Source organism: Nicotiana sylvestris, chromosome 3 (genome assembly GCF_000393655.2).
Source record: "Nicotiana sylvestris chromosome 3, ASM39365v2, whole genome shotgun sequence".
NCBI classification, from domain to species: Eukaryota; Viridiplantae; Streptophyta; class Magnoliopsida; order Solanales; family Solanaceae; genus Nicotiana; species Nicotiana sylvestris.
The window spans coordinates 846,023-990,201 of record NC_091059.1 but is presented as its reverse complement, the minus strand read 5'-3'; the positions used below and the strand labels follow the sequence as shown (position 1 = coordinate 990,201).

At 38.7% G+C, this 144,179-nt stretch overlaps 7 protein-coding genes and 1 long non-coding RNA gene across 8 annotated transcripts; 4 read left to right on the top strand and 4 right to left on the bottom strand.

The window, feature by feature from the left end:
* Positions 1-32,976: 32,976 nt before the first annotated feature.
* Positions 32,977-33,387, bottom strand: LOC138886826 (uncharacterized). The gene has a single exon (XM_070168519.1). The coding sequence runs from the start codon at positions 33,385-33,387 to the stop codon at positions 32,977-32,979; it is 411 nt and encodes a 136-aa protein (XP_070024620.1).
* A 27,338-nt stretch (positions 33,388-60,725) lies between these two features.
* LOC138886825 (uncharacterized) lies at positions 60,726-62,246 on the top strand. The gene is made up of 2 exons (XM_070168518.1): positions 60,726-61,361; positions 61,914-62,246. The coding sequence occupies exons 1-2, from the start codon at positions 60,726-60,728 to the stop codon at positions 62,244-62,246; spliced, it is 969 nt and encodes a 322-aa protein (XP_070024619.1).
* Positions 62,247-64,221: 1,975 nt separating this feature from the next.
* On the bottom strand, positions 64,222-64,815 carry LOC104241074 (pectinesterase inhibitor 4-like). The gene has a single exon (XM_009795988.2). It carries the CDS (start codon positions 64,813-64,815, stop codon positions 64,222-64,224), a length of 594 nt encoding a protein of 197 aa, XP_009794290.1.
* A 28,134-nt stretch (positions 64,816-92,949) lies between these two features.
* Positions 92,950-93,537, top strand: LOC138886824 (uncharacterized). The gene has a single exon (XM_070168516.1). The coding sequence runs from the start codon at positions 92,950-92,952 to the stop codon at positions 93,535-93,537; it is 588 nt and encodes a 195-aa protein (XP_070024617.1).
* Positions 93,538-93,561: 24 nt separating this feature from the next.
* On the top strand, positions 93,562-94,101 carry LOC138886823 (uncharacterized). The gene has a single exon (XM_070168515.1). It carries the CDS (start codon positions 93,562-93,564, stop codon positions 94,099-94,101), a length of 540 nt encoding a protein of 179 aa, XP_070024616.1.
* A 3,675-nt stretch (positions 94,102-97,776) lies between these two features.
* On the bottom strand, positions 97,777-105,410 carry LOC104241075 (uncharacterized). Its single transcript, XR_714618.2, has 2 exons — positions 105,022-105,410; positions 97,777-98,064 (listed from the first exon to the last, which is right to left on the bottom strand). It is a non-coding gene; the product is annotated as an uncharacterized lncRNA (long non-coding RNA).
* A 167-nt stretch (positions 105,411-105,577) lies between these two features.
* Positions 105,578-111,880, top strand: LOC104241076 (protein disulfide-isomerase 5-2-like). Its single transcript, XM_009795990.2, is given in 6 exon segments — positions 105,578-106,235; positions 107,657-107,760; positions 108,946-109,300; positions 109,302-109,317; positions 109,743-110,050; positions 111,099-111,880. Coding segments are annotated over 6 exon segments (1,314 nt in total). The 5' UTR covers positions 105,578-106,004; the 3' UTR covers positions 111,399-111,880.
* A 1,901-nt stretch (positions 111,881-113,781) lies between these two features.
* Positions 113,782-126,502, bottom strand: LOC104241077 (receptor homology region, transmembrane domain- and RING domain-containing protein 2). Its single transcript, XM_009795991.2, has 4 exons — positions 126,038-126,502; positions 125,378-125,608; positions 116,256-116,660; positions 113,782-114,831 (listed from the first exon to the last, which is right to left on the bottom strand). The coding sequence occupies exons 1-4, from the start codon at positions 126,159-126,161 to the stop codon at positions 114,269-114,271; spliced, it is 1,323 nt and encodes a 440-aa protein (XP_009794293.1). The 5' UTR covers positions 126,162-126,502; the 3' UTR covers positions 113,782-114,268.
* Positions 126,503-144,179: the final 17,677 nt, after the last annotated feature.

Here is a 144,179-nt window from a genome sequence, read left to right as displayed (position 1 = left end):
GATTTAAATTGCCACGTAAGGATCTTCTTTGGGAATGTGAATTATAGAAGACCATCAACGTTATCCAAGCTCATGTATAAGAAGCATTCATCACCATTTCTTGAACTATTTTTTTGTCCTAAAGAAGTGACTTTCTGGAACTTATCAAATTAAACATTATACAAATATGTACATGACCTAAATCTGTTTTTTTTTGTAAAAGCAACAGGGAAAGAGATCGTAGTCTACCCTTAAACATGGAAAAAAATCATCTTTCTTCCATTGAGGTCCTACAGAGACGTTCTTTCAATGTGAGACGCAATTCGGAGGGAGCACGGTACAATCCTTTCAAAAATATCATAAGGATTTTTTCCTACTTCGATCTACCGTTATGCGTTCTTCGTAAAAGCCGCGTGTTAGAGGAATTGTCAAGCGAATCGGTTCAGGTATGTTAAGGCTATCCCTTCTTTCTTTTTGGCATGATCCAAATAATACAAAAGAAACGAGCAAAATACACAACTTTCATAAATGACTCTATTCATAAAATACTAGGGGTGTCTATATTCTTGATTCCCCATATGAATTATTATTATATCTTCTGATCATGGGTCTCAGAAAAATACATATTTGATAAATTTTATCCGAAAGGCATATTGATATTTATGGCATTCCGAAGAAAATCTTATTAAAGTTATTTCTTATGTATTTCATGCATTTATACGTGTACATTGACCCATGACCAGATGACGTTATATACGTGTATATATAGATATATATTATATTTATATGGGATATGGGAAAAGGTTACGGCGTTATATACGCACCACCACCTGATCAACTGGTATACGTTGATGATTTGCCTACAGTGGCTGAGATGATATGATGGGATGCCCTCAGAGGCTTGATGATGTTATGAACGCAAATACCCTTGCATGGTATGACATTTATACGTATATGCATGACATTATAATATTAAATGATTCACAGAGCTATTCAGATATACATGTTGAATCTTTTACTCCATGTTTCTCTTATGTCTATCGTTTACTGATTTTCATTCCTTACATACTCGGTACATTATTTGTGCTGACGTCTCTTTTTGCCTGGGGACACTGAGTTTCATACCCGCAGGTCCCGATAGACAGGATGAGAGCCCTCAAAGTAGGATATCAGCTTAGCGGAAGGTGTTGGTATGCTCCATTTGTTCCGGAGTTGCTTATTTAGTCAGTATGAATAAAACATATATTGATTAGTATGGCCGGGCCCTGTCCCGACCTTTATGACATTTATGTACTCTTAGAGGCTTGTAGACATATGTCGTGTACGTAAAAGATTGTATGGCCTTGTCGGCTTATGTTCAGTGTACGAGTGATCATTTTTGGTCTTGTAGGCCAATAGTCATATGTATAAGTTTGTATTCCCCCACGCTTCACTTCGATTAATTTACTTATGATAGACTATGTGTACGAGTTACACTAAGTGTCACTCTGGTGAGTAAGAAATTTCGTTATCTTTGGTGCAGAAGGATTACTGCAAGGCGAGTAAGGATTACCAATGATGTGAAAGGACGACAAAGATAAAGAGGTAAAACATCTATAGATATATCGTTATAGCTCTAAATCTTAGTACTTTCCTAAAGGGGGAATATGGAGTGATGTGGTATAAAGTCAGAATTAAGTGATTTTAGTAATCATGGAATAATAAAGGAAGAATGCGGTAAAAACAAAAAAAGGAATGAGATTACACTTATTCAGCTCCTACATATATGCTATGATTCCAGAACAAAAACAAGCACGACGCCAAGGAAAGAAAGTAAGGGGTTCCTTCCCAATATATTATTGATAAATAAAGAGTCAATACAAGATGTAAGTTACAACAACAACAACAACAACAACCCAGTGTAATCCCACAAGTGGGGTCTAGGGAGGGTAATATGTACGCAGACCTTAGGCTATTTCCAGGAGACCCTCGGCTCAAAGAGGCAACAAGAGACACTATATTAGTACTATCAATAGACTCATAATAAAACAAGATGTAAGTTAAGACAAAGGAAATAACCCAAGAATGACTAGACGAAACATTAATATGAGAATGAGCCAACGAGTAGTTGGTAGTTGATTTAGGAAGAGCCTAGTCATGGCTAAACATGAGGTTACAGATGAGTCAGCAAATTGTGCAAGATAAACATGGTAAAACCTAATATAGTGAATTCAGCCTTGCAGTGATGTCATTATATTACTTGAGAAATATTCATATAGGAGTTGGGGTAGTTAAAGGTATCGTATGAATGCAAATAAAAGAGAGTGCCACTGGGAAGAGAGTCAAAATATCAGTTCAGAAGAAACCTTACAAATACAAGGACGTGAAGGCAAGAACTATTGATAATTATAGGTGAGTACGAACATCAAGAATTCCATCGGGTATGCGATGTAATAAGTTCGCAACTTTACAAGAGTCAGAAGGTCTTCCCTAAGTATTACGACGAAAGACTAACTGAGGAAATAAAGAAGAAGGCTTCAACCTAAATGTGGTAACTCGAAGAAAAAAACTAGTCATGTAAAAAAAAAAGTCTCACTCTATAAAAAAAGCGGTACCTACAGTAGCCAACAAACGGGAAGTAAAGTCAAAAGTAATATTCGATATTATATGAGTTGCATGAAAATTCCGGCATGTATGGGAACTAAGATAAGCTAAGTATGCATGCAACAAGGAGGCAGAAGACCAGGAAAAGTAACAGCTTATGTTTAAAGAAAGTTGAGAAGGAACTATTCGATTAGTGATCTAGAGTTGGTTACGTTATGAATGCACTTGCAATTTCGGAGTATACATATATGTTAACAATCATACAAATATAGAAGACTCTGATATAAGTTAAAAGAAAGAATTGAGTCTAGGTCATAGACAAAGAATTGAATTATTAGAAGATTAGATCCTGGATATTCTATAGCATCCATGAAAGGCTAAAGTAATACCATGAGCCGCAGATCGGAAGATAGCTTAAGCATAAAGGCGGATCAAAAGGAGGAGGAAACTAAAGAGTTACATCAACAAAGCAAATCATGAATTTGATTATTGGACCCAGAAAATTATAGAAATCGTGATTAAGAACATTACAAGATCACTCTTAATATCTGAGGTACAAGAGGGATAGCACAACAACCATATTTTATAACGGCCCTATGATAAAGCCAGTTAGAAAAGTACCAGCCTCATAAGAAGTTAGTACGAAGCTCCCACCGGATTGTGTATGCATCAGAGGTACAAGTATTATAATAGAGCTTCAAGTTGTGGACGTGAATTATACCTATGTGGAAGGGAAGTCATGAAAGAGATAGAAGATACGAGGCGAGATTTTAAGGTAAGTAAGGCAAATGTGAACAACGTATGAGATGCTCAAAGGCAGAAGATAGTGAATAGTCCATGCTTCTAATAGAAGGCTAGAAGCGCTGGAATTCAGTATCCAGGAATGATAGCAGCGTCGTCAGTGGCGTACCTTCCAGCCTATGGTTTCTGAGCATCGAGAGATCTAGTCAAGAGAGTAAAGAAGAATTAGAGACTATGTGATGTCTCTCTTGATGTTCCAGAATAACACAAGGAAATGTATGGTGCAAGCAAGTTGAAGGAAGGTTACGAATAATATAAATAGATATGTATAGGTCGCAAGATAAAGTATAGTAAAACAACAAAGTTTTATGACAGGAGTAAGAACGAGAAAGGGTGAGTGAGAAGGTAATAAGAATGGATAAGTCTTCGGGATTAAGTCCATGAAAATAAGAGAGCTAATGGTTTCTCTAAGTTATAGAAAATTCAGTATAACCTGAATGAACTCACATGAATCTAAGATTAATAACATCTAGGGAAAAAATGGAATGCTGCCCTGGTAGTCGAATGAGGGTGTGATTGTGATAGATAAAGGATGACGTTTTGTCCTTCGATTGAGTAATGACTTAAAGAGGAATTCAGGAACTGTACGGGATTAAGATACCCATGTAAGGTGAGTTATATTGGGATGCTATAAAATATGGTTATGGAAGTATAGTATCGCCCCTAGGTGGATCAATCTAATTACTCAAGATGTCTCCGATGAGACGTGAGCCCTAGCGGCAGTGTTACATAAGAGATCAAGTTATCAATGGTAAATGATAGATCAACATTAAGGTGAATCAACAATAGATCGCCAAAAGTCACAAAGTATGAGGTAAGATTAGGCCTTAATTCTTAAGAGGAACAGTAATGATAAAGCATTAAACGACATATATTTATACATATGGGATAAGCAACGAACGTAGCCTAGAGTTTGGTAGCAGACCTCAGTAATGATAAATCGAGGTAAGAGTTATGGTATATTACGACCTACTTAGATGCAGTAAAGTCATGTGGATAGATAACTGGGCCTATGATATAAGGTGCAACAATATTCATAAGTTCAACAAAGTATCGAGCAAAGAACTTCAGCATACCTATAGATGCCCAGAGGGACATCTAGTCAAGATCTGTATATGTTTACAAAGTGAGGCCTAGAAATGGTCTAAAAGTTGGAGGAAAAATGAGAGAAAAGTCACATAGGTGCACATACAAGGTCAGAGTCGTACATGCTGCATGATAGAAGGCAGCAATAGTTACAAGATTGGAAGGATTCCGACCATAAGTCATGGTATGAGAAAGAGGACTAAAGAGGGGAATGCCCTAGCCTTTGAAATTATTCATAGAACAGTTGCCTAGATGGCAAGGAGAGTACTAAAGTACTCGGAAGACATAAGTCATGAAAATGATAAGTGCATCAGTCAACATTCGAGGACGAATGTTCCAAAGGGGGGAATGATGTTTAAACCTCATGTTTTAGTACGTGAAAGTACGCCATAAGTAAATTGATATAAGATCAAAAATGACATGTTACATTCCGCATTTTCGTACGTTAAAGTTTCATTGTAAGCTAATCGACGTAAGTTTGAGAATGAGATTATTTTGAGATTATAAGCATTATGGTATTTCAAACAAACGATGAGTAAATTCGTGAAGGTGAGAGGGTAAGCAAATCAAAAAAAATGAATTTTTGTCAAAATTTAACATATTGGGATAAAATATGACCTGAGCTAAAATACCCGATATTTATGGACTAGCGGCATACAAGGTACCACATGATGATGATGGTACAATGTATAAAGTGTGTTAAAAGTGAGTAATATTTTAAGTAATTTGAGATAATTCTTAATTGTATGGATAAGGATATTTTTGGGGCTGCCACATGGCATTAAGCCAAGCTAAGTGGCACCAATATACATGATGAATCAAAAGATTTAAATTGCTACGTAAAGGTCTTCTTTGGGAATGTGAATTATAGAAGACCATCAACGTTATCCAAGCTCATGTATAAGGAGCATTCATCACAATTTCTTGAACTATTTTTTTTTTCCTAAAGAAGTGACTTTCTGGAACTTATCAAATTAAACATTATACAAATATGTACATGACCAAAATCTGATTTTTTGTAAAAGCAATAGGGAAAGAGATCGTAGTCTACCCTTAAACATGGAAAAGAATCAACTTTCTTCCATTGCCAATGACGTCCTACAGAGATGTTCTTTCAGTGTGAGACACAATTCGGAGGGAGCACAGTACAATCCTTTTCAAAAATATCATAAGGATTTTTTCCTACTTCGATCTGCCGTTATGTGTTCTTCGTAAAAGACGCGTGTTAGAGGAATTGTAAAGCGAATCGGTTCAAGTATGTTAAGGCTATCCCTTCTTTCTTTTGTCATGATCCAAATAATACAAACAAAACGAGCAAAATACACAACTTTCATAAATGACTCTATTCATAAAAATACTAGGGGTGTCTATATTCTTGATTCCCCATGTAGGTTACGGCGTTATATACACACCACCACCTGATCAACTGGTATACATTGATGATTTGCCCACAATGGCTGAGATGATATGATGGGATGCCCTCAGAGGCTTGATGATGTTATGAATGCATATACCCATGCATGGTATGCCATTTATACGCATATGCATGATATTATAATATTAAATGATTCACAGAGCTATTCAGATATACATGTTGAATCTTTTACTCCATATTTCTCTTATGTCTATTGTTTACTGATTTTTATTCCTTACATACTCGGTACATTATTTGTACTGACCCATCTTTTGCCTGGGAACACTGCATTTCATGCCCGCAAGTCCGGATAGACAGGATGAGAGCCCTCCAAGTAGGCTATCAGCTCAACGGAAGGTGTTGGTATGCTCCATTTGTTCTGGAGTTGCATATTTGGTCAGTATGAATAAGACATATATTGATTAGTTTGGCGGGGCCCTGTCCCGACCTTTATGACATTTATGTACTCTTAGAGGCCTGTAGACCTATGTCATGTACGTGAAAGATTGTATAACCTTGTTGGCTTATGTTCAGTGTACGAGTGATCATTTTTGGTCTTGTAGGCTAGTATGTCATATGTGTAAATTTGTATTCCGCCATGCTTTACTTTGGTTAATTTACCTATGATAGAACGATACGAAAGATATGTTATGTTGGTACTCGGTTGAGTAGGGTAATGGGTGCCCATCGCGACCCATTAGTTTGGGTCGTGACAACTAGAGCACTTAACCACCAAAAAATAGGTTCAGAGGTTGACTGGCCGCATTGCTGCCCTTTCAAGGTTCATCTCACGATCATCTAATAGGTGCCACAAATTCTTCGAAGTAATCAAGAAGGATAACGACCTCAAATGGACCCCCGAGTGCGCCCAAGCCTTGAAAGAGTTAAAGGCTTACTTGTAATTGCCACCACAACTTTCAAAATTGCAACCCGGGGAGCACCTCCTCGTCTACCTCGCTGTGTCTAAAGTAGATGGGAGTGCAGTCCTAGTCCGAGAAAATAAAGGTACGCAATCTCCCATCTATTACATTAGCAAAACACTAGTCAACGCCGAGACGAGGTACCCCTAACCTTGAAAAGTTGGCCTTGGCCTTGGTCGTAGCTTCACGAAAACTTAGACCCTACTTCCAGTGCCACCCCATCTCGGTAGTCACGACTTTCCCTTGAGAAGTATTTTGCATAAACCCGAGCTATCGAGCAGGTTATCCAAATGGGCCATAGAATTAAGTGAGAATGATATCACATATCAACCACGAATGGTGATAAAGTCACAAGTCCTTGCCGACTTCGTCGCCGACTTCAGCTCAAAAAATATTGCCCGAAGTTAGAAAAGAAGCCGCTTACCCTCCTCCCCAAACACAAGATCTATGGATTTTGTACACCGATGGCGCTTCCAGCGTGTCAGGGTCCTGAATGGGACTCGTACTCGATGTTCCAACAGGAGAAGTGATTCGCCAGTCCATAAGGTGCCCAGACATGACTAACAACGATGCCGAGTATGAGGCAGTGATCGTAGGATTAAGGCTAGCACTCAAATACGAGGCAAGACGGTAAGACTACACTGCGATTCTCAACTCGTTGTCAACCAAGTCACAGGGACTTTCCAGATCAAAGAGAAAAGGTTACAAAAATACTAGGCCGAGATCTATAAGCCGCTGCCCAAGTTTAATGAGTTTCAGCTCGACCAGATTCCCCAAGCACAAAACATCAAGTAGACAGCCTCACTAAATTAGCAGCGACCACCAAAAACCTTACAACCGGAGAAAGAAACATGGTCGCTCTCCTCCACTCATCGATAGATCAAATCGAGGTAAGAACCATAAACCTAACTTGGGGCAGGTGCAACCGTATTGTCACATATTTGCAGGATGGCGTACTCCTAGATGATAAAAAATAAGCCAAGAAACTTTGAATGTAAGCAGCCAGGTACAACATCATTCATAATGACCTATACAAGACGACATATGGTAGCCCCCTGGCGAAATGCTTAGGCCCAAATCAGACACGACGCATCCTTGAAGAAGTCCACGAAAACCATCGCGAAGCTCATTCCGACAATCAAGATCTGGTGGGCGAGCACCTCCACTGTCACGTCCCAAAGTCGGGGAGCGCGACCGGCGCTCAACCGTGTGAACCTAGCTAAGCAAGCCTATTAGATTCTTTCTATCCAACTCACTCATGCACTAAGAGAAGACACCTTTTGATTAATTAGATATTAATAAGGTCATGAATATAATACTAAATCACTTCCATTAGCTATTCTGTTTTAAAGTCTCCGAAATACACACATTTTTCATAGTTTTAAGTAGAATAGATGATTCAAACACAACAATAATTCGTTTGACTTTCCCAGCACCTATATACAACCCACACTGTGTCTACGGAGCCTCTAATATATAGACAAAAGAGTACTACAAAAGTGCCGACAACAAGGCCCCGACTATATCTCAAGTATAATACATAAGGAACAAAAGATGTATGACCCCCAAATGAAATGGGGCTTACCAAGACTATCAGAAGGAAGATGTACTACTAACGCTGATCAAAGCTATCTGCTATAGAACCACCTGCATCCATTTAAGACGTAGCACCCCCGGCAAAAGGGATGTTAGTACCATTGAATGGTACTAGTATGTATAACTAAACACCATCTCATTAGAATGAACAATAATATAAGAGGGAATAATCATGAAATCAATAGAGACCTTAAACAATACCATAACATCAAATTAAGAATCACATAAGTTTTCAAGTAATTTCCATGATTTTAGGTTGGGAGGTCTTGAGTGCCAATATACCATCATTCACAATATCACCACGTTCTTACATAGAGTCCGATCACGACCCGATCGGCTAGGCTGTCTCTTTTGAGACATCAACCACAATCACAAGTTCGATTTCAATTTCCAATTTCAATTTCCAGCATAGTCACCACCATGTGAGCGGCATGGCATCCGATCACGGCCCGATCGGTTAGGCCGTCTTGACCAAGACATTACCATTTTCTATCAATTTTCTCATTTCATACTCGGCTCTTTGCCACATTTCATAATTCAAGTCCTTTCCCCACATCCCAAAATTTTTATCATCAACAACTATAATAAGACTTTGTTTTCACATGTGAGCAATTCAAAGTCTAAGGCACATAGAGACTTTTCACGCAATTTGTCATAACAACCTTTATTCGAATTTGACTTGAAGTCTAGGCAATTTGGTTAGCACATATTACATATTTGAACACATCCTCAAGTGATAAAATAACATGATGAAAGCATTGGAATACATATTGCACATATACTTTTCAACATAAGCACATTCGGAATATGAACTTCCATGACAACCAATTTGGGACTTACACGGATTGCATGAACAACATGGGGTTTCAATTCTAAGAAGAGGGAGTTTTAGCCATACATACCTTAATTGATCTTCCTTAAACTTTACAATATTCCGGAACTCTTAGCAACTTCGATCAATTTTAACAATATAACAAATTGAACCAAAATTTAGGAAAACGATCATGGTTCTAGCTCACTTGAGCATTTTATCAAATACTAAGTGTGTATTAAGGTTTCAAGGTCCTTTTTATGGAAGGTTTCATCATCCCATAACCCATTCATCACCATTTTTACCTCACAATCTCCCTACACTCTTTCATCACACATGCATGCAAGATAAAAACTCCCTTACCGAAGGATGGTCTTGCTAATTACCCATTTTTAAAAGAATTTCAAAATTAAGATCTAGGCCATAGATTCTTACCTTTAAGGTGAAGACATAGTGAACTTGTTAATCTTCAAGGTCTAAAGCAGGAATTGAGGAGTAATTTGATGAAGATCACTCTCTCACTCAAGGGCTCTTGCTCTCACTCTAAAGCATCACAAATATGCTCAAAATGAACTATGGCATATGTTTTAAAGATATATGATCGAGTTTAAAAATTAGAAATTAGGAGCCCCGACACAGATCTGCGGTCACATATGCGACCACATAACGCTTTGCGGTTCACAGAATGGGCCACATAATGGACCTTAGGGATTGGCATTTTCTGCTTCAGTCTGCGGCCGGTCTACGGTATGCAGACATGTTCTGAGGTCGCATAATGCGCCGCAGAACATCCCTCCGGAATATTCTATGTGGGGTTTGTGATGGGTTATGCGGCCCATAAAATGATTATGCGACTGTATAATGGACCATATATTGGTCCAAAAATTAGCTCAAATCTCTGTCTCACTCCGCGGCAAATCGCCGGTCCGCAGATTAGTTATGCGGTCGCAAAATTGGCCGCACAAATGTCCTGCACTCCTGGAAATTTTCTTCAGCTTACCAACAAACTTCTTAGCCCGAAAAGTCCGTACTATAATCTTTAACACATAAGCCTAACTCGGCAGCACAAAATTTTGGGATTTTTAGGTAAAGTTTTATGGGGCTTTACATCCACTCAGTCGCTTCCCCTTGGCCGTTCATCAAGTAGGGGATGGACATCGTTGGCCCCCACCCGCTAGGCAAGGTAATGTATGATGTTTTTTGGTTTTAACTAACTATTTTTCTAAATGGGTAGAATTGTATGCCGCTTTGGTCTCCCCAAAGAGATCTGTTGCGATAACGGACCCCAATTTACAGCAAAAAGGTCCCTGAATTTTTTGAGAAGTGATATATCAAAAGAATACTCTCAACATCGAATCACCCCGCAGGCAATGGCCAAGTAGATCCTGTCATGTCCCGAACCTGGGGGGCAAGACCGGCACCCAGTGCCTCACCTATCCTTGTGTACAAACTTGCAACTAAGGGACTATGAACATAAGATATCATGCTTTGGCAATCGACCACATTGCAAGACAACTGCGAATGCTGACTAGATATCAATATAAAACTGGGCTGACAAGGCCGTCGTAATTATTACAGCTGACAAACCAACCTAATATACAAACAAGGCCTGCAAGCCCAACATACTGCAATAACTGACATGATATATCTACAAGCCTCTACTAATGGATATGTTGTGATCGGAACAGCTCCCCGACCTACTCATAACATATATATATATATATATATATATATATATATATATATATATATATATATATATATATATATATATATATATAAAGATGTACATTAGGTTCTAGACCCGGCAACTCCGAAAGGCATGGAGCTTACCGATCAAGCTGAACTCGAGCAACACTTAATGATGAGGTCTACCCGTCTGTTTGTCTGAACCTGCACGCATGAAATGCAGCGTCCCTAGAAAAGAGACATAAGTATGAAATAATGTACCGAGTATGTAAGGCAATATACTGAAGCTGAAATTGAATTAATAATATAGTAACTGCAAGTAGCTGGAAGTCAAAGATAATCTGAAGATATGTTTACCTGTTTATACTAACTCAATCCTCTCAATATAGTACGTAAAATAGCTGTCCGACCCTATAAGGCTCGGTATATATATATATATAACTGCTCTGCCGTAGTAGGCTCGCTCATAGGCGCTCGACCATACTAGGCTTTGTATCTCGACCAACTAGGCTCGCTCATTGGTGCTCGTCCACAGTAGGCTCGGTATATAACTTACCATCTGATCAGAGGTTGCCTAGTAGGGGCCTGCCCATCGATTATAGCTTGATGGTAAGGAAAATACTGTAATACTGTATATATAGATTCTCTACTCTCTTGACTGGAATAAGGAAATACTCAAATGAATATGAAGTTTCGATAAAGAGAATATTGTAACTTACAAAACTAGGAAAGCATAACTTGCGAGACTAGCAAAATATACGTAAATTCCGGGATATGAATTTTTCTTTATGTGTCGTTATCAAACTTGTGTAATGACGAGATCATGCAAAATGAAGGAAGGGCTTAGCCTTAAAATACTTGGAATAAGGAAAAATCCGTATAATATTCTTGAAAAAAGTTGTACCGTACTCCTTTAGAACCGCAAAATAAAACTTCCGTTGCTAAGGTGCTAATAATTCTTGTTGGAATTGTTTTGTTGCAACAATTTTTTTGTTGAACACTTGTTGTAGCGTCTGTTGGAATTGCTTAAATTAGGAATATATTATAAGACTTCTTACAGAAACTTGCTAGATGGAGTGTTATGTGTTGAAATGGTTGAATTGAGAAAAATGGTTATAAGGTCTCCTACTTTTGTTTCTTTAAGTTCAATGAAATCAAATGCTAAATGACTTACACGTACTACACTTAGGATGCCACCTTTCAATTAAGGTGATTAGTCATCTATTTTAAATGGAGGGGCTGCCACATTTAGCCATTATCCTATATCCATAATTAATTAGGTAATGTCCCGCTACTCGGTAATTAATCAATTACCCGCATAATTAAAAATTATTCAAATTACATAAAATTCTACTTACTTTAATATACTTAATCCATCATACTATCGTGGTCATATGGTACCTTGCATGGTACTAGTCCATAAGTATTGGGTATTATAGCTCGGCCCGTATTTTATCCCAAACATGCCAAACTTGGACGAAAATTCATTTTCTTTGAATTGCTTCCCCTCTCACCTTCACGAATTTACTCATCACTTGTTTGAAATAGAATAATTCTTATAATCTCCAAATAATCTTTTCCTTGGACTGATGTCAATTGCCTTACGATAAATTCAACGTACAATACTACAGGGTGCAAAATCGTCATAATTTAATACTGCGAAGCGTAACATCATCATAATGTAGTACTATAAGTCATAACATCATCATTATATAATATTGCCGAACGTAATATCGATGTAATATTGCGGGGAGTAACATCATTCCCCCTTTTGGAATATTCGTCCTCGAATGTTGACTGATGCTCTTATCATTTTCATAATTTATAGTTCTTGTGAATACCTTAATACTCTCCTTGCCCTTTTAGGTAGTTGTTCTGTGAATAAATCCAAAATCCAGGGCATTCCCCCCTTTAGGCCCCTTTCCCATGCCATGACTTGTGATCGAATTCCTTCCAATTTCATAACTGTTGCTACCTTCTACCATGCAACCTCTACGATACTGACCTTGTAAGTGTGCCTATGCGACTCTTCTCTCCTTTTTCCTTCAACTTTTAGCCAATCTCTAGGCCTTACTTTGTAAACATGTACAAGGCTTAATAGGATGCCTCTCTGGGCATCTATAGGTGTACCAAAGTTCTTCGCTCGGTATTTTGTATAACTTGCGAATATGTCTATATCTTATTTCATAGATCTGGTTATCCATTCGTGTGACTTTACTGCATCTACGTAGGTCATACTATACCATAATTCTTACTTCAATTTATCGTTACTAAGGTATGCAACAAACTCCAGGTTACTCTAGTTGCTTATCCTTAAGACTGATGGTCTAATCTCATCTCATACTATTAAACTTTTATTTATCTATTGTTGATTCACCTTAATGTTGATTCATAATCTACCACTGATAACTTGATCTTTTATGTAACACCGCCGCTAGGGCTCGCGTCTCATCGGGGACATCTGGAGTAATTAGATTAGTCTACCTAGGGGTGATACTATACTTCTATAATCGTACTTTATAGAATCCCAATGTGACTCACCTTATATGGGTATTTTAGTCCTTTACAATTCATGAAATCCTCTTCCCCCCTTTTTTCTTCAAATCATTACTCAAGCAAAGGCCCAAACATCATCCTTTATTTATCACAATTACACCGTCATTCTGCTACCAGGGCAGCATCCCATCTCTTCTAAATACTACTAGTCTTAGTCTCCTTTGAGTTTATTCAGGCTATATTGAGCTTTCTATTATTTAGAGGAACCATCAGCTCCCTTGTTTTCACGGGCTTAATCCCGAGGACTTATCCATTTTCGTCAACCTTTTCACTTGCTTTCTTCTTATCCTTACTCTTGTCTTTCTAAAACCTTATCGTTATATCATACTTTAGCTTGTGATCGATTCCCTTATGCTTTTCTGGAAGATCAAGCGGGACATCGCGTCGTCTCTAACTCTTCTTTTACTCTCTAATTAGACCTTTCGATACTTAGAAGTCATAGACTGGAAGGTATGCCACTGACGACACTGCTATCATTCCAGGATACTGAATCCCCGCGCTTTTAGCCTTTTATCCGCAGTATGGACTATTCACAACCTTCTACATTTGAGTAACTTGTACGTTGTTCACATTTACCTTTCTTACCTTAAAATCTTGCATCGTATTTTCTATCTCCTTCATGACCTCCCTTCTACATAGGTATAATTCACGTTCACAACTTGAAGCTCTATTATAATACTTGCACCTCTAAGGCATACACAATTCGGCGGGGAGCTTCATACCGACTTCTTATGAGGCTGGTACTTCTTCTAACTGGATTTATCATATAGCGGTTATAGAATAAAATTGTTGTACTACCTCTATTGTACCCTTGATATTTAGAGTAATTCTACAATATTCTCAATCACGATTTTCTATAATTTTTCGGGTCCAATAATCAGACTCCTGATTTACTTCGTTGATGTAACTCTTTAGTTTCCTCTTCCTTCTGATCAGTCTTTATGTAGGCTTAAACCATCTTCCGATCTGCGGCTCATGATATTACTTTAGCCCTTTTATGGACGCTATGGAATGCTCAGGATATAATCTTCTAACAATTTAATCCTTTGTCTATGACCTGGACTAAATTCTTTCTTTTAACTTATAATAGAGTCTTCTACGATTGTATGATTGTCAACATATATGTTGCATGGCTTATCCGAACTCTTAAGTACGTTCGTAATGTAACTAATTCTGGATCATTGATCGAATAATTCCTTTCATTCCTTCTTAGCTTTCTTTAATGTAAGCTATTACTTTTCCTGGTCTTTCTGTCCCCTTGTTGCGTGCATACTTATCTTATCTTATCTCCCACGCATGCCATAGGTTTCATGCAACTCATATGATCTCGAATATTACTTCTAATTTTACTTCCCATTCATTCGCCACGGTAGGTGCCACTTTCCTTTGGAGTGCTTACACTGTTGTTGTGAGACTGTTGTTGCACGACCATTTCCTCTTTATGTTATTGTGTGTAAGTTGTAGCCTTCTTCCTTATTTCCTCAGCTGGTCTTTCGTTGTAGTACTTAGGGAGAACCCTTGACTCTTGTAAAGCTGTGAGCTTATTACTAACCTTTTGATGTCTTTCCTTTCCTATAATCATCCACAGTTGCTTACCTCCATGCCCTTGTGCTTGTAGGGTTGCTCCTGAACTGATATTTTGACTGTCTTCCTAGTGACACTTTCTTTTATCTCCGTAACACTCATACGGTACCTTTAACTAATCTGACTTCTATTTGAATATATCTCAAGTATTATAATGACATTACTGTAGGGCTGAATTCTCCATGTTGGGGTTTATTACATTTATCTTGCATGGTCTGTTGATTTGTCTGTAACCTCTTGTCTAGTCATGACTAGGCCCTTTCTGAATCAATTACTAACTACTCGTCGGCCCATTCTCATACCCATATTCCACATAATCTTTCTTGGGTTATTTCCTTGTCTTAACTTACCTCACGTACTGGCTCCTTACCTATCAATAACATCCCGGGCAGGAACCCTTACTTCCTTTTCTTGATGTCGTGCTTACATAACATTCTGGAATCATAGCATATCTGTAGGATTTGGATAATTTCAATCCCATCCCTTTCTCATTTTTATCGCATTCTTCCTTTATCATTCCATATTCCCCCCTTTAGGGGAGTACTAAGACTTAGAGCTATGGAGACTTGCCTATAGATGTTTTTCCTCTCCATCTTTGGCGTCCTTTCGCATCATCAATGACCCTTACTTGCCTTGCAGTAATCCTTCTGTACCAAGGATAATAAAATTCCTTACTCACAATGGTGACACTTAGTGTAACTGGCACATATAGTCCCTTAAGCTTAACTTTGCTCACATTGCTTGCTTTAGGAAAACGTTTTCTTGAACGACCATTCTCTGAATTCATCATGGATATTGTCCATTCTATTACTGCCGGAACGCAATCTGAAATTCTTATGATGCTGACTGTTATCAAATCACTCAGTTCCTAATTCATGTTTAGTTTATCCTGTTCACCAGTCCATACTGATTTCTATTACTCTGTGGTCTAACTCTTCCTTCTATTAATCACGTTAGAGTCGCAAACTTATTTCTCAAAATGTGGATGTGACTGTATGGCCTATACTCTTTTGTTGTCTCCAATCCTAACACCTCTCATTTTTTCCTTCCCTCGATTATCGACTATGTAATACTGTCATTTCATTTTATTTTTCCATTATTGTCATCCATGTATCACATATTACTCATAATTCTTCCTTATCTCTCTTCTCATTACTCTACTAATATTTCTGCCTATCCCTTTCTTGTGAAAACTTTAACAAGACATTCTTTTGCTTTTAGCTCCCCTTGCTTCGTTCATCGGCTCTTTCGGTTTCTCAACTTCCTCGCTCCACTAGGAACGAGAGTCACACTAAGGTAATATTTATCCCTTCCAGGCTTTTAGTACCTATCTTCGTAGTATTCATATCTAGATATACTATTTTAGAGTGCACCATCTGGGTGTCTCACATGGAGATTTATTAGCACATTTGCAATATCCTTCGGCAATGTCAACTAACTCAAACAATTCATCCACCATTTTGGGTCACTCTAACCCCAGCCGGATCATGATATTATGTCCTTCTCTTAAACCATATTTGTTAACTCCCATAGAGCATAACTTATATCGGTGTGGCCAATTGTACATATCTCTGTTACTGTTGAAGGTAACTCAAAATGCTTATATCTCTCTTCCTGAATGGTAAATAAGGATAATCTTCATTAGCTGGGTACCTCGTACACTCTTTCACCTTGCTTCCTTGACTTGTTGAAACTTGTATTTATCTTCTGAATCTCTCATTGTCTTTCACCATAAAAGTGGATATATATTCTTGCCTTAAGACTCCTTTTCCAGAAGCTCTACGGGTTCTTCTGACTCAACTCTTTCACAACTGCATTCAATCCCTTACCAATCAACTTTCTAAATGTAGGCATCGCCGTATTATGAATAAGGTCGAGTTTAGGAAATTGTGTTCTTACAACTAAGCTTTACCACAAAATCTAGAGTAAGAAGAAAGGGTGACAGTCCTAAATGCCCTGTAGCCTCCTGCTTATAAGTGTGATGCATGACACACCCATAAACAAGACTCTACTAGACACGGCTTATAGAATCCCTAGGACAGAACTGCTCTAATACCGCTTTTGTCACGTCCTGGACCTAGGGCGAGACTGACACCCAGTGCCTCACCTATCCTTGTATACCAACTTGCAACTAAGGGACTCTGAACATATGATATCATACTTTGGCCATGGACCACATTGCAAGACAACTGCGAATGCTGACTAGATAGCAATATAAAACTGGGCCGACAAGGCCATCATAATTATTACAGCTGACAAACCAACCTAATATACAAACAAGGCCTGCAAGCCCAACATACTCCAATAACTGACAGGATATGTCTACAAGCCTTTACTAATGGATATGTTGTGATCGGAACAGCTCCCAGACCTACGCATAACATATATACATATATATACAAGATATACATTAGGTTCTAGACCCAGCAACTCCGAATGGCATGGAGCTTAACGATCAAGCTGAACTCAGGCAACACTTAATGAGGAGGTCTGCCCGTCTGTTTGTCTGAACCTGCACACATGAAATGCAGCGTCCCCAGAAAAGGGACGTCAGTACAAAATAATGTACCGAGTATGTAAGGCAATATGCTGAAAGCTGAAACTGAATTGATAATATAGTAATTGCAAGTAGATGGAAGTCAAAGATAATATGAAGATATGCTTACCTACTGATACTGACGCAACTCTCTCAATATAGTAAGTAAAATAGTTGTCCGACCCTATAAGGCTCGGTATATATATATATATATATAACTGCTCTATATATATATATGTATATATATGTATATATAACTACTCTGTCGTAGTAGGCTCGTTCATAGGCGCTCGACCATACTAGGCTTTGTATCTCAACCAACTGGGCTCGCTCATAGGTGCTCGGCCACAGTAGGCTCGGTATATAACTTACCATTTGATCAGGGGTTGCCCAGTAGGGGCCTGCCCATCGATTATAACTCGATGGTATTGAAAATACTGTAATACTGTATATGTAGACTCTCTGCTCTCTTGAATGGAAGAAGAAAATACTCAAATAAATATGAAGTCCCAATAAAAAGAATATTGTAACTTACAAAACTAGGAAAGTATACGTAACTTGGGAGATTAGAAAAATATACGTAAATTTCGGGATGTGAATTTTTATTTATGCGTCGTTATCAAACTTGTGTAATGACGAGATCATGCAAAAATGAAGGAAGGGCTTAGCCTTAACATACCTGGAATAAGGAAAAATCCGTATAATATTCTTGAAAAATATTGCATCGTACTCCTTTAGAATAACAAAAAAAAAACTTCCGTTGCTAAGGTGCTAATAATTCTTGTTGGAATTGTTTTGTTGCAACAATTTTTTTGTTGAACACTTGTTGTAGCGTCTATTGGAATTACTTAAATTAGGAAGATATTATAAAACTTCTTACAAAAACTTGCTAGATGGAGTGTTATGTGTTGAAATGGTTGAATTGAGAAAAATGGTTATAAGGTCTCCTACTTTTGTTTCTTTAAGTTCAATGAAATCAAATGCTAAATGACTTACACGTACTACACTTATGATGCCACCTTTCAGTTAAGGTGATTAGTCATCTATTTTAAATGGAGGGGCTACCATATTTAGCCATTATCCTATATATCCATAATTAATTAGGTAATGTCCCGCTACCCGGTAATTAACCAATTACCCGCATAATTAAAAATTATCTCAAATTACTTAAAATTCTACTTATATTTAAGGAAAAATACATACTTTACCCATCGACCTTGTACTCAAATCTCTCTTACACACTTGTTAAACATGGGAATAGTATTACACATCAAAACTTTTAAAAGTGTGTCAATTACACACCTCTTTTGCCATGTGTCACACATGTGTATTACACATAAAAGAGGCGCGTGAAAACTACAAAATTCATGTGAAATTAAGTTTTTTATTTTTCCCTTTTAAACTATTTTCTTTACAAATTGAAGAAAAAAAATATAACCCATGTCTTCTTCCCCAACCCACACCACAGCGATTCCTCCTCCCATTTCGTCTTCTTCCCCAACCTCCATCCTAATTTTGTATACCCTCTCATATTTCGTCTCTTCAACCCCCATGACTAAGAAGAAAAAGAAAAGGAAGAAGAAAAGAGGAGCTATTGGGTCTTGTAAAAATCACCATTATTGACCTTTAGAAAAAGCTTGAAAATTAATCAGGTCTTGTTGATTTTGGTATTCCATGACCTAGAAAATTAGTTTGAATTCGTGATTATTGTTGAATAAAAATTTACTTAGGTGATTAATTTTGATATAATTCAAAAAACACCATTAACAAGTTTGAAGCTTTGGGTTTGAGCTTGATTTTGAAATTTCTATAAGGATTTGTGATGGATGCTGTTAAAACTTATTAAAAATCGGGCAGAACGTTGAATCTATAGTTGGGGAAGAAGGTGCTTGTAGTGGAAGAGATAGTGGTAGTATGGTGGTGGTGGAGAAGATGATGGGGTTGGGGAGATGAGGAGGGGGTGGGGTTCTTTTTTTCTGTAATTTTTTCTTTGGGAAGATGAGGAGTGGGGGTGGGGGCAGAGGTTTTTTTTCCCCATTTTTCTTTTCTTTTTAACGATTTATGACACGCGTCAGACGCTGATTGGCGCGTGTAATAGCAATCTTTAAGGAGATGTGGTCAAATACCGAAGTGGTATGTAATTGACACACCTTTAAAAGTTTTGATGTGTAATATTATTTCCGTCTTTAACAGATGTGTAAGAGGGGTTTTGGGACAAGGTCGATGGGTAAAGTATGTATTTTGCCTATTTTTAATATACTTAATCCATCATACTATCGTGGTCATATGGTACTAGTCCATAAGTATTGTGTATTATAGCTCGGCCCGTATTTTATCCCAACATGCCAAACTTGGACGAAAATTCATTTTCTTTGACTTGCTTCCCCTCTCACCTTCACGAATTTACTCTTTTTTGAAACAAAATAATTCTTATAATCTCCAAATAATCTTTTCCTTGGACTGATGTCAATTTCCTTACAACAAATTCAGCGTACAATACTACATGGTGCAATATCATCATAATTTAATACTATGAAGCGTAACATCATCGTAATGTAGTACTACAAGGCGTAACATTATCATAATATAATACCGCGGGACGTAATATTGCGGGGCGTAACAGATCCTCCAACAAATCAATACTGAATGTCATGAAGAAAAAGCTCGAGGACGCCAAAGGACTATAGCCGGAGTTACTACCAGAAGTACTTTGGTCCTACCAGCAACGCCAAAGACGAGTACAGGAGAGACGCCCAACTCATTATTCTATGGGACTGATGCGGTAATATCGGTCGAAGTCGGAGATCCCATTCTGAGATACTCCCACGAGAGCGGGCCGAGGAATGATGAAAGCAGAAGGCAAGAGCTCGGTGAAGCCGAAGAACGGAGACATATGGTCTATATATGGATGATCGCCCAAAAACAACAGGAAGAACGTTATTACAACAAAAAGGCAAAGGTCAGACCACTCAAAGTAGGGGAACACAAGCAAGTAAAGACCCGCAAGAAGGCAAACTAGGAACAATTTGGGATGGCCCATACAAAATCACGGCAACAACAAACAAAGGGTCATTCCAACTAGAAACAATGGAAGGAAAACTACTACCAAACAATTGAAATGTCTTCACCCACCTCAAGTACTTCAACTTTTAAGAAAAAGCATTCTCCAAGTCGGACTCTTTTTTCCCTCACTTGAGTTTTCTCCCAATTGGGTTTTCTCAAGGAGGTTTTTCACGAGGAGACAAGAGGGACACTTCAAGTTGAAGTGTGAACGGACGAAGGCACAATACGGCTAGTTCATTGCTTAACCTCTCAATATACTTCTCCAGGTCCCAATGAAGGGACTAGATAAACTAGGACTGGAATGCCAACCAACACTAGATAGACTAAGACTGGAATACCAGCCTGGAAAATATGTAAATTTCTCCAAGTATATGAACAAAGCACAAATACATGAAGTTCACCCATATTTTTGCCAAACGCACAGCCAAAGCAATGTTGCCTCAATACCTATTTGCCCCTCGGACATAACTAAATAAAGGTTACATTCAACCTCGTTCGAATTAATACCTATTCGGCCATCGTCCATAATTAAGTATAGGTTAAATTCAACCTCATTCAAATTAACACCTATTCGGCCCTAGGCCATTATTAAATAAAGGTTACATTCGACCTCATTGAATTAACTAATATAGGTTACATTCGACCTCATTTGAATTAATACCTATTTGGCCCTCGGCCATATTTAAATAAAAGTTACATTCGACCTTGTTTGAATTAACTAAGTATAGGTTACATTGGACCTCGTTCGAATTAACACATATTCGGCCATAATTAAGTATATGTTACATTTGACCTCGTTCGAATTAATACCTATTCGGCTCTCATCCATAATTAAATAAATGTTACGTTCGATCTCGTTTGAATTAACTAAGTATAGGTTACATTCGACCTCGTTCGAATTAACTAAGTATAGGTTACATTGGATCTCGTTCAAATTAACACCTATTCAACCATCAGTCATAATTAAATAAAGGTTATATTCGACCTCATTCGAATTAACTAAGTATAGGTTACATTCGACCTCGTCCGAATTAACACCTATTTTCCCCTCGACCATAATTAAATAAAAGTTACATTCGACCTCGTTCGAATTAACTAAGTATAGGTTACATTCAACCTCGTTTGAATTAACTAAGTATAAGTTATATTCGACCTCGTCCGAATTTACACCTACTTGGCCTTGGCCATAACTAAACATGTGACATGTTCGACCTCGTTCGAACCAACACCTACTAGCCCTCATCAATGATCAACATACTTGAACGATGTTTTTACAACTAAGGCGACCAAACAGCAAAACAAAATAAAGAGGCATACAAACTCAAATAGAAGGAAAAGAATCAGATACGAGCAACAGAACTGGCATTTCATACTTAGAATATTCTTTTTACAAAGGCTAGAAAAGACTCCTACAAAAATAAATACACAAGTCTACAAACAAAAGAACCAAAAACAACTAATCTCCGCCTCCGCAATCGCCATCAGGATACTCATCCTCATACCAGGCATCATGTTCAATCCAATCCACACCCACATCCTCTTCGTCATCACCATCTTCCAGTGTATCGGGATCATTACCACAAGCAATCCGAGTTATACGTGCCTTAACACGAGCATCCCCAAAGTCGGCCTCCAAAACTGTTCCTACCCCCATCAGCTCTCAAATATATCCAGTTGGGCCTTGGCGTGGATCCACCTCTCATACAGATCCCGTGGGATATCAGGAAAAGTAGAAGTGCGAGAAGAAGATGACTAATCCAAAACCTGTGCCTTCTCGACCTCGAGAGCAACAACTCGGTCATTAAGGCCTAAAGCCTCTCTCTCCAACTCCCCTATTGATGTTGCCCAAACTCACACCACAAGTATAGGTAGTGAGGCGATCGAAATAATAATAAATCCTAACACGAGTCGGGGTCGAACCCTCAGGGAGTTAGAAAAAGGATTAGGTATACACCTAGTGTAATTGTATAATGTGCCTCAATTTGCACTTCCACATTTTTGTTGGCTGTTTCTATTTATACTTTAGCTATTGTCTCAAACTAGAAGACAATATTTTTGGTTTTGGTTATTTTTCAAATGATAAAGGATCTAGGGTCGTGACTTCCACCTAGGTGGTTACCTAACGGGTTGTAAACTCTTAGGACAAGTTTGATTAGTCGGGGTCATAATATAGCAATCACACGCAATCTATACCTCTCGGTAGTTTAAGTGATTTTGCCCAATTTAGCCTTTTCAAGTCTAAATGGGTATCACAAATCAAGTGATACATGCTCAAGTCGGGTCTTACTATATCTAGATTTGACCCTTTAATTGGGGCTATCAATTTCTTGAGTTCACCCCAATTCCTTGATAGCCAAGTTTTCTTTGACTTAGTCTCTCTTTCTCAAGTAAGACTAGGTCATACATGCATGAATCAGTGTTTGCAGCCATTAATTATAGAATTCAAGCATAAACAAGGCTAAATATCACTAACCCAATCACAGACAAGCCTTAAATAAAATACCCATTAAGTACCCACACTAGGATTGGGCTACAACCCTAGATAAAGATTTAGCTACTCATGAAAAATAAAAAAAATACAAGAAGAAATTAATATAGAATGCATAATAATTGATTAGACGAAGAAAATCTAATGTTTAAAAATCAATCTAGTACAAAATTACTCAAAGAAGTAATGAAAACTGCTCAGATGCACCTTTGCTAACTAAACTTAACCTAAAAATGACAAAAAGTACTATTTATACTAAGCTGAAAATATCAGACAAAAATGCCCCTGCGAAGGTTGTGCGGCCGCATAATTCTGGTGTGGTCCGCACAATAGGTTTCTACGGCTGCACAATTATCGCGCAGTCCGCATTCTTGGGAACTTGGGTTTGGAACTTGAAGTTTCTGCGGTCCACATAAAAAGGGTGCGCACTTCTGATTATGCGGCCGCACAAAAGTGATACGGTCTGCACTCTTTGCTTTTGGACTTGAAATAGCTCTCTGATTCTTCAAACCTGCGGACCGCATAATAATGACTGAGGCCGCACTTAACCTCCCGCGGCCACACAATTTTGGTGCGGTTTGGCATGCCTTTAGCTGGCCAAACCCTACTCTCTAAATCTCCCCTCTGCGGCTGCACAAGAATTATGCGGTCCGCACTGCTGGCCTTTTCCCCTGTTTTGGTTCTTGTTCACTTTTGACTCCTTTATGAGTTGATTTTGACCTTTTTGGCTCATTTCCCAATATTCCTGCAAGTAAGCATATTTTGTTAGTTTTCGGAAATACCTTTAAGAATTTTGAGCTAAAACGCAAGTAAAAGAGAACAAACAAGGGGTCAAAATCCCTACTTATCAACTCCCCCAAACTTAAGCTTTTGCTTGTCCTCAAGCAAATAAGGCAATTCCCACCTCCACTAGAAAAAGATATTTTAGCTGGCCTAAGGTGAATCAATCACGCATCAATTGGGACCAACCATTACCTACAACACATATGAATTATCAATAATGCAATGATTTGACTTTTTGAGTACAATAGTTCTAGTGTGACACTAGAGCATCAAGAGTTGACTCTATTCATCAAGGAAGCTCGCTCTTTCATGTAGGTCATTGTGGATCCCAAACTCCTCCTCCTCTACTCTCCATTAGCAAATCTCACTTTAGAATGTAACACTTGAAGCAAGGATTGTAAAAAGATCGCTCATCTCTCTCAAAAGAACGTCACAAGTCCAGTTTTAAGTACCATAAGCTTGCCCCTTATGTAAATCACCACTAATGTAAGCTCACTCAACTTGGAATCATATAAGGCTTTGCGGGATGTAATAAGGCTTTTGGATCAAGGTAGGGCTTGTTGGAATAGAATGGTTTCATCTTTACTTAAGCACTCCATTTTCTCTTTTCGGCTCATACTTTCTCAACTCTTTGAGTTATTTTCTTCTTCCTCGGGGAATAGAATGAACTACATTAATTTTTCTCTTTTTTTTATTTACTTCAGCCTTTCCTTCTAATTTCTTTTGAATTCTCTTCAACTCTTCACTTTATTTACTTTCTTTTTGGCATTTTTCTTTTTGTTCTTTCTTTCTTTTCTTTGCCTTCCCTTTTCTTCATTTCTTTCTCTTCTTTGCACCTTTTATCACTTTCAAACTCCTCGTCTCTCCCCCAAACTTACGTTTTTGCCAATTGTTTCTCAAGAATGCTAAGAAAAGATCGGGTGCTTAGAGAGGGTCATTACAAAACGGATAAAGGCTTGTAACGTGGTTATTGAAAGAAGAAGGGTTTCGGCTCAAAGGGGTTGACTAGGGATATCACATTGGTGGGCTATGAAAGATTTTTTATTTCAATTTGGATCAAGGAGAGACTACAATTATTTCTCAAGCCAAGCTACACTTAGAATTTCTCCTAGACAAACATTTGGGGCAAGTTCTATACCATTGGCACGGGTACTTGGACTTCTAACTAAACATCTCACCTCTCATGTTTTTGGATAGCTAAAGAGAACAGAGTCGAGGGCCCACAACAACCCCTAGATAAGATTGAGAATCACAAGTGGCTCAAATTGAACCATTCGATGACTGCTTGAGTCAACACAAGAGTCAAAACGTTCACCACTAAAGCTATTTTCTGCCAACAACTTATTTTTAACCATACGATCATAGGTAAATGTGTTGGTACTAAGTGAAGCATGCTTGAGAACCCTTTTTTTCATTACTACTATATTTGCCAAAAACATAAAAGAAAACAGACTCAATCTCTTAAGAAGGTTGTCAGGCCATCCATCATTGGGAAGAGTTACCCGGTTCACACATAATTCACCTTTGGAAAGAACTGTGGCATTAAGAAACCCAAAGGCTTATTGTTCACTCAAAACGTAAAAAGAAGCTAGCAATTTAAAAATAAGCTATGAAATAAACTACGGAAAGCGAGATAAATGAATATACAAACCGAAGTCAAATGAATATATACATAAGGGAGAAGAATCTATACATAAGGAAAATGAATATCTACATCAAATGGAGAGAATATATACATACCAAAAGGAAAATAAAGATGAAAGAAAAATAGTATCAGAGTTATTACAACCCAAATGTCAAATGTCAAAGTAAAATAATCAAAATAGACCACCTCCCAAATGAAAATAAGCATTGTCCTCAATGCTTAATAGGAATAAGAACAGGGAAAGGGTAAAGAGTTAAAAGAACTCCCTATGTGGTCTCAGTCTACATAGGATCATCAACAAATGAATCGAGATAAGGCCGGAACATGTTGTTCATCAAATACATGAACATTGCTGGGGCATTGGTTAGTCCACAAGACATCACCAAGAACTCATAATGACCATATCGGGTCCTGAAAGTTGTCTTACGAATATCTGAATCCCTTATGTTCAACTGGTGATAGCCTGAACAGAGATCAATCTTGGAGAATACCCTCGCTCCTTGAAGCTGGTCGAATAAATCATCAATGCGAGGCAAGAGATACTTGTTCTTAATTGTTACTTTGTTCGATTGCCTATAATCAATGCACATTCTCATAGTGCCATCCTTCTTCTTCACAAATAGAACCACCGTACCCCAAGGTGACATACTAGGCCGAATGAACCCTTTATCAAGGAGTTCCTGAAGCTGTTCTTTTAATTCCTTCAACTTAGCTAGTGCCATACGATACGTCGTAATAGAATGGGTTGAGTGCCCGGTACTAGGTCAATACCAAAATCAATATCCCTATCCAGAGGCATGCCCGACAGGTCTACAGGAAACACATCGGGAAAATCTCTCACAATTGTAATTGAATCAGTACTAGGAGTCTCAACACCTGGGTATCCGATAAATGTTGGTGTCGTCATGTCCACCAACATCACTTTAGCTGTCCAGAAGGGTGATATATCCTATACGTACCCGAACTTCCTCACAGATACTTCAAGGATCAAGGGGTGGAGCCGAAGCATTATGACACCGAGGTAAAGGCTAAGAAGCGTTTCTCATGGTACCACCTCCAAGGAGCTGACAACCTGAAGTTCAAGGGTAAAGCTACTACCTCTGCTGGCCAGTCTGAAGTGCCACCAATAGTAGTTATTTATTCAACTGCCGAGCCTTCCACAGCATCCAGTACTTCCATCGGGACAACAGCCATGCCACCTTCATCTTTCGGACCACCTACTTCTGCTGCCATTACCAGTGCCAGCTTCATCGACTTATCCTTAGACTGTGATGTGAGTCTCCCAGACATTGGCGAGTCTTAACAACTGGATGCATGCAGCTACTACAAAGCTAACTGATATATCTAGTGTTGTTCTAGCACAGTCCGCAGCCCCAATAGAGCCACATGTACCTTTGTCAGTGGAGGAAACATTAAAGAAGATTCTGGAAAACTAGAAAACCATTACAGATACTCTAGTGGCGCATGGGAAAGTCATTGAGGATTTGAGCAAGAAGGTCAAAAAGATGAAGAAGTCTCAAGCATCAAAGAGGTTAGTGGACAAGTTGAGAAAGGAGGTCGCCAAGATTGCATCTGCCTGAGATTTGCCGTTGGACCTGCTTATGGAACCTTTATTCCCAATAGCACATGCAGCACTAGCAGTTCCCAAGGCACCAGAGGCAACAACCGGCCATTCTGAGGAGCCGGTTGCGACCTCCCACACTATTGAGGAGATGATCCAGATGCTCAGTAACCCTGTTTTCCCTCAGCTAGGTAATGATGAGATACAACTTGAAACTGAAGTTTAGGGTGGCTCGGACAATTAGAACCCCTGTTGTGAGCCATGGAGGTGTTGACCCTGGGATTGCCAGAATCTCAGCTAACCACGGATGAGTTGCATCACCCATAGCTAGCTTTTCCAAGTATTGCACTATTTTTATTTCTTCAAACCCCACATATTTGTTCAGTGCACAGGAGTCAAAGCGGATTTTCAGATTCTGCATTTTTGTCACCTTAGTTCCCTATTTGATGTGAGCAACATTTGTGTAGAATTTCTTGATCAGGTACTCATTTGCACCTAGGACGGAGCCCGATATAGGTCTTATATAATAATTAAGTTAAATATGTTAAGTTTGGTGTGAATCGGAGTTCGTTTAGTATTAATCGGACCTTTATTTGAGAAAATAGAAATTTTGATGTTCTTGAGTGATTTCATAAATTTGGGGTTTAATTCATAGTTGTTGATATTATTTTGATAATTTGATTGCACGAGCAAGTCCTTATGATGTTTATAGACTTGCGTGCATGTTTGGTTTGGAGCCCCAAGGGCTCGGGGTGAGTTTTGGATAGGCCACGGAGTGAAATTGGACTTAGGAAAAGTTGCTGGTACTTGGTATTTTTGCCTAGGACTCTGATCTCGCAATTGCGAGATCAAGCTTCACAATTGTGAAGTCCTCAAGCATGGGAATTGCGACCAAGGCGCAACAAATGCGAACCTATCCTGGGCAAGCCTTGGTCACAAATGCGACCCTTTTATCGAAAATGCGAAATGGGCTGTGTTGGTGAACCATTTCCATCATTTCCCCTCCTAGAATTTCCTAAGGACATTGGGGTTGTGCTTGTGCAAATCCTTCATTAAAAATTATCGCTCAAGAGTGAGCAAACTCTGTGGCCACCATTCCCTAAAATTTGCGAAGGCATTAGCACTGACAAGTCTGTCCTCCCATATCTCTGGCCTCTTGACCTCTCTAAACCTCCCACTACAGTATCACCCCCTCTACCATCGTCTGAGACACCATCATCATCGTCTAGGTTGATTGGAGCAGGTGGATCATGTGAGGAAGAGGGTTCGGAATCTTGACTACCCTCTTCCGAACCTTCAGACGAACTGACAGTTTAAGAAGACTCATCTACCAAATGAAATCTCCTCGGGAATTGCTGTGATTGGGCTTCCAGCTGTGCTTGCATGGAGTTACCCTCAGAAGCTTCCCTAGAGGGGACATACTCACTAGTCTCAGAGGTATTAGGGGCTCTATTGGCTGTGGCCTTTTTACTTATTGCCCTTTGGATTGCTAGTGGGAGGTTGCCTCTGCCTCGACCCCGGCCTCGGGAGGGTTCTGCCCTCCCTTTTGAGATATCTCCTTTTCCACATGATCGAACCATTGGCTGCAACACATAAGAACTAGAAATCAGTTATAATTGAAGCTCATAATGTATACATAAGCATGATTGAAGGTTGCAGTAAAACAGTCTCAAAAGGGTAGTGCGGATCGCACAAAAGTGAGTGCGGCTATAGACTGCCCAGTGCGGACCGCACAAAAATGAGTGTGGCTGCACAACCAAGAGTGCAAACCGCACAATTTTGACTGAGGCCGCACAACCCCATGTTCAAACTACTAGGGTCTCTGATGTTTCATCAATGCGGACCGCACAACAATGAGTGCGGCCGCACAAGTCAAGCACACAATTTCCCTAACTCAGAGAGCTTTGGACCGCACAAAAGTGTGTGTGGTCGCATAGCCTCTAGTGCGGACCGTACAAAAGTGTGTGCGACCATTTAATTTAAATTTCATGGGCACTGTACTAGAGTTCATGCAATATTTTCATAATCTAGACATGGTTTGCACAATTGAACATGGATAGCTACTTACCAGACCCCAATTAACACTAAATATGCTACCCACATGATTGTAAGCAAAAAGGACTAACTATTGACATTTTGAGGCATGTAACTAACCCTAAATCAAAGAACAAAACAAAACAAAAGATGAAGAATCTATAGATGAAATTAACATACTAGAAATGAAGATGCAGGTGAGAATATAGAATATGAAATACTTGAAATTTAGAGCTAATGGAGTGCACTGTAGTTGCTAAGGGCATTGGGAGTTCAGGGGTCGTAAAGTGTAAAAAGAAGAGAAAGGCTCTATTTATAGTTCTTGACCCGTCAGGCCCAGACCGACCTGAGTGCAGCCGCATAATTTTGATGCGGTTCGCATTCCTTACCTATTCCTGTGAAGACCAGCTGTGGACCGCACAAAAATGAGTGCGGCTGCAGTATCAGTGCGGACTGCACAAAAATGTGTGCGGCTGCAATTTGTTAAGAATTTTTGACAGACCAACTTTAGAGACCATGCATTTTGACAGTTATCCAAATTTTCTTGCATAGTCCCTGCAATGCACATCCATTCCTGCATACACTTCAAAACTAGTTAGCACAAAACAAAGCCTATCTAATCGAAAGAAGAAAAATAAAAGAAAGAAAAAGACACGTGGGTTGCCTCCCAAGAAGCGCCTGATTTAACGTCGCGACACGATGCAGAATACCACTCAATTGAAATGGAGAACCGCTACAATGTGTCTATCGTCGACCTTGCCAAGATAATGCTTAACCTGGTGCCCATTGACTCAAAACACCTCATTGTTCTTATTTTTCAAATCTAGAGCACCAAAGGGGGTTACATTCACCACTTTAATGAGTCCACTCCATTTAGATTTCAAACTTGCTTGGAAACATCCTTAACGAGGAATTGAACAATAGCACAAGATCACCTTCTTTAAACTCCTTGTTGTGGATGTACTTGTCGTAGAGGTACTTCATCTTCTCCTTGTAAAGGGATGAACTTGTGTAGGCATGATACTGGAATTCATCAAGCTCATTCAAATGTGCCACTCTTAGGTTTGCAGCGACATCCCCCTCAAGGTTTAACTTCTTCAAAGCCTACATGGTCTTATGTTCAAGTTCTACCGGAAGATGACACGACTTCCTAAATATCAATCTGTATGGAGACATCCCAATTGATGTCTTGTAGGCCGTCCTATAAGCCCAAAGAGCATCATCAAGTTTTCTTGACCAATCCGTTCGGTTGGCATTTAGTCTTTGAAAAATACTCTTGATCTTCCTGTTAGAGACTTCAACCTGGCTACTTGCTTGAGGATGGTAGGGGGTTGAGACTTTATGAGTGACACCATACTTTGTGAGTAAGGTATCAAAAGACCGGTTGTAAAAATGCGAACCCCCATCACTAATAATGGCCCTCGGAGTTCCAAACCTTATAAAGATGTTCTTTTTCAAGAATGCCACCACACTTTGAGCTTCGTTGTTGGGTAAAGCCATGGCTTCAACCAATTTTGACACATAGTCCACATCTACCAAAATGTAAGTGTTCCCACAAGAGCTCACGAACGGTCCCATGAAATCAATACCCCAAACATCAAAGATATCAATCTCTAAAATGGTGGTAAGGGGCATCTCATTCTTCTTAGAAATCCCACCGTCACTTTGGATCTAATCACAATTCTTGATAAGCTCACTAGCTTCCTTGTAGAGGACAGGCCAATAGAATCCACAAGTCAAGACCTTTGTAGCCGTTCTAGCTCCACCATGATGACCACCATACGGTGAAGAGTGGCAAGCCTAAAAAATATCCATTTGTTCTTCTTCTGGCACAGATCACCGGATCACACCATTGGTACATATCCAGAAAAGATATGACCCATCCCAATAATAGTCCAAGTAATACTGTTTGAGCTTCTTCCTTTGGTTTGAAGAGAACTCATTCGGTACAATGCCGCTCATAAGATAATTGGCTAGATCGGCAAACCATGGCATCCCGGTTATTGAAATGGCTAACAATTGCTTGTCAGGGAAGGAATCATTGATCTTAAGGCCATCCTTTAGCCTCCCATCCTCCTCTAATCAGGACAAGTGGTCCGCTACTTGATTTTTACTACCCATGCAGTCTTGAATCACTAGATCAAACTCTTGCAATAGTATTACCCACCGCATCAACCTTGCCTTATAATCTTTCTTGCTCATAAAATACCGAAACGCCGCATGGTCGACGTGAACAATCACCTTATACCCTTCAAATATGTCCGAAACTTCTCTATGGAAAAAACAATAGCAAGTAGCTCCTTTTCGGTCACTGTGTAGTTGACTTGGGCATCATTCATGGTCTTGCTAGCATAGTAGACCGGGTGGGAGATTTTGTTGATTCTTTGCCCAAAGACCGCTCCAACCGCAACATCACTAACATCACACATGAGCTCAAAAGGAAAGCTCCAATCTGGTGCGGTGATAATAGGAGTAGTAGTCAACTTGAACTTAAGCAACTCGAATGCCTTCATACAAACTTCATTGAAATAGAACTTGGCATCCTTCTCCAAAAGTTTGCACAATGTTTCACCACCTTGGAAAAGTCCTTGATGAATTGGCGATAGAAACCCGCATGACCCAAGAAGCTCCTCACTCCCTTCATGGATGTAGAAGGAGGGAGTTTGGAGATCACCTCAATTTTGGCTTGGTCTACCTCAATACCATGTTTTGAAATTTTACGGCCGAGGACAATGCCTCCTCGACCATGAAGTAACACTTCTCCCAATTCAACATCAAATTTATCTCCTCACATCTAGCCAATACCCTATCCAAATTATTCAAAAAATCTTCAAAAGAATTCCCAACCACAGAAAAATCATCCATAAAGACCTCAAGAATATCCTCCACCATGTCAGTGAAAATAGCCATCATACACTTGAAAAGTTGTCGGTGCATTACACAACCCAAAAGGTATCCTTGAAAAAGAGAAAGTACCATAAGGACATGTGAAAGTTATCTTCTCTTGGTCCACGGGAGCAATAAGAATTTGATTGTAGCCGGAGTATCCATCAAGGAAGCAATAAAAACACATCCGGCCAACCTATCAAACATTTGGTCAAGAAATAGAAGCGGGAAATGATCTTTCTGAGTGCCTTTGTTGTGTTTCCTATAGTCCATGCACACTCTCCACCCCATAACGGTTCTTGTTGGGATCAATTCATTCTTGTCATTTGTTACCATAATCATGCCCCCTTTCATTGGGAGACATTACACCGGAGAGGTCCACGAGCTATCAAAAATGGGTGTAAACAATATCTCCTTCTTCACCATCTCTTTAATTGCTTCATTTAGTCTCTTTTGATGTTCAACGGAGGGTTTGGCACCCTCCTCCAAAATAATCTTGTGCATGAAAAAGGTGGGGCTTATGCCCCGGATATTCGCCAAAGTCCATCCGATTTCTCTTTTCCTCCTTTGTAGCACCTCTAATATGGACTCTACCTACATGCAGTTAAGCAAGAAAAAAGGATAACCGGTAAAATAGAAGAAGGGCCAGGGAGTTCATACCTGAGATGCAGGGACAATGGCATTAACTCCAAGGTAGAAGGCTCCTCGATTGAGGGCTTTGTTGGAGGAGTCTTCCGGTTTTCAAGGTCCAAAGATAAATTTCGGGGCTCATAAGTGTATGATCCCATGCCTTGCAATGCATTTACACACTCCACGTAGCCATCACTCTCCTCATCCTCATCAATGTTGAGAAAAACGACTTCTAATTTGTCTTCAACATTCATTGTGGCACTAGTATCATTAACAATCACATCCGTCACCAAATCAACGAACGAACAAACTTCATTACTATTCGGTTGCCTCATTGATTTGCACACATGAAAGACCACCTTTCGTCACCCACCCAGAAAGTGAGCTCACCGGCTTCCACATCAACAAGAGCCTTCCCCATATCAAGGAAAGGTCTACCCAAAATGATAGACACCTCATAGTTCACTTCACAATCAAGGATCACAAAGTCCGCCGGGAGGATGAACTTGTCAAATCGAACCAATACATCATCAATAATACCCAAAAGCCTCTTCATTGTTTGATCCTCCATTTGCAACCTCATGGATGTGGGTCTTGGTTGCCCAATTCCCAAAGTTTTGAACAGCGAATAGGGCATCAAGTTGATACTTGCCCCGAGATCACATAATGATTTGGCAAAATAGGCGCTCCCAATAGTGCAAGGGATTGTGAAAGCACCTGGATCTTCCAACTTCGGAGCCATCGAGTGCACTATAATACTCACTTGATAAGTAATCTTGATGGTCTCACAATTCATTGTTCTTTTCTTGGTTACCAAATCTTTCATGAATTTTGCATATCCTGGAATTTGTTATAATGCCTCAACCAACGATACATAAATTGACAAACTCTTCATCATATCAGTAAACCTTTTGAATTGGTTTCCACTATTTTGATTTGCAAGCCTTTGAGGGTATGGAGGAGGAGGCTTTGTCTTTGATGTCTTAGCCTTGGGCACTACCGGTTCTGGCATGTCAATCACGTGTTCCCTAGACGAGTTCACCTCTTCTTGCGTCTCCTCTACACTTTATCTACATCAATTCTCACTTCTTCATTAGCTTGAACCACATTTCTTGGGATTTCATCCTCTTGAACCATAACATCTTCATCCACAATCCTTCTTTGATTTGAGGTTGTTGCGTCTCCACCTTTTCCACTTCTAGTAGTCACAGCCATAGCATGTCCTGTATTATTCCCACTCTTCGGGTTTACAACTTTATCACTAGGTAGTGCCCCCTTAGGACGAGTGTTCAAAGCTTGTGAGATTTGGCCTAATTAAACCTCCAAATTCCGAATAAAAGTGTTGAGTGAGGCTAATTGAGCATCGAAGTCGGCATTCTTCTCCATCATCTGTTTAAATATGTTTTCAATTCTACCCATCTCATTGGAAGAAGAGCTCGGGCCTTGAGAAGGATAGGGAGGTGATTTCTTGGTTGTTGGAACATCGGGGGCTTTTCAAAACCCGACCCCCAATTGTTGTTGTTGTTCCACCCTCCTTGGTTATTTCCACCCTAATTGCCTTTATTACTCCAATTGCCTTGATTTCCTTGATTGTTCCAATTTCCTTGGTTAGGATTGCCACCACTCCAATTGACTTGGTGGTTTTGGTTGTTCCAATTACCTTGGTTCCTTTATGACCTCCATTGTTGTTGATTTTGTCCTTGAGCATTGTTTCTTTGACCTTGATAATTGTTGACATATTGAACTTCTTCGTCTTGCTCATTAAATGAATCACCTTGATCATAACCGCTATCATCTTGCATAAATTTTTCCGGATGGCTTTGCAGTTGTTGACCTTGTTGCCATTTCTTGTTTACCATCATATTCACACCTTCTATTGCATGCACTTGTTTCGGCCCTTGAGCTTGTTGAAGCTGATCTTTGGCCAATTGGTTCATGGTAGTTGTCAACTCGGCAATAACTTGCCTATGATCATGTAGCTCTTTGTGTAGGTAAATAACATTAGGGCCACTGATCGAATCCAACCCTACACTACTACAAAGTAGCAAGAGTGGTCGAAGCAGCTTTTACCCGAGAAGGTTGGGATCGATTTCCACAGGGAGCTAGAAATGGGAATTGAGTTCTATCTAAATTGGAGTTGCGTAATTGCTCCTAATTGCACTTCTATTCATAATTGGTTTTGATATTACTTCTAAATTTATACTATTAAGATGCTAAATTAAGCTAAGTTAAGCTAAGAGCAACTATTGAGGGTTGTCTAAATAGTTAAAAGGCACTAGGGAAGTGACTTTCTCCTAGGTGGATACTTGACGAGTTCTCGAGTCTAAGGCTAGGTTGTCTTATTTGGGAATTATGATATAACTATTGCACGAAACTTCTCACTCTATACCTCTCGGTAGTTTGAGTGATTTTGCCCTAATTGACTTTCTCAAGACCAATTGGGTATGATAATTTGTGCAAGCAATTGAGGTTCAAGTCGGGTATTACTATCTCTAGGTTTAACCCTTTAATTGGGGCTATCAATATCTTGAATACGCCCCAATTCCTTGTTGGACCAATTTTCCTAGACTTTGGCTCTCTTTCTCAAGAAGAGCCCAAGTTAAATAGGTATAAACTAGTGTTTGCAACCACTAATTCAACATTAACTTTCAACCTTTAATATACCCACACAAGACCACCCATAGATATTCAAGCCTTAAAACACAAGACAGATAGTTAAGAAAATCAAAGAGGAGAAAACACGTTTTCGAGATAGGAATCGGTATCTAATGAATTCAATGGTTCCAGTATAAATGAAAGAAAAAGAAAAAGGAATGACATCACAACGAGATCCTAATCTCAAAAAGAAAGGGGGATATGGCGAAATCGGTAGACGCTACGGACTTAATTGGATTGAGCCTTGGTATGGAAACTTACTAAGTGATCACTTTCAAATTCAGAGAAACCCTGGAATTAACAAAAATGGGCAATCCTGAGCCAAATCCTGTTTTCCGAAAACAAACAAAGGTTCAGAAAAAAAGGATAGGTGCAGAGACTCAATGGAAGCTATTCTAACAAATGGAGTTAAATGCGTTGGTAGAGGAATCTTTACATCGAAACTTCAGAAAGAAAAAGAATGAAGTGAAGGATAAACGTATATACATACGTATTGAATACTATATCAAAATCAAATGATTAATGATGACCCGAATCTGTATTTTTTCTATAAAAAATAGAAGAATTGGTGTGAATCGATTCTACATTGAAGAAAGAATCGAATATTCATTGATCAAACCATTCACTCCATAGTCTGATAGATCTTTTGAAGAACTGATTAATCGGACGAGAATAAAGATAGAGTCCCGTTCTACATGTCAATACCGGCAACAATGAAATTTATCGTTCCAGCCTATTCTTGAAATAAACAACTCGCACACACTCCCTTTCCAAAAAAAATCAATACACCAAGCACTACACTTAGATTTATTGGATTTGTTGCTAAAATATCGGTATTAAACCCGAAACTCCCGGCAGATGGCCAGTGGCCCAAAGAAACGAAAGAATCGGTTACGTTTTTCATATGATCTCCTCTTATAGATAGACTAAAAAATCGAACAGAGTTCTTTTTGTAGCACTTCGCCCCTCTTTTTATTTATTCTTTTATTTTTTCTGAAATTGAGTCAAAAAATAAAAAATATTCGAGTTAGTTATAAATTATGAACTAATGAACTAGCCCTTTTATTGGTTATTGGAACACTAACACTTACTAAAAAGAGTTTCCCTTGGTCTATGAACGGGAAGGATGAAAGCGAGTCAGTATGCTAATTCCTCATCCGCAAATCAGCCCTTCCCGTAGGTTCTTTTCTCAAAGAATAAAGAATTGGAGGAGGGAAATCTTGATAGAATTTGAAAAAGCAAACGACAAGTCGAAGGCAATAAAATATGAAAAATGTATTTATTTTTCATATTTCTAAGCTAAGATTAAACAAAAGGATTCGCAAATAAAAGTGCTAATGCTACAACCAGTCCATAAATTGTTAAAGCTTCCATAAAAGCTAGACTAAGCAATAGCGTACCTCGTATTTTTCCCTCTGCCTCAGGCTGTCTCGCGATACCCTCTACAGCTTGACCCGCAGCAGTCCCTTGACCAACTCCGGGTCCAATAGAAGCAAGCCCTACGGCCAATCCAGCAGCAATAACGGAAGCGGCAGAAATCAGTGGATTCATGATAAGTTCCTCGTACCAAAAAAAAGAAATGGTTAATGATACAATCAACCAATGAGTTATGACTTAATTATTCCCTCGCTAGGACTCATCCAGTCGAAGTAACTAAGAACTTCGGATTGAAGTAATAAGATTATTGAATCATCAGAACTACTTCGATATATCTTTTTTACTTTTTAGCCACAGAGTCTTTGTGAACCCATACGACTTTCGTTCTTCCATTTCTTGGTCATTGTCAACCCAAACTCACACATCCTCAACTCTCCCTAAGCAAACCTCACCTTTAGGATTGTAGTGCTCAGAACGAGGTTAATGGAAATACACTTATCTCTCTCGAAGAAAATTCACAAGTCCGGCTCTAAGTACCATATGCTTGCCGCTTATGTGAGTCACCACTAATGTAAGCTTCATTCAACTCAAAATCATATAGGGCTTTTGTGGAGACATAGTGAAGGCTTTTGGTTCAGGGTATGAAATGTTTGGTCTAAGTAAGTTCCATCTTCCCTTTAGCACTTCTTTTGCTTCATTTTGGCACACATTCACTTGACTTTTTAAGTCATAACACTTCTTTCTAAGGGGTTAGAAAGACACACTGTCACTCTTTCTTGTTCATTTCAAATTTTTTTCTCCCTTTTCAACTTTCCACACCATTCATTCTTTACTTTTATTGAATCCCTTCATTCTTTTCTGCATTGCTCATTCTTTTTGTCTTTTTGATTTTCTTCCTTTTTTCATTGCCTTTCCTTTTTTTCATATTGTACCTTTTACCACGTTGTTGCAATCCTCGTATCTCCCCCCAAACTTATGTTTTTGCCATGTGCTAAGGAAAGATCGGGTGCCAAGAGAGGGTATTTTTAGAATGGGTAAAAGCTTGTATTGTGGTTCTTAAAAGAAAAAGGTCTATGGCTCAAAAGGATTGACTAGGAATTTTATCATTGGTAGGATATGGAAGTGTTCAAGATATCATTTGGATCACGGAGAGCCTATAATCACATCTCAAGTCAAATTACACTTAGGATTTTGCTTAGACAAACATTCAGGGCAAGTTCTAGACCAATGGCTCGGGACTTGGACTTGAAATTCAAATTCTCACCACACAGGCCATAGGATTGCTAAAGACACGGAGTCGGGGGCCCACAACAACCTTAGCTAAGATTTGAGCAACACAATGGTCCCGAAAAACCACTTGATGATTATCGTCCAACACAAGAGTCTCAAGGTCACAACTTTCACCATCCTATACACAATGATTTGTTTTGACCATAGGATCAAAGGCAAATGTGTTAGGCCCAAGTGAAGCTTTGCTTGAGGCACCCTTACCAACTAACTACTAAAAAACAAAAACAAAAACAGACTCAAACCCTGAAGAAGGTTGTCATGCCATCCATCATCGGGAAGAGCCACCCGGTTCACACAAATTCCACCTTTGGAAAGAACCGTGGCATTAAGAAAACCAAAGGCTTATTGCAAAAACTCAAAACAAGAAGCTACGAACATAAAATAAGAAGCTAAGAAAGGAAAAATGCAAAAAGTAAAATAAATATGTACAAGAGGGGATTTAATCGAATATACAATAGGGAGAATGAATATATACATAAGAACATAACTTTTATATACAGACCCAAAGTAAAAAGTATTAAAAAGTGCAATGAAATGATAAAATTATATACATACCAAAGTTAAAAAGAAAGAAAGCGTAAAATACCGTCATATATACAGTCATCCAAATATCCAAATAGGGCTACCCCCTCAAATGAAAGCTGACATTGTCCTCAATGCCAACTAACCAAAATAAGCACAAAAATAGAGAAGAGAGGAAAAAGACACTCCCTATGGGTCCTCCGTCTGCATAGGATCCTGAGTCTGGGTCCCTGGGTCCTCTGTCTGCTCGGGAACCTGTGACGGGCTCCTTGTGATCTGTGGCTCTATTGGGAACTGGGCCTGGACCTGGACCTGGACAGAGTCTTGGGGCTAGCTGGAGGAACCGTCCTGCAGGTCCTCCAACTGTATGACTACATCATTAGAACGGGGAATCACCATCTTCCTCTTGGGTGGCCTCTCGGACTCCTGCTCTAGCTGGGGCTGGGCTGCTAGTGCCGGGTCATGCAATAGCAAATCTAAAGGCAGGTGATCCGCCTTCAACCTCTCTACCTCGACCCTTAGCTCCTTCACTGACTCTTTTGAAGCCCGAGTCTTCCTTATTTTTTTCGCCTCCTTAGCAAGCTCCTTCAATGCCTTTCCATGAGAGTCAACGACATCTATGAGCTTTTTCTAGTTGTCCAGAATTTCCTTCAGAGTGTCCTCAACGAACTGTGGGACCTGTGGCGGAGGGGGTACTGACTGGGCTGCCACCATAGTAGATAGTACAAACAACTTAGATGTAGCTATCTGCATCCAGTTGTTGATGCTGGCAAGGGTGTGGCTCAGGTGGTAGGCAGTCAGGAAGTATGCAGTGGAGGAGGGTATCTTTGGAGATATGGAAGTAAAAGGACCTGGGGCCATGTCTGCTGAGATGGAAGGAGGCTGAGTAGGGGCCACTACCACTACTGGCTCTTCAGACTGACCAGTTGAAGTAGTGGCTTTGCCCTTGAAGTGCTTGCCTTTAGGGTTGTCATCACCTTGTAGGCTGTACCATGAGAACGGTGCCTTCGCCTTCACTTTCATATCAAATTTACGCTTCTCCACATCTAAGTCCTCCAGATACATGATCAGGAAGTTGGGGAAGGGATAAGATCTGTCACCTTCGTTTACCACCCGTGTAATAACCCGGGACATAACATTCCCGATGTTAATCGGGTACCCCGCCATGATCGACGCTACCAATATAGCCCGGTGAATAGGTAGTGAGTTGTCGTGAGTGGTGGGATCTAGCCTGCTACACACAAATGTTTCCCACCCCTTAGTCTCGAAATTCAAAGTTCTCCTCAAGATCTTCACTCCCGCAGTCAACCAATCTGGGGTGGTACCTGGGATTGTCAAGTACTCTGCCAACCAAGGACAGTAGCCTCACCCAATGCCATCTTCTCCAAGTACAATGACTCATCCTCCTCCATGAAGCCCAGGTAATCATTTATGGTCTTGCCATCAAATTTTACCTTCAAGTTCCACACTTTGATGACTGTGGTGCCCTTTTTGATATGGGCAACATTTGTGTAGAACTCTTTCACCAAGTGCTCATTGGCATCCTCCATATGGCCTATGAAGTAGACCCATCTAGATCTCTCTCTGAACTGCCTCAACACATTGGGGTTGTGAGTCAAAAGGTCCCGGGTGATAAATTTACGCTCATGTATCAATTTCCTCTCGGGCCACCACTCTCTGAACTTGTGATAGGCAACCTCACTCACAAACTGATCTTGCCATGCCTCCGGATTTCTGGTCCTTTCTACGCCACCTACTTGGGGCTCACCCTCTTCTACTTCTTCCCCTTCTTCTTCTATGGGCCCCTTCCCGGATAGTGAAGTTGTAGGAGAGGTGGAATATTCATTGCCACTGCCTACAGCTGAGACCTCAGACGACTCAGAAGATATGCATACTGATGCTTGGGCAGTGGGAGAGGCTGGAGGTGTATCCCTCAACCTGTTTCTCTCCGGCCAGTCAGGAACATACTCTGGCAAGGAGTCTGACGATACCTCTTGGGAAGGCTCATACTAACTCCCTGATTGGTCAGTAGCTCTGTTTGCAGCTTTTATGAGCCTCTGGGTGTTTTTGATGTTTTGCCGGGCTTGCAGGGTTAATCTTATCATTCCTTGTCCCCTACCCCGGGAGGACTCTCCTCTTCCTGATTGTTTACCACCTTTGCCTCGTGATTTCACCATTGTCTGCAAGCAACATTCAGTTTTGCTTTGTTAGTATCAATAGAATTAATGATGTGCACAATTGCAGGAAAATTATTGCAGACAGTCAAATGTTGCAAAATGCGGACCACACAAAATGAAGTGCGGCCGCAAAAAGGCTATCACGAACCGCACAAAATCCATTGCGGTCCATATAGAGGTGGGGTTAAAACTACCCACTCTCTGAATCTATGCACCACGAACCGCACAAAATGCATTGCGGTCCGCATTGAGGCACCGCGAACCGCACTAAATCCATTGCGGCCGTGGTCCTCAAATGTCAGCTTTTAGAACTTAATCTACCGTGGTTCGCACAAAATAGTATTGTGGACTGCACAGAGGCACCGCGGACCGCACAAAATCCATTGCGGTCCGTATTGAGTGCCCAGCAGCAACACCAACCTAGGGTTTAAGTTTTATCCATTTTTAGTCCAAATTTTCACCTATTGATGATTTCCTAGGTGTTGCCTCAGTGTTGTAACTAATTATTCCTAATTAAACAGGATTAACTAACCTATGCTACTAAATTAAAACAAAAACAGGAAGAAAAGAAGAAAGACTAAGAGACAGTGTAAATCAAAAGAAAATAGCGAAATTAAATAACTAGAAAGGAATTAAAATTACCAGAAATGAGATGCACTGATGATTAATCAAGAATAAGCAGTTGAATTCATGTAATGTAGAGAGTGAACAATGATTTTTAGGCTTCTGAGATTAAAAAGATCGAAAAGTTCAAATGGAGGGCCTCAGGTCCTATTTATAGAAAAAGGTCCTGGGCCCCAGCTCACCTACCCACCGCGGACTGCACTCAAAACCATGAAGCCCTAGGAAATTGGCCACTGCGGACCGCAAGAAATCCAGTACGGTCGCCGTGGTCCACCGCGGACCGCACAAAATGCAATGCGGCCGCGATGGAAAACTTCAGAGACTCTCCACTTTTGACAAATCACTCTGCGGTCCGCATTGATTTCTTGCCCCCGCACATACGCCTTTGCGGCCGCACAAAATGAAGTGCGGTCCGCATTGCAAACTTCAGAGAGTGATCATTTTTCAACTTGGTCCTGCACTGCATCAACACAATCCTACAACATCTCACAACCAGTCAGTCTAAAAATAAATCCTACACTACAAAAAAAATCAAAGAAGAACCAAAAGAAAGACACATGGGTTGCCTGATTTAACGTCGCGGCACAACACATGTTACCATCAAATTATTTTAGATAAAGAAGTGCCACCATGTGGCTGTCATCAATCTTGCCCAGGTAGTGCTTGACCCTGTGCCCATTCACTTTGAAAACCTCACCATTTTTGTTCTTCAAGTCAAGTGCACCAAACGGAGTCACAAACACCACTTCAAAAGGTCCACTCCATTTCGACTTAAGCTTTCCCGAAAACAGATGTAACCGAGAGTTGAATAAGAGAATCAAATCACCTACTTTGAGCTCCTTGCCACGAGCATATTTATCATAAAGGTACTTTATCTTGTCCTTGTACAAGGACGAACTGGAGTAGGCATGGAATCAGAATTCAGCAAGTTCATTAAGCTGCTCCACATGAAGATTTGCTGTCACATCCCATTCAAGATTCAGCTTTCTCAAAGCCCACATGGCCTCATGCTCTAACTCAACCGGTAGATGGCAAGCTTTCCCAAACACCAACCGATACGGATACATACCAATCGGAGTCTTGTAAGTAATCCTATAAGACCATAGAGCATCATCCAACTTCTTTGACCAATCAGTCCTATTTGCATTGACCGTCTTTGACAATATACTCTTGATTTCCCTGTTTGAGACTTTAACTTGGCCACTCTATTAAGGATGATAGGGAGTAGAAACTTTATGGTTGACACCATACTTTGCAAGTAAAGTGTCAAAAGCTCTATTACAAAAATGAGGCCCTCCATCACTTATGATTGCACGATGAGTGCCAAACCTTGTAAACATGCTCTTCTTGAGGAACGCAACAACACTCTGGGCCTCATTGTTGGGTAAAGCCACAACTTCAACCCATTTTGAAACATAGTCAACCGCCATAAGGATGTATGTGTTCCCACACGAGCTAACAAATGGGCCTATAAAATCAATGCCCTATACATCAAAAATATCAACTTCAATAATGGTATTGAGAGGCATCTCATCTTTCTTCAAAATTCCACCTGCTCTTTGACATTCGTCACACCTCTTCACAAGTTCACTTGCATCTTTGTACAAAGTTGGCCAATAAAACCCACAACTAAGAACTTTGGAAGCCGTCCTCACCCCGCCTTGATGGCCACCATAGGGATAGGAATGACAAGACTCTAAGATACTCAATTGCTCTTCCTCCGGGACACACCTTCGGATCACACCATCCGTGCAAAAATCTTGAACAAGTACGGCTCATCCCAATAGAAATCCAAACTATCACATTTGAGATTCTTCCTTTGGTTAGAAAAGATCTCACACGGGATTATACCATTCACAAGGAAATTAGCAATGTCTGCAAACCATGGAATACCATTCACTGACACCGAAAGGAGTTGTTCGTCGGGAAATGAATCATTGATCTCTAGGCCATCACGAGGCCTCCCCTCCTCTTCCAAGCAGGACAAGTGGTCCGCCGCTTGGTTTTCACTACCCTTACGGTCCACAATATCCAAATCAAACTCTTGAAGTAATAAGAGCCATCACATCAGTCTAGCTTTAGAATCCTTCTTCGTCATCAAGTACCGGAGTGCGGCATGATCGGTATGGACTATGACCTTGGCACCCATAAGATATGGCCAAAATTTCTCCATTGCGAACCCAATAGCCAAAAGCTCTTTCTCAGTCATCGTGTAGTTCACTTGAGCATCATTCATTGTCTTGCTCGCGTAGTACACCGGATGAAACATTTTGTTCACTCTTTGTCCCAAAACGTCCCCAACTGCAACATCGCTCGCATCACACATGAGATCAAAAGGCAAGCTCTAATTAGGTGCAGTAATGATAGGAGTGGTGGTCAACTTGTGCTTGAGAAGTTCAAATGCTTGCATACATTTCTCATCGAACACAAACTTTGCATCTTTTTCCAATAGCTTGCATAAGAGATTCATTACCTTGGAAAAGTCTTTGATAAATCTTCGATAAAACCCCGCATGCTAAGAAAACTTCTAATTCCCTTGACAGAGGTAGGGGAGGGAGCCTTGAAATCACATCAATTTTTGCTTTGTCTACCTTTGTACCATGCTTTGAAATTTTATGCCCAAGAACTATGCCTTCTTCCACCATAAAGTGGCATTTTTCCCAATTAAGAACAAGATTGGTTTCTTCACAACGGGCCAACACTCTATCAAGATTTTTCAAGCATTCCTCAATTGAATCACCCACAACACTAAAGTCGTCCATGAACACCTCCAAAATATATTCCACCATATCAGTGATCATACACTGCTGAAATGTAGCTGGTGCATTACACAACCTAAAAGGTATCCTAGAAAAGGCAAATGTGCCATATGGACAAGTGAATGTGGTCTTCTCCTGATCTTTCCGAGCAATCAAAATTTGGTTGTATCCAGAATACCCATCCAAGAAACAGTAGAAGGCACGCCCAGCAAGTCAATCTAACATCTGATCAAGAAAAGGCAATGGAAAGTGATCCTTGCAAGTCACTTTATTCAACTTGTGGTAGTCCATGCGTACCCTCCAATCGGTGACTGTTCTGGTAGGAATCAACTCATTTTGTGAATTTGCAACCACGGTCATGCCACCCTTCTTCGGTACACATTGCACCAGTGAAGTTCAAAAGCTATCAGAGATGAGGTACACAATCCCGACATCCAACAACTTGATCACCTCCTTTTTCACAACTTCTTGTATTGCTTCATTCAACCTCCTTTGATGTTCCAAGGAGGGATTTGAATTATCTTCCAAAATGATCTTGTGCATACAGAATGCAGGGTTTAACCCCCGAATATAAGCTAAAGTCCATCCAATTGCCTTTTTCCTCTTTTGAAGCACCGCCAATGTGGCATCAACCTGCATGTTAGTAAGACAAGAGGAAAGAATAACTGGAAAAGTAGAACTAGGGCCTAAAAATTCATACCTGAGGTATGGAGGCAACGACTTCAACTCCAACACCGAAGGTTCCTCAATTGAAGGTTTTGTTGGTGGAGTCTTCCTATTCTCAAGGTCCAAAGATAGTTTTCTAGGCTCATAAGAGTAAGAGCTCATCCCATGTAAAGCATTCACATACTCCACTCGTCCTTCATCATCGTTGACATCAAGATTCAACAATACGGCCTCTAGAGGATCTTCCATATTGATCATTAAACTTGTATCATCAACTATCACTACCGTGACAAGGTCCACAAAAGAGTACACCTCAGAACTGTTGGGCTGCTTCATTAACTTGCACACATGAAAGACCACTTTCTCATCACCCACCCGGAAGGTGAGTTCCCCTGCTTCCACATTAACTAAGGCCTTCCCAGTAGTAAGGAAAGGTCTGCCCAATATGATCAGAACTTCATAATCTACCTCACAATCTAAGATCACAAAATCAACTGGCAAGATAAATTTGTCCACCCGGACAAGTACATCATCAATAATACCCAATGGTCTCTTCATTGTTCTATCCGCCATTTGTAATCTCATGAAAGCCGGCCTCGGTTTCCCAATGCCCAAAGTCTTGAAAGCTGAGGAGGGCATCAAGTTGATACTTGCTTCCAAATCACATAGAGCCTTAGCAAAGTCCGCACTCCCAATGGTACAACGAATGGTGAAAGCACCAGGATCTTCAAGCTTCGGGGCCATTGAATGCACTATTGCACTAACTTGGTGGGTCATCTTGATAGTTTCGCAATCCATGGATCTTTTCTTTGTCACCAAGTCTTTCATGATTTAGCATAGCCCAACATTTATTGGAGAGCCTCCACCAGAGGCACATTAATGGATAAGCTCTTCATCATGTCAATAAACTTTTTAAACTGATTCTCATTTTTCTGTTTCTCGAACCTTTGAGGATAAGGTGGAGGTGGCCTTGGCAAATGAGCCTTGGCTTTAGGCACAACCGACTCCGGCATGTCTATTATGTGTTTCCTAGATGGGTTCACATCATTTTGAGTTTCCACCTCGGCATCTTGAATATCAATCCTCACTTCTTCATTCACATTCTCATAAATCACATTTTCAACCACCAAAGGAACTTCATCTTCTTGCAACTCAACTTCATCACTCAAGATTTACTTTTGTTTGGAGGCATTCACATCACCACCCCATCCACTCCTTGTAGTTACCGCCATAACATAATTGTTGCCACCCTTCAGGTTTACTACCGTATCACTTGGTAGAGCCCCCTTAGGGCGAGTATTCAAGGACTGTGAGATTTGGCCTAATTGAACCTCCAAATTTCTCATTGAAGTATTGTGGGAAGACAACTGAGCATCAGAGTCCGCATTCTTTTTCATTATCTATTCAAACATCATTTCAATTCTCCCCATATCATTGTTGGAAGAACTAGGACCTTGGGATGGAAATGGGGGTGGATTGTTCGATTATTGATACATTGGGGGCCTTTGAAAGCCTTGCCCCCAGTTTCCTTGATTGCCATTGTTCCAACCTCCCTGATTGTTGTTACCACCCCAGTTGTTGTTGTTGTTGCCATTCCAATTACCCTGATTGTTTTGATTGCCCCAATTGGAATTTTGGTTGTTGTTCCCCCAATTACCATTGCCTTGTTGTTGTTGATTGCCAAAATTGCCGTGAGGTCTCCATTATTGTTGGTTGGAAGAACTACCCCTTTGGCCTTGATAGTTGTTCACGTATTGCACCTCTTCATTCTGCCCATCATAACCATCATCTTGGAATCCACCACAATCATTGTCAAATTGATCCAAACTCCCTTGGTTCTGTTGACTTCTTTGTCTTCTTTTGTTCACTAGCATATTGACACCCTCCATAGCATTCACTTGGCGCGGATTTTGAACTTTTTGTAACTGTGCCTTTGCAAGCTGGTTCATTGTTGTTGTCAGTTCTGCTATAGCTTGCCCATGGTCATGTAGCTCTTTGTGCAAATACGTGACCATGGGGTCACCCTGAGGCACATTGGCTCTACTTTGCCAAGCGGAGGATGTGTCAGCCATCTTGTCCAGAATGTCACAAGCCTCATCATACGACAACTTCATAAAGTTACCCCCAGTAAGTTGGTTCACTATGCACTGGTTTGTTGTGTTAATGCCCCGGTAAAAAGTCGGTTGGATCATCGCCTCAGTCATATCATTGTTGGGGCATTCCTTTATCATTGTTCTATAACACTCCCAAATCTCATGTAATGGTTCGGTGGGCTCCTGCTTGAAGGCTAAGATCTCATCTCTCAATGTTGTCATGTGCCCCGGTGAGAAAAACTTGCAATGAACTTTTCCGCCAACTCATCCCAAGTAGTGATGGAATGGTTGGGAAGTCACTCAAGCCAATCTAATGCCTTCCTTCTAAGTGAGAAAGGGAAGAGTCTCGACCGAAGTGCATCCTCAGACATATTAGTTTGCTTGCTCACCCAACAGGTATCCACGAAACCCTTGAGATGTTTGTAAGCATTTTGATTGGCAGTGCCTGTGAAATACCCACACTGCTCCAGCAATGTCAGCATCACATTGGTAATTTGAAAATTGCTCGTCCGAATCTGGGGAGGGACAATTGCACTTGCATAGCCTTGGTTTGGAAGCACTCGAGGAGCCACTCTTGGAGGTAGTGGGGGAGGGTCTAGAATATTATCATTGGCCTGGCGGCCTCTCCTTTCTCCTTGAGGCACAATAGGGACCTCATCATCAACATTGTCATCTGCCTCCTCCCCCGGCGGAATATCTCCAAGAGGTGTGTTGTTTAAGTTTGCTGTCATTTTGTACCTGAAGTTGTGACACACAAAAATTAGTAGCACAGAAGGAAAGAAGAACAATACACAAAACTATTTAGATAGATAACCAAAACCGTTAGCTCCCAGGCAGCGGTGCCAAAAACTGATCGAAGCCAACCCTGCACTACTACAAAGTAGCAAGAGTGGTCGAAACAACTTTTACCCGAGAAGGTCGGGATCGATTTTCACAGGGAGCTAGAAATGGGAATTGAGTTTCTATCTAAATTGGAGTTGTGTAATTGGTTTTGATATTACTTCTAAATTTATACTATTAAGATGCTAAGTTAAACTAAGAGCAAACTATTGAGGGTTGTCTAAATAGTTAAAAGGCACTAGGGAAGTGACTTTCTCCTAGGTGGGTACTTGACGGGTTCTCGAGTCTAAGGCTAGGTTGTCTTATTTGGGGATTACGATATAACCATTGCACGAAACTTCTCACTCTATACCTCTCGGTAGTTTGAGTGATTTTTCCCTAATTGACTTTCTCAAGAACAATTGGGTATGATAATTTGTGCAAGAAATTGAGGTTCAAGTCGGGTATTACTATCTCTAGGTTTAACCCTTTAATTGGGGCTATCAATCTCTTGAATACGCCCCAATTCCTTGTTTGACCAATTTTCCTAGACTTAGGCTCTCTTTCTCAAGAAGAGCCCAAGTCAAATAGGCATAAACTAGTGTTTACAACCACTAATTCAACATTAAAACCATAAATTAGTCCAAATATCAGACACTCATAGACATTCAAGCCTTAAAACACAAGACCCATCAATTACCCACACTAGGATTGAGCCACAACCCTAGCTAATGGGTCTAGCTACTCATGATAATAGAAGAAAATAAAGAAATAGATGAAGAAAAATACATAATATTTAATTACTAACTAAAACTTGAATATTCAATGATAAAACTATTGGATAATTACTCAAAATGATAAAAGGTTACTATTCACGAGCGCAGCTGCTGTCTAGAATACAACTGATGACCTAAAAATAGGAAAATAAACTATTTATACTAGGCCAAATTTTCTGGACAAAAATACCCCTGTAGGGGTAGTGTGGACCACACAAAATCGAGTGCGGTCACACTGAGGCTCTTGGCTGAAACTTCTGCTCTCTGAACTTGGCCACCGCGGGCCTCACAAAATTCACCGCGGCCGCGGTGGCTTCTGTTACCGTCCGCACAAAATGGACCGCGGACCGCATTGGAAATATTCCCCAATATCAGCACTCTCTGAACTCCAGCTTTGCGGACCGCACAAAATCGAGTGCGGCCGCAATGAAGCCAATGCGGTCCGTATGAAATGCTTTGCGGCCGCATTGCTTGAATGCCTGAAATGAGCACCTCTCTGAACCTCCTCTTTGCGAACCACACAAAATGGAGTGCAACCGCATTGGTCCTGTTATACTGTGCTTGGACTTGTTCTTGGTACTTGTGTATGTTTCACTCCTTTTTAGCTGGTTTTGACGAATTGTCACCTTGTTGACCAAACCCAGCAATCAAGTACAACATGTAGGCCTTTGGGACAATTTTGTACACATTTCTAATCAAAACTCCAGTAATAAGGAGTTTAAAATACATCATAATCCCTAGTTATCTGCCACCTTACGGAACATTGACTTTACTTTGCCATGTCGTAGAGGTATCCGCCATCTTATCAAGAATTTCACAAGCTTCAGCATATGGCGTGTTCATAAAGTTCCCCCCGGTGAGTTGGTTAACCACACATTGATTAGTTGTGTTGATCCCCCTGTAGAAGGTCTGTTGAATCATGACCTTAGTCATATCATTGTTCGTGCACTCTTTAACCATGGTACGATATCTTTCCTATATCTCGTGCAATTGCCCACTAGGATCTTGCTTGAAAGCAAGAATCTCATCCTGAAGCGTTGCCATATGTCGCGGAGAAAAGAATTTGGAAATGAACTTTTCCGCCAACTCATCCCAAGTGTGGATGGAATAATTGGGCAACCTCTCTAATCAGTCTAATGCTTTTCCCCGTAGAGAAAAAGGAAATAACCTCAACCTCAGCTCGTCCTCAAAAACATTTGTTTGCTTGATCCCCAACAAGTATCGACAAACCCCTTGAGATGCTTGTAGGCTTTTTGATTCAAAGCCCCAGTGAAGAATCCCCGTTGCTCAAGTAGTGTAAGCATCACATTGGTGATTTGGAAGATGCCAGCCCTAATACGGGATAGGACTATAGCACTTGCATAATCCTCGTTTGGTAATTATCGGTAGGCTGCTACTCTTGGTGGAGGTGGGGGAGGGGCGGGCACATTATCGTGAGGCGGGCGGCCTCGTCTATTAGCTTGAGGTTCAAGAGGAACCTCATCCATAGCATCATCATCCACTTCCTCCCCTAATGACACATTTTCGATGGGCTCGTTGTTGAGAGCCATTTTCATACCTAAAATCAATTCAAAAACAAAATTGGTGAATCGGAAGGAAAAGAAGACAAAGCACACAAAAAACTAGATATATAGCTAATTTAACTCACCGGCAACGGCGCCAAAAATTGATGCCGCCCAAACTCACACCACAAATATAGGTAGTGAGGCGGTCGAAGAAATAATAAATCCCAATACGAGTCAGGGTCGAATTCTCAGGGAGTTAGAAAAGGGATTAGGTATACACATAGTGTAATTGTATAATGTGCCTCAATTTGCACTTCCACATTTTTGTTGGTTGTTTCTATTTCTACTTTAGCTATTGATTTCAAGTAATAAACTAGAAGACAATGTTTTTGGTTGTTTTTCAAATGATAAAGGATCTAGGGTCGTGACTTCCACCTAGGTGGTTACCTAACGGGTTATAAACTCTTAGGGCAAGTTTGATTAGTCGGGGTCGTAATATAGCAATCACACGCAATTATCCACTTTATACCTCTCGGTAGTTTAAGTGATTTTTGCCCAATTTGGCTTTTTCAAGTCCAAATTAGTATTGCAAAAATCAAGTGATACATGCTCAAGTTGGGACTTACTATCTCTAGATTTAACCCTTTAATTGGAGCTATCAATTTCTTGAGTTCACCCCAATTTCTTGTTAGCCAAGTTTTCCTAGACTTAGTCTCTCTTTCTCAAGTAAAGACTAGGTCAAATAGGCATGAATCAATATTTATAACCATTAATTCTATAATTCAAGCATAAACAAGGTTAAATATCACTAACCCAATCACAAACAAGCCCTAAATCAAATACCCATTAAGTACCCCCACTAGAGTTGGGCCACAACCCTAGCTAAAGATTTAGCTACTCATGAAAAATAAAGAAATACAAGAAGAAATTAAGATAGAATGCATAATAATTGATTAGACAAAGAAAATCTAATGTTTAAAAGTTAATCTAGTATAAAATTACTCAAAGCAGCAAAGAAAATGGCTCAAATGCACCCCCGCAAACTAATCTTAACCTAAAAATGACAAAAAGTACTACTTATACTAAGCTGAAAATATCTGACAAAAATGCCTCTACAAAGGTTGTGCGGCCGCATAATTCTGGTGCGGTCCACACAATAGGCTTTTGCGGCCGCACAATTATCGTGCGGTCCGCATTCTTGGGAACTTGGGCTTGGAACGTCAAGGCTTCTGCGGTCCGCATAAAAATTGGTGCGGCCGCACTTCTGATTACGCGGCCGCACTCTCTACTTTTGGACTTGAAACAGCTGTGTGATTCTTCAAACCTGCGGACCGCATAATAATGACTGTGGCTGCACTTGACCTCCTGCGACCACACAATTTTGGTGCGGTCCGCATGCCTTTAGCTGGCCCAAACACTACACTTTGAATCTCCCCTCTGTGGACGCACTAGAATTATGCGGTCCACACTGCTGGCCTTTTTGCCCTGATTTGGTTCTTGTTCACTTTTGACTCCTTTATGAGTTGATTTTGACTTTTTTGGCTCGTTTCCTTATATTCCTGCAAGTAAGCACATTTTTTAGTTTTGGGGAATACCTTTAAGCATTTTTTAGTCTAAATGCAAGTAAAAGAGAGCAAATAAGCTGTCAAAATCCCTACTTATCACCTATCCGCTCATCCAACCGCTCCTCTTTAAGCCTGGCCGTTTCCAGAGCACTCTCTCGCTCGGAATGAAGAACGCGGATTAAGACCTCCAAAGCCTTAGCTTTCCTCAAAGCCCCCAATCGAGCCAATTTTGCCCTCTCTAAGTCTGCTACCTTCTCGGCAACCTCGCTACTCAGAGCATCCACCTTGACTAGACATTCTTCGAGCTCGGCCCGTAACGAGGCCACTTAGGTTTGAAGATTGTCACTTTGGGCCTCGGCCCCCTTGCTCACCCCGTGCTCTTCCTCCTTATCCCTCAACGATGTATTTTCTGGATGACCCTTACCAACTCGTCATCTTTCTCTTTCAGCTCATCTCGAAGAGCCTGGAAGTTACCACTCTCACCAAACCGCCTGCAGATCTCGCGGTGCTTGTTGCAATAATCACGATACTTCCACTCAATCTTCTGGAAAATGGCTTTGCACCTCTCCTCTTGGTGGGCACTCTCGATTTCTAGAATCATAGTCTAAAAAAACCAAGGGCAAACAACAAGTAAGCATGAAGTACAAAACATAGAATTTGAAAGGAAGGTTGAAAAACTTACCCTAAGGGCAAGGCCGACTATGATCCTTTATAGGGTAGCATCGTTCAATTATTCGAGAGTTCTACCCTCCACATCCGATCAAAGGGACCTAAGGAAGGGACCACATTCTCCGTGTTCACAAGTAAGTCTCAATCCATGGGGATCACAATGGTCCGCGTGGACCCTTCCAACCTCACTTTAACTCGGGTAAACCTCTCGCTTATCATCCGCACCTCATCGACATCAATATCGGAGCCTGCTTCATAGTCGTCCTTGGCAACACACTTATATTTCCCATTGGCAGAGAAAAAGGAACGTCAACCGACCGCAAGGATGACGGCTCATCTCATTGCACATCACCCGGGACCTCCACAGATGGCCCCCCAGTTCCAACCTCGGGATCATGAAGGGGCACGCTTTCTATGGTATCCGTTGATGGCGAGAAATCAAACGGTAAATCAGTGTCATCTTCAAGCAAGGCGGGTCACCGGCTCACGATCACTCCTTACCGAATCCACGGCTCGGACGGTCCCATCACCGATGTCGACTGATCTTCTTTTGCGAGAAATCAAACCTCCTCACCGACGATGACTCCTCTTCTTCATCTATTAAATGATGCAAAGGGGAAGTTGTAAATTCTATTATTGATGCAATCGATGACCGCGCCAACCAAGTTGCAGCAGAAGGCGGAATGGAAGTAGACAACTGGGCAGGCCTGGCCGCAGTCACAACCGGAGTGGATTCCGAAGATGTAGTTTTCCTCTTACTAAATGTAAGAGGAGGAACCCTCGGCTTCCTCAAAGGTCCTCGAGATGAAAAAGGAAAGTTAAAAAATTCACTTCCCACACAATGCTATAACAAGCAAGCAGCCACAAAGCCAAAACAGTTAAGTAAAAACACACGAACTCACTGGTCGCAGAAGACGCCGGCCCGAATTTCTTGAAAAAGGCCGGCCACTCGTGGATCCCCACTGTGTGAGGAAGAAACTTGGCTAACCCACTCATGAATATCCTCGACCAAAAGGAGGAGGTTCAGTCTCAGCTACACGAAGGAATGAAATGTGAAAACACGGCTGAAACTGGCAAAGCAAACGCTTGATAAAAAAGGGAAGAGAAAAAAAGAGAATTATTTACGGGCATAATTCCAAGCCTCAAGGAACCCGTTCATGTTGGCCACCACGTCCTTGGTCTTGACAAAAAAGTAGTTGAGCCAAAATTGACGACTTGCTTTATCGTCCATCTTCACCACCAAACACTTGCTCCCTCGGCGGTGAAGGTGCAACATCATCCCCCTATGTAAACTAGGGGCGAAGAGATGCATCAAATGACGAAGTGACACCTCAACCCTAGCTAATTCCTTATATTTCGTAAGCATGCAGATAATTTTGGTAGATGTATGGAGAAAGTTGTGCTGGGCAAACACCATAATAGTGGCAGAATTCCTCCGCTAAGGGGAGAGTAGGGAAGGAGTACCTGACGTAGAAAAGGTACGCGTAGAAAGCGCAATACCCAGGGCGATGTATTTGTACCACATTGCGGTCTGCTGGAATTAAATCGACGTGGGCAAGAATTTTGAACTTTGCCCTAAACTCAGCAAGTTCAACCTTTTTTATCAAGGACTCCAATCTCAGGGTCGTCCTCAGGCACCTTCGAAAAATCGGATCTAACCTTTTCACTACGAGGGATTATCTCCTCCACCGTAGGAAAATTCTTATCTTCGTGTCACGCCCCAACCTTGGGAGGCGTGGCTGGCACTCGGTGCCGTACTGGCCCGAGCGAACCACTCTGTAACTCATTCATTCTTTTTATAACTATCATGGGCCAACATGGCCACAACTCATAATGTACAATTGTAAGTGGACAAATATTATATTAATGAACCATCATTCATAAAACATTAATACATATGGGCCGTCAAGGCCTCTGACATACTGTACAAAATGAACTTCTGTGTCTACAAAGCCTCTAAGATTATTTGACATAAAATGGGATAGGGTACCGACTGACCCATAAGTATGTAGTAAAACTCTGACACAATGACTCATAGACTCGACTGCACTCCGAATGAGGTGGAGTCTTACCGATCCTTCGTTGAATGCCAATCTCGTCTACTATGAGGGATCGTCAAACTGATTGTCTACACTTGCAGTCATGAAATGCAGCGTCCCCAATAAAAGGACGTCAGTACGAAATAATATACTGAGTATGTAAGGCAATATACTAAAAGTTAAAACTGAACTGATAATATAATAACTGCAAGTAGCTGGAAGTCAAAGATAATCTGAACATATGCTTACCTGTTGATACTGACTCAACTCTCTTAATATAGTAAGTAAAATAGTTGTCCAGCCCTATAAGGCTCGGTATATATATATATATATATATATATATAAAACTGCTCTGCCGTAGTAGGCTCGCTCATAGGCGCTCGGCCATACTAGAATCTGAATCTCGACCAACTGGGGTCGCTCATAAGCGCTTGGCCACAGTAGGCTCGGTATATATATAACTGCTCTGCCGTAGTAGGCTCGCTCATAGGCTCTCGGCCATACCAGGCTCTGTATCTCGACCAACTGGGCTCGCTCATAAGCGCTCGGCTACAGTAGGCTCGGTATATATATATAACTGCTCTGCCGTAGTAGGCTCGCTCATAGGTGCTCGATCATACTAGACTCTATATCTCGACCAACTGACCTCGCTCATAAGCGCTCGGCTACAGTAGGCTCGGTATATAACTTACCATCTGATCAGAGGTTGCCCAATAGGGACCTGCCTAGCGATTATAGCTCGATGGTAATGAAATACTGTAATACTGTATATATAGACTCTCTGGTCTCTTTACTGGAAGAAAGAAATACTCAATTGAATATGAAATCCTAATAATAAGAATATTGTAACTAATGCCCATATCACCATTGTTCTATTATTGGACATAGTCCCAATCGATGGAGATTCAACTGTACGAGAAATCAAATCACTAAAAAGAGACCTCATTACTTAGCTGTGTGGCTTTTGGAAACTAATTTCAACATCATGTTATTTATTTAGGTCCCATTTATTTTCCTTTCCCTTTTTGTCTTCTTATATTACCTCCCTTCCCCTTATATTTCAAAAAATGCGACAAGAGAAATAGTGTAACAAAAAGTCCAAAATCACTTTTGTTATTTTACCTCGAAAGTGAGTGCCAGAAAGAGATTCATGATATTTTGATGAGATGACATGCAAAGATTACTACTTTTTGTTATGTCGAAAGTTAAAGATTATGAACATTCAATGAGATTATATTCTTCATAAAGTTTTGATATGTTTCCAGATTTTACGAAGAATTTTATTTTTTTAGATTAAACTTAAGAAAATTATACGTAACTTGTGAGACTAGCAAAATATACGTAAATTCCGGAATATAAATTTTTCTTTATGACTCGTTATCAAACTTGTGTAACGACGAGATCATGCCAAAATAAAGGAAGAGCTTAGCCTTAACATACCTGAACTTTATGTAATGCAGTACCCCTGTTTATACCTGAGCTCAACCTCCTAACTTCCCGTCATTTCATGATCTATCATGATATGTATCTATATTCATACAACTATACAAGAAACCTTGTATAGAAATTTAGGCTACTAAAGATAAAGTGAGTCTAGACTAAAGGAAACAAGAAAAGTATTAAACACAAATCAAAGAGTAGAAAATTGTGGGATTTATATCTTTGGAGATATATGCACGACTTTGGGAAGTATAAGTTGGTGAAACCTTCGAACAAAAAATTCTGTATGGGGTCATTCATAAAAGGGAAGTACTACCTAAGACTCATCCAAGTTTTGGAAAATGGCCAATTCCTTAAGTGGAGAGAAGATCGCAGATATACATGAAACTAAAATGAGCAACTTCTTTCTCTTATGGCAAACTAAATAATCAACTCTACTAGATAAATATGATAAAGATTAAGTGTTGTAAATGAACTTGCTGTGTAACATTTGTTGTGAAATGCCTTTAATACACGTGTTAACTAAATATTTTGTTGACAGTACACTCTTAAAACTGGAGAAGGGATTGGTTTCCACACTTTGGGGGTTTAATCTTATCCCCTATTTTATTAATTAACTAGGTAATGACCCATTACCTGATAATTAACTAATTACCCACGTAATTAATAATTATGTCAAACTACTTAAAATTCTACTCATTTTTAATATACTTTTTATATCATACTATCACGGTCATATGGTACCTTATATGGTACTAGTCCATAAGTATCGGGTAGTATAGCTCGGATCGTATTTTATCCCAAAATGACAAACTTCGACCAACCTCATTTTCTTCAACCCGTTTACCCTCTCACCTTCACGACTTTACTTATCACTTGTTATAAATATCATAAATACCTATAACCTCAAAAATAGTCTTGTCTTCATCTTAAAGTACCGCTATTACAATATTAAAATAATAAATTGTGGTACTATATAAAATTAATACATATACTATTATTTCGTTAAAACATCCATGTAAAATACATATATTTTCTCAACTTTTAATTTTGCTAATCTCGTATAAAGAGTACAAATTCTCGTATGCTTAATTATTACAATGATTTAAAAAAAAACTTCTTTTCTTGTGAGAAAATAATTTCTATCTTTACAATAAAGAAAAACTCATAAACTTTCTTATATTATGTGTAGAATTTAACGTATTCGAAAATATTAATAATGGTAACTATCCAAAATTATACTTATGAAACTTTTACTAAAATACTTAACTTAAGAGAAAATACCACACTAACATAATAGCTAACGGTATTAAGGTTGTTAAACTTTCGGGGTCTTAATCCCTTCAACCTCATATGGGTTACTACGACTTATCCTAATATTAAAGTACGGTGTGTACACTTTGACGGCAATAGAAACGCTACCTTAATGGGGAGGCATACACACCGCCAAAGGAACAAGATCGCTTGCCCTCCCAGAACTAGACGATATGTTAACCATTTGTTTTTATATATAGAGAGGATGTTGTAAGTGTAGAAGAGTCGTGTGCATCCGGTATCACCGGAATCAGGGAAAGCAGATATATGACAGTGAGGCAAAGAGAGAAAATTCTCTATATGAAAAATGAAGAAGAAGACACAAAGATTCGAAGTGAAGAGTGCAAAACGTATATAAATGACTTTATATTCCTATTTATAAGAGTTCAAGCACAAGGATCGAGAAATTAAACCGTCATTACCTTGCGTAGGTATTGAAACGATAGAGGCGCAGGAAACAACGCAAGGCATTGAGGAAACGCATAATAATGACGCATTATGTCATGACGACACTCTTAATCGATGTGACCTTAGGTTGAAACTCATTAAAGGCCACGTTACCAACTCGTCTGAAATGTCACTGCTCGACCTGCTCGCTTAAACTTCCCAACCACGACAAACAGGGTCCGCTCATCGAGGCCGTTCAGGGCCGAACACCCAATAAGCGGAGGGACTAACTATATAGGCCAAAATCTACCGTAAGGAAATTTAGTGAAAAGAGAAATTAAGGAAAAAGACGTGGTCGAGGTCGACCAGGAAGTAGTGAGATTTGTGGACGGGCTGTCAACAACGGTCGAGGTCGAACACCAAGGGCATAATAACAACAGCTAGTTTTTGTAATAAGATATTAAAGAGAATATTCTATTGAATAGAATATTCTTTGCATTTGTACTATTAGAGTTTGTTAGAGACATGTCTCATAGAAAGAGAAACAATAGTGTAGGGCATGTAAGTATCTTGCTTGATTTTACTTCATTAAATTATTTCAATATTTTTACAATATGTATCTCCCTCTAATTTTCATCATGAAAGAACACAAAATATGCCTTTCTTAGATTTGGCACATGAGTCATAATAAGAATGTTGCTTCTTGTACCAGAGTATGTCTCATTCAAGCAAGTGAGAAATTGGATGAGTTTTGACCCTCACTAATTTGTAGCTCTGCCTCATAGGTGCAAATAAGATAAAATAGAAGTCGTTTTAACTCATAATACAACTTCTTAAGTCTAATGTAATTGCTAGCAATATTAGGAGACTCTAGAGACACAACAATAATTTCTCATTGTATCTGACAATGCCCACTAAAGTTTGACCCTAATAGCATATTTATAAATATAAAAATTTGCAACGGGTATTTATTTCCATCGGATACTTATATCAAAATATTACTCATTTATTATAGTTACGTGATAAATTAAAGTGAGAATTATTGAAAATGTATTACAATTAGAGTTAGTTAGTCAGTTACAAGTGGAGTTAAAATCAATGCAAGGACACGTGACTAGTAGGTGTCCAGCTAAGAAACACTAACTACTCTATATAAAAGGAAGGTATTCTTCCCTCTCTGAATAACAGAAACATTACACAAAAGTCTCTCTAGAATATTCTATTGTTGCATTACCTATGATGGCATCTTCTCATAACTGATCTCTTACCAATTTGACATGGTATCAGAGCGGCGTTCATGAGGACCGGAGCTCCGGCGTAAAGATCTGAGTAATTCCTGCCGGAAAGTTCGATTTAGAGAATCAGAGAAATCGATGAGTGTAGAATCTCAATTGACTCAATTCGTGAAATAAAATTGCAGGAAATGAGGTAATGACGCTCGATCACAACCATCCACTATTCCTCCAAGCTGGAGATGCACCAAGTTTGGTTCTAATTCCAATTAAACTCATTGGACTTGAGAATTATGTCATATGGAGTAGAGCTATGAAATTAGCCCTACGAGGTAAAGGAAAACTAGGGTTTGTGGACGAAAATTGTGTGAAGAGTAGATATAAAGGAGAGTTAGCTGAACAGTGGGAAAAATATAACGTTATTGTGCTTTCATGGATAGGAAGTACAATATCGAGTGAATTGATACCTAGCATAGTATTTGCTTCAGATGCGAAGAAAGTATAGAATAATTTCCAGGAAAGGTTCGATAGATCGAATCTAATGAGAATCTACCATTTGTGGACAGAGATTGCAACAATGAGGTAGGGTACAAACTCAGTCACCACTTACTTCTCGAAAATGAAAGATTTTTAGAATGAGTTGGACATATTAGCTCCACTGTCTAGTTGTGATTGTGAGGAGGCAAGACCTTCCATTGAACACATAAAATCTCAACGGTTGTTGCAATTTTTTATGGGACTAAATGAGAGTTATAGAAACATTAGGAGCAATATACTGTCAAGGGGACCTATTATTATAGTGAATGAGACGTATGCTATTGTTACATAGGAGGAAAGCCAAAGAACTTTGGGTGTAATTGACATGAACAAGGAGCCCTTGAATCTACCGACAAGAAAGGCACAAATGATTAGACCTAAAACCCAGGACTGGTGTGTGAACATTTTGGATATAAAGGGCATATAAAGGAAAATTGCTACAAAATTGTTGGTTATCCAACAGATTTTATAAGCAAGAAAAAGTTGGGTCAACAAAGTGGTGCGTGGCAAAATAACAACAACTTCAAACAAGGACAATTCAGAGGATCAAGTCAAAACAACAATGAGTTTATATCCTATGTGAAACAGCAGGGGAAAGGCAAGTTCAAGGACACTTCTTTACAGAAGAAGAATATTCACAACTGATGGGATTGTTGAATAAATCCCCACAAGATGGATGCAGTAGCAACATGGCATGTGCTGTTTCGTTACTATCCAATACATATACTTGTGAATGGATAGTAGATTCAGGTGTCTCACACCATATTACACCTTGCATAGAGTTGTTACAAGAACTTAGACACATAGATAAGCTACAGAACAGTAAAGTACAAGTGCCAACTGGAAGGAGATCACACATAGCTAATACAGGGAGAATAGAGATACTAGGGAAGTACATGATCACTAATGTGTTATATGTGCCAAATTTTAAATTTAATTTATTGTCAGTGTCGAAATTAAATAGGGAACTTTCATGTTCAATCGCATTTTTCCCTACCTTTTGTGTGTTTCAGGCACTCTATAGTGGGAAAGTAATGTGGATTGGTAGAGAGAACAATGGACTCTACTTTCTAAGGAGAGGAATAGAATCAACACTGGGAGCAGCAGTAACTAAGAATGAAGACATGACAACATTGTGGCACTTGAGATTGGGACACCCTTCAGTAAGAGCAATGCACATCCCTTTGCTGAAGAACAAAGTGACTGACATACAAGAAGAGTGCATGGTCTGTCCTATGGCTAAGTAGAGAATATTAAAATTACTTACTAGTGAGCATAAATCTAGTTGTGCTTTCAAGTTAGTCCATGTAGATGTTTGGGGACCCTATAAGAGGGACATTTATGACAGAAAATAATATTTTGTTACTGTTGCAGATAACTACAGTAGATTTACCTAGTTATGTTTGATATAATAAAAATGTAAAGTTGTAGTTGTGTTGAAAAATTTCTTGGCTATGATAAAAACTCAGTTTGCAGCTGTTGAAAAAATGATTAGATCAAATAATGGGACAGAATTCTTCCATTCACAATGAAATGAGTTGTTTACTTCACATGAAATAATCCATCAAAGCATCTTCCCATACATACTACAACAAAATGGTGTGGTTGAAAGGAAATACATGCATATATTAGAAATGGGCACATCCTTGAAGATACAGAGCTTAGTTCCTATTACTTTTTGGGGAGAGTGTGTCAAGACTACAATGTATCTCATCAACAAATTGCCTATTACAATTCTTGATGGGAAGATACCTTATAAGCTGCTATATGTGGAAGCACCTAAACTGGAAAATGTAAGAGTGTTTGGTTGTTTGAGCTATGCTAGAAATTTTCTTAGGAATGACAAATTAGCTGCAAGAGCAAGGAGAGCAGTGTTGCTACGATATTCTGATACTCAGAAGGGCTACAAATTGTTTGACCTTGACACAAGGACATTCTTTATGAGTAGAGATGTCAGCTTCAGGGAAACCATTTTCCCTTTCAAAACTGGGAAATCATATGATGATGATCTGCTGTTTGTTTCCATAACAGATGCCATAGGGAAAGTCTTGCAACCTAAATTGCCAGATGCCACAAAACTCCCAATAGAAGCACACAATTCTAGCCCTAGTAATGGACAACTTGAACCTGTAGCTCCCACAAATCTTGCAGAGGTTGATGAAACTAGTGATAGCACACTGGAGGTTCAAGCTGAAACTGAAGAGGAAATTGCACCAATTCACGAACCAAGTATGGTAGATCAACCAATAGACAATAGTAAGGGAAAGAGAGTGAGTAGACCTCAAATTTGGCTCAAGGATGATGTAACTACAAGTAGACCCTCTGGGCAATGTTCATATCCAATATCTCACTATGTGGACTACAACAAATTGTCACTAGACTATCAGCACTATTTAGGATTATTCTCAGCCCAAATGGAACCAAATAATTTCACTGAGGCATCTCAAGACCACAACTAGATAACAACAATAAAAGAAGAGATAGTAGTTTTAGAACACAACCATACCTAGGAGCTGGTAGATCTACCAAAAGGCAAACAAGCCATTGGATCCAAATAGATATATGAGATAAAGCATAAGCCAAATGAGGATATAGACAAATACAAAGCAAGACTTGTAGCCAAGGGATACAAATGAAAGGAGGGCCCAGATTACCATGAAACATTCTCACCAGTGGCTAAAATGGTCACTGTAAGGACTATCATCACTGTAGCAGCATGTAAGAACTGGGGATTGCATCAAATGGATGTCAATAATACATTCTTGCAAGGGAATTTATTTGAATAAGTTTACATGGAAGTTCCTCAAGGTTTTCAATGACAGGGGGAATATAAAGTGTGTAAATTGATCAAATCCTTGTATGACTTAAAACAAGCTTCGAGACAATGGAATATAAAACTTACTGATGCACTCTTAGTAGCTGGCTACAAACAAAGTTCATATGATCATTCCTTATTCACCAAACAAGTAGGAGGAGAAATAGTTATCATCTTGGTGTATGTGGATGACCTTTTAATCACTGGAAGCTGCAAGGAATTGATACAGGAAGCAAGAACCACTCTGTATAACATTTTCAAGGTAAAAGATCTAGAAGAGTTGAGGCATTTTCTAGGAATTGAAGTAATGAGATCCAAAAATGGCATACTAATTAATTAAAGGAAGTATGCACTTGAGCTAATACCTGATCTAGGACTCAATGGCGCTAAGCAAGTAACCATACCATTGGAAGTCAATTTGAAGCTCACAACAGTGGATTATGATGAATGTTTTGGGATGTCAATGACCCTATACTTGAGGACATAACAGCCTATCAAAAGTTGATTGGGGGATTACAATACCTCACCATCACCAAGCCTGACATCAATTTTGGGGTGCAAGTACTAAGTCAGTTTATGCAAAGGCCAAAGACTTCACACTGGAATGTAGCATTGAGGCTGGTGAAGTACATAAAGAATGCACCAGGACAAGGACTGCTGCTGAAGAGAGATCATCAAGCCTAGTTGATAGTGTTTTGTGATTCAGACTGGGCAACATGCCCAAACAATAGAAGGTCAGTGACAAGGTACGCGGTAAAGTTGGGAGAATACTTGATTTCTTGGAAATCAAAGAAGCAATAGACAGTAAGCAAAAGCTCAGTAGAAGCTGAATACAGAAGCATGGGAGCAGCAATCTCAGAAGTAATTTCGCTAGAAGGATTATTAACAGAGTTAGGTATGTCAGTTTCCAGACCTGTGCAGGTCTTTTGTGACAACAAAGCAGCAATTCAGATTGCCTCTAACCCAATATATCATGAAAAAACCAAGCATATCGAGATAGATTGCCACTTCATTAGTGAGAAGATTAAAGAAATGCTGATACAAGTTCAACATGTTAGCACCAAAGATCGGTTGGCAGACATACTGACAAAAGGCTTGGGAACCGTGCAACATCAGCACTTATTGTCCAAGCTTGGAGTATTCAATGTATTTCATCATCCAACTTTAGGGGAAGTATTGAAAATATATTACAATTAGAGTTAGTTAGTCAGTTACAAGTAAAGTTAAAATACAATGCAAGGACACGTGACTAGTAGGTGTCAATCTAAGAAGCACTAACTACTCTATATAAAAGGAAGGTCTTCTTTCCTCTCTGAATAACAGAAACATTACACAAAAGTCTATCTATGATATTATACTGCTTCATTGCCTACAATGGCATCTTCTCATAGCTGATCTCTTACTTATTTGACTATATATATATATATATGTTGATGCTAACACCAAATGCGAGTAAATTTACCTATCTCGATACACACGTCACAGCACAATTCTTGACAGATTTGTTGTTTCAATTATTTCTATCACATGCCACATACGAATGTATGGGTTGATTCAAGCGGTTTTTGGGGCCCCTTGTCTTCCCAAATCATACAACTTATTTTATGCTTGAATTTAAAACATTTAAAGATCAAATTGTTATTTGTTCCCCTCGGCCCCTCCTCATTGAAAGACATTTACTTGTTTATTACTTCGATCGCAATAAAAACTGAAAGACACACAATCAATATTTACATCAAATTAAATAATATAATTGTAGCAACGACACTTTAAAGTGAGATTACATATCAATTGACGTTTTTGATTAAGTGGTAAAAATTTATATGCACGACACATATCTTGAATTTATTTGCTTGGTGTAAACATCATGCGCGAGTATTTTTTTTAAATTGGAAAAACTTATCTTGTATCGACCCTACTACATTACCAGCTTTCATTATCCTGTGCATGGTGCACAAGGCATCCGACAGGACCCGACAAAGGGTTGCACCCTTGAGAATGTGATATAGACAGTCTATCATAACACAAACATTAATGGCTATTTTCACGACTCGAACTCGTGACCTACAGGCCACACGGCGACAAAAGTTGGAGCATAAGTGGTTGAAAATCCGGAGTGTACATAAGGTTCCAATATTTTTTCAAACAACAAAAAAAAAAAACAAAGAAAAAAGAAGGACCATTCGCGTTAAAACAAAATGAAAAGCCTTTAGCAAGCGTTACTGACTGTTTCCACCGTTCGAACTCGTAATCTATAGGTTACACGGAGATAAATATTGGAGCATAAAACTTCATTTATAAACATATAAATTTTCTCAGTAAAGGTGATTAATAAAAGCCAAAGCATTGCTAGCAAGTTTAGTAACATAAGATATAGTACCACTAATCTTAGTCTTCACAACAGGATTCACTTTCCTATCAGATAAACCATCCAAACAAGAATTTGCATCACTTATAACAGCACTAGCATAAGTCTTAGCATTATCCCATTGAAATTCCTTATCTGTATCATTAAGATGATTCATTGCACCAAGTGTTTCCTTCAACTCATACACTGCATCTTTCAAATCAGTAATGCAGTCTTTAATGGCAGCAGCTTCATATTTTGTAATTCCTTTCTTTTTTCCTAGCTCAGATACCATATCAGAAGCGTTTTTCGCGCCGTCTATGGCTATGTCAAGGGCAGTGTCACACAGTTTTATGGTGTTAGTTTGGATAGAAGATGAATAAGGGATAAGTGTTTTTATGCAAATGGGAGGGTATGTTGAGATTAAGGTGCATTTGGATTCAATGAAGTTGGTGTAGTTTGAATTGGAGTTGGCTTGTGTGTGAGAGATTTTGAATAGAAGAACAAGAATTGGAAAGAGGGTCTTGATCAATTTTCTGGAATTAGAACTGCAACTCTCCATTATTACTATATTTGGAATTGAAATTAATTGGAGAATTAATTGAGACTTTTCAGTGTGTTGGGGTTTCAGAGGAGATGTAAATGAATATATATAGAGAGAGAGCTCAGCTCAATATCAGGTGGATTCTATCTTTTTTCTTTCTTTTGATAATAACGGTGGTACTCGGATGTATTTGTGTGCATTTTGACTATTTTATTTTGGGCGTTTGCTAACTTCCACCAATATATATATTGAGTCATTCTAACCACAGTCAAAGGCGAATACATGATTTAAACTTTATGAGTTGAGTTTGAAATCAATTTTTGTACTTATTTAGTGAATTTTCTAGTCCAAGTTACACTTGACACCCGTCCCTATAACTAGTGGTGAAAAAATGAATAAAAAAATAGTTATTCATTCATATTATCAACTAAAAAATGGATTGGATAATGAAAATTTTAAAAATAGGTCAAAATGATCATATTCAAGAAGCCATTGATAATATGAATATCCATATTATCCGCCTGTTAGCCCATTTTCTATCCATATTAAATATGGGATAGGCCAAATAATTTACTCATTTCTGCATTACCCGTTTTAATCCACTCATATCCGACCCAACATGCTCATTTGCCACACCTACCATCAAGGCTTAGACATAGGAAGACCACTTACCTTTTTAAATTTTTTATTAAAATTTGAACATTGGTATTTTATGATTTTCACTTATTTCATTGATAGCTGGGCCACACCCTTAAATAGTAGTGAATTCAATCTTATACCATAATTGATGATGCATGTATGAACATAGGTCGTCATTCAATAAAATAATTTGGAAGAATTACACAATAGATCACTCCATAAGGTGACCTTGTAGTATTTTAGCCCAGTTACAAGTTTGCAAATGTGTAGCCAAATATCAATAAACTCATATCCGATTTTTTTTTTCTTTTTTTTATTCTCCAGATCTTCCGGCGTGAAAGATCCTTGAGTTTCCATTCTCCTTTTTTCCTCAAGTTTATACATACCTATCCTATCTAAAAAAAAATGTAAAAACAGACGCGGGAAACGTAAAAGCTCTTCTTCTTCAATGCTAATCTTGTTAAATTTTAAATATGATTTTGCGAAAAATTTGGAGTGGGTATTGTTTGAACTTATTAAAAATAGGCTAAGTAGGTTGTATACAATGTTTGAAGTCATTTGATGGAGTTCTGGACTAGTTTTGAACAAGAATTGCAAGTGAAATCATATAAGAAGTTCATCAGAGATGTTTATACATTTTTATACAAAGACGTACATTATGTATATAGTTGTATAAAAGTATATAAATACGTGTAGAAGAAGAAGAATATGTGAGAAATTTACCAAATACATGTAAATAATGTATTATTGTGTATGAGAGTTGTTTATACACTATTATATACTATTTATACAATTTTATACATTATTATACAGATGAATCCTATCAATGGAGCTTCACATGTTCTTCTTCTTTCTTGGGGATCTTCTTAAATTTAACTCAAATCTAGCTTAAATCTACTCCAAATCATTTCAAATTTAAGTTTTGAACTCCTCTTGATGATTCCAATCAATTGGGACAACACTCAATCCAAACAACTAACAAATAAAAAATCGCAATTTCTAAAATCGAAGCTTTGAAACACCTTTAATGGTGACTTCTATTCTCCAAGTTTTTAATCAACCATTGGAATTGAATTATACGTGGAATGAGGATAAGACTGAGATCATGCCAATACCTTCTTTCTAGTTTGGTGATCCAACAACCTATCAAGTGAACCTCTTTAGTGCAAACACAGTTCTTTCCACTCCATTGAAGAAAATGATCTTAATATGACTCCAAAAAACTAATTCTTTTATGTATTATTTTTTCTTCTTCATCCAAATAGTGATTATCAGCTTTGAATCTAGAGGAGCGTTGATGGAGAATAACAATGATAGAGAAAGTTTGGGATGCAAAGTTGGGACACGAGGAGAAGAAGAAAAGAAAAAAGAAAAAAAAAATAAAAGGAGTGGGCTAATGGGTGAAAAATAATTTTCACATTATATACAACCTGGGCCATACTGGGTAAGGGCTTCAAACGTGAGTCATTTTTTGATGGGTTATTGAGCCAAGTGATAAGGAGTGTAATTCTCCCAAATATTTTTTTGGGCTTATGCTAATAGTAGGATATGTACTAAATGTGAGATTAAAATAGCACGGGCTAGCCAATTTTCGGACTGGTCATTCAAAAATAGCTAGCATTTGTCAAGTCATTGAAAAATAGCCACTATTTTGCTGCAACAGAGACCGCTCCAGCATAATATACTGGAATTCGGTGCACCTATGTATGAACTTCCAGCATATTATACTGGATCAGTATACTTTGTTGGCTCCAGTATAATATACTGGAGATTGGAGCACCGGTATATTATGCTGGACCGGTATATTATACTGGAACTCCAGTATATTAGACTGGAGTTTCAGTATAATATACTGGAGTTTCAGTACAATATACTGGAACTCCAGTATATTACGCTGGAGTATTTTTCCGAATTTTGAACAATGTTTTCGTTCAGATTTATTTTAAATGAAAAATGGCTAAATTTCGATAACTTTTAAAATTGTGACTATTTTTGAGTGACCACTTGTAAATCTGGCTATTTTTGAATATCTCCCAAATGTGAGTTGTGCATGACAGATATGAACAATATTTCTTGTTGTCATATAGGGCAGCAACCACATGCAGATTCAAGTCACATGAACTAAGTTTAATTATTGATTCATAATTTTACTAAGAAATTCATATATCAAGCAGTTAGATGGGAATATCATATATGCAATGCAACATTGAATCCTGGTCAAAAGAGGAAAGTGAATTCAAGTCATATATATTCCTTAATAATACATCCAACCCCAATGTCTGAAAATAAAATGGAACAGCTCTTGTAAAATCCTGTTATTTTTTATTTTTAGATCCTCTTATTTTTATTTTAAAGTTTGAGGGTTGGAAGATGGGGAATAGTCAACAGGGGAAGGACAGAGGACCCAACGGAAAACGCCTAGTTTTTGTATTTTATAGGCAAAATACATAAGTACCCACCTAATCTATGGCTCAAATCCTCTTTACACACTTTCTGAGGACATATATCATATTACACACGCAACCTTTCTAAAATTGTGCCTAATACACACTACTTTTGCCAGATGACACGCGCGTGTTTAACCAAAAAAATGAGCGCGTCAAACCAATGCATTGTCTGCCCAAGTCCTTATATAAGCACACGTGTCTAAATCTTATCTGTCCACTTATTTTTGTTAATTTAATAATTAAATGAAAAGAAAAAGATACTCAAGCCCTTCTTCCCCATTTGGAAACCTTATCATCCCGGAATCTGGCGATAACCGCAGCCTCCTCATCTCCTCCCTCTTGCATTTCCTTTAAGAAGATGTCAGTCATAATTCATAATACCGGCAACAACCTCAAGCAACAAGTCGAGAACTCCATTGCCAGTTCCACTGTCGAGAACTCTACTGCCAGTTCCAAGCAACAAGAAGATGTAACGACCTCAAGCGTGGGTGGAGCTATCAGATCTTTCGGCAAGCTGGTGTTCTTCGTTCAAATCTGGTCTCGTTTGGTTGAAAAAAGGCAAACAACGGCGACCTCCATTTTCCGGCCACTGTTACAGTGGCAAACCCATCGGTAACAATGGTGATTCCACAGCCAACAAAGCAAACAAAACCTAGAAACTACAAAAATGGTGGAAATTCATGTTAATATTTTGTTCTTGTGGGCATTTGTCATGGCTGTTGGAGTTTAGAGGAGGAGGTCAACGGGTATGGGGGGTCAGAAGAAGATGAGAAACGTGGGGGAGGGGGCTTTGTTTCTTTTTTGTTTGTTTTTTTTTTTGAAATATTATCAATTGATGTAAATTTAGTATCTTTTTTTTCTTGAGTTAGGACACGTGTCACGACCTTATTGGCGCGTGACCTCACACATATTTTGAAAAGTTGATCAAGAAAAAAGTGGTGTGTACTAGCTATACTTTAGAAAAGTTGCGTGTGTAATATGATATATATCCTCAGAAAGTGTGTAAAGGGGATTTGGGCCATAGGTTAGGTGGGTACTTATGTATTTTGCCTATTTTATACTATGGACATATAAATCTAAGTATTTTAAAGAATAATTGAACCATATTTATATTTTATTTTGGAAAATAATTACTTCGACCTTAAAAAACTAAAACTCTATCTCGATATATTTTAATAATCGAAAGAACATTTCACCTGCAATTTTCTTGTTCCCTTTCAAAATGTTTGGTTCTTTGGTTGCAAGATCAAATCCCCTTAACAACAGAAAAATGAAACAATATTTCAAATAGTATTGAAAAACTATTAACAACAAAAATGTAATTTCTGGTACTTTTATGTTAATGTCAAATATGCACTCATTATTTTGAAATTAAATTTTACAAATAGTTAAAGTTCACTAAAAAATGTCGATATTTCGATACGTTTATATATATATATATATATATATATATATATATATATATATATATATATATATATATATTTGTTGAGAAATTGAAATACTAATATTATTAATACCAATAAGCAGTAGCCATATTGCATTCTGTATCGATGCTACTTAGGACATTTTAGTTTCTAAGTTCAGCCAACTTGGTATATACATTGTCCGAAATTAACTTAACAAACATATTCCACCTTTGTCTTTTAGGAGCGACTGGTTGTGGAGGGCACGAGAAGAGGTAGAGGACGGCCTAAGAAGTATTGAGGAGAAGTGATCAGGCAAGATATGGCGAGGCTTCATATTTCCGAGGACATGACACTTGATAGGAAGTTATGGAGGTCGAGTATTACGGTTGTAGGCTAGGAGGTAGCTGAGTCTTGCGTTACCTTGTACGGTTGTGAGCCTAGTCTGGTAGGGTTTTGTCTGAAATAGCTAGGGGCGTTGCAGTGTCTTACTATTTTCTCTTTTCGGTGCATGACCTATTTACTAGCCATCATTTTTGTTTTGAGTTTTTTCTTCTGCATTTTATGTTCCTATTTTTCCTATGATCTCTGTGGTAAAACTAATATTCTCTCCTTTTTGTTTTTCTTATTATCTTGAACCGAGGGTCTTCCGGAAACAGCCTCTCTACTCCTTTGGGGTAGGGGTAAGGTCTACGTATATACTACCCTCCCCAGACCTCACTTGTGGGATTTTACTGGATCGTTGTTGTTGCCGACAAACTTTATATTTCGATATCCCTTACTTTTTTGCTTTGATTATGAAAAATCTAAAAAAGTTCAATTTGGGTGGGGTGGGGTGTTGTGTGAGTTAAAGCCCATGTGCTTGCCTTAAGAGCAAGGGCCACATGGACATTTTGCAGGGCTATTGCTGCATGCCTACAAGTCAATACCCTCTGGGGTGGCACATGATTGTATGGACTTTTGGGTGCTTCTAACGTGCCGTCCCAAAATACTAGTAGTTGAATATGGCATTTAGGCGATGTTTATGGAAATCATTCTCCTTAAATCAAGGTTAAAACAATCGTATGGCCACTCATTAAAGGTCTTTTACTATAACGCGATATGCAATTCCAGTTTCTTTTTTAGGTCCCACCCGATGTGAGGTGCGTGTTTTGGGGTTCTAATCCAATTATGCATGGAGGATCCTATCCATCTCATAGCAAATATTCATTTCTTAAAGCATGTAAATGCTTCCTTTACTGCAAAACAACTCAAACAAACACTTCTTTCTAAAATAAAATATATCGAGTTTGTAGATTTTAACTTTTACATTGATAATTGTATACGATCGAAATCGTATGCCTTCGATTTATAGACTCGAGGGTCCGTTCTAAGCCCAAGTCTGAGCGAGGTCGAGTTCGAAACCGGTAGACCATACTCGAGCTCGAAGACAGAGTGTAATGCTCGGAGATAGGAATTCGAGGAAAATCAAGGCCAAGTATGCCCGACCCCGAAATAGTACCGTTGTGAAGTTTTAGCAGAATGAGCTAGATTCCTGCCACATCCCCAAGATCATGGCGCAAATTCTGGAATAGGATTATACGATTCCGTACTAGGCGGTTTGACAGCTGTACCAAGAATATTCCTTACTGTAAATAAAAATATTCTTTATTTAGGGTTCCCCTATTATATAAATGAGACCTCAATCATTTGTAACATCATCTAATCATTGAGAAAAGAATATACTCCCTACCTTTTGCCTACTGTTTATCAGAATTGTCCTTTAGCTCTATTGTTCCTACTTTACTTTTCTTGCTTAGTTATTGTTTTGGACCCACTTCGAGGCCACTAAGCTCGAGGTTACTTTTACTGAGTAACATTGAGTTGATTCACTTATTTCGTTCATTTTTACTTCATATTTCTTGATTAGTAATTGGTATTGAACTAAATCATATATCTTTAAAACCACAAATCAAGTTTAATTGTTACTCATATTTTCGAGGTAAACAGTTTGGCGCCCATCATGGGGCTAAAGATAATAGTGATTATTTCTTTACTGATTCTCATTACACATATTGTTTTTACACTTTTTCTTGACAAGATTTTTTGATTCTCAGGCTGAAACATGCCTAGCACACAAAATGCACCTATTCATGACAACGAAGGTCTTGGAGAAAACAGCAGTATAGAGGTCGGTATACCACTAATAAACCCTGAGGAAGTGCCAAATATAGAGTCAGTTGATATCAGTTCGCATAATGCTTTAAACGCGGATTCAGGCACAGACCCCGGAGGGAATGCACGCAGGGAAGCCCGATCTGGTGGCCAAGGAGCACGAGGAATGGGAGATGGGGGCATCAACCTCCAAGTGATATTCGAGATGCTACAAGCTCTTCAGATCGCCATCGCTAATTTTTTCTGGTAGTTCCTCACTGTTTTGACTTTATACTTGAACTCAATCATGTTATATTTCATTGTTTTCGTACTCAGCCATGTTTACTCTGTTTTAACACTTACATGATCTTTTAAATGATATTTTTGGACTGAGAATCATGTTTTACTATTTCTCGAGTGGCTTGTGAGGATTTTGACTGAGTAAGGCCGAGGGCCTATGTTGTGAGGAAACATTTGATACTGATTATGAGGCCGAGGGCTTGAGATATGTACGCCACAAGGTGGCTTGATTGATATGAGGCCGAGGGCCTAGTGATGATGCCACGAGGTGGCTTGATATTGCGCTTGGGCCGTAAGGGCCCCCTCTAGGAGTCTGTACACACCTAGTGAGCGCGGGTACCCATTGTGATGTGAGATTGAGCCCGAGAAGCTGGTATTGTTCTGAGATATTGCCCGAGGGACGGAATTGTTGATATTGTGCCCGACGGGCGAACCTTTATGTGTTTACTTTTCATAATTGACTGTCAATTACCTGTTAAAGTGTTGAAAAAGGCTTTTCATGAGTTAAATTTGAGTTAAAGGATTTCTACCTATCTTTCACTGGTTTTTACTGTTTTTATGGTTTTACTGATTCATTATAGCATGCTTTTGTTCCTTACGTGACTTCCTGCTTTCAGTCTTTATTTATGATTATTACTCACTAAGTTGGAGTACTCACTTTACTCCCTGCACCCCTGTGTACTGATTCAGGCGTATCTGGTCCCACGCCCGAGTGCTGATCATTCTGGCTCAGGTGGATCCGAGGAGTCTCTAGGTAGCTGTTGGCATTCGCAGCCCGGAGCTCTTCCCTATCTTATTCCTTTATGTTCTTAGTTTTTGTATTAAACTCTGTAGTTATATATTTGGAGTATTCCGTTTTGTTAGATGCTCATGACTAGTGACGCCCCGGTATCGGGCTGTGTTTGGGTTGTATTCTGTATATTATACTATCATTTGCTTAAACTTTGGTTTATTTATCCATGTTTAGACTGTTTCTAAATGCTTAACTTTTAATAATTGGAAATGGGAAGTGTCGACTGGCCTTGTCTTCACAAGAGGCACCATCACGACCGGGTTTGGGGTTTAGGGTCGTGACATCGGCTATATTCCTGATTGGGAAGTCGTTGAGATTTCGATTACCAATATCAACCTTTGTAACAATATCCAAAAGGTGAGAGGGAATAATTTTTACTAATTTGTTGGTGTCCGAGGCTCCATCATAGATGAATTTCTTAACAAGATTCCTTCCCCTTGCCAAACATAGATCGTATGATCGATGCCACGGCTGGCCACGAGATCCTAACCTTTCTTGATACCTACTCCGGGTATAATTGATTCAGATGAACATGGTCGATCAGGAAAAGACTTCATTCATTACAAAATTTGGAACTTATTGTTATAACGTAATGCACATCGGGCTAAAGAAAGCAAGAGCTACATACCAACGCCTAGTTAACAAAATGTTCGAAGAGAAAATAGGTAAAACAATAGAAGTTTACATTGATGATATGTTGGTTAAGTCCCTGTGCACAGAGGACCATTTAGTTCATTTATAGGAAATATTTGTAATTTTGAGGAAACACAACATGAACCTTAACCCGAAAAAATGTGCATTCGAAGTTGGCTCGGATAAGTTCCTCGGCTTCATGGTATCAAATCGGGGTATCGAATCAACCCCGATAAGATCAAGGCTATCGAGGATATCACGATTGTGGATAGTGTGAAGGCCGTGCAAAGGCTAACAGGGCGAATAGCTTCCTTGGGTCGATTCATTTCAAGGTCATCGGATCGGAGTCACTAGTTCTTTTCCTTGCTCAAAAAGAAAAAGGATTTCGCATGGACCCCGGAATGTCAGCAAGCCTTAGAAGAATTGAAGCGATATCTATCGAGACCGCCTTTGCTCCACACCCCGAAGATAGATGAAAAACTTTACCTATACCTGGCAATGTCCGAAATAGAGTAAGTAGGGTACTAGTTCGAGAAGAGCAAGGTATGCAATTTCTTGTTTATTACGTAAGTCGAACTCTAGGAGATGCTGAAACTAGGTACCCTTACTTAGAAAAATTATAACTTGCATTGATAAGCGCATCTCGAAAATTAAAACCATATTTTCGATGTCATCCTATATGTGTATTAACCACTTTCCCTCTTCGAAATGTTTTGCATAAGCCTGAGCTATCGGGCCGATTGGCCAAATGGTCCGTCGAACTTAGCGGGTACAATATCGAATATCAACCCCGAATGACCATCAAGTCTCAATTCCTAGCTGACTTCATGGCCGATTTTACGTCGACCCTCGTACCCGAAGTGGAAAAAGAACTCCTACAAAGTTTGGGTACAACATCGGGGGTATAGACCCTCTTCACAGACGGTGCCTCGAATGTGAAGGGGTCCGGGCTTGGCATTGTCTTGAAGCCACCCACGGGTGATACCATTAGACAATCTATCAAAACTCCAATATTAACTAACAATGAGGCCGAGTATGAGGCCATGATTGCAGGTCTCGAGCTAGCTAAAAGCTTGGGAGCAGAAATCATCGAGGCCAAGTACGATTCTCTATTGGTGGTGAACCAAGTAAACAGAAGTTTCGAGGTTCGAGAAGATAGAAGGCAATGATACTTGGATAAGCTACAGGTAACTTTGCACTACTTCAAGGAGTGGACTCTGAATCATGTGCCTCAAAAACTAAATAGCGAGGTCGATGCACTTGCTAATCTGGGATCCTCGGTCGAAGAAGATGACATTGTCCTGGGGACTGTCGTCCAATTATCAAGGTCTATGGTTGAAGAGGGTCATGCCGAGATAAATTTAACAAGTTTAACTTGGGATTGGAGAAATAAGTATATCAACTATTTGAAGAGTGGAAAGCTCCCATCGGACCACAAGGAATCGAGGGCTCTACGAACCAAGGCTACTAGGTTTGCATTAGATGAAGATGGAACATTGTACCGAAGAAAATTCGATGGACCATTAGCGGTATGTTTGGGCCCGGGGACACCGATTATGTTTTTCGAGAAATCCACGAAGGCACTTATGGGAATCACTCCGGTGTTGAGTCTTTGGTTCGCAAAATCATCAGAGCAGGTTACTATTGGGATAGCATGGAAAAAGATACTAAAGAATTTGTCAAAAATGTGATAAGTGCCAACGATTTGCACCGATGATCCATCAGTCCAGAGAACAACTCCATTCGGTCCTATCCCCTTAGCCATTCATGAAATAAGGAATCGATATAGTCGGCCCTCTACTAACGACCCTAGGTAAAGCTAAATTTGTTTTGTTTATGACTGACTATTTTTCTAAATGGGTGGAAGCACAGGCCTTCGAGAAGGTCAGAGAAAAAGAAGTTATTGACTTCATATGGGACCACATCATATGCCGGTTTGGGATACCTGCCGAGATTGTGTGTGACAATGGAAAACAATTCATCGACAACAAGGTGACGGAGTTCCTCGGCGCACATAAAATAAAGAGGATATTATCGACACCATACCACCCAACTAAAAATGGACAGGCCGAGTCAATAAACAAAACCATCATTCAAAACCTAAAGAAAAGGTTAGATGATGCGAAGGGGAAATGGAGAGAAGTTCTACCCGAGGTCCTTTGGGCATATCGAACAACATCGAAGTCTAGCACGGGGGCCACCCCATTTTCATTAGTATATGGCTCTGAGGCCCTCATCCCAATCGAGGTCGGAGAACCTAGTGCCCAGTTTTGACATGCATTGGAGGAGACAAATCACGAGGCCATGAATGCTAGCCTCGAGCTACTAGACGAAAAATAAGAAGAAGCGCTTGTTCGGATGGCCGCATAGAAGCAAAGGATTGAAAGATACTACAATAGATGAACCAACCTTTGACATTTTGGAATCGGGGACTTAGTTTTACGAAAGGTCACCCTCAATACTCGAGACCAAAATGAAGGGAAACTAGGCCCGAATTAGGAAGGACCGTACCGAGTCCTCGAAGTTGTCGGTAAAGGATCTTACAAACTTAGCACAATGGAAGGTGAACAACTTCCAAACAATTGGAACATATCATTACTCAAATGATACTACTGCTAAGGTATGGCTTTATCCTTTTGTCCATTTGAATTTAAAACTAACTTATTATAGATTTTTGATCGAAGCTATCAAAGGCATGCGATTTCGAAGGCGCCCTCTTTACATGAAGGCCTTAGGTTTTAAAGCATGCGTTGCACTCTTTTTCCCTTAGATCGGATTTTATCCCAAATGGGTTTTACCAGCAAGATTTTTAACGAGGCAACAATTTTGTGCTACCTAAGGAAAACCCAACAGTATCTAAGGCTTCTTTTCAATCAACCTTGAATACTGGGGGGCATCACCCTCGGAGGTTATATTTTTTGAGGAAAATACTCCACGCCTAAGAGGGCCTCGATAGGAGAACTTTGTAATGGGACAAATGGTCATATGAACCGTGTCCATATAGAATAGTCGAGAGCCCCGACAGTAAAACATGTACTCATGTATCAATTGCTTGAAGAAGCATACTGTTTATGCCAAAAACACTTTGTGTTTCAAAGAAGTTTACTATTATACGAGCTCTACACTTATAATCCTACGGGAAACGACTCAAGAGCCAAAATGCAAAAGCACCCCGAATACTCGGGGGCTGTTATCGACAGTCAACACATCCGAATCATCGAAAACTTGGAGTCATAAGATCTCAAAGAGGCGTCCCCTCGAAAAAAGGACAAGGCCAATATACTCGGGGACTAACCTTTCGGACAAGTTCGAAAAGTTATTGGGAAACAAGTCCAAGTGGCATACCTAAAGGCTACGACCATGTTAAAGATTACGGTCATATAAAAAGGCTACGGCCGAAATAATGCGGCTCAGAGATGTCCGACCTCCGCTATAAATTAAAGGCCTTCAAACACTTTGAAAAAATTGGTTAAATCAGGCTATCCTCAGCAAAAGCAAAATATAAAGGGCTTCGATAAATTCAACCCTCGAATAATTTAAAGGTTTCGATAAACATCAGCCCTTGGAAAAACCTCAAGAGGTATTCGATTATATTAACATAAACTAATTACTAATAAGGTTTCGATACATCGAACCTTCGAAAAAATCCAAACGGGTACAAAAAACACATGCTAAGGCACACAAAAAAGTTCACTAAGTCTTTTAGCCGAAAAGAGGAAACAATTATAGCCAATATAGAGGCCGAATCAGCCCAACTCAAAGCCTAAGGGCCAATTTTAAAAAAAGAGTCTAAGGGCCGATATATAAGAGCCTAAGGGCCAGCTTAAAAGAGCTTAAGGGCCAAAAACATATAAGAGTTTGAGACCTTGTTCTCACTCAACTCGGACCCAAGAGTCCCATTGTTCCTAGCTCGCATAAAATTGATTTAAGCTTAGCTCAAGGATTATCTAAAACCTTAAGGGGTATTATATTGATTAATAAAAACCTAAGGGTTTATTATGTTCTGAGTCCAAACCAATGCTCGGACTGATTATTTAAGTTACACAATTAAATTTTTTCACAAATAAAGACAAAATGAGATTCAACATAAAGCCAAAACTAAAATAAAAAGGTCCTTTTAAATTTCCAAAGAGATGCTTGCAAAAAATATTTACAATACCCATGAGGGGTCCTTACACAAAAATAAAATAAAGAAACCTAAAACTACTCCGGGGCCGCATCTTCGGCAGCTACGTCTCCGGGAGTCGTGCCTTCGAGAGCCTCATCTTCGGGGTCTTCTTCTTTGTCTCCCCGACTATCAGAGCCACTGGATTAATCCTCATCAATAGAAAGCAAAGCGACAGCCTCTTCTTCCAAAGCCTTTGCCTTTTCAATATCAGCCGAGAAGTCGAAGCCGCGAGCATGCACCTCTTCGAAGGTGTCTCTCCGGGACTGTCGCCCAGCGTGGTCGAGTGCACATGATAACTTGAATTCAGCCGCAACAGAGATCTCTCTTGCCCAGGTGTTAGCTGCTTCGGCGTAGGCTCGGTACGAAGATGTAATTACCTCAGCGTCAGATTTGGCCTTGGTCAGCTCAACAACGGATTTAGTTTTAAGCTCCTCGATTTCATGGCCTCGAGCTAGGCTCTCCTCCTTCACACTTTGAAACTGGCATTCGAGTAAAGCCAGCTGCTCTCGAAGAGTTTCTTTCTCAAAGGCAAGACTGTCCATGCCTTGCCTCCACCCTAGGATCTCAGCCTCCTTCACCTCAAGCTCCTCCCGAAACTGCTCCACCAACTCGCCCTTCTGCTGAAACTGCGAAATTGAAGTATTAGTCATCAAAACAAACAAGTACACAGCAGACCCTCAAAGGTTATATTACTTTTTCAACGAGCTCGGTCGGTTCTTGACAAACCTTCGTCAATTTAACTCAGAGATCGCTGATCTCCCCCTCTTTCTTAACATAGAGGATTTTAAGACGGTCCCTCTCTTCCGAGATCTTCTTAAGCTCAGCCTCATATCGAGCAAGCTCAGATCGAGACTTGGAGAATGCTTTCTTATGAAGCACGATGGCCTTCACAAAAAGGGATAGGTTAGATTCAGAACAACAAAGATAAAGTACAAATGTGATTTCAAAGGACAAATACTTACTTGTTTGAAGAGCCACCGAGCCTCATCGAAAATGAAAGAAGCATCGGGGTCAGGGCCATCCTCGATCCCAGAAAGACATTCCCGAAAGATATCATGCCCTTCGTGACTCGTCCCCATATTGGGAGTTCCCATGTTCCGAGCATCTCGGATGTTCCCCTCAAAGAACTTAGGGACAAGCGGCGAATCATCCACATTAATTACCCCAAGTGATCCACTCGGGGCGTTCTCTTCTATTTGAAGGGGCTCGGTATCGAGCCCCTCGGTCTCACCCTCCAAATGACCTCCAAAACGAGGTGCTCTTTTGTTGCCCGATGGCTCGGGGACTTTGCTTGAGCTCCCCTCGGAGATTTTTTCGGTTCTAGAATGAACTGAATCTACCACCACCGGTTCGATAGACTTCAAAGCACCATTGCTTCCTCTTTTACGAGCTACCAACAGGCAGTCGGCTTCTTCTTCTTCTTCCTGGTCCCAGAGGCGTTGGGCCGTCTCTAGAGATAAGGCCATAGTATCGGCCTTAGTCTTACAAACCGTGATCTTCTTCGGTTTCGGGGTATTTATAGACAACCCCCTCTTTCTCTTCTTTTCTTTGGGAGGCTTTGGGATCTCTTCTTCACCAGGTGGAGGTAGTCGCATTTCGACAGCGTCTCCAAGGCCTGCATAAAGAAAAAGTAAATATTTCATTGAGAAACACAAGTAAATAAATAAGAGAACTCATCGTGGTTTTTGCCTCCCATCAGTCGTTGGCTAAATCGTGCCAGTAGGGCTCCGCATAAGAAGAAGTAAAGGCCAGTTTGCGGACCCAACCTTCGAGGTCCGAGACCGCTCCAGGAAAACAAGCGACAACTGCACCATTGGAAATGGCTTATATTGAGAAAAAGATAAAATCATATAAAGAGGGAAGAAGGGTATAAAGTTACTATGTATTTACGTTTCATGTTCCATTCCTCGAGGAATGATATCCTCTCAGCAGGAATCAGGTCAGAGGTCCTAACTCGGACAAACCAACTCATCCATCCTCGGTCTTTGTCCTCATCGATGCTGGAGAAAAGAGATTTTGAGGATCGACGTTGCAGTTTTATGAAGCCACCTCAGTAAAGTCGAGGACTCTACAGCTTGATCAGATGGTCGATGGTGAATGGCATCCCCCGGACCTAGCTCGAGAAGAATCTGATCAAATGAACAATTCGCCAGAAAGAAGGGTAGATCTGTCCAAGCGTCACTTGGTATCGTTGGCCGAAGTCGAGAATAACTGGATCTATAGGACCCAAAGCTGGATTTGCGGGGCCCAGCATACATAAGTAGGTGTACACACTTAAGTACCTCGCTTTATGGGTAGTAATGTCCTCTTTTGAGGAAGGAATCACCACATCTTTATCATCCCAGTTGCAATCCTTCTTTACCTGCTCAAACTCATCCTTGGTTATCAAACAGATGTATCGAGACATGGGCTCACATCGGCCGAGTGTCGATAGAAGTTTTTCAATTTTGAAATCGAATGTTATTTCACACGGCAGGGGAATGCACTCATCGATGTGAGGTGGCACTACTGGTTTACTTCTGGATGGCCGAGATGACGAAGAGGATTTTTCTTATTGGGGAACTGTATTGGATGTTTTAGCCATTGTGATTCAAGTAAAGAAGAGAAGGTTGATGATGGGGTAAAGAACAAGTTGAGAGAAGAGTGGTCTCAGAGAAGTTGAAGGAGCTAACAAGATTTGGGAATGAATTGAGAAGTAAAGTTTGCAAAATTGAGAAGTTGGCTTATTTATAGAAGTCACTTAAACGTATTGGGAAAGCCAAAAGGGCGTCCGTCATCCACCTCTAATTAATGACCTAGGAAGTTGTGCAGACACGACCTTTAAATCACTTCAGACGCTGACATCACGAGATTGCATCATGATCTAGACATCAAAGAGATCCAGATTCAAGTCGTTTCTTATCATCTTATTCTAAGAAACGCGGGGACTATCTGTATGCGGTCGAAATCGTATGCCTCTTATTTATAGGCTCGAGGGTCCGTTCTAAGTACAAGTTCGTGCGAGGTCGAGGTCGAGACCGTTGGACCATACTCGAGCTCGAAGACAGAGTGCAATGCTCAGAGATAGGAGTTCGAGGAAAATCAAGGCCAAGTATGCCCGACCTCGAAATAGTACCGTTGTGGATTTGTAGCAGAATGAGCTAGATTCCTGCCACGTCCCCAAGATCATGGCGCAAATCTCGAAATAGGATTGTACAATTCTGTACTAGGTGGTTAGACAGTTGTACCAAGAATATTCCTTACTGTAAATAGAAATATTTCTTATTTAGGGTTCCCCTATTATATAAAGGGGACTCCAATCATTTGTAACATCATCTAATCATTGAGAAAAGAATATACTCCTTACTTATTGCCTACTGTTCATCAAAATTGCCCTTTAGATCTATTGTTCTTACTTTACTTTTCTTGCTTAGTTATTGCTTTAGACCCACCTCGAGGCCACTAAGCTCGAGGCCACTTCTGTTGAGTAACATTGGTTTGATTCACTTAATTCTTTTATTTCTACTTCATATTTCTTGATTAATAATTGGTATTGAACTAAATCACATATTTTTAAAACCACAAATTAAGTATAATAGTTACTCGTATTTTCGAGGTAAACAATAATTTAGATGCCTGGTTTAAGCATTAAAGCAAGTATAGAGACGAATTTAGGAATTGATGGTTATGGGTGCCATTATATTGAACATAAACCTACCACTAGACAGGGAGGTTGACATGAATTAAGGTGTACATTTGGCTGATTCAGTTAGTTTTGAATTAGTTCGGTTCGGTTCGATCTATTTTTCAATTAATCCGGTTCATTTTACAAGTTTTTTGGTACATAATACACGTGATAACCAAACTAAAAATGTCTGATCCTTTCAAGGAAAAAATAACATTAACTCAATAAAAAAATTAAAATATACTGAAATTTTAAAATTTGAGATCTACAAAAGAAAAATAGAAGCATATATACTTTTATAATTCAAATAACTAATAAAAACAGAAATGTATAGAGAGAGAAAATACAAATAAGAAATTAAGAGAAAGAGAAGAAAATATATCAAAAGAAAAATGATTTATAGCATATTGAAATTTCAAAGTTCGAGCTCTAGAAAAGGAAAACAGAAGCAAATTGTCACGACCCAAAATTCAACATGTCGTGATGGCGCCTATCATGATACTAGGAAAGCCAACACCTCACACACACCAACATTTTCAAATCCCAAATATATGGAATTAAATTTAATTAAGTAGAATCTGGTAAAACTGGATATAACATCGTAACTCAGTACAAAGTTCTCCCTAAAGATCGGGGTGTCACGGAGTACATGAGCATCTACATAACGACACGGTCTAACCAATAAAATACTATCTAGAAAAGTGGAACAGTACAAACAAGACTAAAAGATATAGGAGGAGAGTCAAGGTCTGTGAATGCCAAGATAGTTACCTCGATAATCTCCAAACTGATGAAATGTCAAGAATCAGCAATCGCCGTGCCCGAAAATATGTGGATATGCACACAAAGTGTAGGGTGTAGCGTGAGTACAACCAACTCAATAAGTAACAAGTCTAACCTGTGGTCTGAAAGCATTGATGAGCTCCAACAATATAGTAAAAATACAGAGTTTAACAATGTAGAAAGGTAGACATGCTTCTTGGTTCAACAACTAAGTTCAGCACAGGTAAAATAGGCCAAGTGTGACTGATAAGAAGAGTATAACATCTGTATATCTACATGAAAAGGTGAATATTGTATATGATGCAACATAGTGAAATCCCAAGTACTCACACTCTTATAGCACTCAGTTTGTCGTCTTAATTCTCGCTCGCCGTGCTCAGTCACTCAACACTGTATGATACATGTTGCGGCGTGCAACCCGATATACACACACACACACACACACACACACACACACACACACACACACACACACATATATATATATATATATATATATATCACTCACAACACAGCACTCAAGCCCCAACTCAGTCATTAAACACTCTAGTCTCTCGGGCTCACGACACTCATGCTAAACAACCCTAGTCAATGATACGAGATGTGACAATATACAATAACAAAGATTGAGTACCGGCAATTGGAATTAAATAGATAATTCAATAGCAAAGAACGACCATTGTGGGTTCCAATAGTACCGGCATATAGCCTAAACATGATTTCTAACATAAATCATAGCTCAAATGTGCCTCAACACATAGGGTACAACAAAAATAGTTTAGATAAAATAGCAACACAGTTCTAGGGAATTGACTAAATCACAATTTCAATGGTGCACGTCCCCACTCCCGTAACCTAGCATGCGCGTCACCTAAACATAAATCATATAGCACGAAATTCGGAGTGGCATACCCTCAGAACCAAGCTTAGAAGTGTTACTTACCTCAAACTATTTAAATCTCTACTCCAACACACCTTTGCCTCACGAAACAGCCTCGCAATGCCTCGAATATAACCACAACCAATTTGATATGATCTACATGAGCTAAAGGAATCAACTCCATATGAAATTACTAAACTCTTAATCAAAAGTCAAAAAGTCAACTCAAAAGCCGACCCTCGGTCCCATGTCTCGAAATACGATAAAAGTCACAAAATCTTAACACCCATTCAACCACGAGCGCACCCATAACAAAATTACTCAAATCCGATACCAAAATCTCGATCAAATCCCCAAAAGTCGGCCTAAGAACTTTCCTCCATTTCCCCCCAATTTTCAACCCAAATCACTAATTAAATGATGAAATCAAAGGCATAAACATGGAATTTAACCAAAACTAAGTAAGAATCACTTACCTCAATCACTCCCTAGAAAATCTCCCCAAGAATCCCCTCCAACTGAGCTCCCAAGATCAAATTTGTGATATGAACTCAAACCCTCATTTTGAAATATTTAAGTTTCTGCCCAGGCGTCCTTCATCGTGATCGCGGAAAACCCTCGCCATTGTGAAGCACAACTATGCTACACCATGAATTAACCTTAAGCAAACGCAGAGTCCTACACGCGAACGCGATGCTTTGATTTGGCCCTCAGACTTATGCGATCGCACCACACCCCACGCTCGCATAAAGCAACGTGCATGCCCCAACTCCTGCCTCTTTTCCTCTTTGTGAACACGGCTATGCCCACACGTTCGTGATATTCTGCTTGGCTAATCTATGCGATCACATACCCCAGCTCATGAACGCATAGAGTAAAATCCCAGCTGCCCCAAACAAGCCTTCGCAATCGCGTACCTACCCATGCGATCGCATAGAAGGAAACCAGAACTGGACACCAGAAATTCTTTAGCAGTCTTCCAAGTCCAAAATTGATCTGTTAACCATCCAAAACTCACTTGAGGCCCCCGGGACTTCAACCAAACATACCAATAAGTCCCAAAACATCATACGAACTTAGTCGAGCCTTCATATCACATCAAACAACGCTAAATCACGAATCGCACATCGATTCAAGCCTAATGAACTTATAAACTTCCAACTTCTACATTCGATGCTGAAACCTTTCAAACCACGTACGATTGACCTCAAATTTTGCACACAAGTCACGAATGACACAACGGACCTACTCCAACTCCCAGAAACCCAATCCGAGCCTGGTAACCACAAAGTCCACTCTCGGTCAAACTTCTAAATTTCCAACTTTTGCCATTTCAAGCCTAAATCAACCACGGACCTCCAAATGACTATCCGAACACGCTCCTAAGTCCAAAATCACCCCAACAGAGCTAACAGAACCATCAAAACTTCATTCCGGAGTCGTTTACACATAATTCAACATACAGTCAACCTTTTCAACTTAAGTTTCTAACCTTAAGACTAAGTGTCTCAACTTATTCTGAAACCTCTCCGGACCCGAACCAACTAGCCTAGAAATTCACATAGTAATTAATAAGCATAAAAATGAGCAGTAAATGGGGAAAAGATGCTACAACTCTCAAAACAATTGGCCCGGTCGTTACATCCTCCTCTTCTTAAACAAACGTTCGTCCTCGAACGGGTCTAAGAATGTACCTGGAGTCTCAAATAGGCATGGATATCTGCTCCACATCTCCCGCTCGGTCTCCCAAGTAGCTTCCTCTACTGGCTAACCTCTCCACTACACCTTCACTGAAGTTGTATCCTTTGACCTCAACTTTCGAATCTACCGACCCAAAATGGCCACCGGCTCCACATCATAAGTCAAATCACCTTCCAATTAAACCGTGCCAAATTCCAAAACATGAGACAGATTGCCAACATACTTCCAGAGCGTAGATACATGAATACCGGATGAACACTCGACAGACTAGGTGATAAGGCAAGCTTGTAAGCCACCTCTCCAATCCTCTAAAGCACCTCAAACGGCCCAATATACCGAGGGCTCAACTTGCCCTTCTTCCCAAACTCCATAACACCCTTCATGGGTGAAACCTTAAGTAGTACCTTCTCCCCAACCATGTAAGCAACATCACAAACCTTCTGATTGGTGTAACTCCTCTGTCTAGACTGCGTCGTGCGAAACCGATACTGAATCAATTTAACCTTGTCCAAAGCATCCTGAACCAAGTCAGTACCCAATAGTCTAGCCTTACCCGACTCAACCATCCTACTGGAGACCAAAACTATCTCCCATACAAAGCCTCAAAAGGATCCGTCTAACTGCTCAATTGATAACTGTTGTTGTAGGCAAACTCTGTGAGCGGCAGAAACTGATCCCAAGATGATGGACACTAGCACACCATAAAGGCGAACAATCTTGCAAATGCAAATGTCAGCCAATCGCTCCAAAGAATAAGCAGTCCCAACTGGAATGAAGTGCACGGACTTGGTCAATCGATCCACAATCACCCAAATAGCATCAAACTTCCTCGAAGTCTGAGGGAGCCCAACTACAAAATCCATGGTGATACACTCCTATTTTCACTCTGGAATCTCAAGCCTCTGGAGCAATCCACCCCGCCTCTGATGCTCATACTTCACCTATTGATAGTTTAGGCACCGAGCTACAAACCCCACTATATCCTTCTTCATCCTCCTCCACCAATATTGATGCGTCAAGTCTTGGTACATCTTCGCGGCACCTGGATGAATGGAGTACCGCGAACTGTGAGCCTCCTCAAGAATCAACTCACGTAACCTATCTATATTAGGCACACAAATTCGGCCCTTCATCCTCAACACACCATCATCCCCAATAGTAACATCTTTGGCATTACCATGTTGAACTGTGTCCTTAAGGACACGCAAATGGGGATGATTATACTAGCGCTCTCTGATATGTTCAAATAAGGAAGACCGAGAAACCACACAAGCTAGGACCCGATCGGGCTCCGAAACATCTAACCTCACGAACTAGTTGGTCAAGGCCTGAACATCAACTGCAAGTGGCCTCTCCCCAACAAGAATGAATGCAAGGCTACCCATACTCATCGCATTTCTACTCAAGGCATAGGCCACCACATTGGCCTTCCCGGGATGATACAGAATAGTAATATCATAGTCCTTTAGCATATCCAACCATCCCCGCTTCCTCAAATTTAGATCCTTTTGTTTGAATAAGTGATGGAGACTCCGATGATCCGTAAATACCTCATAATACACACCATAGAGATAATGCCTCCAAATCTTCAATGCATAAACAATGGAAGCCAACTCCAAATCATGAACATGGTAGTTCTTCTCATGAGGCTTCAACTGACGTAAAGCATAAGGGATCACTCTACCCTCCTGCATCAAGACACTCCCAATGCCAATCCGAGAAGCATCATAATATACTGTATAAGAGCCTGAAGCTAAAGGCAAAACTAGAACTGGAGCTATGGTCAAGGCAGTCTTGAGCTTCTGAAAGCTCCTCACACTCACCTGACCACCTAAAAGTAGCACCCTTCTGAGTCAATTTGGTCAAAGGTGATGCAATAGACGAGAAACCCTCCACAAAGCAACAATAATAATCGGCCAAGCCGAGAAAGATCCGATTCTCAGTAGCTAAGGATGGCCTAAGCCAACTTTAAACCGCCTCTATCTTCTTTGGATCCACCTTAATCCCCTTATTGGACACTACGTGCCCCAAGAATTCCACCGAACTAAGCCAAAACTCACACTTGGAGAACTTGGGATAAAGCTTCTCCTCCCTCAGCCACTGTAATACAATCCTCAAATGCTGGGCGTGCTCTTCCTAGCTACGGGAGTACACCAAGATATCATCAATGAATACTATGACAAACGAGTCGAGATATTGCTGAAATACACTGTTCATCAAGTGCATGAATGTTGCTGGAGTGTTGGTCAGCCCAAAAGACATTACAAGGAACTTATAATGACCATAATAGGTCCTGAATGTTGTCTTTAGAATATCCGAGTCCCGAATATTCAACTGGTGATACCCAGACCTCAAATCAATCTTAGAGAATACCCTCGCTCCTTGAAGCTAGTAGAATAGATTGTCAATGCGCGGCAAAGGATACTTGTTCTTGATTGTAACTTTATTCAATTGCCTATGGTCGATGCACATCCGTATTGTACTATCCTTCTTCTTCACAAATAGAACTGGTACATACTAGGCCTAATAAATCCCTTATCAAGAAGTTCATGAAGTTGCTATTTCAATTCCTTCAACTCAGCTGGTTCCATACGATACGGAGGGATAGAAATGGGCTGAGTGCCCGACACCAAGTCAATATCCCTGTCGGGCGGTATGTCTGGCAGGTCTGCAGGAAACACATCCAGAAAGTATACCACAGGAACAAAATCAATAGTAGGGGTTTCAGCATCCACATCCCTTACAAAGGCCAAATACGACAGACACCCCTTCCCAACCATCCACTGGGCCTTCAAATAAGAAATCACCATACTAGGAACATAATCTAGAGAACCTCTTCACTCGATCCTTGGCAAACCCGGCATCACCAACGTCATGGTCTTGCATGAAAATACAGAATAGCATGACATGAAGACAACCAATCCATATCCAATATCGCATCGAAATCAACCAGACCAAGCAATAAAAGATCAACTATAGTCTCTAATCCCCCAATAGTCGACACATATGACCATATACATGGTCCACAATAATAGTTTCGCCCACTGGCATAGATACATGAACAGATAAAACTAAGGACTCACGGGGCGTATTCAGATAATGTGTAAAATACGATGATACATATGAATAAGTGGAACCAGGGTCAAATAATACAGAAGCATCCATGTGGCATACCGAGACAATATATGTGATCACTATGTTTGAAGCAACGACATCTAGCCTGGTAGGAATAGCGTAGAATCGGGCCTGACCGCCACCTGATCGGCCTCCCCCTCTAGGGAAACCCCTAGCTGCCTGAGCCCTACCCCAAGCTGGGTGGGTGGGTGGTGAAGTAACTGGTGCTGAAATCATAGTCTGGCCCCTCTACTGAACTAGACCTCCCAAGAGGTAGGGACACTGCCTCCTAATATGACCAAGCTTCCCACACTCGTAGCAACCCCGATTCAAAAATGGTGGCGGGGACTGGATCGGGCCCGAGAACTAGAATACCTGCTAGAAGAGCCTAGTGCAAATGAACCGTAGACTGAAGGAGCATGGGATGAGCTCTGAGCTGGAAAAGCATTAAGAGATGACTGACCCAGATGGACACTGTATGAACCATGGCTAGATAATGCACCACAATGAACTGGACGAGTCATCTGAGCGGGCCTATAAGGACGACCCCTGTTGTGGTGGAACTTCTCCCAGAAGGAACACCACCGAAACCATCCGAACCACGAGGCCTCTTGGCCTCCCTCTCCTCACTCTCCTGACAACAGACTATCTCTAATAGGTGAGACCATCAATGAATATCCTAATCCTCTCCCTATCAATCGGAACCAACCAAACTGTATGACGGGCCAACTCTAAAAACCTCATCTCGTACTGGGTCATAGACATGCCATCCTGACATAGCTGCTCAAACTGTATGCACAGCTTCTCCCTGCAAGACTGTGGCACGAACTTCTCTAAGAAGAGAACGGAGAACTCATGTCATATAAACGGTACTGCACCGACCAACCTGCACCTCTCATAAGCCTCCCACCATATGAAGGCAGCCCCAATAAACTGAAAAGTAGTGAATGAGACCCCACTAATCTCCAGGATATCCCCCGTGCGAAGAATCCACTGGAACCTATCCAAGAAGTCCTGGGCATCCTCAGACTCAGCCCCACTAAATGATGGAGGCCAGAGTCTCCTAAATCTTTCTAGTCTCATTTACTCATCATCGGTCATAACGGGACCCACCTAGGCCTGAGCAACTATAACCAGCTAGGCCGATAGTACCCCTAGTGTCTGAAGTCCTTACATCACCTACTCTGGAGTACGGGCGGCGGGAGTTTGACTACCACCTCCGACCTAAGAAGTGGCTGTTGTGGTCGGAACTGAGACCGCCTGAGCGAGGCCAGTGCAAATAGTCAATATCTGGGCTAGAGCATCCTAAAGGTCTTGGAATCACAATAGGCACAGTCGGTGCCTGAGATGGTCCTACCGGCTCAACCACATCTAGAACGTGCTCCTGAGCTAGGGCAACTGGTGGATCTGTAGGTGATGTTTTAGTTGTTGTACGAGCTATACCTCCACCCCTACCGTGACCCCAGCCCCTCGTGGCCCTAACTGGTGGTATTGGTGGTTGTCCATTATGACATGTAGCTCGTATCCTCACCATCTGTGAGAGAACATAATAACAGAATTTAGTTCCCGGGTTCACAAATACGCACGACAAGAATACAAGAATGTGAAGTTTTCCGAAGCATTCGGCAGCCTCTCGAAGATAAGTATAGATGTCTTTGTACCTATTCACAAGGCTCTACTAAACCGGCTCATGACCCGTGAGACCTATGTAACGTAGGCTCTAATACCAACTTGTCGGACCCAAAACTCAACATGTCATGATGACGTCTATCATGATACTATGCAAGCCGACACCTCACATACACCAACATTTTCAAATCCCAAAGATACAAAATTAAATTTAAATAAGTATGAATCTAGTAAAACTGGATATAACATCGTAACTCAGTATAAAATTCTGCCAAAAGATCCCGGTGTCACGGAATACATGAGCATCAACATAACGACACGATCTAACCAATAGAACACTATCTAGGAAAGTAGAACAATATAAACAAGACTAAAAGATATAGAAGGAGAGTCAAGGTCTGCGAACACCAAGGCAGCTGCCTCGATAATCTCCAAACTGATGAAATGTCAGGAATCAGCACCGCCGTGCTCGAAAACACCTGGATCTGCACACGAAGTACATGGTGTAGCATGAGTACAATCAACTCAATAAGTAACAAGTCTAACTTGTAGTCAACTTCAATAATACAGTAAAAATACAGAGTTTAACAATGTAGAAAAGTAGGCATGCTTCTTAGTTCAACAGCTAAGTTCAACATAGGTAAAATAGGCCAAATGTGGCTGATAAGAAGAGTATGACATCTCTATATCTACATACAAAGGTGAATATTGTATGTGATGTAACATAGTGAAATCCCAAGTACTCACACTCTCAGAGCACTTAATCTGCTCGTCCCAATTCTTGCTAGCCCCACTCAGTCACTCAACACTATACGATACCTGCTGCGGCGTGCAGCCTGATCCATATATTGCCATAATGCCCATTGAAGCGTGCAACTCGATCCACATATATATAGCCATAAGGCTCGTTGTGACATGTAACTCGATCCACATATATATAGCCATAAGGCTCGTTGCTACGTTCAACCCGATCCACATATATAGATAGATAGATAGATATCATTAATAGCACAACACTCAGGTCCCAACTCGATCACCAAACTCTCCAGTCTCTCGGGCTCACGACACTCATGCTAAGCAACCCTAGTCAATGATACAAGATGTGACAATATACGATAATAAAGATTGAGATATGACACTTAATGATGAATCTGACTGAGTACGCACGCGCAATTAAACAGATAATTCAACAGCAAAGAACAACCATTGTGGGTCCCAATAGTACCAGTTTATAGCCTAAACTTGATTTCTGGCATAAATCACAGCTCAAATGTGCTAACACATAGAGTACAACAAAAATTATTCCGATAAAATAGCTACATAGTTCCAGGGAATAGACTAAATCACAATTTCAACGGTGCATGCCTCCACGCCTGTCACCTAGCATGCGCGTCACTTCAACAAATCACGTAGCACGAAATTAGGGATTTCATACCCTCAGAACCAAGCTTAGAAGTGTTACTTGCTCAAACCGTTTAAATATCTACTCCAACACGCCCTTGACTCGTAAAACGGCCTCTGAATGACTCGAATGTAGCCACAAACAAATCGATACGATTAACCCAAGCTAAAGGAATCAATTTCATATGAAATTACTAAGTTCTTAATCAAAAGTCAAAAAGTCAACTCAAAAGCCGGCCCCCGGTACCACGTCTCGGAATCCGATAAAAGTCATAAAATCTGAACACCTATTCAACTGCGAGTCCACCCATACCAAAGTTACTCAAATCCGATACCATAATCTCGATCAAATCACCAAAATTCAACCTATGAACTTTCCTCCATTTCCCCCTAATTTTTCAACTCAAACCACTAATTAAATGATGAAATCAAATACATAAATATGAAATTTAACCAAAAACTAAGTAAGAACCACTTACCCCAATCACTCCCTTAAAAATATTCCCAAGAATCGCCTCCAACCGAGATCCCAAAATCAAATTTGTGATATGAACTCAAACCCACATTTTAAAATATTTAAGATTCTGCCCATGCTTCCTTCATTATGTTGTTTTGTGATATGAATATACCACAAAATTTATCACATTCAAAAAAGTTGTTCCAATGTACAAGAAAACGAATAGATAAAGAAATTAGTAATGCTTTTCTTCCCCATATTTTCTCATTAAAACATCACTTTCATTGTCATGCAAGCGATCAAAAGAACGAAAACTGTTACTGGAAAATGTATGGTTTAATTGTTAGAATCGAAAAAATGAAGTGTCATGCGGAAGCTAACAAAATATACCTTGACGATAATAAATTAGATGACAAAGAAAAAATATTAAAAAAAATATAATATTTTAATATAATTTGGTCAATTGACCTACATCAATTTACTAATATAAAGGAAAACTTATAGAGAGAATAATCTTGCCCTAAATAAGACTCTGTTAAGGATTACATTATGTGTTAAAACACTGTCCGTACAAAAAAAAATAGACGTTAGCTCCCAACAGTTAAATAATCTCCCTCTTGGGCGCTTGGTGCTCACGCACAGCCTGATGGGGACACCGGCCGGCCTCCAACGGCGCGTCCGACAGAGATTCAAGATCTTTTAGACGTAAAGACTACAACAGGAGAAGAGACTCCGTCAAAATCAAAATATGTCAGTGCTCTGAAAGCCCCGACCATTTTGCGCCCTACCCCGAGCCGCCATGGCAACCCATATGTGAAAACTCGCTACTCCACCCATAATGGAATGCCGGCAATCATTTTCAAACCAAGCGATTAATACGGAGTGATGGCGGAGGAATGCCGACTAACAATTGTTGGTAAATTCTTAAGAATTCGTCCTCAAATTGAAAAAATTCGATCTAGCTTTGCTGAGAAAATTTTGGTTAAAGGCAGCATGAAGATTGGGGCTTATGATTTTCGCAGTCTTTATTGATTTCTCAAATGAAGATTATCGTAAAAATGTGTGGTAGAGACGATCAATAGAGATAGAAGGGCAAATAATATGGTTGGGAAAATAGTCTCCCGACTTAAAACCTGAGGAGGACTCTCCTATAATTCTAGTGTGGGTGTTTCTCCAGGTTTGCCATTCCACTTCCATACGTGGCACTATGTTAAACAAATCCTAGGTACACCTCTATCTATGGACGTTGCAACTGACTACAGAACTCGGCCTAGTATGGCTAAAATCAGGGTGGAGGTTGATCTTACCAAACCTAAACTAAACTCCGTTTGGGTAGGATAAGAGGATGAGCAGAATCCGCTGAAAAGATTCACACAGAAGCTGGAATATGAGGGTGTTCCTAAATTTTGTACTCATTGCAGACTGTTGGGACACTCTTTAACTCAATGTAGAGTTGTTGAGAAGAAAATCGATGCTGAAGGGATGAATTCTGCGAATATGGAACTGAAGCTAAGATTAACAAACATAATGTACTAAAAAACACAGCAGGTACCAGCACAAACAATACTATGACCAACAAGCCTAGAGTGGTAGACAATGATATAAAATAAGGAGTTGTGAATGCAGACCACATGGATGGGGCAAAAACAAAAGGGAAAAGAGTAGAGAAATGAAAAAGAAGTAATAGCAAATTCAGGAAAACATGGTGAGACTATCTTTGAGTCCAGGAAAAATATTAAGGTGAAGGAAGTGGATAATAAGCTTAGAGTTGTTGAAAGAGTGAACCAAGTCAGAAAGCTGAAGAAACAAAAAAAGAAGAAGATGCCCAGAAAAAAGAGTAAAGTAACTTTCAAGCCTGCTATGTCCTAGAGTGGTAGTAGGAAACCAAGGAGTGCCAGTAGCTCACTTCACCCTGTCCAAGTAATTGAGGGCACAAATGATCACCAGGCAACTCACAAGAGTATCTCTAATAGCAAGCAAGATAACAAAAGTAGTTACTTGGCGATGGAAGAACATGACGAACAGGAAAATGATAATGAACAACATAGAAGTAGCAACAAATCAAATACCAGTGCTCAAGTAATGGAAGTTTCAATTCAGTTCACTGAAGACATCAAATTAGCAAATATTGCAAATAATAAAAAGCAGGAAAAGAAGAAGAAACACCAGGCAGTAAAAACTGAAAAAGACTGGGAACAAAACTCTGAAGTGAATCAAGTTGCAGAGAGTATACAGAACATAGAATCAACTAGCCTTGCCCCAGAGATAAAAAACCATCAGTGTGTGGACCTCCAGTATAATCAATATGCGGGAAATACTGATCTTCAATTGAAGAATGTTGACAAGGACATAGAATCAGTCCAAGAAACTACCTCTCCTGAATCCAAGAACTCAAAAAGCAGGGAGGGAAACACTGAAAATAGACAAATCAACGAAAAGGAAAACAAAGAGCAAGAGGAACCAAATGAGTCAGAAAGAAGAGGAAGAAGTGAACAAAGAAAAAGAGGAAGAAGAACAAGGGACAGAACCACACCTCATCATAGAGGAATGGTTCAGACACATGCTATAACTCCTCTAGTATTCCATGATTAATACAATATTTTGGAATATAAAGGGATGAAATCTAAAAAGGCCATACATAGATTAAAATATCTTATTGACATTAACAAGGTTGTCTTTGTTGCAATCATGGAACCTTTTATTGATAAGAACAAGATTGAAGGTTACAAGAGATTTTTGGGATTCCAACATGGTGTCACTAATCCTAGTGGCCAAATTTGGTGCTTCTGCAATAGTCAATGTGATCCTATAGTTATTGCAGAAGATGATCAACAAATCACTCTTAATATTAAAGATAATATGCAAGACAAGGGTCTTTATGTTACTGCAATATATGCTAAATGCACAACTATGGAAAGGAAAGATCTTTGGAGCAGTATTGTGGATATTAATTTGCTCATAGATGGCCCATGGTGTATTGGAGGTGATTTCAATGTTATCATGGATCCAGAAGAGAAATTAGGTGGAAAACCTCATAGAGCTTATAAATTTTTTGACTTTATCACTACTATGGAAGCTTGTGGATTTAGTGACATCAGTTTCACTGGTCCCAGATTTACTTGGTGCAACAATAGGGGACTTAGGAAAAGGATTTAGAAAAGATTAGACAAGATTCTTGTGAATGACCAATGGAGTCAGGTCTTTCAACATAATTGTGTGAAACACCTGGTAAGGACTGGCTCTGACCATAGACCTCTTCTTTTGAAGTGTCACAATGATCATTAAGAAGTCATCAAATATTTCAGATTCCTTGATTTTTGGACTGAACAACAGGACTTCCTAGAGGTTTTTCAAAAAGCTTGGGATGTGCAAGTTACTGGGAATGCTATATGGAGGCTGAAGAGCAAACTTCAGGAGCTTGGTAAAAATCTCAATCAATGGTCCAGAGATAAAGTGGGAGATATTCGCCAGCAAGTAAGTGAATGGGAAGCTAATGTACACATACTGGAAGATCTTGATATTCAGCTGAATTCAGAACACAGTAGGGAGGACATAAATAAAGCTCATGAAGAATACACAAATTGGTTGGGATTACAAGAGAATCTTCTGAAACAGAAGACGCAAACTAAGTGGTTAAGAAGGAGACTGCAATACTAAGTATTTCCATTATATGTTGAGATAAAGGAGAAGAAGGCTTCAGCTTCATAGAATAAAGAACAACAGAGGTAGATGGGTGGAGGGTGATGATAAGATTGCAAGAACAACAACCAGACACTACTCCAAGTTGTTCAATCTTCCTCAACCTGAGATCAATCACAATGTGCTTAGTTGTATACCAAAATGCCTCACAGAAGATGAAAATGCTATGCTCTCTGAGCTTTCAGATGAATCAGAGATCAGGAATACAATATTTAGTCTGAGTGCAGAGAGTACCGTTGGACTAGATGGGTATAGTGGAACATTTTTCCAACCCTTTTGGGAGATCATTAAGAAGGATGTGGTGGATTTTATTTTGGCATTTTTTAAAGGAAAGGAGCTTACAAGATATTACTCACACTCTTGCTTAGTCTTAATTCCAAAAGTTGAATCACACACCAGCTTCTCTGAGTTGAGACCAACCAACCTTAGCAACTTTAACAAAAAAATCATTTCTAAAATCTTGGATGATAAGCTCAACCCTCTTCTTCCCAAATTGATTTCAGACAACCAAAAGTGGTTTTGTCAAGGGTAGACTCATCACCGAAAATATTTTATTAGCACAAGAAATTATTCAAAATATCACCAAGACCAACATGGGAGGAAATATGGTTATTAAGCTTGACATGGCTAAGGCATAAAATAGGATGTCATGGTCATTTATACTAGAGGTCTTAAAAAGGTTTGGCTTTGAGGAATTTTGGATCGATATGATTTGGAGGGTGATTGCTGATGTTTGGTATTCTATCATTATCAATGGTACTAGAAGAGGTTTTTTTTACCTCTTCACAGGGTCTTAAGCAAGGAGACCCACTATCACCTTCTCTCTTTATTTTGGCCGCTGAGGTCTTGTCTAGATCTCTTAATGTTGTTCATGACAATGTTGATTTAATTCCTTTCACCATGAGTCACAGAGGCCCTCTCATTAACCATCTAGCCTATGAAGATGATATAGTCATCTTCACCAGCAGTAACAATAAGTCAGTAAAGCTCATAATGAAGCAAATAAGTAACTATGAAGCCTCCTCTGGACAAAAGGTAAACACTGATAAGAGCTTCTTCCTCACAGATCGTAAGACTGGTGCACACAGAATTAATAGAATGAGGGAGTGTACTGGCTTTTTGGAAAAAAATTTCCCCTTCAGTTACCTTGGTTGTTCCCTGTACATTGGAAGGAAGAAGTTAGAATTATTTGATGGCATGGTTACTAAAGTGGTAAAAAGATTAAATGGTTGGTAGGGAAAGATGTTGTCATATGGAGGAAGAGTAGTGCTGATTAAAAGTGTATTGCAGTCGTTGCCTGTGTATACTTTGTCAGCTATGAGTCCACCTAAGGGTACTTTGAACCTATTCGAGATGCATTTTGCTAATTTCTTTTGGGGCTCCAAAAGTGATAAAACTAAATATCACTAGAGTTCTCGGAAGAATTTATGTACTCCTAAGGATGAGGGAGGTATTGATATTAGAACCATGGAGGATATCAGTAATACTCTTGCTATAAAAAGATGGTGGAGGTTCAGAACTCAACCATCTTTGTGGGCTTCTTTCCTTGAGGCAAAATACTGTGCTAGAGCTCACCCAACCATTAAAGTTTGGGTATCAGGTGATTCCCATCGTGGAAGCATATGACTCTTGTTAGGAAGCAAGTGGAGGCAAATATTGTTTGGAAAATAAATGCAGGTACTTGCAACTTCTGGCTCGATAATTGGACAGAGAAGGGTACTCTAGATAATATGTTTCCTAATTCAGGGGGCAGTAGAAAGGCTAAGGTGCAGGAATACATTACACAAGGTCAATGGAACCTGGAAAAACTTGGTATGATCCTAGCTAATGAAGCTGTGCAACATATAGCTAACCTTAGGATTGGGGAGCAGAATGAATAAGACTATGCCATCTGGAGCCTTATAGAGGATAAAAAATACACAAATAAATTTTCATGGCAGATCACTAGATGCAAAAGGCAGAGAAATGAAGCACTTTACAGGCTATGGAACAAGTGCGTTCCCTTCAAAATTTCCTTCATGTCCTGGAGATTATGCCGTAGTAAATTACCTTTTGATGAGATAATCGCCAAGTTTGGTAACCGGCCAGTTTTTAGATGTAATTGTTGTCAAAGACCAAAATGTGATTCCATTCATCATACATTAAGTGAAGGTGATGCTGCTAGATACATTTGGAATAGATTTGGTATGCCTCTATGGCCTGTTAGGATGATTCTCAAGAAGTGGTGAGAAGTCGAGCATAAAATAAATTATTGCTGCAGATTGTACCAGTAATTATCTTCTGGGAAATTTAGAAAAGTTGGAGTTCTTGCAAGTTTGGAGACCACAAAAGGTTTGCCTATATTCACATGGAGCAGCAAATCACTTGGACCATTCAAGCTGTTGTTACTGTAGCATATCCTAACTGCAAACTGAATTGGCCTTGGGTGAGACTTTGTGAAGAGGTGGAAGCAATGAAACCTATTGTGAGATATTGGCAAGTAACATGGATAAACCATCATAGGATATGATTAAGGCAAATACAGATTGGAGCTTTTTGGTTGACACTGGTAGGGCAGGTATAGGAGGTGTAATAAGAGATTCACATGGAGATCTCATCATGGCCTTCTCCATACCAATCCACTGTAGAAGCAACAACGAAGCAGGGGCAGTAGCAGCCAAGTTTGGTGGAGAGTGGTGCATTCAACAGGGATATACCAAATTCTGCTTAGAGCTTGACTCTCTTATAGGGACCAATATGTTAAAAGAGAGGAACACCAACAACATGAAGATACACAGATTCTAGATCAGGCAGAAGTTCAAATTACCCATTGCTATAGAGAAGCCAACCAGGTGGCTGATCTTGCCAAAGAGTTGCAAACAGTGGCAATAGCTCATAATGCTACACATTCCAGCAGTTGCCTCGAGAAGCTAAGGGTCCTTTTTGCTTAGATAAATGGGAGTTGCCTAGCATAAGAAGTAGATTTGATAAAGCTAATTTTTTTGTAAGTTTATATATTTTCTTTCCTCATGGAAGAGAAGTTGTATATGATTAGCTCTTTCATGAGTTTTTTTAAGGCTGTTGCAGCTACAGTCTTGTGTAAAAAAAATGAAGAAGGTATCATCAATTTATAGAGGTCACAGCCTTTTCTTCCAAAAAAGGAATCTCTTAAATGTGGAAGAGATATGTATTTTTCTCATAGAAAAAGTAGAATCAATTATGGTAAAGTCTTTTTTCTTCCTTCAAGAAAAGGTAAAATTCATATACATCAGGATAAAATCCTAACAATTTTCCCCTTTTGACTTGAATTCTTTTGACAAACATGATCTACCCTCTTCACATAATTTCATCATTGCTGCTTGTCATGGTTAAAAATATGTATGGATTAAAAATTAGAGTCTCGTGTATTGAAAGTGAGTACGGGTTAAAAGTATTTAAGCCCTGCATCAAAAGTAAACAAGGTTAAAGTGGATCTCATGTGTCAAAAGTGAGCATGTGTTAAAAGTATTGAAGACATGCGTTAAAGTCATGAACATGGTTAAAGTGGAGCTCATGCGTTAAATGTAAGCATGAGTGGAAAATTGGAGGCCATAAGCATGGGCTAAAAATAATTTTTGTTTTAAAGATGCAGTAGGGGATATGTTGAAAATAGGGAATCCTACATAATGTCCCAAATAAGTTCCAACTTACCAACCTCTAGCTATTAATCATAGACTTACCAAAACAAGCGAAACACACATAAAAATTGAAAACTCAAATAAATAAGGTTTTTTCTCTCCAAGAATCACACGCAAAGATCTCTTTTCATATTTTTAAGTGTGATCAACAATATTAAATGCAAGACGGAAAGAAAATTTTATGGATGTGGTAGCAAACAAGGTGATGAAATATGAATATATATATATATATATATATATATATATATATATATATATATATATATATATATATATATATATATATATACACACACACACACAAAAAGTTCCAATAAATCTAGCAAAGAGGACATTTTACAATGGGTAAGGTTGAAATTCATTGAAAACATATAGATGAGTCAATATACAAATTTTGAGGAAGATTGGAGGTGATTTGGACTGATTGATATCAAAATTCATAGTTAAAATCGAGTTCAAAAAATTCTTCTTTGACACGTGTATCAAACACATAGGTATATATGAATATATATATGTATATATGTGTGTGTGTGTGTGTGTGTGCATGTGTGTATATATATGTGTGTGTGTGTGTGTGATACACATTTGATACAAATACGATACATATGTGATACACAAATGATACACAGTATGATACATATATTACTTTTTTCATGTTTCATCCTCTAATTCGAATTTTCAATTCAAACCATCTCAAAACTCCGCCAAATCATTCCAAAACTGAGATTCAAACTCCTTAAGATATACCCAATCTATTCTAATAACACTCACTCAAAAGAAAGCAAAAATTTAATTTTTTTGGCTACAAATAGCTAATTGACTAATATTGGTAATATTTGGCTAATATTAGTAATATTTAATGAATTGGTTAATTTTTATAATAAACTACTTATAAATGGACATAGCTGATAGTTTCTCTTGAAAATATATGGTTGAAAGTGTGTCCCCACATGTAGTACTCACACTATTTTTTGATTTTGGATAAGAATCTTTTTTATCATCAGATTGGTTATAACTTGATCTGAACCTCATTGAAGCAGTCTCCAACCTCGTTGAATTATTGGCTCTAATATCACTTGTTGGGATTGAAAAATAAATCACCATGCGGAAGCTAACAAAGGAAACCTTGGCGATGATAAATCAGATGACAAAAGAATATACTAAAAGAGACATAATATTTTAATATGGTTTGGTCAAGTGTCCTATATCAATTTACTAATGTAAAGGAAAAACTTATAGAGAGAACTACATTGGATGCTATTGTTTTCTTGTATAAAGGAGGGATCCTCAATTTATGGAGGTCACAACATTTTCCTCAAAGAAAGGGATTTGTTAGATATAGAAGGGATCTATATTTTCCTTATAAGAAAAGTAAAATCAATTATGGTAAAGTGCTCTTCCTTCATAAAAAGGTAAAATTCATATATAGTAAGAAAATCAGGATAAAATCATAACATTAATAAATGGCAAAAGAATTCCTATGAAATGGGTGTTGTACAATAAGTGAAAGTTTGCATTGATATGGTAAAGTGATCGGAGGTGGAGTAAAGAGTTTAGGACCTTCTCGCATTACCCTCACATCATGAGGAAGGTTCCTGAGCCAAGACTAGGCACATGCACTACTAGAAATTCGGGTTTTAGCGACCACAAAAAAGATCAACGTTGGTCTGTTTATGCAAAATACCGACCAAAACCCGTCCAAACAGGCTTGGTCGCTATTTTAGTGGTTGTTTTTGTATACCGACCAAAGTTGGTCGCAAAGGTGAAAGAACCAAGGTTGGTCGCAAAAAAAACCGGCCAAAGTTGGTCGGTATTTTAATTATGCAATCAAAAGATTCACCATCTGGGAATCGAACTGGGGTGTGTACTGTGGCAGGATATTATTCTACCACTAAACCATTGGTGCATTTTGTTTTAAGATTGTCTTATTTTTTATTACTCTTTAATTGTATTTTCGCACGAAAATAATCTACCAAAGTTGGTCGATTTTATTAAAATATAAAATTACCGACCCAGTTTTCTAAAATGACTTGGCCAAATTTACCGATCAAAGTTGGTCGATTTTTTTAATATTAATTTTTATTTATTTTAATTGCAAAAACAGATGAAAGTTGGTCGATTTCTTGAAAAATAAATTTCGCGGGACTCAAAAATAGGTTCCCGCATTTTGCGCCAAAGAAAACCGACCAAAGTTGGTCGATTTCGTAAAAAAAAATTAAAAAATTAAAAATTAAAATTTTTTGAAAAAGCGACCAACTTTGGTAGGTTTTTGGCCGGTTTTTTGACCGACCAAAGTTGGTCATTTTTTCTTGGTCGATTTTTGCCGAATTTCTAGTAGTGATGGGAGAGCTCTCACGGGCGAGCTCAGGATGAGAAGCCCAAGCTTGGGTAGACAATGTTCTCTTAGAGCAAGCTCACGCCGAAAATGAGTGGACAGTGTAGCAAGGAGCATTGAGCATTCCATCACGAGAAGAAAATGCCCAAGTCCAAGGAGTTCGCGATGCGCTCGGTGCATGCCTCCTTCATAGGCGAATTCAGAATTTAATGTTTATGGGTTCCTGTAACGATCTCGAGTAAATTTTCAATAATAACTGAGTTCACATTTAAATATTTATAGATAATTATTGAAATTTTTAAACATATTTACACTATTCGAACAAAAACTATTGGGTTCACGTGAATCCATAGGTCACAAGGTGGATCCGCCCCTTGCCTCCCTAGGTTATATATACTGCATAGTCAGAACAGCAAATAAAGTTTTTAGGGTGAACTCAAAGTGGCAATTTTGGTTTACACAAAGTTTATCAACCAAGGTATGTTATAAGTGTTAATTCGAGTTTATTATAGTCAATATATATAGACTCGAACATCACTTTGACATACAAATCTATAGATTTTTCATAAAATCTTCCAATGACTCAAAAATCACAAAAAATAAATTTTTAAGATTTGACTTGAAGAGGTAATTCCACAATTTAAACTTTATCTATTATGCATAACAACAAAATAGCACGGTATAGCCAATTTTCGGACTGGTCTTTCAAAAATAGCCAACATTTACCAAGTCAATGAGAAATAGCCACTATTTTGCTGCAACAGAGACCGGTCCAGCATAATATACTGGAGTTCGGTGCACCTGTATATGAACTCCAGCATATTATGCTGGACCGGTATACTTTACTGGCTCCATTATAATATACTAGAGACTGGAGCACCGGTGCTCCAAACTTCAGTATATTATGCTGGATAGATATACTTGCTGGAACTCCAGTATATTATGCTGGAGTTCTAGTGTACTTATGGTGGAACTCCATCATATTATGCTGGAGTTCCAGCATACTTATCCTAGAACTTCAGTATAATATGCTGGAGTTCAAGTATACTTATGCTGGAACTCCAGCATAATATACTGGCATATTTTTCGGATTTTGAGCAGTGCTTTTGCTTAGATTTATCTTTACATAAAAAGTGGCTAAATTTCGATTACTTTTGAAACTGGGCTATTTTTTAACGACCAGTTGCAAATCTGGCTATTTTTTAATTTCTCGTATGCGAATGAGTTTATGAGGTGCTATTTGTACATCATGACCCTTTACAATTTTGAATTTAAGATAATGATTTTTTTAGATCTCTTATGTGTAAAAGACAGATCTCTTACGTGTAAAAGTAAATCTCTCATGTGTAAAAAAAAAAGGTAGGGTCATAAAACTAAAAACAGGTTTGTAAAAAGCCAAAAAACCAATTGACTCGAGTTGTTATTAATAAATATGAATGTAGATTGTTTGTTACAACAACAACAACCTAGTAATAATCCCACTATGAATGTAGATTGTTTGTTGCGGAATGTATTTTTGCTATTTGTAGATCATGGCCCTCTACAATTTTAAAATTAAGAAAATGACTTTTTTTAGATCTCTTACGTGTAAAAGTAAATGTCTTATGTGTAAAAAAGAGGTAGGGTCGTAAAACTAAAAACAAGTTTGTAAACAGTCACAAAACTAATTGACCATGTATTTGCATATATTTGGATTAAATGGCAAGATCGAGATAAGTTGAGATAAAAACTATTGAACTGGTTCAACTAACAACTATTGCATATTATACACTGCTGATAGGCTATAATTACGTATTTTAGTCGCTTATTACACTCTAATTTACTGCACTTTAGTTGAGTTTGAATTTTAATCGCTAGTGTCTAGCACTAATTGTGTGTTTTATGCCTTGTAAGAGTGATTTCGAGCTATGTAGATGTTATGGAATGAATTCAAGTAATTTGAAGCTTTGAAGTCTGAGTAAAAGCTCAAGGAATTAAGTCGGGATCGTGTTCAGGGATCAACGGATGATAATTAAGAGCGAACGAAGAATCGAATAGACATATTGCGCATTGTCTAGTAAAATGCACATAACTTTTCGCTCAGAACTCCATTTAGGATCTACAATATATAGTTGAAAAGCTAACTCAAAGGGATACAACTTTCAAGTTTTACGTTTTTCCAAATCCCAACAGAACAGGGTGAAAAGTACGCGTCAAGTGAGCGGCCGCGCTCTTCAGGCCGAATACTGGGTAATATGCGCGGTCACGAGCGCAGCCGCACTAGTCAAATCCGGGAAAAGTGTTTTTTTTCATCTAGGAGAAGGTATAATTGTTTGGGCCCAACCCTACTTGGTATATATACATGGGAAAACGGTATTTTGAAGAAGTTGGACATACTTTTGACACAGATTTGACCTAAGGAGGCAGAGACACAATAGGAGCAAGGCGGGGAATTCTTCTACGAGTTTTTCCTTCCTCTTCTTATTTTTCGTTGTTGGTTATGACTTTTAGTATTGTAGTTTTACATACTATTATGAATAACTAATTGTTATCTAGAGTTTTGATAGAACTTTTTGTAGGATAAATTCTTGTTATATTTTTATATAATTGAGCCGTAGCTTTTCTCTATTTGTTCACTACGTTTATATTGTGGTTGGTTGAAGAGCCCTCAATTAGCTGTGCCTATTTAGTATATATTACTCGGGAGAGAGTGCATATTTAGGTAGTTGTTGAACAACATCACTCACGACGTATGTGAGGAATCAATAACCAAGGGTTTAAAGGTGGGATTAGGGATAACGAAACCTTGGGTACGATCTAAGTGAGCTGTAATTAAAGCCAACTAGCGTAACTCGGGAAAGTATGTCTAGTAAATTGTCGTAATTACTCGGGAGAGAATTACAACACGCAGAGCACTCATGATCGGTAGAGAATACTTAGGCAAAATTATAGAAGACATAGCGGGAAGGATTCCGATAATTAGGAAAATCATAACTCTAGACCTCCTTAATATTTTCTCTCACCTGGAGTACCTTTAGTGTTAATTTATTATTTTAATTTGTTAGTTAGTTAGTTAAATACAAAAATCTTAATATCTGTAAGTTAGTAATTGTTCAAGCTTGTATTCTTGTTGATAGTGAATACAACAAGAATAGGCCAACAAGAAGGTGTTAGACACTCCCGAGTTTCGTGGTTCTAGCACGGTCGCTCAACTGTTATTATTTGGCCTATTTACTGATTTTAATACATGTTTTAACCTATGGTACAATTTTAACTTATTAAACCGCTTTTATTTAATTATTTTTGGGGAAGATTTCAACATCATATAAAACACGTCTTGAACCACGTCACATAAATGCACCCGCGGTCTACGACACATTTCATCTAACGTTGTTGAGATTTGGATTTGGGTCACATAAATGCACACCCGAGTTTAGGAAGTTAAGCATCACAACTACGTCACGGGAACCGTACCCGTAGCTATGACACTTTATTTAATTAACGCGCCTAAAGCAAACTACGAGAATTCAAAATGCTTTCTACACTAAGTTGTAAAATTAATATGAGGGCCATAAGGTATGTGATTCAATTGTGTGAATGGTGCGCCTCAATTTCTTTAAAGTAGATATTTGTATTCAACTATAACAATCGAACACAATCGAATTCCACAAATACTAATGTGCTATCTCTTTACCAGTAAATCGAACCACATTGTGTTTTCACATTAATATCGCATTCCATGTATAAGGATGATGATTTAATTTAATGGTGCCAATATATTATGGTAAATTGTACCATCTCAGAACTTCTTAAGATTTACTTACACTGCTCCAGCGCTGGATTAGTACTAAAGAGTTCAAACAATCAGCACATCGTTTCAAAGGACTTGCTAGATTGACATTATTAAGACTTCTTGTCAAAAAAACTTATAGAAGGCAAGAAAGTGGCATGACATAAAGGAGAAGCATATGCAACAAGAACGGTTACCTGAAAATAGTCCAGCAACACCCAACGCTTAGATACATCAAGGATCCGAAATTATGTATTTCTAATACTTCCAAACAACTTTTGAAATCTAGCCATTTGACACTAATAACCAAACTCAGTTCACACTGCTCTTCGCGTCATTGTTTATATACTTACGAAATTTTATTTTTATTAAACAAACTAAAATAATAATAGCTAGCATAAGATTAATTCATGAGTCAAGAAATTAAAATAATAAATCCAAACAACAAGACATCAGCTAAAGGAACCAAACATCACGCCATTTTTTCCAAAAATAAAGAAGTACGAAAGGGCCAAAGAAACAAATCTTCCAAATAACAATATATACTACTCCAAACTTTAATGCTTATTCAAACAAATTTCAGTAAGTCATAAAGACAAAATACAAAAATAAAATACCTCTAGCGAATCAACTTTATTCTCAGCATCGTGGTGACCTCGACGATATCGAATGGTAGCCTCGACTCAGAAACCTTAACTATCTTTGGTAATGTTGTGGAGGTAAGGATTTAAGTTTTCATGGCGGGTTTGGGGTGAAAAGGGGCTACGGTAGCTACGTTTTCTGGAGCTGAGATTTCAGCTTTTCATGGCTCAAAGTAATTGAAAGAGATTTTAAGGAAGAAAGCTTGAAGAAGAAGACCCAGGTCTGGTATGTGACTCACTTTTTAATCCTACAGATCCGTTCTTTCCTCTCTGTTTTTCCTCTCTGTTTAACTCTTGTTCTTTTAATTTTTTTTTATTTTCTCTTAAAAATAGCTTTATAAAGATACTAGTATATTTAAGATAATAAAAATATTTAGAGAAGACATATAACTACTATAGTAATAAAATTTAAATACTAATTAATATATACTAAAATGCAAAATATTTTTGAACTTTTTCTTCTTATCTTTTGTTTTTGGAAAATAAAATGCCAAGACTATTTTTGTATTTTTTTTCAAAAATAAAACTAACTAGACAAAATATCAACTAGTTAGGATAAGTTAGGATAAGGGAAAATATTTTTGTAGTTTTTTTTTTAGATAAAATAAGGTAAAGAGAGCGATACAAAACCTAAACTAAATATTTACGCTAAAATATGAAAAATCTTGAGAAGGCTCAAAAATCACATGTCTACAATTAGTTTTAATAAAGAGTTTAATTGGTTATATTTTGGACATATTTTTATTGGTATTCAATAAAGAGTTTAATCTATCTAAGTGAAAGTTGTGGCAACTTTATATATTTTATGTATATAGCCAAATGAAAAACAAATGTTCACTTCTTAATTTGAAAAAATAAGAGGAAATACAATGAAATTTGCCACTACGTAAACTATAAAAAGGAAAAAGAAACCAGATCCAGTTCTAGAATTCAATTCAAACTGCTCCACTGAACAAAAGATGCTTCTTCCTCGCTCCATCTTGATCTTCACCGTCGGCCTCCTCCTCCTCCTATCTCCGTCGTCATTACCGTCGATCGAGGCGGCGGAGCAGAAGCAACAGTTCGCTGTCGATGGGAAAGTATTGGAACTTGAAGAATCCAACTTGGACGCTGCAATTTCCACCTTCGATTATATGTTGGTCGATTTCTATGCTCCTTGGTGTGGTCACTGTAAACGTCTATCTCCTGAGGTCTTTCCTTTTTTTCTTTTCTCTCAGTTTGCTTAATTTGCTTATTTTCTTATATTAAAAAGAGCTAGTTTGGATTTGCTTTTACTTGATTGTTGTGTCATTATAATGAAATAAATGAATAAAGGATAATTTACCACAAATTACGAAAAGTAATGATGGAATAAGAGAAACAGTTGCTTTGGTAAAAAAACCATAGGACATAAAAGTAATATCATCTTAAAATTTAGTCTTTTCTTGAGGTTTTATTTCCAAAACATTTCATTTATTAATTAGTTGTCTATGGGAAATTTGATACCTACTAATTTAACAATGAAATTATGGGCACACTCTTGTGGTAGTTAATAAGGTGTTGATAGTGTTAAAATTTGAGACTCGAGAAATTCCTAGAAAAAACGGACACTAGAGAAATAGATGCTTATGATTGATTTTGATTTGAAATCATCGAGGGATGGAAGGCTTATCATGGTCGCGTAATTAAACTTATGGGGAAAATGAAGCTTCCTTCGTGCTATTAAAGAACATAGAATGATTTCAGTTATAACGAAAGAAGATTTTGGATGCTGTATTTTAGGTTCATATCCATGATAGATGAACTGCCAGAAAGAAGCTGTTTTCCATGAACAACAAAGTTTGAGAGGCTGAGTAGAACACATTTGAGGGCTGATTTTAGCAACTGAATTAGCTTGTGTTATGGTCGCTAGTGAGAAATTACTCATTTCGTCATTTGCTGTGACTTTCTTTTCTCTTCTGGTACTGGTCAAATTCTTCCTTGTACCAAATTTGAAAGGTTCATACACACTTAGATATACATTCAGGAGAGCAACAAAGGTTCTAAGATACCTTGGACAGTAAGTCATTCCTCCAGTACAAAAGGTGGAGAATAAGTTGAGAACAACAGAGGAAAGTGGGATCGGAAAAGGAAATTTGATTAAGTTGGCTTAGAGTACTCTTGCAAAGGAAGTTCACTGGTGTCATACAAGATCATGATATGCCACGTAAGTAAGAAGTGATTGTTACCACCTGGTCATCGACTGATGGGCTTACTTCTACTTTATCAGCTGTTCCCTGTCCTCTAAGAGAAAATTTCTCCCTTTATGGGTGCTTCTACATTGGGTTAAGTGTGTTGCTGGTGGTCACTGAAACTGCTTGAGTGATGAGGTTGAATTGTTTCTTTCTAAAGATTGATGGTAGCGATATATTCGTCAATAGAAGAACGTGTTATCAAGCTCTTTACTTGAGTTCACTAAGCTTCATACTCTGTGTTCTATGTTAGTATTCTTTTGCCTCCAAAGGGACAATGATTTTGTTTTCTTCACTATACAAGTGTAGACATGTGAACAATATTTCCTGTTCTTGTCTTTATGGATAATTGGCATTTTAAATGTTACATCACGAAGCACTCTGACAGAAGTTCCTCGCAGTTGGACAAAGCTGCTGCCATTCTTGCTGAACTGAAGCAGCCCGTTGTAATTGCAAAAGTGGATGCTGACAAATACAGTCGTGTTGCTTCAAAACATGAAATTGAGTATGTCTGCTTTATCCATATAAGTTATTACTACAATTATTTTGTCGAGTCATTTTCTCAATATGCAACTTGTTTTCTGGTTAAATTAAGTTGCTCGAACCAAAAGAAGAGTATAAGGTATTCTTTAGTTTGGTAAAACATTTCTATTAGCATTCTAAAAGGATTCTCAGTTTGTGATCTTAATCAATTTGTTATGCTTATATTGATTGCCGAAGAGTGTAGATGCATATCCTATAAAAGAACTCCTGATCCAATATTCATCCCTGTATGAAACCATTTGTATTGCAACAGAAAAAAATGAACAAGGATACTTGTTTAAATCGCATAGACTATCACACACCCGCGCGCATCACACTGATGATCCTGCCTGAGCCCCTTTGCTGTTTCACTACACCTGACAGCTGCCATGATCATCCACTGCCCTACACATATCCCTAACCTCTTCAGAGCTTCTTAATCGTACCTTCTTATATCCCAATTCAGAACATGATCTCAATGTTCCTTCTCTCTTTGAGACTATCCCATATCTAAGTAGTTCCGGCACTTCTAGAATTTTCGTGTACGTCTAATGCTGTTTTCTGATGTAGGATACTCATTTTATTTGGTAAGTCCTTGTCAGAAGCAGGTTAGCCAGGTCAGATAAGCAGTAACAGGCATAATTAGGGAAGTGCTGATGGATAGAAGATAATGCAAGTGGGAATGGGAACGTGGTGCTGAGTTGTGGACTCTGTGGTCCTGAGGATTGGAATTGGGTTCTTGTTTAATCTGTAGGGGATATTCTCTAGAGTCCCCAAGAGGCTGGATCACGTAAAAGCTCAACTTTATTTTTTCCAATCTCTTCCCTTTTCACTACAATATATATTTATGCTGAAATTCAAACATATTTTCCTTTTAGGCAGAGGAAGAGATTTTGAACTGAAGGTTTACCAGATGCTACTTTCCACGCGACAAATAAAATCAAAATAGACATAGACTATACCAATGTTTATTTTAGAAATTTTGGTAATTTACCACTAGTAAATGTTTTCAGTTGTTGTCTGAGATGAATTTAAATGGTGAGACATGGTCAGTAGATCATATAGTCGACCCAACTTGTTTGGGATTGAAGTATAGTTGTTTTTTTGGTAAATGTTTGCAGTTGTTTGGATAAAAAGACACTGAAATGTTTATTTTGTTGCAATGCAGTGGATTTCCAACTTTGAAGATATTCATGCATGGAGTTCCAACAGATTATTATGGACCAAGAAAGGCAGATTTACTTGTGCGATTTTTGAAAAAGTTTGTTGCTCCTGATGTGGCCGCACTCAATTCCGACTCAGCTATTAGTGAATTTATTGAAGAAGCGGGCAAAAGTTTTCCTTTATTCATAGGCTTTGGCTTGAACGAGTCTGCCATATCACATTTGGCGGTGAAATACAAGAAAAAAGCATGGTTTTCTGTGGCAAAAGATTTCTCAGATAAAACAATGGAATTCTATGATTTTGACAAAGTACCTGCACTGATAGCCCTTCATCCGAGCTACCACGAACAGAGCATCTTCTAATGGCCCCTTTGAAGGTCAGCTTATCATAACTGCTTCACCAAGATATGAAACTAATTAAAATCATATCCCTACCTCACGCAAATAAGTTTCAACACATAAAGCTTGCTATTCGATATAAGTTCTTTAGATGGATGCAAGTAAGTTCTTGAAATTTTGGTGTAGCTCCAACCTTGTTCTTGCTATATTCTCCTTTCATTTGGAACATGCAAATGACAAATCCTCGGATGTATTTATTCTTGAAATGTCAGTTATAGCTCCTCTAGTTCCATCACACGAGCTTTATATGGTGTTCCTAGTTCGTTATAATTGATCATTTCTGCTATTGATCTGCTCTTCAACTTATTAAAGAACAACTGAGAACTATTTTTAGCTGACGCTGTGCCTTGAATATTATAGCACAAACAATGGCTGAATCTAAGTTTTCCTGCTATGGTTGCAGAAAAGTTCCTTGAAGATTTTATCAAACAGAGCTTGCTCCCTCTGGCTTTGCCTATTAATCAAGATACTCTGAAGTTGTTGAAAGACGACGAGAGGAAAATTGTTCTAACAATTGTAGAAGATGAGAATGATGAGAGGTCAAAAGGATTAGTAAAACTCTTGAAAGCTGCTGCATCTGCAAACCGTGATTTGGTGTTTGCCTTTGTTGGGTTCAAGCAATGGCAAGACTTTGCTGAGTCATTTGAAGTATCTAAGAAAATTAAACTACCAAAGATGATTGTGTGGGATGGAAACGAGGAGTACTTTTCAGTAAGCTCGAAACCTTCTGTTCCTCTCCCTGTGCAAGTATAGTTTTGCCTAAAGTTTACTGCTCTTAATAACATTTTCTTGCATGCTCCTTTATCATGTCAGTTAAGTTAGCGACAAGCATGTCCTCTCTCATTTTATAAGTATATATAGAGACATGAATCTGTAGTTAGCCTAGATTGCTGTTCAGACTTTGTCTCCTTTTTTGCCAATTTCTCATCTATCAATTAACCAGCTTGTAAAGGAAATACAACACTAATTATTCATGAGTCTTATACGAGTTTCAGAGGTCTGCATTTTCAACAAATGATCATGAACCATGACTGACCTGATGGATTTGGTAGACATTGCTAGCCTATGTAAGTACTAGAAGAAAAAGAGAAACAAGGAATGGAAAGCCCAAACAAATGAAATACTGTCAGAAATGCAGCAGTTGGATTTTTATCCACTCTCTGGGTAGTGGATACCACCAGAAGTTTCAGGTCACAAATATTGTAGAACTCTGGCAATTGCTTTCGGCATGATCTTATTCTGGACCTTAGTTTTGCATGAATTTAGAATTTGTCTTTGTTTCTTCTATGAGCATGTTTAATTTGCTTCATGGGGAGTACCAGTCACTTTTAACTTTTAGTAGATTTTATGCCTGCTTAGGTTTTAATAAACTAATAAAGCACTACATGAAAATCATAAGTTGATTTTATCTTGAATTCTTATTGTTTACCTAGTTCAAACATATTTCAATAGATTTTAAGATTTATATGCTCCTATTCTCTGGAAGAATGGATGCATATGGTGAAGCCATAGAGGCACCTTGAAGAAAATTTTGAGTCTTTTATCTATTTTTGAGATGACGTTATGATGTATTGCATAGTGTTCGCAGTCTTAGGAAACATACTTTAGGTTTAAACACTTCATCCTTCAGTTATTATGTTTCTAACACTAGACACCATACTGTAAAAGACATTTGTAACTTCTCCAACTTTAGGACTAAGGTGATAGTGATACGAATTGATTTTTATATACTGATATTGACATTTTACACAAACAACAGGTCATCGGCTCAGACAGTGTTGAAGAGGAAAATCAGGGGTCCCAAATTACGCAGTTTCTTCAAGGATACAAGGAAGGAAGTATTATACAGAAACGTATCACTTCAGATTCTTATAAGGCTTTCAGAAACTCAATGATTGGGATTGGAGCAGTTATTCTTGTTCTCGTTGTGCTACTGGTGGTTACGGTCATGCAGTCTCTTAAAGAGGAGCCCTCAAGAGACCACGTAGATCATCCAAGTAGTTCTGCATCTCCATCAGAAGCACTTCGCTCTGGAGACAAAGAAGACAAGATAGACTAAAATTTTCACTTTGGTGAACGTCAATCCCAATCTGACCGAGATAAGTTGCTTGAGAAATCTTTGAAAAGATGAGCAATCGACATGGCAGTCACTGAGTGGTTCAACCATGTTGGTAACCATAATCATCGTAAGCCAGTATACGAGCAACTATAGTTGTAAGATTGCTTCTAGCGTTTTCTGCATCCAGTGATAGGAAATGAATACTCAGTGCAAGGATTTGTTGACAGTAACGGTTCTGAAAATGGAGACAAATTTTGTTTCGTTCTGTGTAAATGAGTTCAAGACGAAAAACAAAAATGCTGCGAGTTCTATTTCGCAGCTTGTCCACTGTTATAATAAGAATATTTATTTAGAAGCTATTGTAGATCAGGCTAGATATTGAAGATTTTAATGTAGCCGTAAGGTTGATACAGAGGATGAGATCTATGCTACAACGCAGACAAATTTGATACTAAAATTTACTTTTTCTTTGTTGCAAATCAGTAATGGTTTGAAAATTGGTAGCTAAGAAGATCGGGGGGAAGTGTACAGTTAGCCCGTAATAAGACATGTATTTACTTTTAAGCCATTGTTTAAAATGTCTTTAGTCTTTAGTCACTGCTTTAATAAACTTTTACCGGCTCGGATGAAAATACCCTTCTGCTCATAAAATTCAGGACCAAGTGTCCTTAACTTATGAGCTTGTTACTGTAAGTTCAGGACTAGCTGTCCTTAATTTATGAGCTTGTAAGTCTAAGTTTAGGACTACCTGTCCTTAACTTTTGAACTTGTAACTCTAAATTCAGGACTACATGTCCTTAACTTTTGAACTTGGAACTCTAAGTTCAGGACTACCTGTCCTTAATTTCTGTGCTTGTAACTCTAAGTTAAGGATCAAGTGTCCTTAATATTTGAACTTCCAACTCTAAGTTCAGGACCAAGTGTTCTTAACTTATGAGTTTGTTACTATAAGTTCAGGACTAGCTGTCCTTAACTTATGAGCTTGTAAGTCTAAGTTAAGGACTACCTGTCCTTAGTTTTTGAGCTTGTAACTCTAAGTTTAGGACTATCTATCCTTAACTATTGAACTTGTAACTCTAAGTTCAGGATTACATGTCCTTATCTTTTGAATTTGGAACTCTAAGTTCAGGACAACGGCAAAACATATGCAGTTATTCTGTTCAAATCAAATGCACAAAATTCTAGGTTATATTTTATCGAACGAGAGGCCTGGAAACTTCCAAAGTCACGGAAAAAGAAGATAATTTGTTGAGGATTTCCCTCTTCCTATTTACAGTCGTCTCGTCTCCTTCCTTGTATAGTCTGTCAATCTCCGAGCAAGAATTGGGTTAGCTAGTGATATGAGCTCACCTCGGCGATCTCGAGGAGGAGAAAAGGAACAAAGAGCAAGGACTTTTGACACTGAAGCGAAGAAGATGTGTTGGGCCAAGGTGGGGTCAAGAGATAGAAGAAAGGGTAATACCGTCTTTTCATATTAATTTTAATAGACTAGTGGCTATTTTTGCTCAGCATTAAAAATGCTGAATAAAAAGTAAATATCACTTTAAAAGTGGCTATCCCACACAATTTTTACAGAAGATCCTACATCAAAAATTGTAGTGAAAAGGGAAGAGATTGGAAAATAGTCCATCGGATCTTTATACAAATAGCTGGTCATATTAATTGCTTACTTTTTCTAGCAATATACATAGATTATACATAATTATACACATGTAATATATAAATTATGCATATATTATACATTCACCAGTTATTTTTAGTTTAAATGGTAGGGTGGGCGGCTATTTAGGTTAATTCTTCTTGTAGAAACTACACGTAATAATGAACTTTTTTGTTTTTTATATAATAATGAACTTGCAAAATGGATTTGTTTATCTAAAGAAATTCTTGGTCGATACTGATACTGCTTCACAGTGGCGGAACTAGAAATTTCCTCAAGGGTGTTCAAACTTGAAAAATGTGAAAAAATTCTCCGACAAAGGATATTCAATATATATTATATACCTCTAAAAGTAATAGTTTTACTTAACAAACGCAATGTAATTTTTCGACGCGACATGTAACTTCGCCACTTAATTGTTATTTAGATAAGTAAAAGTTCTGTCTTCATCTGATAGCATCTCTTCTGCATGTAAATAGACAACAACAACAACAACAACGACCCAGTATAATCCCACAAGTGGGGTCTGGGGAGGGTAATATGTACGCAGACCCTTACCCCTACCCCGAAGGGTAGAGAGGCTGTTTCCAGGATCTGCACGTAAATAGACAAATAACAATATTTTGTATTCAAGAATAGGGAAAAAAATTTAAACCACATATACTGAATTCTCTTCAAAAGGCCACCCTTAATCCCCCAGCACCCACACCCAAAAAACACGTATTCTACTGAATTCATGACCTAACAAAAGTATCCTGCTCAAACATACAACAAAGTCACCTCCATAACATTTATCTACATACAAGCTCGAGCTCTAAGCGAGATGTTTCAACTAAAAGACCTAAACCATCTAGCAAAGGAGACTCCTAAGAACATCAATAACACTAGATAAACAAAAAGCAAAACAACAAACAAGAAGGATATGTAAAGGGGGCAAACTGCATACAGTATGAACACCCATTTCTTTTCGTGTGTACACTCATAAATACCTCAAAATAAAAACCGAATATATCCCTCCTTTAACCAACATAAGGGAATGTCACGCGATAATGTACAAATCTAGAGGTTCCTGTCCGTATTCCTCCATCTGCCAATGTGTCAAAGCTGCTGATCTTTAAAGACTTTAGGTGTGTGATTTGAGGTGCAAACAACCCAACCACATTGATCCCTGTAAACAGGGTAGCACAAGCTTGACCCCAGATTCAACAGATCATGACTCACATCCCGGAAGAGACTGAGCTGAAGCAAATGGTGAAAAGCTAGTGGTTGACTCACTATGACGTAGAGGGTTTGGATACCGACTTGAGGATCCAATATAACTCGACGAGGCATTTCCTGGACTAGGAACATATGGAGACATGTATCTTGAATTAAGAGGAGATAGCCCCAATGAGTGAGAGGAAATCAAAAAAGCAGACGCACAAGATCTCTGGGAAGATGCATTTTGAAGGTCAAGTGAACTGCGACTTATAGTAAGATGAGGAGACTGATGGTAGGACTGAAGTGACTGGAGGTTATAAGGAGTAGTAGAGATTGATTGAGGACGAGAAATTGAAGGGGATCGGAATGATCCTCCTGGGCCTATTTGTATTGCTGATGATGATGAAGCTAAAGACGATGACAATGAAGATAGAGAAGCTAGACTGGAAGAAAGCAATGGTGTGGATTCTGATGCTGGAGGATCTCCATTGCTGGTTCTTGCATCACGTTTACAGACAGGGCAAAATGTTCTCCATGATGTAAGCCAAGCATCAACGCACATAGCGTGAAATTCTGCAAAATTCCAATAGAGAGGAAATCTATTAAAACACACAGGATGGCAAATATCAACAAATTACTGCCTAAAGTTTTTCCTATTAACTAAAGAGTACGTAAATCCCCCATAAACATACTAAATTAGTGCATTTCCTACGAGATAGAAATTTAAAATGCTCCTAAAGATTCGGTAGCAACAGGCAACAACATTTATATCAGGTTCCGCTAGCATCTTGACAATGATAATCATAATGTTCATAAAAAAAGCCAAACAGACCCAGAATATAAATTTTGAGATTTACTCTAGACTTTTGTTAAGTATCCTAAATTGTTAAGTCTCCTTATATGAATCTTTGGGCAATCCCTAGTTTATGAGCTAGCTTTTGGATTGAGTTAGACCCAAGGTCCAATTCTTAACATTGTAGTAGAGCCAAACCCATTCCTATTCGTTGGGCCCCCATGTTTTGTCGTCTTAAGTGCCCCACATTGGTGGAGGAGGAAATGGATTGTCCCCTTATATGGTCTTTCGGCAATTCTTACCTCATGGAGCTAGCTTTTGGGGTTGAGTTAGGTCCAAGGTCCATTTCTTAACTTCTTTCAAAAGTGAAAAGCACAAAAGAGCAACAACACTCCTGGAAATGTTTCTTCGATGTAATTGCATTACTTATAGAAAATACAAATTTACCTAACATATCAGAATTTAATGCTTCTCTCGGCTGCCTTAGTTAGAGACTCGGATAAAATGGCAGCTTAGTGACTTGTGATACCTCCCAAAGAAATTAACTCAGGTGACCGACCACTTCCACAATCTTTTTTTTGGTTAGGAAAGCTTCAGAAACAGGATATATTGCAACGGCTTTAGACTATGGTTTTCTGATCCACTTTGACACCACTAATTCCAATTCGCTCCTGAAGCAATGTTTTACAGATCTGAATATATACTAAAATGCAACGTTTTGTGCGATTTAAGAAAGTCCTTGGAGTGGAAATGCTATATACAATTCCTTCAATCCAAAAATTGTGGTAGAATAATATCTATTTATTTTATAAAGTAAAATTATGAAGTTTGGTAGAGTTATAAATCTGCAAAATCTCATCATAACGTTTGTCCGTAATAGCCAAAGCAACTAACAGGATTGGGATTGAGGCACACAGGTTAATAGCCAAAGCAACTAACAGTACTGGGATTGAGTAATACAGTTTTCGTCCAAAAAGCAAAAAAAATCCTTAAGCAATTTTAGCAGTTAACCATCAAGACCTACGCACACAACATCAATCAAAATGCTGCCTGTGCTGAGGTTGCGATTGGCTGTAAGTCGTAGATGAGGGGGAAGTCATTTAAATTCCCCAAAAAAGTCACAAAAGATGAAATATCTACTAACAGTGCACAGCACCAACCCTGATGTAAACTATGATGACGTCAGGAAGAGAGATAAACTTACTGTGGCGGCATGGAAGAATTCTAAGCTTGTCTCCCACACTATAGTCTTCAAGACATATAGCACATGTTACAGATGTACAATTATCCTCCAGAACTGATGTAAATATCAAACTTGGCATTGCTTTCACCAGACGACTACTCATTCCATGAAATTCACGAACACGTGAGGCCCGGGGGCGTTCTCTTCGTATCCGATGTCTACGGATAAAGAAGCAGGTAGCGAGTACTGCTGACATTGCGAGCAACGAAATAAATGATATAGCCATGATCGACCAGGCAGAGTTTTCAAAGCTCGGGATTATCCATACTTCCACATCACTGTCACCAGCATACTTTGTAATTTTTTCTCCTGATACTCTAGAAACAAACACCGCGAGTATCTTCACACCATCAGAGTTTCCTGCCACTGTACCATGTGACTAGTTAAGTTAAACACTTTGATTTCAACAGTTCTAAAAACTAGCAAAAGGAAGCAAGAGATGAAAAAGGACCAGTGGTATAATTGTCTCCTAGTTCCTAGATATCAGGAATGAAATTTATGATACCACTAAAAACTACAGGCTAAGCCAAACCCAGAAGATGTATCTGTAACGCTGACAATTCAAACACTTGCCAACCAAGATCACATTGTACTTGTTTGAGCTTTGCTATAAACTGTTGCGACATAATACAACTAATTAAGAATATGCTCTTTCTAGCAACATAAGCTTTTAGATGAATGACCAGACAATTTAACGTGGTATTAAAGCAAGAGAGGTACTAGGTTCAAATCCATAGCTACCAAATTAACAAACATGTTTGATTTAGGGTTTTTTTTTTTTTTTTGGGGGGGGGGGGGGGAGGGGGAGATTTGAGAATAATCAAAAGTATGATATCTCCAACAACTTAAGCTTTAGATACGAAGGTCACACAATTCAAACATAAACAAACAAGCCGGCTTCAAATATCTTGAAGCTAATTCTTTTAGTGAGAGGATGGCATCCATTTATACAAAAAACAGTTGAGAAACCTTGTAACTTGAGCTCGAATCTCATTTTCACGACAGCTTTATTATAAGACACCATCCCCCCACCCAGTGGAGAGAGAGAGAGGGACATCTATAGAAGTTCAACATAGGATACTACTTGCGTCAATGACCAAAAGTCCATAACATTTAGAAAAGTGTTGCCTTATGATGTCATATTGCCTTCCTTTTTGAATAAAGAGACATTGCCTTCTTAACCGGGTATTATTTGTAGAGAACCACATTTTCATGTAGGCTGTCTACTTTTTGTGCACATGGGACTTAAGTCTCAGAAAGTCAATAACTTATCACCTTATCTAAAAGATCAGCCTAGCAAAAAACACTAGCCAGTGTTAGCGAAAATTTGCTAATTCGTCAAAATGCACTTTTCACCCAGTTACCAGTTACTAACCAAAAGTCTTCAGCTGAAAATAGACATAACATATGATCATCACTTATCAAACGGAAAAAAAAAAAAAGAAACTTGAACTATTATCCTGCCATTTTTTGCTGTTTCTAAAACTTTTATCCTAGTTGAAAAGGAAACATATGAGTTACTGCTTATTTATTCTTCAATCGATTCTATCAACTAATGCCTACATTATGCAAGAAGAAAGTGCAACAAAATAAAAGGTTTATAGACCTCCTCAAAAAGATATCCAGTTCAAGCCACACAATCATTATGGTCTATTAAGAAGATAGGAATGATTATACTCATCAAAATATCCATTTATTCATAAGAATACTTTTAGACAACACTACTTTTTACAGAGACAATTAGAAGCCATGCATAGGCTCCTTCTCACCAAAAAAAAGGACTCCATAGACAACACTACTTTTTACAGAGACAACTAGAAGCCTGCATAGGCTCCTTCTCACCAAAAAAAGGTTAAAAAAAATCTGGCAAATGATGTTTCAAACTCTCTCAAGAACAGTGATATGTAAAGCTATCGGAGATGCTTTGCTACATACTTTTTCCGACGACCTCATCTCCCTCAGCGAGAACCAACCCCAAACCGACCAAACCCCAGCACTTATTTCCGGCAACAAGATCTCCACGCGCCGTCACGCGCGAAACAGTCCAGCCTTTTTCCGGCGAGATCTGAGCCACGCGCCGGCGCATGTGGCTAATCCCGACCACTTTTCAAATTTTTTTCTTCAACCAGCCTGCTCAACAGCCTTTTCCGACCCAACCCATCCCTTTTTCATCAAAATATGAATACTTTTCTATTTTCCGGCGACAAAATACCAGATTCCAGGCCTCTTTTTCAAAAAAAATTCTCCACTCAGCCTAATCACTAGGCGTGTCCGACCAGACCCATTCCAGTTTCACCAAATTCTGAACACTTCTATTTTCCGGCAAAGGAACACAAGATTACGGGGACTTTCTAACAGCATTTATTGCTGACAAATCAATTGCTCATCCTATCCAACGGGAAAATCCTACAATGAGGGAGAACAACATCATCTATTTTGCAATGGGCTTCAAGTCATATGAAATAGGGAGATGCTCAACAAATGCTGAAGAATGGTTTGAATGGACAGAGAGAGGGAGAAGCCTAATTAGAAGATCGACGTTCAGCAGGAAGACGATGGTATGGTTGTGTGAAAATCTGAAGGAAGCTTCGAAGGTGAAAGGAAATCATGTGAAAAGATGGAAAATCAAGGAAAATTTCTCAGAAATAAGTTGTGCGAAGAACTACAACAAACATGGTCGTTATATATCCATCATTAAAGTCCAAGGCAGGGGAAGGTCAATTATTAATGTTCCGGAGGTGGCATTCAATTCAAGTTGGTCAGATGTTGCAGCAAAAATAGAAAGGTTAATGAATGGCGGGGTATGGAGGAATACAATTATCGCTCCAAAAGTCATTGAAGGACTTCTGTATTCAAACACAGTCAGAAATCATAAGTGGGCAAGCAGAGAAATGAAGGAAGCGGAGGTCCAACAAGAAGGAGATATTATACACATTTCTGGAGATTTAACACACAACGATCTGCTAGGTAGGTGTCTGGTGGGATTCATTACAGAAGAAAGCTCCGAAATTGCAACCTTATCGGAAGTTCGTAAATAGGCAGCAAATTCTTGGAAGCAAGCACATGGTATCAGCATTTACGAGATGCACCAAAATAGGTTTCTCTTCGAATTCCCTTCGAAGCTAATCGCTGACCATGTACTGAGAAGCGAATGGTATTGGAAGAAACACAAAGTTAAGCTCCAATGGTGGAATCCGATGGTGGGGTCTGTTCCAAGAAATAAAATGATGAATCATGTATGGATTAGACTAGTAGGACTTCCACTACGTCTATGGTCTCAAAAAGTTTTCAAAGAAGTTGGGGAATTTTGTGGTGGCTGGATTGAAACTAAGGAGGAAACAGAACTAAAAAATCATTTGAAATGGGCAAGAATAAAGATGAGAGGAGATGGATCTGCAGTACCAAAAACAGTGAAAATAGAATGTGAAGGGGTAGTCTTTTAGATTCAGATCTGGTGTGAAGCTTCGGTGAGTACGTACGGCGGTGCTGCAGTCAAGCAGCCAGCAGGGGGAGTAGCTACATGTGTTTTGATGGAACATGTGGGTAGCTCAAAGCAGGTCCAGCCTATCCCTAAAAGAGCAACTGACCAGTCATGTGACTCTTTAATGAGTACTAATAGGGCTTCGCAGCACTACAACAAAAAGGATTTGGGCCCAGATTCATTGGCTCAAATTATATCTGAAGAGAAGGCTTTTAAAACACCATTCACAAAACACATGCCAGATCCCTTTAATGAAGAGATAACATCTATTCAGTTTGAACCTTCTGTGGTAAATTAAACAACCATTGTTTTGGAGGAACCAAAGGAAAGCAACAACATCGTCAGCTCACAAGAAGAGGAAAAAGAGAGGGAGGATGATGGAGATAAAGAAAATCAACAAGAAGCTACTCCTGAAGATAATGCAATGTTGATTCTTGCTGAGCACGAAGGGAAGGGACAAAATTCAGAGGAATACAACAACATGCACATGCAGTCAAAAGAATTTGATATGTTTGTGAACTAGGCAATTGAAGAAGTTGTGCCTCTAAACCATCAAAACTTAAGAGGCAGAAGAAGACCTGGAATTTGAAGCATCAATTTGGGTGCATCAGAATATCATCAGATTGAGCAAAGAATTTGGGGTGGATTTTAGTGGATGTGAGAGAGAAGCATTGGAACTTTACATGAAAATTGACAATAGAAGGCAAGCGAACAAAGGGAAAGAAGTTACTTAGATTGTCCAGACTATAATGAAGAAGGGATTCAAAGAGCTGAAAGGTCTGGATATTGGAAGTAATTTCAAGAGCAATGGAACTAGAAGCAGGGGGAAGCATCATCAGCCATAGCCAATGTCAGTGAATATCATATCATGGAATGTTAGGGGATTTAATAGAGTCAGGAAAAGGAGATTGATTAAAAGTTTGATACTCAGCTGGAAGGCAGAAATCTTTTGCTTCCAAGAATCTAAAATAGAAGGGGATATTAGGGAGATTGTAAAGAATTATGGGGTCATAGATGGGTGAAATTTGCTAAGCTGGAAGCTAGTGGGACTAGAGGCGGTATTGTAGTAATGTGGGATGGCGAGGTATGTTGTGTTGGATCACATACAGTTACATGTAAATTTTCAGGCAAGACTCAGGAATATACATGGCATCTGTCAGCTGTGTATGCTCCTAATGATAGAAAAAAGAGGGAGGAAGTATGGTGGGAGCTAGCAGGTGCAAGAGGTCTCTTTAATGGACCTTGGGTGGTATGTGGGGACTTCAATACTGTAAGGTACCCATCAGAGAAGAAAAATTGTTCCAGATTCACAAGAGCTATGACTGACTTTTCAAACTTCATTGAAGACATGGAACTGATAGACATCCAATTATCGGGAGGAGAGTACACACGGAGAAAAGGCGACAGACATATAATAGCAGCCAGATTGGATAGATTCTTGATTCCTGCTGACTGGAATGAAGATTTTAGAAACATAAAGCAATCACTGCTTCAGAGAGTTACCTCATATCATTTCCCATTGATGCTGCAATGTGGTAGTTGGGATCCAGTTAAATCATACTTTAAATTTGAGAACTGGTGGTTGGACACTGAAGGATTCAAAGACAGAATTGAAGAATGGTGGAAGTCTTTCACCTGTGAAGGAAGGTCAGATTTCATTCTAACTTTGAAGCTTAAATACTTGAAGACAAAGTTAAAGGAATGGAGCAAAACTCTACAAGGCAACTTAGCATTACAGAAAGCAAGTATCCTCAACCAACTTGTAGTGCTGGAGGAGTTACATGACCGGAGAAGCTTGACAGAGGAGGAAATATTTACAAAAACCACATTGACCATGGAGTTTGAGGAGATTGCAAATCATGAAGAAGTAGCATGGAGACAGAGATCCAGGGCCCTTTGGTTAAAAGAGGGAGACAGGAACACCAATTTCTTCCACAGAACAGCCAATGCTCACGGGAGATTTAATAATATAGCTCAGTTGATAGTAGAAGGGGAATCTCTGCAAAACGCGGAAGACATCAAGAAGGAGGTGATTAGATTCTATCAAAACCTATACACAGAAGAAGAGGAGTGGAGGCCAATAGGTTCCATCAGAAACAACCAGATGATCACAACAGAGGATAACTCAATGCTGGAGTCCATTTGGAGAGCAGGAAATATGGGACAGTGTTAAGGCATGTGCAGGTGACAAAACACCAGGTCCAGATGGTTTCACAATGGCCTTTCTCACTACCTGCTAAGAAGTGGTTAAAAAGGATGTGGTAGCTGCTGTTCAGATTTTTTATGAACATGGAATCTTTGAAAAGAGCCTTAATGCCACTTTTGTCGCTCTGATTCCTAAGAAGCTGGGGCCAAAGAACTGAGAGATTTCAGGCCTATCAGTCTGATAGGTAGTATATACAAAACTATCTCCAAGTTACTGACTGAGAGGCTAAAAAGGGTGGTCAATAAACTGGATATAAAGAAAGCATATGATCATTTGAATTGGAAGTTTCTGCTTGAAACACTAAGGAAAATGGGCTTTAGTGGAAGATGGATTAACTGGATAAAATACTGCATCTCAACTGTAAGCTTCTTTGTACTCATCAATGGAGCCCCAGCTGGTTTTTTCCCTTCCCAAAAGGGGTCTGAGACAAGGGGATCCCCTTTCCCCTTTCTTATTCATTATTGCTATGGAAGTTTTGAACGATATGCTAAAAAGAGCACAGACAAACAATTGGATCAGAGGCTTCAAGGTTTATTGCAGGGCTGATAGCAACATGAGGATTTCACATTTGCAGTATGCTGATGATACTTTGGTGTTCTGTGAAGCTGATAGAGAACAACTGAAAGTACTAAGGGTGATATTCATTCTTTTTGAAGCCACTTCTGGACTACGCATAAATTGGTACAAAAGCTTCATTTATCCCGTAAATGAGGTAATGGAATTACAAAGTCTTGCTGATATTCTAGGCGGGAATGTAGGTGAACTGCCTACTGTATATCTGGGGATGCCATTGGGAGCCAAGAGTAAGTCAAAAGGAATTTGGAATGGAGTGTTGGAGAAGTGTGAAAAGAAGCTAGCAAATTGGAAGAATCATTATCTATCTATGGGGGCAGACTAACTCTGATTAACTCTGTACTAGATGCCTTGCCTACTTATATGATGTCTCTTTTTCCAATCCCAGTCAATGTAGTGAAGAGAATTGATGCCTTAAGAAGGAATTTCCTATGGGAAGGCAACAGTGAGAAGAAGAATTTCCACCTGGTTAATTGGAGCTCTGTGACTACTAGCAAAAAGGCAGGGGGACTGAGAATAAAAAACATAAGAATTCAAAATCAGAGTTTGATGATGAAGTGGCTATGGAAGTTTGCAGCAGATGAACAATCACTGTGGACGAAGGTTGTTACGGAGAAATACGGAACGAAAGGAAAATGGACAACCAAATCAGTGAGAACTCCATATGGTGTCAGTGTGTGGAAGTCAATTAGGAATCTGTGGCCAAAACTGATTAACAAATCCAAGTTCAAAGTAGGAAATGGTAGGAAAATTTCACTGTGGGATGACAATTGGCTAGGACAAGGACCATTGAAGGATCTCTTTCCTGACATATATTCCTTGAATCAGCAACAACAAGTAACATTACACGAGGCATGGACTAATCGGGGATGGAATCTTACATTCAAAAGATTGCTAAATGATTGGGAGATTGAAAGAGTAACTGACTTTTACAATACTTTGGAGCGATTCAGTGGTACCAACTTTAATCAAGATCTTATCGTATGGCAAAGGAATAGGCAGGGGAGGCTTTCTGTTGGGTCTGCTTACAAGGAATTCAACTTGTCTAACAACCAGGTTGGTTGTTGGCCATGGAAGATGATATGGAAAGTAAAAATTCCATACAAGGTTGCTTGTTTTACATGGATACTAGCAAAAGAGGCAGTACTAACACAGGACAACTTAATCAAAAGAGGATTCCACCTGTGTTCTAGATGTTACATATGTAGAGAGGAGGCAGAGACAATTAGCCATCTTTTTTTGCACTGCAAACTCACAGTACAACTATGGAGAATCTTCATCAGCTTAAGGGGAATTTCATGGGCAATGCCGGGAAGAATTAATGATGTTCTAACTTGCTGGAATAAAGAGGGCAACATTTCTAGCTATAAAAAGAGATGGAGAATAGTTCCAGTATGCATATGGTGGACAATCTGGGAAGAGAGAAACCAAAGATGTTTTGAAGACAAGTCCAGTAACATCCAGAAGATAAAGATGAAATGTTTGGCTCTTTCCTATTTTTGGTGTAAAGGAAAGTTTATGGAGGATCATGAATCCATTTTTAATGTTCTAGATTCCTTGTGAGATGACCAAGGTTTTATGGGCACTTTCTTTGTAAATATGGGTGACTTCACTTTTATAGTGAAGTCTTTTTATTAATATATAAATATGTTACCTTCTCAAAAAAAAAATCCATCAAAAAGATCCGGCAAATGATCCCATCCTGTATTTTTTGTTGTCTTTGGACTGAGAGGAATCGTAGATGTTTTGATGGCATTTCAACTTCCAATGGCCACCTGAAGTCTAAATGTCTAATGAGTCTCTTTAGTTGGAGTAACCTCTCCCCTGTAAATGACATTATTCCCCTCCTAGACTTCATTAGCTCTCTCTCATTGGTTTAGTAACCTCTGATTTTTGCTCTTGGTTATCTAAAGGCTCTAGAATAGTTTTTTGTCCTACTGAGTTAACCAAGACTCTCTTATGTAACTTTTGCATCTTCTTGATGCCTTTAATACAATACATTACTTTATCAAAAAAAAAGTTTAAAAAAAAGGACTCCATAGACCTATAAGAAATACTATAAGAAACTTGATAACAGGTAAAAGCTTTAAAGTTTCTTCGTCATGGATCAACTTCTTCCACTATGCCTAACATTTTATAGCAAAGCTCGAGCATTTTCTTGATGAGATTGCCTAATGTTACATATCAAGTTTGTGGAGGCCGCGGCGAGTACACCATGTCAATGTGAGTTCTTTACTCTGTTTGCCTTTCCAAAACACCACCTTACTTGTACCTCAACATATCAAGATTAACTGAGATGATATTCGACTTGAATCAGTTTCAGTGATATTCCATTTACTAAATTACCCATAAGTCATTCTCTTGCCACTTACATAACTAAGTATCAAGTAAAATAACACATTTCAACCAGAGAGTTTGAGCTGAATCAGTTTATTTAACTAATTATGTTAGCAACGGAAGCCCAAGCTTATGGAATTGTTGATCTTGCAGCGGTTAAAGGAAAATAACATGGATTTTGTGCAAATCTGGGATTTTGAGATTTTATCTTCGAATTGAATATTCTATTAAATAGAAGTAATTCATCATCATTCGGTTAGGATCAATCTAAACCAACCCATCATATTATGTATACGATACAACATGCCAACTATTAAACAACTTATTAGAAATACAAGACAGCCAATCAAAAATGTCAGGAAATCCCCCGCTCTTCGGGGGTGCCCTCAGTGTCGAGGAACATGTACTAGGGTGTATGTGCGTAAAATCTAAAATTGCAGGTAAGTTGAAAATCAATAATATCAGAAGGAAGGGAAGAGTCATTACTTGCAACTAGATCACCATATTCATCGTCATAGATAATGGCTGCTTTGAAACCTGCAGCTTGGGCTCGTCTGACTTTATCTTCGAAACTACATCGACCCCTAATTATGAGCAAGAATGGATCATGGGTGCTGTTTTTAGCTGGTTCAACCTTATTAGTCAAGGTCGAGCAGGCATCTAAAGGCTCTGCCACATACAACGTCCCGCACATGCCTGATTCCCTCGCTGACGGAGCTGATATTAAATATTTAGTACAAATTACAACAGCATCAAAGAAACAACATATGTTAAAAGAAAATAAAACACCAAGACTAATTTTTCAATGATAGTACCAGCATTAAATTATCATGAACCAAACCATACCCCATCCACATTTTCTAACTTACCTACGCCACAGTAAACTATTTGCCCAAAATTGGAAGAAAATAAACAGAAGCAACAACAACAACACCTACCCCAAAACAGAAGCAAAAAAACTACTACCCCAAAAGAGAACCAGCTAAAATTTGACTGATAAGCAAATAAAGGTCAAGCACTAAAGTTAAACAAACTAACCAGACCATTCCATCATACAACAAAAACATCAATTACAAGAAAGATCAAAATTAAAACACAAATCAATAGTGGGTAGAAGCAAAGCAAAAGTTAAGATTTTTAACTCACCAAAATTAGCTTCAATGTCTTCAAATGATAAAGTCACGTTCCTACCTATCAAAACCACATTGCCAAACACTCTAGTACACAAAACACACACAAAACTCAAGTACCAAAATACCCACAAATTCATTATCTCTAATAAATAGCTTATAAAAAGAAGAAAAAAGTATCAATTCACCATCTTTGAGTCCCAAATCTCAAAAACCCCACAACCCCTTTAGCCAATTTTCAAGAAAAAACCCCCTCAAAAGGAAAAAAAAATCACTCTTTACTTTGATGAAAGAATAGAAACATCAGCTTCCATTCTCTATACAGAAAGAATGAAACATTCGATTGTGAATAATTTTTGGTTCTTTTTCTCCCTTTTTTGGTGTCTAGAAATGGAGAGAAAAGGAGAAATTTTTGGAAGGATTTGGGAATTTTCGAGTGAGTATTTCAACAGAAGAAGAAAATACTTATTTTGCCATTTATAGATATGTCTCTATGGTGTGCTCACTGTGCTGTGATAATTATCTGGAAGCTAAAAAGACAAGAAAAAGAACTACCCGATCGCGGGGGGGGGGGGGATGTGGAAACAATAAAAAGGGAAGGAAAAGGAGGGGGGAAATATTACTGCAAATTGCAAAAACCAAAAAGGAAAATGACTTTGAGAAAGTAACCTCCACTATTTTTGAAAAGACTTCAACGTCCAGTTTCTTTTTTTCTTAAAAAATAAAAAATAAAAAGAATGTTAGTGCTTTTAAACTAGCAGAAATTTTGATATATTTCTTTTATTACAAACTTATGAAATTAAAAGGGTTTTTTTCTTGAGATAATTTTTTCTTTATGCTCCGCTCTCCCATATCTATAGCGTCCGTGATTAGGCTCTTCAGTTGTATATCATTCAAAGATAGGGTGGCACAACTCCCAAATCAAGGGAATTGTTACATCTCGTATATCCCCTTATTCCCGATATATTATGATACACCGAAGTGAATAGGAGCGGATTGAATCTATATTGCAGTGAAGCATCAGTCGCATCCAGATTTAATTTTTTTTTCATTATTCAAATACTACCAAAGTTTGACTACCATCAAAACCATAAACGAAAATACTACAAGATCAATTTTCTCCGGATAACTATTGCATAATAGTTTGCAATTGTGGATGAAAAAGAATATAATGTTGTTGTGTTAGAATCTTTCATTTGAAGTAGATTACAAAGATCCTTCCTAATGGAAATATATCGGGCCTAACAATAATAAAGGCAAAATATAAAACTGATCAATCCATTAAAACCAATGGAATATTATATTTTTGTATATAATACACAATATATATATATATATATATATATATATATATATATATATATATATAATAAAGGCAAAATATAAAACTGATCAATCCATTAAAACCAATGGAATATTATATCTCATGAGGTCTTTGAATATGAGTATGAATAGTTTGATCAACTGTTTTACTTCCTGAAATTGAGGCAATATCAGTTGGTCCTTTCTTATTACCCATTTCTTTTATTAAAATAGTCAAATCATCAAGTTTTTTATCAAGAGAACCAATATGTTCTCCTAAAATTTTTACATACAAACCCAAGTAATTGTTTTGAGAAATCAATTTATTAATTTCTGCAATACTAATAGCTCTCACGTTATCATCAATAAATTTTTGAAAGGCAGTGAAAGTAATACCAGTATTATTAGGTAGAATAAAGGGAGTTTGAGGAGGATAAATTGCTTTAGTAATATTACCACTTCCGTCTTTATAAGATCTTTCTAATACCTTTATATAAAGAGGTAAATAAGTTGTTATAAACCAAGGAACAAAATACATAATTTGATTATGCAAGGCACAAGTTTCATAAAATTCTTGAGATATATTGTTCAAATCATCATTGCTATAAGTATCAAAAAACCATGTTTTAAACTGGTTCCGCTTATTACTAAAAAATTCCTTTTGAATATAATTACGTGCCCGAGAACCGGGGCTAAAATCTATTTGGTGTGGAATCATTAAATATTATTGGGGTTATTTAGAATAATTTATGAATTATTATACCATGTTATTTGATGATAAGGTATTGATCACTATTCTTAAAGTGATTAAATTAAACAGAGACTTAAAGGAACCCATACTTGAAAAAGTTATGGCTCACACTATTCATAATATTGAAGAAGATTACTCTAATTCTAATGAAGTTATTAATATTCTTCAGTTAATTGAAAATGAGTTTCCCAGCCAAGATTATATCGGCGATAGAATTATGATATCTTTTTTAATTAATAATGACTTGCTATTTATGCAGAATGAACCCTTCATGGGCCACCAGGGGCAGAGTAGGACTTATTCTCAGGGATCGTCATACAGATCCTCATCAAATTCCCCAGTAATACAAAGAGGAAAAAAGAGTTTGATAAACTCAAAGGTACCGCATACAGGTGAATCATCAGGACATTCTATACATCTGGAAGATATTCCAGAAGATAGTCCTTTATATGGACATCTGCAAGCTTATTTGGCATCCAAAAAGCAAAGTGATACTTTTGCTTCAATTGCTAAAGAAGAAGACAACGATGATATCAAGTCATACAAAAAATTACCAAAGAGAGAAATGATATTTCTCCTTGAAAACTCTGAGATTCCGAAAAGAAGAACCATGAAAAATATTCCAGAGATATCTGATTAATGGATTATACTACCCGGGCGAATCATATAAAACCCGCACTTATTATGAGACTATCCTAATCAGTACAAGAAGTGCAGAATTTCAGCACTTTTCGGGTTATAACACAAACGAAAACATTTATAACTTTTCAAAAGTCATTATCAAACAGATTATATATGTTGAAGAATGGGGTATTTCAACAATGAAAGAAAGGCATATAAGCCTTAATAAATCACCTATGAATTTTACTTATTGGGATTATATCCAAGCATTTGATAGGGTGTTTTATTATAATAATGAGAGACATAAACATACTTGGTTTATCAAAGTATGTGCAAAGGTATTTACAGGACCTATCCCTAACTGGTTTTTAAACTGGTGGTCATACCACGGTCCCACAACAAAAATTCTGTCTGAACCATTCCTTAAGTTATACAAAGAATGGGCAAAAGTTTCGTCGTTCCTAACCGAGTTATATCACGCAAATCATATCTGCTACCTAGAAAAAATTGATCAAATCTACTTCTTTATTGAATTCTCTATCCCCTGGATCCATAAATGGACTCCTGAATTAGGTTATACGGAAGAACAAATCCCTTATTTATATAGAGTATTCTAGAACAATTTTTGGGACAAATTGATGAAGACTGATCCCAAAACAAAAACATTATATGGACAAGAATTATTGGATTCCATTAAAACACAAATCCAATTATATGTAACGACCCCTCAAAAGAAGATGATAGAAGAGAGCACAGTTAAACATATTGCTCAAAGAATATCAATTCAAGAAGGAGATAAAATTGATTTGATAAATAAATACTTGGAAGAAGTGAAGAGAAACTTGCTTCAGTCACTAGATCAGTGCGAAAAATCAGACACTTCAATGCGAAGTGAGACAAGTGGTGATGACCTTATGGAAGATACACAACCAATATAGCCAGAAATAATATTATCTGACAGAGATATAGAAAAGGTGGAATATTTCCTCCAACAAATGCACAATTTGGACAAAAAGAAGACTTGACAGCTTACCGGCCACCAAGACCCACTCAACAGTAGATACACTGTTCATCCACAGTAGAAACACTGTTCATCAACAGTAAAAACACTGTGTAGGGACCTAGATGTGGGACCCAATTTACTATTTTAGATTCTTTTTTTGTTATATCAAGAGACTTCTTCATTTGAAGAAAGAAGAGTCGGAACCTCCCCCCCCTCTCTCTACTCTCTCTCTACACTCTCTCTCTCTCACCTCCCTTTGTAAAGATTTAGTTTATTAGTTTGTAAATCAGTTGAAGATTAATAAAAGTTTTGAAGTTCAGTTCATCTTGAGGGCCTTGCTTCTCAGCCTTCAAGGTATTTATTCTATTTTCTTTTTAGTATACAAGATACTTAGTTTCTCTCCCCAACCGTGACTATGTTCGGCTAAACGGATTCATATCTATGTTGAAGAGTTAATTGATTTTTCTGATAATAAAAATATTGATACTTCTTGCACTGCTTGCAAAGATGATATTTGTACTTGTGATAGTGACGAATTTTATAAATTGCAATCACAATTTGATAATCTAAATATAAAAACTATTACATCTGATAATGTAATAGAACTTTTAAAAGAAGTTACTGATGAAAAACTTTGTGAAAAAATTATTAATTTAGCTGCAAGTTCTAGTTATAGTAGTTCAAAATCTGTTGAAAAATACAAGAACGAATTTGAACATTTTGCACCTTATTCTTTATCTGAAATAAATAGAAGACTTCAAAAGTCCAGTACGCCTAGTAGAGATACTTCTTTTAATGATTTAAAAGAAGAAATTGAAAATTTGAAAAGGGATATTAAGTCTCTTAAGCAAAATCAAATGATCTGCGATCACCGAATTACTCAAATTGAGAAAATTAATTCTCTACCTGAATTTTCGACTAAAGAAATTTCTGAATTTTCTAATGATAAAGGAAAAGAAACTTCTGATCCAACTGCAGAAAAATCTGACTTGTTTTTAGGTATGATGCAAATTATTACTGCACATAAATGGTATATTAAATGTACTATTTTGATCAATAATGATTTTTCTATAACTGATATAGCTATGATTGATAGTGGTGCAGATGTAAGCTGCATTCAGGAATGATTAATTCCAACTAAATATTTTCAAAAGACCACCCATTTGGTTAAATCCGTTTCTGGTCATGCTTTAGATATAGAGTATAAACTGCCAAATACTCATATTTGCCAAAATAAAGTCTGTATTCCTCATTTTTTTCTTTTTGGTAAAAAAGCAGTTATACCCTCCAATTATACTTGGAACCCCTTTTATTAATGATATTTATCCGTTCAATAATATAGATGAACATAGTTTTTCTGCCACTTATCAAGATAAAAAGATAAGTTATTCCTTTGTTACAGATCCCGTAACTAGAGATATTAATGTCTTGATTAATATGAAACAAAGGCATGTTGATTCATTACAATTAGAAATTCTTAGCATGAATATATTCGATACTTTACAGTCTGCTAAAGTTCAGCAAAAGATTAAATTAATTGCTGAAAAGATGGCAGTTGATGTTTGCGCCGATCACCCTAGTGCCTTTTGGAACCGGAAAAGGCATATTGTAACTCTTCCTTACGAAGAAAACTTCTCTGAGGATGATATTCCTACTAAATCTCGACCTTGCCAGATGAATGCTGAACTAGTTGAATTCTGCAAAAACGAGATTGATAGTTTGTTACAAAAGGGTTTGATAAAACCCTCAAAATCTCCTTGGTCATGTTCTGCCTTTTATGTTAATAATGCGGCAGAAAAGGAACGAGGTATTCCTCGCTTAGTTATAAATTATAAACCATTAAATAAACATCTAAAATTGATTAAATACCCTATTCCCAATAAAAGGGACTTGCTATCTAGGTTATATGATGCCAATATATTTTCAAATTTTGATTTAAAATCTGGTTATTGGCAAATTCAAATCTTTAAAGAGCATACTTATAGAACTGCTTTCAATGTTCCATTTGGGCAATATGAATGAAATGTTATGCCATTTGGTTTGAAAAATGCCCCTTCTGAATTTCAAAAAATTATGAATGATATTTTTAACCTTTATTTAGATTTTATCATCGTTTATATTGACGACATATTAGTATTTTCAAGAAAATTGTTATACAAAACGGTTTAGTAATTTCTAAACCAAAGATGAGTCTATTCCAAACGAATGTTCGTTTTTAGGTCATAATATTTGCCAGGGAAAAATTACCCCAATACAAAGATCAATTGATTTTGCCTCGAAATTTCCTGATGTTATTATTGACAGGACTCAATTACAAAGATTTTTGGGAAGTCTGAATTATATATCCCCTTTCTATAAAAGTTTATCACGAGATCTAGCTCCTCTATACGATAGGCACAAGAAGGATCATAGACACCCTTGGACTGACCAACATACTGAATTAGTCAAAAGTATTAAACAGCGTGTTAAATCTCTACCTTGTTTAACCCTTGCTAATCCTACTTGGCAAAAGGTTATCGAGACATATGCGTCTAATGTTGGATATGGAGGGATTTTAAAACAAGTAAATCCGGATCTGGGAGAAACAAATACTAAAAGTACTAGACTTGAAGAGGTAGATATACCTCAAAACCTTGATTTATTGAATAAATGGACAATTCCTAAAGTTTCTATAAAACCCATTTATGATTATGGTTGGTTTGATAAACTTTCTTCCAAACAATTGATAAAAACGACTGAGCAGTCATTAGCATTAAATTCGTCTGAACAGACTATTCGTTTGTTAAACAAACATGATATAGATTTATATAAGCATCATTACCATTATCTGCATATTGGCATGGTTCAAATTGCATTTAAACCTTTAACCCTTAAAGGATTACCAGAGACATTTTTAGCAGCTCTTAGAGATGCTAGAAATCTGAATTTCAGACAGTCTCTGATGGGTTCGATAGAATCCACAGTGGCCTATGGTCCGGTATATTTTAATACTCAACCCAATCTGCAACTATCTCTTTATGATATTAATATTCTTGATGCTTTGACTTTAAATGTGAAAACGCATGGTTATAATTATGCACCTGGTTCTGAACTTATATGTCTATCCTATAAGATTTATTTCAAATTATTATCTACTTTGAATCCTAGATGTAAGTTATACGATACAACGGATCAGACCATATTGGTAGAAACCAATTTTGCAAGGTCCAAGGTCACCACTAGGAGACCTATTGGGTGGGAGGAAATTAATTTTCCAACTACTTGGACTTTAAATTCGGTTATATCCCCAAGTCAGATTACGAACGACTTGTCAAATACTGAATTTCGCATATCACTCAAAATCCGGATGGTAGGATTTGTATTCAATTTGATGATAAGTCTACTATTTATAATAGACATTCATTTTCTAATCATAGACTCCTACCTACTATTCAACATATTTCCCCTGTTGAACCAGTCTACGGTCCAACTCGCAATCGTGCAGCTTCTTTACACACTATTGCTAGTGATAAGCCTGATCAAAAGGTTAAGAGGGTTGAAAGGGTTAAGATTAACCCTCATACAAATATTGTTCAAGATAATGACAATATTTCAGATAAGGATATTCCTTTTGTATATAATACACACACCTATATATATATATATATATATATATATATATATATATATATATAATTATTATTTCTTAAAGAGGTTAAAAATAAAATATTTCTCAATTCTAAACGTGTTAGAACTATCTAAAAATTTTAAAAATTACTTTGTCTTTTGACGTAAATAAATCTTATCGACCATACTGATCAATTTTAACAATAGAAAGTTTTTCCTTATTATTAGCATACTTTATCCTATAAAGTTAGTAGAAATTTTTGTGTCACCAACTAACCGTGATATACATCACAAATAATTCATTAAAAAGAAAAAATTAAGTAACCAGCTTTGTTGCCAAAGAAAGTCAAAACCTAGATATTTATGTTGTCTTAAAAGTTAAAATACTAGTGAAAATGACTTGAACAGCGAGTAATATATGTATCTTAATTTGATTTTAATAGTATAGTGACGAATAGTTCCACAAATATAGTATAGCGAGTAATATATGAATTTTGGAACTCCTGCATAAAAAATCTCCTCTCACAACAAAATTTGAATTTGGTATTTATCCGGCTTAAACGTTAACTCAATTTTTTTTTTAAAAAAACAGCCAAAAAAAGTATTGTCAAAGTAACCATTTTTTCCAGTATACAGTAAAGGGTAGTATGGTCATTTTACGAGAATATCCAATAAACATAGAAAACATGTGGCATCTTTAATAGAAGTAAAAATAGCACGAACTAGCCAGTTTTCGGACTGGTCATTCAAAAATAGCCAGTGTTTGCCAAGTCATTGGAAAATAACTACTATTTTGCTACAACAGAGACCGGCCCAGCATAATATATTGGAGTTCGATGCACCTGTGTATGAACTTCCAGCATATTATACTGGAACTCCAACACACGGAAAGTTCCAGCATAATATATTGGAGATTCGAGCACTTGTGCATGAACTTCCAGCATATTATACTGGACCAATATACTTTGCTGGAGCTCCACTATATTATGCTGGAGTTCCAGTATACTTATCCTGGAACTCCAGTATAATATGCTGGAATTAAGTATACTTATGCTAGAACTCCAGCATAATATACTTGCTTATTTTTCGGGTTTTGAACAGTGTTTTCGCTCAAATTTATCTTTATATAAAAAGTCGCTAAATTTCGATTACTTTTGAAAGCGTGACTATTTTTGAATGATCACTTGTAAATCTGGCTATTTTAAATTTCTCCCTTAATAGAAGATGAAGCTGTAATAAAAGAACCTTGTTGGCTTAAAATAATATTCGAATATTGATCCATAAATATCTTGCACCTCCAAGAGGGTATTGGATTAATCTAATCTAATCTAATCTAATTAGAACTGTCCTTCTAGCTTGTTACAATAATTTATTTGCATGACGAAGTTGTTAATTAATTGTTTATGGACCAGTAGTTGTGGAGTGTCAACAAGTAGAAGAATGAAAAGAAAATAAAGGACTTTAGTGCAAATTGATATATTGGGCCCCATTCCAAGTTATAAATTCGATTTAAGTTTGATTGTGATTTTGATTGTATCTGTGTATTTATGTCGTCCGTCATTTTGTTTGTTTCCTTTTATTTTTTAAGATTATCATTACCATAAGAAGCATCAGCGAAGCACATGTTTAATGTAAGACTTGTACAAGGAAATAATAATTGATAATTACTTGATTATAAATATAAGTGCACGCTTGAATGTTGATAATAGGCTATATTCATGTAGTTTAGCGACCATTTACGCCTCAATTTAGCTATGCTTTATTGTTATATGAAGGCTAAATGACAACAAATGGCTCTAATTATGAATTTTATGCTTTGCACGAGCAAGTCTTGATTAGGAGGATATTGAACAGTGTTTGGAGCCAATTTGGAGCAATGAAAGCCAATCGGAGGTGAAAGCACTTGGAAGCAGAAGGAAAAAAATTAGAAAACAACTGAACTTCATGAGCGCGGGCCAAGTGCGGGCGCGCTCCAGCCGCGCTCGTCAGGCAGAATAGAACGCGATATGCACGGCCCAAGCGCGGCCGCGCTCGTCGCTCTGAGGAACATTATTTTCAGGGGTAATTTTATAAGTTCTGGGGCAATTCTCCTTAACCTATAAGAAGCCCAGCTCGCCCAAAAAGAAGATATCAAGATTTTTGAAGGATTATTGAAGGCAAGAAGAGCCAAGAGGCAAGGCGGAAGATTCGGCACAGAGTTTTACCTTTCTTCCTCTTGTTTTGATCATTAATGATGAATTCTACCGTTGTGATTGTGAAAACAATTATGCATAGCTAAACATTTAATCTAGGGTTTTGCTGGAACCTCTTGGAGGATGAATTTCTGATATGTTAATATAGATTTGCCTTAATAATTTTTCTGTTTGTTCCACTATGTTGTGATTGCAGTTGATTGAAGGGCCCTCAATGGTTATGCCTATTTAGTATGCATTACTTGGGAGAGAGTGTATTTAGGTAGTTGTTGAACAACACCACTCCTAACTTATATGAGGGATCAATGCGAAGGGTTTAAAGGTGGGATTAGGGATAACGAAACCTTGGGTGCGATCTAAGTAAGCTGTAACTAAGGCCAGTGTCACGACCCTAAACCGACCCGGTCGTGATGGCGCATATCGTGAAACTAGGCTAGCCAACACAACTCCCCAATTAACCATTTAATCAATAACAATCATTTTTAAGCCTTTGATTAACCAGATATCTCATAATGTAAGTCTAAATGAACAATGCGGAATAAATACACAAGCCCGACATCGGGGTGTCATAAGTCACGAGCATCTACTAAGGTCTGAATACAACGAAGAGTCTAAGGAAGACAAGAGGGAAAAAAGCAGTACTGCGAACGTCGGGCAGCTACCTTGCTAATTTCGATGACTCTGCCGCTGAGCAACCAACACCCGCTATCGGGTTCAGAAATACCTGAATCTACACACACGGTGCAAGGAGTAATGTAAGTACGCCAACTCAGTAAGTAATAAAAGTAAATGAAAGCTGAGCAGTAAGAAAACACGAAAATCCACGTCAAAATGCGACAACAAATGCAGGACATTTCCAACACAGTACAGAAAGCATTTACTTCGAAAAATTATGCTCAGTTTCAGTAAAACCTTTTAAAAAACTTTCGATGGTTTCAAATGAGTGATAAAAACATGGAGTAAAAATGATAGAAAACATAAACTGCCCCTTGGGCAAAACATGTATCATAAACCTCCCTTCGGGCATAATATAAACAGAATCAGCCCCTCGGGCTATCTCACAATCACTCGTAATTAGCCCCTTAGGCTTCACACGAATCAAGAATCGCCCCTCAGGCAACAATATGAATCAACAATAGCCCATCGGGCATCAATATGAAACAACAACAGCCACTCGGGTTACAACATATCACTCACACTTGTTACCCACGCTCATTAGGGGTGTACAGACTTCGGGAGGGGCCCCTTACGGTTCAAGCTCAATAACAAGTCATCTCGTAGCATAATCAAACAGGCACTCGGCCTTATAACAAGCCACCTCGTGGCGTAATCAAACAGGCTTTCGGCCTCATATCAAGCCACCTCGTGGCGTAACAAATCAGGCCCTCGGCCTCATAATCATAAATCGGTACCACAATGTTGCGGCGCACAGCCCGATCCCATAATATCCTCACAACACAGGCTCTCGGCCTCACTCAGTCAAAAATCTCTCATGCCACTCGGGCAACAGTAAAACATGATGCTCAACCCAAAATATCATTTAAAAATATCAAAAACCAAGTAAATATGGCTGAGTTATGGAAATAGTAGAATACAACATGACTAAGTACAAATATGAAGTCCAAATAGTGAAGAATAGTAGTAAAAATCCCCTAAGGGTCCAAAACAGTTGGCACGAGGCCCAAATATGGCATTCAGCCTAAAACATGATGATAGCAAATCCTTTTCAATCAAATACGCGGCTAAACAGTCATATGAGACGGACTAAGTCACAATCCCCAACGATGCACGACCCCACGGTTGTCATCTAGCGTTTGCATCACCTCAAAGTAGCACGACGATATTAAATCCGGGGTTTCATACCCTCAGGACAAATATTTACAATCATTACTTACCTCAATCTGGTCTAAACTCTAGCATGCAATGCCCTTGCCTCTCGAATCAGCCTCCAAATGCTCCAAATCTAACCAAAATAAGTACATAACCATCAAAATATGATAAGGGAACAAAGCTCACTCGAAAATATCCAATTTATACCAAAAATCCCGAAATTGGCCAAACCCGGCCCTCAGGCCCACGTCTCGGAATTCGATAAAAAATCACATCAATAGAATCCTTACACTCTCACGAGTTCATACATACCAATAACATTAAAATCGGACCTCAAATGGCCCCTCAAATCTCCAAAAGAAATTCTCAAACATTTCTTCCATTTTTCCCAATTTCCACTCTCATTTCTCAAATTAAATGATGAAATTCAAGACTAAATCATGGAATTAAACCAAATATGAGTGAAGAATACTTACCCCAGTTGCTCCACTGAAAATCTCCTCAAACTTCACCTTCTCTCGAACTCTCTAATGGTTTTTGTGATATTGGACTTAAACCTTCGATTTCCAAATATAATTTGTCTGCCCAGATATTTTCTTCATCGTGATCGCGAAAATTGCCTCGCGATTGCGAAGCACAAAAAGGACTGCCCCTCATAATAACCTTACACGATCGCGGAACAACACACGCGATCGCGAAGCGCAACCTATCCAACTCACGCGATCGCGACCATCCCCACGCGATCGCATAGAACAATACTTTCCACTTCTCACTTTCTTCTACGCGAACGCGACATTGGCTACGCGTTCACGAAACACAATCCCTCAACCAACCGCGATCGGGACCCGACTTCTACGAATGCATAGAACAATTCTTCACCCCTGCCCAACTGAGTCTACGCGATCGCGATCGCGAACACTCATACGTGATCGTGAAGAACAAAATTGCCTGCAACTGAAACCAGAAAATCTGCAACTTTTCAAACATGAACTTGATTCGTTTAACCACCCGAAACTCACTTAAAGCCCTCGGGACCTCAGTCAAACTTGACAACATATCCCATAACATCATTCAAACTTGTCCCAACCTTCGGAACGCTCAAAACAACATCATACCAAATCATCATCGAATTCAAGCCTAAGAATTCCAAAAACTTCCAAATTTCGCTTTCGATCAGAAAGTCTATCAAACCTCGTCCGAATGACCTGAAACTTTGCACAAACATCAAAAATGACACAACGGACCTACTCCAACTTCTAGAATTACATTTCGACCCTTATATCAAAATCTCACCTATCAACCGGAAATCGCCAAAATTCCAATTTCGCCAATTCAAGCCTAAATCTACTCCAGATCTCCAAAACACATCCGATCGCGCTCTTAAGTCCCAAATCACCTAACATAGCTAACTAAATCATAAAAATTCAAATCCGAGATCATATACTAACAAGTCAAAACTTGGTCGAACCTTTCAAATTTAAGCTTCAAACTGAGAACTGTTCTTCCAAATCCATTCTGATTGCCCTGAAAACCAAAATCGACGATTTGCATGTCATAATACATCCCACGGGGCTAGTCATGCCCGAGAATTGGCGAGCGGAGTGCAAAATCTCAAAACGACTGGTCAGGTCGTTACATCCTCCCCCCACTTAAACATACATTCGTCCTCGAACATGCTCAAAGTTATTCTGAAAACCATCAATCACTGAGTAACCTTACCATGCACATACCTAGGGGTGATCCCACGTCACCCTACCTCATATAGGTTTGATAACACAATATATCTAAAATTTTGCAATCCAACCTAGCCCATAAACATTAGAACAACATTTCCACTTCTGAAATCATCTACAAGATTAGAATCTCACATCTATACTCTGAATAAGCCCGAACAAGCTATAATAAACCATGCCTGCAACCTCAGGTACAATTACATGATATACCACATAACTCAAACACTTGTAGCGATAACTTCTAATCACATCAGTTGCTCAAAACGTCCGAATTTTGATAATAAGCCTCTTATCATTAAAGCCTCACTCCAATACTTCTGTATACTGCCAATGATGAAAGAAACGCGCAGAATCGTAATAATTTCTCAAATCAACCATTCATGAAGCTCCCTCTCCTTTGGCAAGAACCATAGTAAATTTCTAAGCCGAACATCGATATTATCCTTCCAACATGCTGAAATCAAATCTATTTGTATTCATTCTAGATCCCAACGATCTCATCTAATCCAACACAACTACTCTGCTGACATGACACATCAATACAATCTAAAGCCATAACTCGTGCAATCCGCACACTAATAAGCAATAATCCGAATGTACTCAAATCATGAAAAATGACTCAAATGAGAGAGTTGTACCGCAAGCTCACCAATACCACCACACACAATACTGAGAACCCGTCACACATCGTAGAACCAGAACACACGAATCTAATCTGAAGGATCATACCTCCACATAACTTTGCCACAATGTGCGACCCTATCCAAACACTGGTCTACATGAAGCACCTCAAGTTACTATGCTCAAAATCGACAACCACACGCAATTTGATGTCTAGAACCAAAACAAATCATCATAACCACGGTGAAGTAATTGACATAACATTACACAAACCCGAAAGGACACAATTGATACGCCATCTGGCGAGCAATACCCAATACTCTTTCCGCACAAATTCCACTAAGAGACCCCAATAAAACTGCACCACATGTGCCTATAACCAACAAATCCCAACGCCTCACAACAAAGAAAGGTAACTCACAGATTTCCCCAGATCACTAATAACCCCAATAACAATCGAATCAATACATCCCTCAACAATACAACTCGGAGTCAACCAAGCTGGCTCGAGTTAGAACACACATCCATATTGGCCTACCAATGAGCCCCTTATCAAGGAGTTTCTGAAGCTGCTCCTTCAACTTCTTTAACTCCGCCGGTGCCATACGATACGGTGCCCGGCACCAAATCAATACCAAAATTAACAACCCTGTCCAGTGACATACCCGACAGTAGGAGACACATCCGGAAAGTCCCTCACTACCGTAACTAAATCAATGGTAGGAGTCTCGGTACTGACATCCATCACGAAGGCCAAATAAGAAATACAACCCTTCCTAGCCATCCACTGGGTCTTCAAAAATGGAACCATCATACTGGGAACATAATCCGTCGAACCTCGCCACTCAATCCGTGGCATTTTCGGCATAGCCAACGTCGCCGCTTTAGCGCAACAGTACCCAATATCACACAAAAAATTTAGCATACTAAGAAATAAGGATCCACTCAGGTCTTCAAACCTCCATTAGTTACCACACAAGACAGATATACGCGGTCCACAACTATGATCTAACCTATTTATGAGAACTCTCAGTCTCTAAAACCATACAGCAAGCGAATTACCATATCCGATCCCCACTCTACCATCCGAATATCTAACACACCTCTTATGCCCAATAATCCCACGAGAGGTCCTCCTATAATTCTTTTGTGCCACCAAGCAAACTCGAATACCACTAGTCGATCCAACAAGAGAGTGCCGCAATACTAATGAAGTATCATTAATTGACATTGCCCTTTTTCTGAAATGTATACCCTCATCAAGCCACACCAATTAGTAATATCATTTCCCTAATCATCTGAAGTTGCCCATGCTGCCTAAGAATTTTATGGCCTTCCTTTTATAACTGAACTGTGACCTTACACATGCTAATCTCAATCCTACACAACATACCGCATATACCATGCCATCCTAGGATAAACATGAGAACTTCATATCCCTTCTGAGTCGCAAGCAACTACGTTCTCACTAGCCAAGAACTTTCCATTCTTAGAGGCTTGTATATAGATGTCATGTACGTAAAAGATTGTTTGATCTTGTCGGCCTATGTTTAGTGTTCAAGTAGTTATTTTGATCTTAGAGGCCCGTATGTCTCATGTATAAGTTGGTGATACCCATGGTATTCTACCTATTTTATGGAAGCCTCTCCAGCTCAGTTATTTATGATAGTATGACATGAAAAGATACGTTATATTGGTACTCGGTTGAGTAAGATACTAGGTGCCCGTCGCGGCCCATCGGTTTGGGTCGTGACAAGAAGAGCTAGTCTTGGTGTTGCCTGGCTTTGCCAAGATGCTCGAGGTGCATATATATGCCTCAGATTTTGCCATTGGAGGTGTCTTAATGTAGGATCTGTATCCTATAGAATTCAAGAACTGCAACTTGAACGATACAGAGTGATGTTGTATGGTGCAAGAAAATGAGATGATTGGCATTGTGCATTGCCTTCACAAATGGCTACACTACTTGCTCGGGTTGAGGTTCAATGGGAAATACCGATAATGTTGCCACTAGCTACTTTCAAATCCAGAAGAAACACATACCAAAGCAGTCTAGGTGGTAGAATTTCTTGGCCGAGTTTGATTATGTGCTAGAGTATAAGCCGACAAGGGTAACATCGTGGCCGATGCCTTGAGTCGGAAGGGAATTTGCTGCCATCACTTAAACAAGTTGTGACATTCATGAAGTTATAGAGAATGCATAAAACATAATCAACAACCAAGTAGCTTATGAAGTTAGCTACCCAGGGTAAGACGAGGCACTTTTAAGTGGAAGATGGCCTATTGCTTACAATTGGTCGGTAGGTTTATGTGCATAAGTTTTAAGACATTAGATGGTGGATCACGAGGGAGATTCGTGACACAATGTGGGCTGGTCATCTAGGCCATGGTTGAGTTAGTCTACTATTGGCTGAGCATGCAAGATGACATAGAGTTTCATATGCAAATTTGTCTTATGTGCCAATAGGACAAGGTTGAGCAGCAGCAGACCGAAGGACTTATGGAGCTACTACCAATTGTGTAGCGTCTATGTGAGAGTGTGACTATGGAATTTATCACTTGTTTGACAAAATCCAATAGTTATGGCACTATTATGGTGGTCGTGGATAGATTTTCTAAGTATGCCACTTTCATGCCTCCATACCAGGTTGCACAACTAAGGATGCTGCCAAGCTATTCTTTAAGAACGTGGTATTGGGGCTTACCAAGGTATATCATTAGTGATTGAGACTCCCGCTTTAGAAATTTTTTAAGAGAGTTATTCAACATACTTGGCATGGAGTTGTACTTTTCAACTATCTTCCACCCTCAAATAGGTGGACCAGAGGGAGCGGGTCAATAGCATATTGGAGTTCTACGTGAGGCATTATGTGAGCGCACATTAGAAGGATTGGGGAAAACTCTTGGAAATAGTCTAATTGTCTTATAACTTGCAGCGGAGTGAGTCCACGGGATGGACACCCTTTGAGCTAGCCATAATCCAATAGTCAAAAACTTCACATTTACTACATGTTGCGTTCAAAAGAAAGAGACTAGGGGCTTATCATATAGCCAAAGGATGGGAGGAGCATCTTGACACTGCTAAGTCCTATTTGTATGTGGTAGCTAAGAATATGAAGAAGTTTGCAGACGACAAGTGGCATCCTAGAAACTATATAGTTGGGGACATGGTCATGGTGAAGTATAACCCGAGATAGTTCAAGGCACTACGAGCATGCATCAAAATTTGATTTGCATGTATAAGAGGTCGTTTAAGATTGTAGCCAATGTGGGAAAAACCTTTTACAAGCTTGACATGCTATCGCATCATGTCTTCTTTGCCAATATGCTTAAGCCATACCATGAATACACGGATAAATCGAGTAAGTGACGAAATCGAGTGCTTATCACTATCACCGCCTCATATGGTCAGGAGATTGAGGCTATCACTGACTACTAAGCAAGGCAAAAATAAAGACAAAAAGCTACCACCATAGTTTTCGTCCATTGGAAGGAGCTAGCACCGGAGTAGGTCACATGGGAGTGATGCGCAGACTTGTGGCAATTCAAATAAAAGATCCACGAGTTTATCCAGCAGTATTATGCCACAGTCATAGCAATATTAGGTAGGGAAGAGTGTCATGCCCACTATATCATCATGCCACATAGGTTCTATCTGGCATATATTTTTGCCATGCGGGATGCTTACATAAGAAGAAGGCTAGCACTTTAGGGAAGGTTCTAGAAAAATATGGAGATTTCCCTTGAAAGACCCTATATTCCTATATATTTTCTAGGAAGGTCCTTGAAATCTTCTAGCCTTGTAGAGAATTCTAAATGAAGCCCTTATCTTGTAAAGCATGAAGAAATTATATACTCCATCTTTTCTAGTTTATGTGAACCTATTTCTTTTTTGGTCCGTTCCAAAAAGAATGAACCCTTTCTAAATTTGGTAACAATTTAGCTTAAACTTACAACTCCACCCTTAATGAAGCTTTTATAACCACACAAATACTCTGGGCTCCATTTGGACTTATTTAGGACCACAAATTTCAAAAGTCTTCATTTTTTTCTTAAACTCCGTATCCAGTCAAACAGGTTCACATAAATTGGAACGGAGGGAGTAATATTTATATTTATACACTAGTCCCTAGTTGACTAGTATATATAGGAAGCCATTCATTTGTAACTCATCAAGCAAATCAATCAAGTTATCTACAATACAAAAAGCTTCCTTTAGCAAATTTCTCCTATTTTTCTTATCTAGCTTTCCCATAGTGATCTGGAGTGTAGATTTTGGAGCGTGAGCAAGTTGTGCGACAACATGAGCGAACTATCAAGTGTTGTACATACACTTAGTTTAAGACTAAGGACATGACATTGTGATTGAAATTTTAACACTTTTGAAGGAAATTTGGTGGAGAGGAAATGAGAGAGAAAGAAGAGAGAGAGAGAGAGGAGGAGGAGGAGAAGAAGAAGAAGAAGAAGAAGAAGAAGAAGAAGAAGAAGAAGAAGAAGAA

Excerpts from the sequence above, each read along its gene's own strand:
- LOC138886826 (XM_070168519.1), bottom strand. The coding sequence starts at position 33,387 with ATGGCTCCGAAGTTGGAAGATCCAGGTGCTTTCACAATCCCTTGCACT.
- LOC138886825 (XM_070168518.1), top strand. The coding sequence starts at position 60,726 with ATGGGCACATCCTTGAAGATACAGAGCTTAGTTCCTATTACTTTTTGG. Across the intron at positions 61,362-61,913 it reads ACAATAGTAAGGGAAAGAGA|GGGGAATATAAAGTGTGTAA; the intron begins GTGAGTAGACCT and ends TTTCAATGACAG.
- LOC104241074 (XM_009795988.2), bottom strand. The coding sequence starts at position 64,815 with ATGGAGAGTTGCAGTTCTAATTCCAGAAAATTGATCAAGACCCTCTTT.
- LOC138886824 (XM_070168516.1), top strand. The coding sequence starts at position 92,950 with ATGGAAGAACATGACGAACAGGAAAATGATAATGAACAACATAGAAGT.
- LOC138886823 (XM_070168515.1), top strand. The coding sequence starts at position 93,562 with ATGAAATCTAAAAAGGCCATACATAGATTAAAATATCTTATTGACATT.
- LOC104241077 (XM_009795991.2), bottom strand. The coding sequence starts at position 126,161 with ATGAATTTGTGGGTATTTTGGTACTTGAGTTTTGTGTGTGTTTTGTGT. Across the intron at positions 125,609-126,037 it reads AGACATTGAAGCTAATTTTG|CTCCGTCAGCGAGGGAATCA; the intron begins GTGAGTTAAAAA and ends ATTTAATATCAG. Across the intron at positions 114,832-116,255 it reads AATTCTTCCATGCCGCCACA|AATTTCACGCTATGTGCGTT; the intron begins GTAAGTTTATCT and ends GGAATTTTGCAG.